Genomic DNA, 126,105 nt, shown 5'->3' on the forward strand with positions numbered 1-126,105 from the left:
TGGGCCTTACCATTACAATGTTAGAGAATCCATATTCCAAATGGAAGAACTACTATAGTCTACCATATGTGTGTTTTTCAGTAAGATGATTCGAGTCTGACGAGTTTCGATCAGATTCGATTTAATTGGATTAATTTTTTATTTTAACTTTAGGTTTAAGTTGGATCGTGTTCGAATTCAAAATGAAAAAACTTCGACTCGATATGATATTACAATTATCGTTCAAACTATACCAGAAAGTTAAGTCTTGTTAAGTATATTCAGTGGAAGAAGAGAGTACAAAAGTGCAACAAAATCATACAACGCAAATTGACTGATCCTTGAAACAAAATTTCACAGCACCAAAGATAAGCCTTTCCATGAACAATTAAGCAGACGATCGATAAATGGCTGAAGAAATAAAGCAAAAACCCAAAGTTTGGAGCAGAATTCACCAGAGATTCAAATTGCGGTTACGTATTCAGTGTGTCGCTTTTATCGCGGTTGCAACTATATTGCAGTGATTGCGGTATCGTGGTCATATAATAACGATCGCGAAGAACACTACTATCGCCGACCACTATTTAAATCCCTGGAATTCACATCACGAATTGGAAGTTCTTTCATGTTATTCAAAGCCATAGTTCATCTGCCACTGGTAAAATTTCCCAAGCAAAAGAAATTGTATTAGAACATGCAAATGATGAACCTATATGCAGTACGCAGGATTTTATGTTAAATGGGGAGAATTTGAACTTATAAAATTTCAGGGGACGAACTTAAATTTATAAAATTCTAGGGGAAAACAAATTTTCAATAGAAAATACATAGATAAAATCTAAAATATATGGCAGCCTCACACCTGCCCCGGTCTAGGTCCATTCCTTCCTATATGCATTGTTCAAGCTATGCTACTTGGATTATTCATTCTAAAAGTATTCGTTTTCGACACATATTCGACTATTCGACGACGGGTACGAGCGTTTACCTTTCGACAACAGAGGAACCACGACGACGTGCATGACGGCATTGTTAGGAGGAAGCTGCAAACGAAGGGGATAAAGATTGCCATTCAAAGGATTCCGAGAACAAAGAGAGAACTCTTCCTTCACAGTCATCTCTTCCTCCAACGCTTTCTTCAATTCCTCGATGGTATTCCCTTTAAAATTGAACCTACGCTCTCCGATTGTTTGATCGACATTTCCGTTACCGTCGACGACCTCGTACGTGATAACCCTTCCCTCGAACGCCTTTATGGGTTCGACCGCCGAATCATCATTGGACTGCATACCACGAAATAAAGTTAATTAACCTTGGGTGAGCAATTGAGTAAATGACGTGAAAACTTTGTACATCAAACCTCAAGTCTAGGTGAAATTTGTGTAGGTGATTCATTAACAAGTACTTGACCGGGAGGAGGCGGAGGAGGACGAGCCGAGATTTCGTCGTCTCGACGAAAACGCAACACATCGACGTGCCAAAATGTCCAATCTTGATGCTTGGTCCTGTAAGGATTATCATGCGTGACCTGGTTCCTCCACGGAGGCAACCCTCCATTTGCCCGTAGATAAAGGCCGTAACGAGTCTTGAGGCGAATCAACGTACCCTCGTGGATCGGTTCCCACTCGACCGACGAATCCAATCGCTTCGGCAACGTCTGCAGCACCTTCTTCCCCATCATACCTAACAGGAAAGGCATGTTGGAAGCCGTCAAGTATTTGCCGAAGCAACTCTTGAGACGAACGTGTGTCGTGTTATAGTCCAATAATTCAACCGTCCATCTTGCGTTCTGCCCCGTTCCGTCTCGCTCTTGGAAGACGGTTTCCTCGTCGTCGTCGGCGAGCAAGTATTTCTGGTGGTGGCTACGTAGTCGAACAACGCTCGCTTCTTCGAAGATTTCCATGGCAGCCCCCTAAAGATAAACTTATATGGCCATCCGGAAACCGCTTGGAAGAAAGGGAAGTTTTCTTTATTTTTTCAATGGATTACAAGTTTTATAAGTTGATTAAAGTACGACATTTAGGGAGCTTTTTGTGATTAATTTTTTTTTATAGATGATGTATTCCGTAAATTTAGTTTTGTATTAAACGTGTCATGTTAATAGTGTTTAAATGTGTGGATTCCTATTTATTATAGGATAAATTACACATTTAGTACGTAAACTTTTAATTTTTTCAAAATCATACTAATATTAAGTTTTTATTTTGTTTTAGTACCTCGCCGTTAAAAACTTAATGGGTAATTTGCATGTGACACCTTTTTATGGATAAATTGCATTATTCATTACTCAATTATCTTATCACTCCTATTTTTATCACTGAAGTTTATTTTTTAAATTTAATCACTTAACTTTCAAATTACTCCTAATTTAATTACTCTAACTTTTATTTTTAATTTTAAATATATAATGATAAAATAATAATAAAAAATGTCATGTCACAAAATTATTAATAAAATAAATTAGAGTGATTAAAATAGGAGCAATTTGAAAGTTGAGTAGTTAAATTGAAATTTTTAAACTTTAGTACCAAAATCAGAGTGAGAAGATAGTTGAATGATAAATGATGTAATTTAACTATAAAAATATAGTGCCGTTAAGTTTTTAATGGTGAGGTACTTAAATGAAAAAAATAAAACGTTGACATGGTTTTTAATTTTTTTTAAAAGTTTAGGTACTAAAACAGATCAAAACTAGTAGTTCAAATACTAAACACATAATTTAGCCTTTATTATATTATACTTACATCTCTATATTTATTAATTTTTTATAATATTATTCATATTTGACGTATTAATCAAATAATTTAAACTAAATTTTACAAGGATGTAATATGAAAATGATTCCCTCAATCTATTTTCTTCTCTCCACATAAATTTATAGTAATTTTTGAGCGAGAACATTTGAATTTGTTAAAAATTATATTGCACAAACACATTAAACCTAAAAAATTCCATTTCCATAAATGAATTTTTTTATCGATATTTAAATTTCTAATTTAATATAAATAAGTTCAAGTTCATCCCTAATATAAAATCGTGTGTTTGTCGCTAACCTATATCCATCATAGCATGAGGTAGCTCCTACCCATTATAATATCACAATTAGTGTAAAAATAACTCGGCCCTTTCAAATGGAAGTTTCTCTACGTTCTATGAAGTGACAATGAATCCATTTAAAGACGAAAACATCTAAACTCTTTATATTTATATCGAGGGTTAACTACGTGATTGATAATTTATGTTTGAGTTTTGTTCACTTTTCTTTATTGATTTCAAAAACCATAATGTATATGGTCGTTTTCGTTTTTATTTAGTTAAGACGTGATCGTTACGGGTTAACCATCGTTAGAGCTGATATAAACGTGAAATGGAAACGTGTCATCAACTATTCGTTTACTTCAAATCCCAACGAGGCAGTTAATCTGCTAGACTTATAAGAGAAACCTCAACAACTCAAAGAACGAAATACAATGAAAAAGCAAGAGCTGCAATGTTAGAGGATTGCTAAGCTTGCTTCGTGACGAAGGAGGATGACCAGTAAAACCAGTACCATTTTCCCTGTAACAAGTGTAGCTACATCGACTCGGTCGAACAACTCTATAAACGCCGTTGCTGCTCAACAAGAAGATGTCTTTCTTATTATCCTGCCCAAAGGAGAATATGAACCCTAATGCTGACTCTGGCTGAGCAGCATTGCAATGGATAGGTGAGTCATTGGCACATTCAACACGAAGCTGAGTTGTTGTGAAGTTTCCGCTACCCTTTGGGTTCTCAAAACCAGCCCAAACTTCATCACCATACATATCTGCATATAAATACCTGCATACATACATACATATACATATGATATGTTGCCAAGAGGATAGGGAAGATTCGAGTTAACTCATCACCTTCCATACAAGCATGGATCGGTCATGGACCTATAGAAATAGCCACCAGTGATTGCTGCAGATCCTTCAGCTCTGTTAACAGAAGAATGGTTATATGCCATAGCTGGGAAGATTGCATTTATGGGGTTTGAAGATTTATTAGCAACAGATGAGTTGTATAAAAATGGTCCCTCGTAAACTGGCCAGCCGTAGTTTCCTCCCTTTGTCACTATATCAACCTCTTCGTATCGATCCTGTATACGATCGAAGATATAAACATATTCGTATCAGATGCATACTCGTATTCTAATAACATAGGTGATTAAGCTCCGGAGGGGAACTAAACCTGACCAACATCTGCACATAGAAAGTAAGAAGGCCTCTCGGAATCAAAACTGCATCGCCAAGGATTTCGAAATCCCATGGCCCAGATTTCTGGCAGCAATTCGTTATTTTCATGAAATGGATTGTCTTTAGGAATTGAATAATTTCCCCATAGATGAAGTTCGCTGATGTCTGTTGCACCTGCATGGTTGAAAAACTTGGACCATCAGATAAAACTTGTCCGAAATTCTGGTCTTGTAAGGGAAATTTGATGGCAAAACTTAACTTGGTATGGTATCAATGTCAAGCCTCATAATCTTTCCAAGCAAAGATCTCTTGTTTTGTGAGAAGTTGTAAGGGTCACCACTACCTCCCCCATCTCCCGTGATAATGTACAAATATCCGTCTTTCGGTCCGAAGAGAATCTGACCGCCGTGGTGGGTGGTGAACGGCAGTCCCATTGTAAGTATTCTTCTGACTTCTACCGGTCTGATTCGAGTAACCTTGAATCGAAACCCAATTGAATGAGAACGAAACTCGACTCGTAATCATAATATTTAACTGTTGTAATTAGGAAATGTTTTCGAGTATTTACCGAGGAAAGATTTGATGGTTGTGAATTCAGCTATAACACTATGATATTGGCATGGTTGAGCCCCATTATCGGAGCTTAATTTTGAAGGATCACATCCTACATCAGTGTTGCATGAACATCTCCCTGCACATTCTGGCCATTGAACCTTGTCGCAGTTAAAGGAAGCAAAGAATCGACCGTTCCGTCGAAAATTGGGATGAAATGCCATCCCCATCAATCCAAGTGCGCCATTAGAATGTACTGCATCAGTTAAATCTAGAAAAGGATTCGACTCATCAATGCCTAATGTTTCTCCCGATCCTTGCTCGGGAACCGTCGCCAACCAAAGTTTCCCGTCTTGGTTAGACAAAACGACATGGTTCGAGCCGTCGGGATGAGCCACCATGTTAAGGTAGGATCCATTCCCTATTTTCTCAACACAAATACCACTAGGAGGACTAAGATCATCAGAACTGTTTAGCAATACCAGACCTCCATTAAAACATGTTGCCCCATCATCAGAAGCACCACCAAATTCATCACAAAAAGCACCCTTAGACCGCCATAGATCGGTTAACATCGAAGTCGAATTAATCAGTGCAAAAGGCGAACTTGTGACGGATACATTGTGGCATTTATCCCAAACTTCCGAACAGTAATCGATCTTGGCATGTTGGGACTGGCTTGATCTTGTCGAAATAGACGAGTTGCAAAGAACAGGAACAGCTCGTGGCGCATATTCAATCCGGTAGAGCTCCGACGAATATTGGTCACATCTCTGCAACACAAGTATAACATTTAGGCCATGTTATCATCTACTACAAAGACTTGAAACGAAGCCTTACCGAGCAGAGTATCGATTTAAGTACTGAAGCACAACCGGAAGCAGATACATTCATCGACTTGAACTGATTCCTGATCTGCAGATCCTCAGTAGAATTACAGCAAACACTTCCATTGTACCGACAAAAGGAAAGAGGCGTCCTAGACGTAAACGGTGCTCCTGTTTCGACAAAAAAAATATTGTCGGAATCCGATTCGATCGTCACAAAAAAAGTATAGTATAACAGCTCTTTCAATGGAGAAAGGGTTGCTATCAGCAATCAAAATGAACAAATTTCAGAAAATGAATCACCATAAAAGATAAGACACGTACTGAAGTTTGTGCACAACGGATGCGAAGAACAACGATCGATACGAAGAAGGAGCAGGCAATGAAAGCTGAAGATTATAGTTAGAACAGCAGCCATGTCTTGGAAACAAACAATGAACCAATTAAGCAAGCAAGAAGGAAATGATATTGAATGCTACTAACAATTTTTTTTCCAGTCATACCAACTAAATGGCGTTTTTCTGTCTTTTGGCACTTGAATTCAACTTTTTTAAGGTAAAGTACACAAATGGTCCCCGACTATAGGATATTACTTTATTAAGTCCATTGACTATTAAAAGTTACAAAATAGTCATTTCACTATTCATTATGTTCCAAACTTTTCTTTTTTCATTAAAAATTTGACTATTGTCTGAGCTGGATGTTAACATGATGACTGAGATATAATAGTCGTTTGAGATTCTGGGATCGAATTTTATCATATCACAGTTAACAATTAGCTCAAAATGTCATAATATTTTTAAACGAAAAATGATGAGTTTGGAATATAGTGAATAGTCAAGTGACATTTTATAACTTTTAATAGTTGAGGGACTCAACAAAGAAATACTCAAGTCGAAGGACTATTTTATAACTTTTAATAGTTGGGGGCTCAATAAAGCATCACCCTATAGTTGGGGACTATTTGTATATATTGTAGAAATTCTGCGTCTAATTTTCTCTCTGCCATTGTTTGACTTCCCTTGTTTGCTTGCATCTTAAATGCTAAAACAGTGGAATGGAAAGTAGGCAATGGGAACACAAAATCAAGCTTAGCTGACCTATTCTAATTTTCTCACTTTTGTTTGACCTATTCTTCATATAGTTACGGTTCTTTGATTTGACCGTAATCGATCCATCATCATCGATAAAATTCAATAAAACAACGTTTTATAGTCGGAAGTATTTGTCTATTTTATCCTATTTAAGGGTAAACTATCTATTTAGTCATTCACATATTAGTTTTTATTTTGGTGCACATATCAAGTAATTTCGGTGGTAAATGAATTGTTATTGTTCCTTAAGGTTCCGGATTCAAGCACTAGAAATGTCAGGGGTGTGAATGCTCAGTGACAAATGATTGAGAGTTTTCTTTGAACAAATACTGTCGTCTTTTACTTATCCAAATTAATCAAAAAAAAGTTTTATTTTGGTAATAACTATTATTGTTTTTCAAAAGGATATTTAACTTTACATTTTGGTCCCCTGCCATTTAAAAAAATAAAGATGGTATTTTTTTCAATGCTAATGTCACATTATCTTAAGATGACATTAACTTAATTTGATTTTGATTTAATTATTATTTAAAAATATATAGAGTGATTTTGTAGGGTGCTTTAATTTACTCATGTAGCATATATAATATATTCTTAGTGTCACATTAATACAAATTTAGTTTATAATTGGAAATGTAATTAATACAAATAGAACTCATTAACTTAAATTATTCGAAATAATTTAACTCGACTAGATCAAATACAAATCGATTAGCAAGTCACTAATATAATTTACGTAGATCTTCATACATAATAAATGATTCACGATGGATTGAAAAAGAGTTAACAAAGCAGAAATCATCGCTTGAACTAAATTCATTTGATAATGAACGATTAAATCACTGCATACGCAGTGGTCGAATTTGAAACCTCAAAAAATAAAAACAAGTCTTTTAATCGCTGAGGTTACTTAATAATAACGGGACCATTTTAAATATATATATTTAATCTCTGATTTCATACACATTGTTACAACATCTAATATTACCTCTATAATAATTAATGACAAAGTACATAAATGGTCTCCGTCTATAGGATAATGTTTTATTAAGTCCCTTAACTTTTAAAAAGTTATAAAATGATCCGTTAACTATAGGGAGTTATTTTTTTAAGTCCCTCGAAAATGACCGCTCGACTATTTATTATGTTCCAAACTCATCATTTTCCGTTAAAAAATTAATGATCACATGAGTTGGACGTTAACATGTTAACTGAGATATAATATTCATTTGAGATTATGAGATCAAATTTTATCATACCCCAGCTAGCAGGTTAACGTACAACTCAGATTGTCGTCAAAATTTTAACGGAAAAAGACGAGTTTAGAACATAATAAATAGTCGGATAATTATTTTATAACTTTTAATAGTCAAGAGACTAACAGAGTAACTTCTTATAGTCGGAGACCATTTTGTAACTTTCAACCACCGAGTTCGCTTAACAATAATAGGACCATTTTAAATATATATATATATATTTAATCTCTGATTTCATACACATTGTTACATCTAATCTTACCTCTATAATAATTAAGAAAAAATACATAAACATTCTCTGTCTACAGGATAATATTTTATTGAGTCCTTGACTCTTAAAAAGTTATAAAATTATCCCTCAACTATATGGAGTTGCTTTGTTGAGTCCTCGACAATTAAAAGTTACAAAATGACCACTCAACTATTCATTATGTTCCAAACTCATCCTTTTACGTTAAAAATTTAACGATAATCTGAGTTGGACGTTAACATGTTGACTAGGATATAATAGTCATTTGGGATTATGAAATCATATTTTCTCATATCTTAGTTAGCATGTTAACTTATAACTCAGATTGCCGTCAAAATTTTAACGGAAAAACACGAGTTTGGAACATGATAAATAGTCGGGTGATCATTTTATAACTTTTAATAGTCGAGGGACTGAACAAAGCAACTTAATATAATCGGGGGACCATTTATAACTTTTAATAGTCAAGTTACTCATGTCTCATTACAATTAATCTTTACGACTTATTAGATTTTTTCTCCTTTGCGGTTAAGAACTTGAAGAGCATTTTGTGCTTGTAAGGCTTCCCTGGTGAAATAATTTGTGAAGGGAAATTCTGGCGATTCACTGCATCAGGGAAGCCTTGAGTCTCAAGGCACAGCCCCGCATGAGTTTTATAAAGAAATCCTCTTTTTCCCTTCTCTTTCTTCAGCTTGTTCCCCGTATAGAATTGCACAGCAGGTTGATTCGTATACAGTTTCATGATCCTCCCGGTTTTCCTATCCTTCACCATTGCCGTTTTCTTCAGCTTCCGGGGATCGTTCGGTCCGTCGATGACGTAGTTTACGTCGTACCCTTTCCGGAGCTCCTCGATCCGGCTTCCGATCGTCTCTGGTCTGAGGAAATCGTACGGAGTTCCTCGTACCGTCGAAATAATGCCCGTCGGGATAAGGTTTTCGTCGACGGGCGTGAAATGGGAGGCGAAAATCTGGACTTGTTCGGACAGGATGTCACCACTGTCATGGTTACCGAGGTTCCAATAGGTATGCTGTGCTAGATTCACAGGGGTGGCCTGTTTTAATGCCCTGGCTTTCATCATCACTCTCAATCGGTTATCCGATCGGAGACGGTACTCGACGGTGACTCTAATTTCACCCGGAAATCCTGCGGAATGAAAATATATCCATAGATTTAAGTTTGAATAACTGTATCTGCAAAGTACGGGTATCTTTCTAACCTCGGGTGTATCTATCCATGGCTCACCCTATGCCCAAAAAAGAGTAAATTACTTATTTAGTCACTCATTTATTATTTATTTTTGTTTTGGTAATCTAACTATTTTTCATTTAAATCATATCTAACGTTATGTTTTAGTCTTATTTTGTCACTCGTCTTTAAAAAATTAACGGTGATATTGACGTCTTATCATATGATAATGTCACATCAGGGTTGAAAAATAATTAAAAAATGTCATGTTAGCATCATTGTTCATTTTTAACGACGGGTGACCAAAACATAACGTTGGTATAATTTTGAAAAAAAATAATAATCAAGTGACCAAAACATAAATTAGATAATATAAAAGTGACCAAATAGGTAGTTTACCCTAAATAAAAATATATGAATTATATTAGATGAAGTTTTTATTATAGTTATATTAGACCGATCCATAAATTTTTTCTAGATCCGTCACCGTTTATAAAAATGATCATATTTGCTAACCATTTTCGCCATCTTTGCTATCATAACCGAAGATAATGAAGGGTTCATCAGAATCATTCTTGATCTTCCTCACTTTCCAGATAACATCAGAGAATCCCTTAGGACCACCTAAAGTTTTCCATCAAAATTGCAACACAAAACACAGATCATCAAGCAAAGAATTTCGGATATGATTTAGGGTAAAGTACACAAATCGTCCTCTGACTATAGGACGTTACTTTGTTGAGTCCTCCAACTATTAAGAGTTATAAAACATCCCCGACCGTAAGACATTTCTTTGTTGAGTCTCATGATTATTATAAGTTACGAAAAGGTTATTTAACTATTCATATGTTCCAAACTTGTCATTTTTCGTTAAAAAAACGATGATAGTTTGAGTTGGATGTTAACGTCCGACTCGATGACCGTCGTTTTTTTAATAAAAACGACGAGTTTGGAACATATAAATACGTGTAACCTTTTGTAACTTCAACAGTTGATAGATTCAACAAAGCAGCATCCAAAATCGAGGAATTATTTTGTAACTTTTTATAATCAATGAGTTCAATAAAATATTTTTCTATAATTAGAGATCATTTGTATACTTTATGTTTTATTAGTTAATATTTAAGAGATTAGGTTTACCATGAAGTGTGCTGTTCCCATCATTTTTGGGCAGTTTATATTGAGCTCCACCCAAAGAAAAACTTGCACCTCCGATCCGATTCGCGACCCGTCCGACTATGGATCCGAAGTATGTCGTAGCGTTCTTGCAATATTTATGTCAAATTTCGAATAAATAGAAGAAGAATTTTTGATCAAATTACTATCAAATGAAGCGTTTGGAAAGATAATTTGTTACAGAAGATGAAAGAACTGCAAATTGTTTCGTTCAGGGATTTAAATAGTAGTTTGATAGCGGTCTAGCAATAGCGATGACATTCGAAATCACTACTGTTAGAAATTGCAGTGTGAAGTGAATTCATAACTGTTGTAGTTGTATTTTCGATCGTGTTGTATTTATTGTGGTTGCAGATATAATAAATGTTATTGTGATTTGGGGTTATTGTACCACATATGATTTTTTTTAAACTCGCATAAATTATAAATAGGGTAAATTACAAAAATGGTCCCTCGATTTTATAATACTATTTTGTTGAGTCTCCGACTATTAAAAGTTACAAAATGGTCGCTTACTATTCATTATGTACCACACTCGTCATTTTTCATTAAAAAAATAATGGTTGTATGAGCTGGACGTTAACGTAACAACTATCATATCTTAGTCAGCATGTTAACGTCTAACTCAGACGACCGTTGATTTTTTAACGAAAGATGACAAGTTTGAAACATATAAATAATAGGATGATCATTTCGTAACTTTTAATAGTTGAAGGATAACTGGAAACCATTTGTAACCTAAAGTCAGGGAAACATCGGTATACTTTTATCCTATAAAATATAATAATTTTAATTACTACAACAAACAATTGAAATTTCTTTTATCTTTCTCGTAATGGAACAATAACAAAAATAACAATATCTTATTTTCGTAATTGATTGTTACTCGTTAAATTACGATCGTGATCCATCGTTATTAATATAAATGCACTTATCGATTCGCTATTAAATACCTATCGTAACCGCAATTTAAATCCAAACATATATGCAAATTATCTCAGTGATTCTTCAAATCTCCATCGACAAAAATCAAAGCAAAGTCATGATGAAAATGAAAACTGCAAATGCAATCACAAAACAAAAGACTCACCTTATAATCCTTGACAGTATCATATCCAAGAACAATATCACCTCGTTTCCCTGGAAAATTTGCAGGAAGAAAGAAAATGAAAGAAAAATCCAACCCAGACAAGAAAACCCAAAACCAAACCAGACGAAAGGAACCGACCATGTCTGTCTGGGACAACAAGTGACATAATGGTGGCACCCCAGTTGGTGAAGTTAACAGACATGTTCCCATTCTTCAGCTCGAAAATTCTGATCTTCTCTTTCGATTTCCCAATGTCGTATTCCAGTTTTTCACCTTTGACGAAATCGAAAGCGACCACAAGCAGCAAAGAGAAGAAGAAACAAAGCTTATGCATTTTCTCGGGAAAAAAAACGATGATTGAGATTCACAAAGGATTTTCTGAGGAGTTTATAGGAATGATTGTTGAAGAGAAAAGAAAAAACAGATGATGATGATGACCGTGAAACCAAACAATAGGAAGCTAAATAAAGGATGGCGTACATTTAGATGTCATGGCCAAATATTCCAGCATCTTTGGATTTCCTAATTTTGAAGATAGTTTTTTGGGTAAAGTACAAAAATAGTCCCCGACTATGGGATACTGTTTTACTAAGTCCCTCAACTATTAAAAGTTATAAATGATCATCTGACTATTCATTATGATTCAAAATCGTCCGATTAACAGGATGGATTCAAATATTGAGATATCGAACACCCTGCAGAATGATGAAACGTACTTCGGGAACGTCGTCCGTCGAGTAGCGAATCGAATCCGAGACGGAAGATTTTCTTTGAACGGGAAGGAATATCAACTGAAGCCTAATGAAAATGGGAAACACTTGCTTCATGGCGGCCCCGGAGCATTGGCCGATGTTATCTGGGAAGTGAAGAAGATTAAGAAAGATGCTGACGTTCCAACCATTTTGTTTACTTATGATAGCCCAGACGGTGAAATTGGTAAGAAAAATGCCCTCAGATTATAACTTTTGTTCTAAATTATTCCCAAAACTTTTAAATATTTCAATTTCATCCCTAATTTACGACTAGCATTCTAAATTAGTCTTCAAACATTTGAACGTTTACTATGACTTTTATTTTAAATTGGTACCCAAACTTTTTAAACATTTCAATTTCATCCCAAACAATACACATATACTAATCATATCCTTTGTTAATGAAATCGTTAGGCCAAATTATGTTAGTATATGTTTGAGAAAAACTAAAATTTAGGTTAAGTTATACTTGAAACTAATTACATATCGGATGACTTTGGGGATGAAATTGAAAGTTCAAAACTATGAGGACCAATTTAGAATGAGGGTCATAGTTTGGAGATGAAATTAAGGTAATTTAGAATGAAAGTCATAATTTGAAGATGGAAATTGGAATATTCAAAAGTTTAAGGACTAATTTAAAATGAAGATCATAAGTTGGAGACATAATGCAATGAACTCCAATAAATTTGATCTCCGGTACATTTTACCGCAGGATTCACAGGCTAGGTTAAAGTCTCCGTCCTGTACATCATCCGTTCGGATCTCTGATTTGGAGTGACAATGAAAGCCAAAGCTATAAAACAACCTACCCCATTGAACTTAGTGCAACCAATCATAGAAGGATAAAAAAGGAGTGAAATATGAATATTTTGATATCAATCTTGCTGCGAAATATGATCGATGACAGGGGATACTTGGCTAACGACAATGACCGAAAAGTTCAGTGCTAAAAAAGAAAAATTATTTAGAAGTTCAAAGACAAATTCGCACGCCTTTAAAGTTCAGTGTCTAAAATGTTGTTTTAAGCTTCAAAATAGTCTCATCAAAACGATGTGATTTTGGTGCGACAAACCATGCTGGTAATAAATTGTCATGTCATTGTTCCATTAATGACATAACTGCATAGTATTATAATTGAATGTAAAACTAAAGTTCAATGTTATAATTGATAAAATTAAAAGCTTAGTGATATAATGAGTCAACGGGCAACATTTAATGATATCTGAAATAGTTTTTCCTAAAATATAACTCAACAATTTGTTAGTACAACATAACAAAACAGTGAAGAACAAAGTAAATAAAATAAAGGCTAGAAAATATAAAGAAATCAGAGTCTACACGTAAGACAGGCACGAAGAACATTATTGAAAATTAAAAAGAAACTCGAGAAAAAAACAACAACAAAGGACATAATATGAATAATAAGATAATTAATAATTAGTGCTACCGCCGACTAAACAAAAATCGGAAAGATATGGCCTTTAAATTGTAAGAAATACATTAATTTATATCATGTATTATTTTTTATTATTTTTGATATGATGTGATATATTTTATTAGTATTTTAGTGTCACATTAGGTTATAATAAAAAATACATTTAAAACCTTAAATTATACCGTTAAAATTAAAATTTAAACCCTAAACCCCAAATTATATATCAAATCATATGACAAACCTAAACTCCAAATTACAACTCCCACTCCAGCCACACCCTCCCACCGATGGACGTTGGCTCATCGATTACCTCACCCTCAAGTCATATAATCCTATGTGGCACTAAAATACTAATAAAATCTGCCATATCATATAAAAATAGGATTAAAAAAAACTCCACTGATTATATGGTGATATTTTATTGAGTCTTCCGGTTATTAAGAGTTACAAAATTGTCCCTTGACTATAAGACATTACTTTGTTGAATCCCCAACTATTTTCTAAACTCGTCTTTTTTTTATTAAAATATTAAAGGTAGTATGAGCTTAACGTTAACTTGTTGGTTCTAATATGATAAAATATGATCCCAAAATCTCAAACGACTATCATATCTTAGTCAACAAATTAACATTCAGCTGAAACTATCATCAAATTTTTAATGAAAAAGGACAAGTTGTGAACATATAATAGTTTTTGTAACTTTTAATAGTTGAGGGACTCGACAAAACAAAACCCTATAATAAGAGGATCATTTCCTAACCTTTAAACTTTAATAATCGCGGACTTAACAGAAAGCAATACCTTATAGTGTGAGAAGATAATTAAAAAGATTTAAACTTTGATTATTTAATTAAGAGTGAGAGTATAATTGAACGATGTAATTTATCATTCAAATATAATGACAGGTCGGTAGCAAAATGCGGGCTTTAAAAACTAAACCTTTCACGAAGTCAAAGCGTAGGATACCACAAATCGATATCTAAAAAACAAGAAAATAATTTAAGTGTTACATCGTAACATCTGTCATGTTCTCTTTAGTTTCCTAATTTTGGTCTCATGCACAACACTTATAAATTCCTCAGCAAATCCTTGTGAATCCCCGTCTTCGTTTATCTCAGAACATGGATAAGCTTTGTTTATTGTTATCTCTGCTTCTCGTGGGAGCTTTTGGTTTCGTCAACGGCGGAAAATCGAAAGAAAAAAAGATTTTCAACGTCGAAGTAATCGAGCTCAAGACCGGGAACATATCTGCTAAGTTCACCAACTATGGTGCAAGCGTGATGTCAGTTATTGTCCCAGACAAAAATGGTTGGTTCCTTTCTTTCTTGTTCGGATTTCGATTTTCTCGTCCGGGTTTTGATTTTCTTTCGTTTTCTCGTTCTCTGCAAATTTTCAGGTAAACCGGGTGATATTGTTCTTGGATATGACTCTCCCGATGCTTATAAGGTTGGTTTTATGAATACATATTGGATGTTGAAATAAAGGATGCCATGGAAACTAATTGATATCGAACACCCTGTAGAACGATGAGACGTACTTCGGAAACGTCGTCGGACGGGTCGCGAATCGGATTCGAGGCGGGAAATTTTCTTTGAATGGGAAGGAGTATCAACTGAATCCTAATGAAAATGGGAATCATTTGCTTCATGGTAAGCTTAATCTCTTGATATTCATTGATAGAACAAATTTCTGAATTTTTTTCATCTTAGGTGGCCATGGAGCATTGGCTGATGTTGTCTGGGAAGTGAAGAAGGTTAAGAAAGATGTTGCTGATCCCGCCGTTCTCTTTTCTTATGATAGTCCAGACGGTGAAAATGGTACTAATATACATAATCATTTTTCTTTTTTCTCGGCAATATGATTTTATTAGAAAGATTTAAATTAAACCTACCGTACATTTTGTTGTAGGATTCCCCGGCGAGGTCAAAGTCACCGTCCGGTACGTCCTCCGTCCAGATAACCGACTGAGAGTGACAATGAAGGCCAAAGCCATAAAACAGCCCACCCCTTTGAACCTAGTGCAGCATACATATTGGAACCTTGGCAACCATGACAGTGGTGACATCCTGTCCGAAGAACTCCAGCTTTTCGCCAACCAGATCACGCCGGTCGACAACCAACAAATCCCTACGGGCAAACTCGAACCGGTGAAGGGAACTCCGTACGATTTCCTCGAATCGAGGGTGATCGGGAGTCGAATCAACCAATTCCCGGGAGGTTACGACATAAACTACGTCATCGAGGGTCCGGACGATCCCATCCGGATGAAGAAAACGGCGATCGTGAAGGATCCGAGGTCGGGGAGGGTCATGAAACTGACCTCGAACCAACCGGGCGTGCAATTCTACACCGGGAACCTGTTGAAAGACGTGAAGGGAAAAGGGGAGTGGTTTATAAGGCTCATGCGGGACTCTGTTTGCTGACACAAGGCTTCCCTGATGCAGTGCATCACCCCAATTTCCCTTCCATAATTGTTTCACCTGGAAAGCCTTACAAGCATAAAATGCAGTTCAAGTTCACGATTGAATCGGACAAAGATAAAAAATCTGATGGCAAGAAATCCAATGCGAAGAAATCTGACAAATCTTGAGTTCGAACAGTTATGTTTACGTAATATATACATAAATATTTTTATTAAAATATACATAAATAATTATATTTATTCAAAATGAAAATAAATAATTGTATTTTTTTTTTATAAATGTGCATAATGGAATAACATTAGTGAGTGGTGCCTTTGAACATTGATTTTGGACCCAAACCCACTAACATTTAAATGTGGGCATTTGGGTAATGAAAAGTGTACAGGCTGTGCCCTTCCCGTTCTCCAATATTTTAGGTCAAATTACTTTCTAAATCCCTTTTATTTGTAGTTTGATATGTTTTAATCTCACATTACATATTGGTTAGAAGATTTATATATGACTAACACTACCAACATCAGTTAACGACAGTTAATAACGTGATGACTAATTTATAACGAAAATACAAATTTAATGTAATTTTATAACTTTTAAAAATTCGTTGACTAAAAAGCTCATTTGAGTATATTTTAGTATCGTTTAGCGATGATCATTTGTGAACTTTATCCTTAATTTTAATATGTAGAAAAAATTAAACATCAACCCGTATATTTTTAGTTTAATTAGTTCTTAAGTCCTTGTTTATTCTAAAATTAGATAAATTGAACTTGAATCTTATTTTTTTTAAATACTGCTTTTTTTGTTGCTAATTTTAAAATTAGACAAATTAAATTCTTATATTTTAATTTTTAAATTTTAAACTAATAATTTTAAAAAAATTGGTAAAACAAAAGAAAAACATCTCTCGATAGAGGTGAGCGAGTGCATAATTTTATGTCAAATGGCACGAATGTTGAGAAAAATATATTAGAAATTTATAGACACAAAATTATAAAACTTCAGGGGTGTGAAATTAGATGTCAGTATAAGTTATTAAAGAAATAACTAAACTATACAAGATTCTAAAATTTTCATGAGTGTAACAAACTCCCGACACTCTCTCGGCCCATCCCTAATCTCGAGCTCTGTCTTTTAATCCTTGAAAACATGCTCTCGAGCTGTCTTTGAATGGCAATGGCTATTTATAGAGAAAACAGGTTTTGTCATATGTTCGGTGAAAGTGCATTGTGTTCTACTTTATGTGGATTGTTGAAGACTCAAATTTAATGAAAAGTTGGTATTGATGTTGCTTGAACTTGCAGATTCATGGGCCTTAAAAAGTTGCAGCAAAAAAACAATGAAGCTCATGCGAGACAACATTATCAGATTTCATGCTTTACCTTTACATCGGGACGGACGTATGATTTTATGTTGAGATTAAATTCTAAAATTTTAAGGAGAAATCGGTTAAAACTGAATTAACTGACCGAACAAAAATTTCGATCATTTAATTTTGAGTTCAACCGGTTAATGGTTTTTGTTTAAATTTCGGTTATTGATTAATTCGGTTCAAACCGAATTAACCAAAATTATTGAATATTTAATATATTATATATAAATTTTGGTTAATTCAGTTAACTAACCAATTAACCGAACTTGGTTATGTTTGGTATTTTTTTTTGAATTTTTTTTTTGTTTCGATTAATGGTTAAAGGAAAAATTAATTAATAAATTTTAGGCAATTCGGTTCGGTTGATTAACCGAATTTGAGTGTACACTCCTCTCCTAATAATAATTTCGTAATCACATTTTAAATATTCAGTTATTTGAGAATAAACGTTCAAATGTCATACAATTGTTGATGCTCTAACTTAGAACCTTTGTGGATAATAACCATCCTTTAACCACTAAGATTGTTTGGTTCATGCACCCGATGATAATTTCTAACCCAAATATAAATTAGTTTTCTTAATCACCGACCAAGAAGCCATCGATTATTCCACATAAAACCCTAGCAATAGCTTATTGACCATAGGGTTGGAGATTAATGGACATCAAATTCCATCATTTAGTCAATAGCATACGCATGTTAATCATGTCATCGTCTCCAACACAAACAACAAACTCCAAAAGAATCCCGACAATCCCTCACCCATGTCGACTGGTTTCTTAAACATGAATTACTATAAATCAATCACCATAAAACAACCGGAAAATCAATACCCAAAGATCAAAGCTCTCCTTGTTCTTCTTCTTCTCCCATGTCTAGCAAAAGATCAAGTGGCAGCAGGAGCAATGGAAATGAAGATTTCAGCCTCAGGCTTAGAGAGCTTTCATCAACTAACAAGAAGAAGAAAAGAAATGCAGCTAAGGTAAGGTTCCATGAACCCCGTATCGACGGAACTGACGGGACGGTCAGTTGAAATTTCAAATTCCTATATAATTTAGGTATCTCCTTGTGTACATCGAAATGCAGGTTCTGGATGAAGCATGCAATCACATTAAGAAGCTGAACGGAGAGGTGGAGGATTTAAGCAATCGGATATCGGAGTTATTGAACTCGTCGGAGGCCGAAAACGGCGTTAATGCAGACATTCTTAGACAACTTTTACAACAATAATCACTGCAATTTTTGTTCTTTTCATTACAGTACTTATATGCGTCAAGTATAGTGATATACATACTTTGCATTTGAGTTGTTCCGGGATATTGTTGGCACCCAAGAGAACAAGCAAAGGGTAGTTTACATGTTTTGCTCTTTGGGATTTTGTTTGTTTGTTTCATAATGCAACAAAATACTCTTAACGTTTGATAATAAATTTTGAGTCAAAACCCCCTCATTAAATGAAAATCATTAATCAATTAACGGTCAACGACTGAACTGACTCAGTAAGAACATGTGGAAGGAGATGTTGATGTGGTGTGTCCAAGTCATAGTAGATGATGTCGTGATAGATTTGCGTGGACTAAATGCTGACGTGGCATGTCCACATGTAATGTCACGTCAGTTAATTATTTTTAAAATATTTTTGTTGGCGTGGCATCACACATGGACATACCACATCAGTATTTAGTTCAAGTGGATCTGCACTGCATCATTTATTATGACCTGGACACGTCATGTCAGTATATCCATTCACATGTTTTTGTTTAGTCAGCTCCAGACGTTGGTCGTTAGATGACTAATGATTTTTATCAACTGAGAGAGTATTTTGACTCAAAATAAAACGTTGAGATAATATGTTCCAAAAAATAGGGATCGAAATTGGCACTATTGTCAGACGTTCGTGACGTTTTGTTGCATTATACATTTTTGTTTTGTTTTTTATATTCCATTCCTGGTTTGATATATGATAAGTTTGATTTTTTTAAATAATATATATATATATATATATTGTAATATTTATGTGAACATCGATAATTTAAAATAATTAATCTTTTGAAATTTGAATGAAAAATTATGGGTAATAATGACATAAGAATTAAACTTATGTTCTGAATGTTGCTTTTCAAAGTTTAAGCAGACACCATTATTATTAGTATCTTATGTTCTCGGTTATATGCTTACTTGGACCAACAATATAATTAAACTTAGGGAATTAAAAAATCTATGATAATTGTTTAAAAATGATTTCATCCTGTTTGCTCTAATCATAAAGTAGATATCATCCCTCAAAATTAACACAATATGTTTAAATTTATACATTTAAATCAGAAAGATAAAACTACTCGATAAATTACTCACGTTAAGAGATTTGACTCAAATTTGAAAATCAATCTACTAATTACTAAAAAATCCGAGTTATTTGAATTATTATTCAAATTATTCGAGTTGTATTTTCAAACTCAATTTGAACTTGAAACTTTTTAAAATCAAATCATTTATAAAATTACAACTCTAAGCCAATTCAAATTGAATCTTTTCAAGTCAAGTTAAAAAAAATTAGTTTTTCGAGCCCGAGTTTTACTCAACCCTCGACCATATCTTAATCTCAAAACAACAAAATTGCTCAATTTAACATCAAACCCAAGACCACAAATACCAAACATCCACTACATTAGAGGTCCTGAAACAGAACACAAACCATGTCTAACAACAAAGGAAATGGTAATTTCTAAAAACAAGGGCATTTTTAAGGGTGTCCTAATGGTGGGGCAGAAGCTCATGGTTTACTCGTCTTCCTCCTCGTCACCGTCTCCACCAGCAGCCTTCTTGGCAGCTGCCCTCTGGTTCTTCCTCTTCACTCTTCCGGGCCGGCCACCTCCAACGGACTTGTCAGAGAGAAGTCAATATGTTTCTGGGAGTCAACCCTCACCATGAAGGATGGGATGTTTACCACCTGCCTCCCAACCCTATTAAGGTAATGGCCAATCAGGATACAAAATTCGGGATATCTTTCGGACAAACCAAAGAATCGGTCGAGCCACATACATATTCAACTAGGCAAAGCATAATAAGATAAATCACACAACTCGGAAAACGGAAGACACATTGGTGTCGTGACCGTCTTTCGGTTGGGTCCCGGAATTGGGCTTCGACGTAAATGAATCGGGTTAGAGTCGCCACCGACCATTTTAAAGCGAATTTAGGTAGGTCGGACACCATCTTACCTGATCTACGTTGTACCAGAAACGTGTCAGGCTCGGGAATCAGTTACGGTCAAGAAAAAATTAACACCCTTAAACCGCTCTTTCGATACTGTTTTAATTTGTCGGTTGTCTTAATTGCGAAAATTAAAATTTCAATTAAAATTTAAAAAATCAATTCGAATCATTACTTTTGATCGATTATAAAGTACCCCTAAAAGATTAAAAAGACGTTAGATTTACAAAAATACTGAATTAATCCAAAATGTTAAATCATTTACTTTAAACAATATATATATATATATTGATATAAACATTCAAGTTAACTCCCAAAAATGCGTAAAAGTATAATGCAACCATTTTTAACAACATTCGGGACATAATATTACTTAATAGATGGATAAAACCTCCATGAACTCACGTCCTCATCTTTTAGCATGTGACAAAACAAATGTTCTCACCAACATCTGAAATTCTGATGGAAACTGAATTCCTTGGTGAGTGAGACACCAAGTTCAGCCATACAAGTTTGAACTAGATCATCGGAGCCGTACAATCCCGGGTACCTTTGAATACACCTGTCTGGCATCTTCGACAAAGCCTCGGCCAATGGGTAGCTAATGGTTGCGGTGTGGTCGCGATTAACTGGAAGTTCTTAACTGATGCAACGGTTACTCGCCCTCGGAAATTCAGGCACAAACACCGTGCCATCTAGGGAGCTTGTTTTTCAGGACCAAGGGTTTTGTATGGAAAAATAGAGAGATTCCGAGCCATGGGTCCTCTTCCGTTTTCGAGAAACCGATACTAATGAAAGCGAGGCGGCGATTTGTTGCAAGGAGAGCAAATGGTGGACGATGGCAAAGGCGTTGTTGCCATGGGAGATGAAATGGCGATTGTTGTCGTCGTTTTTTTCGAATCAAAGAGGGTGATGATTAGCGGGAGGAGCAGAGGGGGGGAAGTTGGTGAATCAGAGGGGAAGAAAGGACCAAATCATTTGACACCACCTGGCCTCATTCATCATGGTTTCTTTGGAGTTTTGTTACTGCTTCCCCCCATGGATCTGAAGACTCACTTTAAAAATTAAAAGCTCAGAGCTTTTTACCATCAAAGAGAGAAGAAGCCCCTCTTCACGTGGCCCCCCATGGCCATTTAAAGGTGTAAATATATAGGAAACATTTGAAATTGGTTAAAGGAACGTGGATAAGTTGGATGAAAATTGGCCTCCACTTACCCCGAGCATTCAGAGACCCATTAACCTGCAACACTTCACCATTCATTGTGGTTCCCTCCTGCGTGGCAAAATTTTGGGACGTGCCCTTGCATGGCGTGAAAGAGGGCAGGAGCATTTGTGGTAGGGTTGATTTCTGTGGTCAAGGAGGCATTGTTGTAGCTGGCTCCTACCACCGAAACGTGGTTCCTTGCATTAAAAGTTCTTGAGTCTAGGTGAGTGATATTCGGCCTTGAGTGTCCCGGATTTGATGGCCCAATCCTGATATGTTTTTTATCATCCACGCACAACTTGGGTTGCCACACATTCAAATATACCGAGGCCTGTAAAATAATTGTAATATATAAATTATTAAAATAAAATAATAATAGAAATAATAATAATAATAATAAATAAATAAATAAAAAGTATTTTCTTAAAAAACTATATAATATAAATTTTTAAAAATGCTTCTTTAAAAACTATATATTATATATAAATTTTCAAAAAAGTTTTTTTTTAAAACTATATAATTTTTAAAAACGTTTTTTAAAAATATATAATTTCCAAAAATGTTTTAAAAATTATATATTATATATAAGTTTTCAAAAATGTTTTTAAAAACTATATATTATATAAATTTTCAAAAAATGTTTTTAAAAACTATATATTATATAAGTTTTCAAAATGATTTTAAAAAGTATGTATTTTCAAAAACCGTTTGCAAACAATATAATATATATATATAATATGAACGAAAATGAGTGTCTACAATTGGCGCATCAACAATTGGCCAAGAAATTTCAATAAAAGTAGATCCCGTAATTTGTCCAAAAGAAAGAATGATCTCTAAGATTAAATAGCGAAGACATGCACCGCTAACCCGAAGTAGCATTTTAGCTGATGAAGCAAATTCATCAGATGTGAATTGCTGAACATACTTTTAAACAGTCATCGAATGTAAACACATGACAAAAGATGCTGCGCATGCAATAAAAAAAGAAGTAAAACTTTACCTGATATGCCTTTGCCTGATCAACACACGAGCATGGTGAATCGACTTGGCCATACCAGACTTGAACACGAGGGTCTGCAGGCGGCGTTCAAGGAAGTTCTCGACAGTCAAAGCCAAGACATAATCGAGCTTGTTCTGGCTCTCATCCAAAAGCCCATACCTGTTCATCCTACGCAGAAGTGCCTCACCTTCGAAGATACGACGAGGGTTCTTCTCATCGAGAGTGAGAAGGTCCCTAGCGGCATTTCTGATACGGCTCAAGGCATACTGAACCCTCCACAACTCCCTCTTACATCGGAGACCATACTCTCCTACAAGCCTCAACTCGGCATCAGACGTTCCTTCTCGACGCCTCGGCTTCTTAAACGTCTTCCCATCTACAAACCGCATCGATTTCACCGATATATAAACAACTTCTAACAAAAAAAAACACAATTTAACCTAACCTCAAATGAAGCTAAAACAATCACACAGCTAATCGGTATTTGATTCTTCTTAGACTAATCAACAGAAGCAGCAAAACCCATTAATCTAAACAAGAAAATTCCTCATTTATGAATCTATAAATTACATTTAATCAAACAATCGAGCTAATGGCTTTGATACATACAAGCTGCAAAATTCCCCATTTAAGTCAATTATATTAATCATGAACACACATTTATGAGAACCCAAAAACAATCAAACTGGAAAATCGATAAGTTTTCATGGTTATGATGCATACTGAAACTAAGCAACGAATTTGTGTTAAAAACAGATGCAAAAGAAAGAGGGAAGAAAATCGAAGAATGGGCTTAGCTTACAGTTGCGGTAGAAACTGACGTGAACCATGGCGGCGGTGGCGCGGCGGCTAGAAAGCTAAAGAGACAAAAACCGGGGGAAATGAAGGAGGCTGAAGGAGTGGTCTTTTTATATATCTACAGAGAAATACTGAACCCTATTGTTTCCCAGGTTTGGATAAATTGCATTTAGTACTTAAACTATCAATTTTAATTTGTTTTAACTTTTAATTTTTTAAAAATTTAACGTTAAATTTTAAATGAGATACTAAAATGAAACAAAAATTAAAAATTTTAACATAAGAGTACTAAAATAAAACAAAATATAAACTTTAGATATGATTTTTAAAAAATTAAAAGTTAGATATTAAAATATTCTAAAATTAATAATTTGAGTACTAAGTACGTGATTTATCCCTTTTTTGTTGGCCTTTATTGGGTCTAAATGAATGGAACTTAAATGAATAAGACAGTGCTTACGTTTTTTTTTTTTTTTAAATATGTTCATATTGGTTCGTATTTTTTTTAGTTTTTAAATCATATTTGAGTTTATTTGTTACTTTTTTTTAAGTATTTATTTTTGGTTTATTTAACGTTACGAATATGTTCATTTCTACGCTCATCATCATGTTTGTTTAGCGTGCAAACATGTTCATTCATATATTCAGTAAGATGTTAAAATTATGTCACTAATCCTTAAGCTTCTTAGATTTCACAACTTGAACTCTAAAATTCACTATATATTCAATTTAGTCTATACATTCACCGACATAAAGTGTAAAAAATGTAGAATCGAATAAACGAGTCAATAAACAAGATTATAAATGAGCCAATAATGTACTTACAAACGAACTTGTTTATGAACATAACGAACTAAACATACTATTCGTGTTTCCTCCTGAAAGGCTTCACTTCTGCCACTGATAATGGACCCTGTAATTGCTCCTCGTTCACGGTTTCATCCGAGTTTCGTTTGATCTCGATGTCAACGAGGAACGCCTCTTGTTTCCGATCTTCAGGGTTGCTTAAAGTAGCTTCACTTTCATTGTAACCATGACGGAGATAACTAAGTAGACTTTCATCTTGATCTGCAGGAAATGACTTGGGAATTTGGCTTTCATTAAGCTTGATTCCCTCTTTCGGAATGTCGCCATTCGAAACATTCCTCGGATTCATGATCTTTTCTAATGCCAAAAGTGCAACGCCACAGAATCTGCAATCTTTGTTCCTGCTTCTTGTTTGCCTGCAAATCCAGTCGAATTTTAGTACCATTCTTTGTTCCTTGAAACACAAGAAAAGATTGTTTAAGGTCATTAGTTAGCATAACCTTTACGGAACAGCTCGAATCCTTTAATCAGATGACGTTGGCTAACTGAAGGTTGGGAAAGTAGAGATGCCAGAAGAGCATGCAATGCTGCAAGCAAGAAATCCGGTCCATCGGATGACGTTACTTCACTCCTTCATCATTTCTCCATTTCCCATCATAAGTGATTTCCGCAACATTCATCAGCAGATCATCGACACTCGGTTGTAAATCCGACCTTAACACGCCACCCTGCAGAGTGATTGGTAATTACACTTTTGCTTGATTCATTCAAAATACCAAAGCTGGACCATTCAAAGAGAAGTGATATACCATAGTGACGAGAGTTTGAAATGCCTTTAATGCAGCAATCTTCAATGATAAAGGAGAGGTTGCGGATTTGTTTTGCAGATTCGAATAGTCCATATCTCGACTCTCCTGCGAGAATTGATTGCAGCGTGCTTCCTTTTCCTGTCAGCAGGCTGCATCGGTGCTTCAACCGTCGCAGATTTTTGCCTATTTAGATACCAAGAGGAATCTAAATCGAATACTGCACTAATGGTGAGTTCTTCTGCAATTTGCAAGGCTGCCCCTGCATAGGATCAAACTTTCATTAATTCGTGCATCGGATCCGTTTTATGATTTCGCAAAGTTCGTTGCATACCGATACCGATAGATATAAGCAAAGTCCTTATGATGAAGTAGAGTTTTGTTCTTAGCATTGTCAATGCACATTGTTTCAAACAATCTTTAAGTAGCCTAATGATATATCCAGCATGGGGCAATAGTTGGCTGCAACATTGTAATACAGAACCGGAACGTTATCGTCAACAACTGGAAGCAAATATTTGTGTCGGGAGATATATCTATACCGACACTCGGACCCAAGTCCGAGTAACATACCTGGATGTTCTTTTGATGATTGCAGATAGGAGATCTAAACCACATGGTTGCAAAGCAGGGAGCTCAATGAAACCATATCCTTCCTGCATGATTTCCATGGACTTCGATGAAGTTCGAGAAAAGAGCCATTCACCATTAGCACTCTCTTTACAAGAGTTAATAATCGATGAACCGGAAGAGTCACCTGTCCGACAACAAATACGATCTTTTACTTCACACGAGATCGAAGTGCGAGAAGATGTTGTCCTTTAAAAGCATTGATCGATTACTGTCGGATTACCTGAACTGAATAAGAATTCGTTAGCATTGTGCTGCAGCAAAGCATCAGTGTGGGGATTATGCATGGCAGCATATGCTTGGACTTTTCTTGCTTCTAGATATGCTGCTCTTTCTGGCGCTAAAAAATGACGAATCGACATGATTTCGTTACGTTTATCGTCTGCAAACACGTCGAACGCTTTCAAAGCAGAAATGATTACCTTGTTCCAGGCATTGAAAGACATCATTGAGGTGAATTTCAACTGAAGTTAGTAAATCTTGCATCATAACAAACCAGCTATCCTTGTCACCTCTCGATTTCGGAAGTGATGCTAAGAAATAAAAGTGTAGCTCTATACATCGGAAATCAAACCAAAAACGAGCTCATATATCGATATGGATTTTGATACGTATGAAATTGGATTTATCGCAGATATCGATATATATAGAAATAACACTTCATTCACCTTCATCATATTGGAACTGCACTGGCCTGAGACGATTTTCGAAACAATGACAGCTTCAGCCTGCAAAGCATGAGATAGCTGAACATGAAGGCTTTCGATTACTTGCATTACAATCAAGCTTAAAAAACAATCTGCGAAAGCGAGGAACCGTAAAACACGAGCTAACCTTTTCGTAATGAGGAAGAAATGATGCAGGTAAGAAGTCAATTACGATACATAGCACTGCAAGTGCTCCTTCCTGCACAACTAGGCAATCGTTGTAGCTTTCGAAATCGATATAGTCAAGACTAATAAAACAGAAAACGACATCAGTTAGAACTTGCCATTACCACCTCTGAGAATTCATTGTCTAACAGATGGTCCAAAACCGGTTGAACGAGCTTCCCGGCGTGCACCGTTACATCCTTCTTGATTTCTGAATATTTACCCAATCTGAAGTAGGAAACAAGAAAACACCGGTTTCAGAGCGATGAAATCTATGTTACATGGACTCGGTTGTGACCTGTGAGTGTCGGATTTTTTGGTGTTTATTCGAAAAATGAAAAGCCGGAGCAACATAAGATGAAATCACCTCTTTAACAGATCCGATCAGGAAGCAAAAGTGGCCACCTTGATAGAAATATAATCTGATGCTGGCTGCAAACATCACCAAGAACGACAAGTCATGCTCGAAAATCAATAACCATATGAAGATACAAGTAAAATATGCTGCCTATAGGAGAGCTCATGCCTGGATATTCTCGACGAGTTTTCCGAACCAGACTGGATATCATGCGAGCAGCCGATCGGAGCTGCATTCTCGACAAGTCACCCCTAGTAAACATATTCCGGTCCAACGATTTCGCGACTGTGACAGAATCGAACAATGATTCCTAAAAGAAACCACGTATGTAGCATATCTGCGACAAACTAGAACCTTAAAAACAACAACACTGACCCTGGGACTAGACTCAAGTGAAAGCACCCGATCGAGCCACGAATCGAAGGCAACAGCCCAATCCTCGGAGATCTTCGATTCAGAAAGCAACCCGAGGGTCCTAATGGCATTGACAACTCGCTGCAAATCACAGTGTTGAGGTGAAGGGTCGGTTTCATCAGGAATTTGGTCGTTCATTAGGTAGTCTAGCATCCTCGGCTTCGATTTAACATCGAAAACATCATGGTACTCAATCGAAAGAGAAGACACAAAACTGAAGTATGAGATGTTTGAGGTGAAAGCGTCTGCTGAATTTTGAAGGTTTAGAAAGTGAGAGTTGTAACTGTTGAGTCATGGTTTGTTGTGTCTCTTTGGCTGGTCATGTAACGCTTGTTTGATTTGGGACAACTGTTCTGGTGAATATCACCTAAAACAAAACAAAACCGGTTAAAAATCTTTATCACTTGAGGTCATGAATTCGAGTAGATGCGTGTATATGGTGTGTGTTAAAAGAAAATTTATGAGTAGATAATGCTTTATAATCACTCAAACTAATAAAAAAATGTAAATTATACTTTTAATACCTAAACTATAATTTTGGTCCGTTTGAGTACTTAAACTTTCAATTTTCTTAAAATCATGTCTAACATTTAGTTTTGTTTCATTTTAATACCTCGCCGTTAAAAACACATTGTATATTTTATGGGTAAATTACATCATTCATCACTCAACTATTTTCTCACTCTATTTTGGTGCTAAAGTTTAAAAAATTCAATTTAACTAGTCGACTTTTAAATTGCTCCTATTTTAATTACTGTGACATAACATAATTAAATATAGGAAAAATTAGGAGTAATTTGAAAGTTAAGAAATTAAATTTAAAAAAAATAAACTTTAGTGACCAAGACAGGAGCGAAAAAATAGTTGAGTGATGAATAATACAATTTACCCATAGAAAAGGTGTCATGTGCAAATCACCCGTTAAGATAATTAATAGTGAGGTACTAAAACGAAATAAAAATTAAACATTAGGTATGGTTTTGAAAAAAGTGAAAGTCTAGGTACTAAAACATTAACAAATTTGATAGTTTAAATACTAAACGTGTAATTTACTCATAAAAAATTAAAGCATCTTTAGAATGTGGAATCAAATAAATTTAGGTAACAACTTATTTTTCGATTGAGCTTAACATGATTGACATAATCGTTAATATGATATGATAAATGATTTTATCTATTTCTATGACATGTATCTTGTTTTTTTTATAACAACTGGTGGTTTCCGATCTATTAATCGACTAATCCGGATCAAGTATTGTAAAGGCGAAGTCGACTCCCAACTCAGTTTGCTTCATTCGTCTATAACACAACTAATGTGTTAATTTACCGTCGTCTTGGTAGACTCTTCTTAATGTTTAGTGATTAAATTGAACACGGTTTAAAAGTTTAGTGATCATTAATGTAGTTTACTACTAGTTTACCCATATGAGTAAAACAAATAAAATGAAAGCTAAATTACGTATTTGGTACCTAAACTATCTGCTTTGATCTATTTTAATACTTAAAAATTCATTTTTTTTCTAAATTATATATAATATTTAGTTTTTATTTAATTTTAGTACACCGTTAAAAACTTAACGAACAGGCTCGCCGTCCCTCACGTCTACAGTCATCAGCCTTCACATCCATCGACCAATGAAGTCCAAACTTTTCAGTTCGTACCTTTCCGACCCATTGAACTTGATTACGGTCTCTATTTCACTGGAAAATATTTAGTCTCCCCAAATCGACAATGACTCTTCAACTTCTTCATCCTTTGATCTCTGTCGTCAACCGTCTGATGGACTTGAAACTAGACTATGTTGGTCGACTCGTCGTTCTCTCGCGATCCACTGTTCATATTAATCATCCGTCCACGGAGCTATGTCATGTTAGCCTGTCCATTAAGTTTTTAATCGCATTGTACTAAAATAAAACAAAAATTAAACGCTAGGCATGATTTTTTTTTTAAAAAAAAGGTACTAAAATAGGTCAAAACTGATACTTTGGGTATTAATATGTATTTTACCCTAAAATGAAAAGAGGGGCAGAAGAGAAAAACACTCGAGGAAACTCAAATAAGCAATTTCAGAGCTATTTTTCTTCCCCATCAATATCTTCCATAAACCTTCAAATTCCCTAAATCAAACCTTTAATTCCATAAAACCCAAAGAAATTCCATATTTCTTTACTCTTATCTCAAAAACCCAGTAATTCAATTCTCCGAACCAGCCCCCCTTCTCCCATGCCTTTAAGCTCGTTTGAATCCGGGTCAATATGAACTCCGATTCAAATTCCGGTCTCAAAGGTTAATCGGGTAGGAATCGAGGTGGGTTTTTGATTTGGAAGCTTGATTTTTTGGTTTTCAACAAAGAAAGTTAGAGAGAGAAAAAAAGGAGAGAAAATGAGTGCTCAGAAGAAAAAAGCGTTTCAAATAGAGGCGTTTAAGCACAGGGTTGTGGTGGATCCGAAATATGCAGAGAAAACGTGGAAGATTCTTGAACATGCGATTCATGAAATTTATAATCATAATGCCAGTGGACTTAGCTTTGAAGAGCTTTACAGGTTAGGAATTTGTTCTTCTTTCCCTTTCTTGTAATATTTTTAATGTAATTTTGTTGAAATCGCGTCCTTTGGTTGTGTAGTGATTGTGATTTGAAGTTTAGCTGGAATTTTAGTTTAATTTTGTTGAATTTGAGTTCAGTAATCTATGTATTAGGCTATTATGAGCAGGGATTCATATTGCGGTGATTGCGGGGACCGTATTCCTACAATAACCGCCACCGCCATATAGCGACGGCTATCGTGGTTGCGAGCCGCCATTTAAATCCCTGATCAGGAGCTTTTAACTGTATATCCGATATGCTTAGTTAGTTTACTTGATCATCATGTACTTGTGACGAATGAGGTTCTGATGATCGAATCTGATGATCAAAGATTCCATGTTCGTTATGCAATGAAATGGTTTAATATTGTTTCGATGTGTTGCCTTGAGCTCTGCCATAGAAATGTGTCTTCAACATTTGCAAAAATTTAAGATTCTGATATCGAAGCGTTGATGTAAAACAGGAATGCGTACAATATGGTACTGCACAAATTCGGGGAGAAGCTGTACTCCGGGCTTGTCACAACTATGACTTCTCATCTAAACGAGACAAGTAGTTCGATCGAGGCTGCTCAGGGAGGATTATTTCTGGAGGAACTTAACAGAAAATGGGCAGAGCATAACAAGGCTATGCAAATGATCCGAGATATATTGATGTACATGGATAGGGTTTCATCCCGAACGCCCACAAAACCCCGGTTCATGAGCTTGGGTTAAATTTATGGACGGACGTTGTCATCCATTCCTATGCAATCCAGTCTAGGCTTCAGGCTATACTTCTTGAAAATGTAAGGAGAGAACGGAGCGGTGAAGTCATAGACAGGGGTCTAATGAGAAGCATCACGAAGATGTTAATGGATCTAGGTCCTTCTGTTTATCAAGATGATTTCGAGAAGCATTTTCTTGAAGTTTCAGCTGATTTTTACCGTCTCAAGTCTCAAGAGTTGATAGAGTGTGTGATTGTGGAGAATATCTAAAGAAAGCCGAGAGACGTCTAAATGAAGAAATAGATAGAGTCTCGCATTACTTGGATGCCAGAAGTGAAGTCAAGATAACAAATGTTGTAGAAAAGGAGATGATTGAAAATCATATGCACAGGCTTGTGCAAATGGAGAACTCAGGCTTGGTTAACATGATAGTCGACGAAAAATATGATGACCTAGGGAGGATGTATTGCTTGTTCCGTCGGGTACCCAATGGGCTTGTTTTAGTCAGAGATGTCATGACTTCGTTCAATCGTGATACTGGTAAGCAGCTAGTTACTGATCCCGAAAGGCTGAAGGATCCTGTGGATTTCGTGCAACATCTGTTGGATTTAAAGGATAAATACGACAAGATCATCACTGCAGCATTTAGCAATGACAAGACTTTTCAAAATGCATTAAATTCCTCATTTGAATATTTCATCAATCTGAATTCCCGGTCTCCGGAATTCATCTCATTGTTTGTAGACGACAAGCTTCGGAAAGGTTTGAGGGGGGTTACCGAAGAGGATGTTGAGGTTGTACTCGACAAGGTGATGATGCTCTTCCGTTACCTTCAAGAGAAAGATGTCTTCGAGAAGTACTACAAGCAACACTTGGCAAAAAGGCTTCTTTCAGGGAAGACCGTCTCTGAAGATGCCGAAAGAAGTTTGATTGTTAAGCTCAAAACAGAGTGTGGGTATCAATTTACATCAAAATTGGAGGGTATGTTCACTGACATGAAGACATCACAGGATACGATGCAAGGTTTCCATGCAAGTCATGGTGCGGATATAGCGGAAGGCCCCACCCTTTCCGTCCACGTTCTCACTACAGGATCTTGGCCGACGCAACCTATTACTACATGCAACCTTCCTGCTGAAATCATGGGCATATGTGAGAAGTTCCGGAATTACTACCTTGGGACCCATACTGGACGAAGACTCTCTTGGCAAACAAACATGGGGACGGCTGATTTGAAGGCAACCTTTGGTAAGGGTCAGAAGCACGAACTGAATGTTTCCACGTACCAGATGTGTGTCCTTATGCTCTTCAATAATGCGGATCGATTAAGCTATAAGGAGATCGAGCAGGCGACCGAGATACCTGCCCCGGATTTGAAAAGGTGTTTGCAGTCTCTTGCCTGTGTCAAGGGAAAAAATGTGCTCCGGAAGGAACCTATGAGCAAGGACATAGCAGACACTGATAACTTCCTTTTCAATGACAAGTTTACAAGCAAATTCTTCAAGGTCAAGATAGGCACCGTGGTTGCGCAAAGGGAGTCCGAACCCGAAAATCAAGAAACAAGGCAGAGAGTGGAGGAAGATCGAAAACCGCAGATAGAGGCTGCAATAGTGAGGATCATGAAAGCAAGACGCGTGCTGGATCATAATAACATTGTTGCTGAGGTCACGAAACAGCTACAGTCCCGGTTTCTGCCCAACCCCGTCATAATTAAAAAACGAATCGAGTCCCTTATCGAGCGGGAGTTTCTGGAGAGAGATAAAAGTGACAGGAAATTGTATCGCTACCTTGCATGAGAGGAAATATCGTCTCCCCTTGCCGGAGCTTTGATGCCTTTTATTGCTTTCGAGTTCCAATATCGGACCTGCTTGCCCAGGTCTGTGTAATATCACTTCCATTTCATGAATTTACAGATTGTTTCATGAATCATAATCAGTTCAGGTGAATTCTTGATGTATGTATCGATTGCATTGTGCTGCTTTAATTCACCATTTGCTTATTTTTGTATTAAACCTTATTTATATGTATAATAATAGATTGGGTAAAGTACACAAAAGGTCTCTCAACTATAGGGTGTTATTTTATTGAATCTTCTGACTATTAAAAGTTAGAAAATAGTCTTCTACTATATGGTGTCTTTGTTAAGTCCTTCGACTATCCAACATCTTCATAGCATTATATATTACAAATGAATTTTCTAGCATTCGACTTCGTACCGTTGGAGAATTTAATCGCACACTTGAAAGATAGCCCAAAAAGTCGAGGGACTGTTGTGCAACAACATTTAGAAGGTGTGTTTATTATTAATGGTTTAAGAAAAATTTTAAACAAATATTGATGTTACTAAATTTGTAGTCAGTAACAAAACAATGATATTGTAATGGACTTGAATTTAACAAAAGTGAAGGGACTAAATTTCTAAAAATTAAAGTATAATGACTAAACTCCAAATGCATAAACAACTCTCTTACTACATATTTTCACAAATATACAACCCTCCTCCAAAAAAACCATGGAAATTGACAAATTGTGATAGTTTAAAGATTCAGCATGCGAATTTTGCACATCTTAATAATCCTAAAATATTATGGTAAACTATAAATTTAATACCTAAACTATTACTTTTGTTCCGTTTTGACACCCAAACTTCATTTTTTTCCAAAATCATACTTAACGTTTAGTTTAGGTTTTATTTTAGTAACCCGTCGTTAAAAATTTAACGGTAATGTTAATGTGTCACCATAAGGTAATGTCACGTCATCATTGAAAATAAAAAATGTCGCATCAGTAATTCTATTAAATATTTAACTTCTTGTATCAAATTGAAACTTAAATTAAACAGTATGGATGGTTTTGAAAAAAAAAAGTTTAAGCACCAAAATGGAACAAAGTAATAATTTTAACTTGGAGACCTGCTCATGAACTTACTTCTTCCAAAATCACTGCAACTTCCATGCTCTCACTGCCCCTTTGAATCTTTAAGATTACCTTATCCCCCACATTGTATTCATCCAATATTTTGCTTAACTCTCCTTTGTTTTTAACCTGAATACGAATGTCGTACTATTACCGGCACAGAATCGTCAAAATTATTCGAATGCATGTAGCCATCGAGAACAATGAAGTTGATATCAATATTGACAAGGAAGAACAGATACTCACCGGTTTGTTGTCAACTGCAAGAATGATATCCCCGAGTATAAGATTACCTGCGAAGCCCCTGTTGGTAGGGAGTAGTCCGGCCTTGGCTGCAAAACTGTTGCCGGGAACCTAAAGACCCGTGTTCCAAATGTAAGAAAGTTCACATCTTTATCAACAGCACGGTTGTACTTTAAAAGTTCGATCTAAATTTGGGGTACCTGGAGGATAAGGGCCCCTTTTCGAACATTAAGTTGATTAGCAATCAGGTCGGGAGCGATTTCGATATTCAAACCTGCTCGAACAGCCTGCAAGTGTATTAACAATGAGATAGGAAGCACTAAAGCTTGTTCACATGCTCAACTCTTGATAATGATACCCATCATCGTTTTAGACCCGAATATTTCAGACGTGCGTTGAGTGATCGTTTAACGCAGAGTAGGTGAAAGTAAACGGTCTTTATCAATGAGACGTGAAATGGGGGAGACCAAGAATTTTACCATTAATGAAACTTACTTTGCCGAATTTGATCAGCTGAGGTACAATCTTGAGCACAGTGGAGGACGGAATGGCAAAACCTACACCTGCCGATGTGCCTGAAATATGAATACCAAAATCGGAATGCGTTATGTTAACTGGACCAGGTGTGAGTTCAGATACAGGTCTGGTATGAGTATGGTGAAATTTTTTAGATATTTTTCACGGCAATCGGAGGGTCATTTTCTCAAACCGATGCCTGGATATGTGTCTGACACCAACATATGCAATAAAGGGCGAAAAACATCGAATGACCTGTCTGTGTGAATATAGCTGTATTAATTCCAATCAAGTTCCCTTTTGAATCCAACAAAGGACCTCCACTGCAACAAAAGAAAGAGAACCAAGTAGCAGCTGCAGTGAAAAACTTGTTTAAAGACTTTACTTTAAAGAGGATTCGACAAATCATTTGGCGAACCTGTTTCCGGGATTGATGGCTGCGTCTGTTTGAATTCCGCCTCCAATTGTTACTCCGGTTTGACTAAAAATGTCTCTATTCAATCCACTGATAACACCAACGGTAAGGGTATGATCGAAACCAAATGGATTTCCAATCGCCAGACATTGCTGCCCTACTCTCAGCGAAGATGATTGCCCGACCTTAATTGGTCTCAACAAATCTTCCGAGGCTTCTACCTAGCAATGTTGAAGAGATCAGCATCAGTTCATTATAATCTTTTCAGCAAACTTGCATATTATAGAGCGAATGTACAATCTACGTTACTCGGATTTCGGGTTTGAGTATCAGACACATGTATGTGTTTGACACAAGTATGTTCAATTCGAGAAAACATACCTTTAAAACAGCAAGGTCTTTGGTGCGATCGGCACCGATCAACTTTCCCTCAAAATTCTTTTGTACCCTTTAAAACAGCACTTAAAACAATAAGAGAAACAGCTGGACCACTCGAAATTTCAATACAAGATAATGAAACTAAGTTTACCAGCAAAGGCTAAGGGCACTGAGATCTCACCCATCAGATGCTAGGATATTAACTCGTGCAACGACTTGCCCTGGACTTGGATTTCTCGAGAGGGAATTACCTATCACTGAACATACAAACAGAACGGTTAACCTGATACAGATTACATCGGAGGATGTTTCCGTTACGCATCAAATAAGATTCTCTGGTTCCTTATATAATCATGTATACTCGTCAAAGCAGATAAATGCTATGGAAAACAGATAAGTCAATTGAACTGTTGTCCTTGATCGATATATGGTTCTCTGAGTTCATCTATCAGCTCTTACTGTTATAATCTAAGGAAATAAATCGAAGGCGAGGGAAAGAATAAACGAGGTAATGAAAGAGAAATCTGATTATTGAATTTAGGAGACCAAAGACGTATCATAAATGACTCGTAAACAAACAAGACTTCTACATGGTTGATTCTAACACGTACCATGATAGTTTGTCACAATATGCCCCTTTTCATCCCAGACGACCCCCGAACCGTTTCCTTCTGGAATCTGCCAGTCAACATAATGGTGTCCTTTGATGAGTTAATTAGCACGACGGCATTTTAACGTTAGTTCCACAAAATACTTAAGCGTATGTGTGCATAAGAGAGCAAGAGTCATAAGCATGGTCCTGTGAATAAGAAATATACCTCAACAGCACCAGTTATATTAAGTTGAGGGCGCAACGTTACATCGAATATGTTGACAACAGAGTAGGTATTGTTTTCAAAGAGTCGGACGATTCGTTCCTGCCAAATCGATACATACAAGTTCAACATGTGGTAAATACCAAGAAAGAAGAATCCGAACTATAAACTAATCACTGAATTCCAAAAGGGGCACAATAATTTTTGTTGAAAATGAACCTCGGAAGGGAAGAGAGCTCCAGAAGGGAACACCGTGGGAGTTACATCTTCAACCGTCACCAATGGATCCCCCAACGCTAGAGCTGCACATCCACAATTCATCCGATCATCAGAAGCAAATTGCTAGAAGTACAGAGATAGTACAAAGGAAGGTATGACATAAAACTCGAAGCGTCCACCAACACCGCATCCTTTGAACAACACGGTTCCCATTTATCACTTTTTTTTTGCACATTCTCAAACTATAAAAGTGGTTTTCGATTTATTACAGCTACGAATTTTACTGACAAGTGCATTCAAATAGATGAAACCAGATTTGAACTCAATGACACGAGTAAACTAGGTAGTCAATGACGATACAATAGACTAAATACAATTATCAATCGAGCAAGGGAGGCTTCAATACTTCATCGACCGACATAACCGATTCATACGAATTAAGTTCTTAAAGTGGCAAAGGGGAAAATCAGAGCTGAAATGTGCAGACCTGATAAATACTTTGAAGGAAGTAAACTCCCATAGGCAATAAGACTCGCCAGCAGTACTCTCCTACTCGCAAAGGGTATGCTTTTTCCTATAATTACTTCACCCAAATTCGCCATTCGTTCACTAACCATCCTAAGAGCATCAATAAACCGACATTAAAAGCTTACACATAAAATTTTGTGTCCGTCCCTATGTATATGAACATATAACATACGTGTTTGTTTGGCATCCGTACTTGCACAAATACGTTAATAACCGCATACAAATATATACTCCTATGCATATGGATGCCGATAATAATAGTGCATCACATTGTAATGATGCTTCTACACAATACATACACAAGTATATACTGATACATGTATAAATCATTTCAGGATGTAGATGAGACGAGACAGATCGCAAACTACTCGAGTTCGACTCGGTCAACATTCTAATTGAATGGATTCAACTCAAGTTCTTAATGGACTGAAATGAACTATTTGATACTCGACTTGAAAAATCCTAAATCTTCAATTTTCAATTAATTATTAATAGTATTAATATTTATATGTTTTTTCCAAATAAATACAATATAAGGTTTTTCATGTACTTAAGGTTCATGATCGAGTTTGAGTTCGAGCTTCAATCGAGGTACAAATTTTTTTCAAGTTCAAGTTTTTTAGAACTCAAGTCGAACTTCATATTTCTATTGAGTTCGAATCGAGCTTGATAATTTTAAATTAATGAGCTTTCAAGGCGATTTGAGTTCAAATTTAAACTTTTTGAAATGAGTTCAGACTGAACTCTAAACGAAAATATTGTGAACCTTAAATGAACAGTTCATAAACATTAAACGAACACAAATACCTTAAAAAATAAGTAAAGTAATACAAACATGATATTAAAAATTTAAACAAATACGAATCGAACCGAATATAAACACCTTCAAAACTAAACAAACGAACACAAATATAACCTAGCTTATTCAAGCTCGGGTACACCCCTAATTTCTCAACATTTAACTAGACTACTTTACAGCCCTCAATCCATTCATGAATATACATGCCTACACATGAAACACAGGCACAATTACTCTTATGAACACTAGAAAACCAAACCAAACCCATCTAAAAAGAGGCAAAGGAAATTAATTTCACCAAGCAAAGAGAGCTTAATGGGTACAAAAGATTAGCAGAATTGAGTGAAGAAAAGTAAAAACTAACCTCAAAATTGAAATGGGTTTATGTGAACCATTGGAACAGAAAGTAGACAAGAGTTCTCGACGACTCATGACTTTGTAGCTATTAAGGTTTAATGAACAAGAATTGTTGCAAACAGAGACTTGCATTTTTCTGGGTTAATTATGAATTTGATGAGTTGCATAAATTAACAAAGAAGAAGAAAATTAAACGATGGAATAAAAATTGCTTCTTCTTTTTTTGCGTTAAAGCTAAGTGGCCGTGGAGGAGCAGAGAAGAAGAGTGGATGATGATAATACACTGATTCGTGTCTGTTTTTTAAATGTTACATTTGGTAATTAATATTTAAACTATTAATTTTGATATATTTTTATTTTATTTTAATATCGTCGTTAAAATTTTAATAAAGTTAATGTGATATATTTCGGTGAACATAATCAATCCAATGTGTGAACTAAAGAAATGACGAGTCACTAATATAATTCAGTTTTAAACCCATCAGACGGTAAACCATGAAGATCGGATGATGAAAAAAATGAAGAGTTCATCATCATTTCATTGATTTTAGAATTAAAGTATTTCTCAGTGAAACGATGGACAAAATCGCTTTCAATAGGTCGAAAAGTGGGACTAAAAGTTTGGACTTCATCGATCGACATATACGATGGTCAGTGATTGTAGAAGGATTGGGTTGGCCGTTGAGATCGTTCGTTAAGTTTTAAACGGCGGGATACTAAAATGAAACAAAAACTAAATGTTATGTTGGTTTTAAAAAAATGAAAGTTTAAGAACTAAAACAAATAAAATTGATAGTTTAAGTATTAAATGTGTAGTCCCCTTTTTATATATCAAATTACCTAATCAACCATTTTTGTTCAAATTACCCAAAAAGTCCTCTACATTACATATTTACTAGAACTTAAAATATCATTTTTGCTTTGTTTTAATATTTATTTTTTTTTAAATTGTCTAACGATTGTATTAGGTTTCAATTTGGCATGCGTTAAAAACTTAGTGGCATCGATGATGTGTAATTATTTTCCTTTTTTGATAGTTGACATGTCTTGTAATATAACTTTCATGTCATCGGTATCGTTAAGTTTTTAACGTATGTATCAAATTGAAACCTAAAATAAATGTAGACATAATTTTTAAAAAAATAAAATTTAAATACTAAAATATATAGTTTAGATACTAAACATATAATTTATTAAACTATTAATTGAATTTTTCAGGCTTAATCTTTAAATTGCCCATAAATTATACTATTTTTTAATCGTGACATTTACTTATTGAAAATTTAATCTTTGTAGTAATTACTTGTCATTAATTTGCTCCTTTTCTTAATCCAATGGAAAAATAATTATTTAATTAATAATTAAATTAAAATAACTTTTTATTTGAAATTATAAAAGATTGACTCATGAACTCATGTCATTTCTTTCGGAACAAAGTTAGAATCAATATTTGAGAATGATGAATTATTGAGTAAAATATACAAATAATCTTTCGATTATAGAAGTTATTTTATTGAGTATCTTGACTGTTAAAAAGTAATAAAATAATCCTCCGACTATAAGACGTTGATTTTTTTCTAGTTTGATGTTGCTTATTTTTCTTTGTATGAGCACAGCTGGCTGTCGGGGGAGAAAGAGTGGTATTTCTACTGTCCGAGGGACCAGAAATATTGAAACAATGCAAGGCCGAACCGAGTCACCGGAGCCGGGCTTCGGAAGGCTACCGGAACAGATAAGCGTATCTACTCATCTGATGGCATCGACTGTATTGGTTTGAAGAAGTCTCTTGTGTTCTATAGAGGCAGAGCTGCTAAAGGGATGTAAACCGATTGGATGATGCATGAATTCTAGCTACCTTCGACATCGGACTCAACACCGACATCGAAGAAACTCGTAGTCGGAACCCTTCCTGAAAATGTAATGACTCCCTTTACTCATGATTTTTGTATGTTGTTTGATTATTAACTGTTTGATTGGTCTTGTTTCCTACAGGATGCATGGGCTATTTGGTAGGATATTTGAAAAGACGAGTCACATGGCACAAAGAGCTATGTCCCACACTTGGACCTCTTGCACTCGGTTCGGATCGGAGAACGTTTCTTGCACAACCGAAATCAGATCAATGGTGCCGTTAGACGACACCTGTGAACTTCAACAAGGCTGCACCGCCGGTTTTTCGGGTCTAGATGTTCCTTCGAATAAATCGTTCCATCAGACAGTCTACAGGCCATCTCCATTTCATGTATCCAATGCAGACCTTCAAAACAACTTGATGTTGATGTCTGGTTCGTCCACCAAGTGCACCCTTGAAGCCTCTTCCATGCTGATGAGTCCTCCGATGATTGCCGACATCACCAAGGCCGATTTTGGAGGGCAACACCAGCAATACAGTAGTTTCAAGGATCAAAATAAAACCAATAACTTCAAAATCGATTCGTAGTCAAGTGAGCGAGCAGCGTACTAATCGGTATGAAACTTCCTAATGGGAAAAATGCTGAAATTCAGTTCCACATTTCATCAATCACCAGTATAGCAAAAACAATTTCTGGAAGGAAAATCTAGCTCTTAGAGGACTGCTTTTCCTTTTCCTTCTGGATTTTCAGAACCTTCTTCACAATCTTTTGCTCTTCGACCAAGAAGGCTCGAATGATCCTTCCGATAACAAAAAAACCAGGAAGAGGAAAATAAGATTCGCATTGATCACTTCGAACAAAGAACACCAATAAAAAAAAAACATTTCACAGTCATTACACAATGCTCATAGTCGTACCTTTCTCTAACGGCGCTGCCTGACAAAACTCCGCCATAGGAACGATTCACAGTCCTTCGGTTACGAGGCAAAAGAGACTGCTTGTGTTCAGCAGGTGAGGAATCTGCATACAAGACATATAAGAAAACCATGATAACAAGCTCAAAGCTCTCCAAATCGAATCAATCAACCACATGTTCAGAAAGAACCGAAAACTAACCACCAGGACAAGTAACATGAAAATGGTATATATTTCTGCACTGGTCAAAAAGCGTAACATTTCTACCGGCTAATGCCGCAAAATAAACCAACACAGTCTGTAAACTGCTTCAAATGAATATGCAACAAAGTTTTCCCCGTAAATGAATCCAAAACGACCGCGGTGATCGACATTTATCACCAGTTGCTAATCTTTTTTACAAACACATCGGTATTTTGGGAATCCAAACCATCAAAACAAACATAATACACTACCAGTAATCAGCACTACCTTGGATCACAAAATCATGAAATAGAACTAATCTTAACAGACTCATCAATCCATATATAATTCAAAACAGAAATTCAATAAGCAAACATGAAAGTGAACATATTTAGTTAACCTAATTAGGGCTGTAAATGAGACGAGTTGAACCCAAGTATTACTGAGCCTGACTAGACTCAAAAAGTTTAAAACTAAGATCGACTAGACTTGAAAGCTCGCTACTTAAAACTATCAAACTCGACTCTAATTCAAAATCAAAATTTGAAAAATCATTCTTGGACTTAGCTCAATGGAAGCTCGAACTCAAACCTAAATGTCATACTGCCTTTTTGAACCCAAAAAAACATATACATGTTAATATTATTAATAATTTAATTTAAAAATTAAAACTTTAATATATTATTTTTTTCAAGTTGGGTATCAATTAAGAACTCGAGTCAGAGTTAAAATACATTCAAAGACCAAACTTTGATCGAATCGAAATCTAATAACTTACCATTACTATCTATATCGCCTCATTTGCATCCCTAAATCTAACAATAAGAATTCAGATTCCTAACTAAAAACTCCAACTTCAAACCAAAAGAAACTAGAAATTATAAAAAAAATAAAGAACTTACACCCTGAATTCGCTTTCCAGTGACAGGACACTTTGGCCCACTTGCTCTCTTCTTAGTAGTCTGATAAACCAATTTCCCACCTTCAAAAAGAAAGATCCATCACCATTTACATACAAAATCGACAGCAGAGTAGAAAAACGGCATCGTTTTCGAAACTTCAAGGCTTACCGGGGGTCTAAACGACACGGTGTTGATTCGATTTGGTAGCATAGCTATGGCGAGTGCGGTAGGTGAGCCTTTGAACCATTTTCGTTTTAGGGTTTTATTTTCTCAGCTTTGTTTCAGAAAGAGGGGGGGGGGGGGGAAGGTCGGAGACAGACGATAAGGCCAAAGCGGCTATAAATTGGAGAAGATGATGCATAAATATGGATTCTTTTGTATGTAAGCCCCGGTTATGATTTGTACGGTTCTTTTGTATAGATCGTACGGTTGTAGTTTGATTCATATTTAAAGTTATAATAAACTACACATTTAGTATCGTGTTAAAAACTTAACATACAGCCTAACGAACATAGTTTTAGTGAACAGACAACCAATTCGAACGATGGATCACGAGAGAATGACCTGTCGACCAACATAGTACAATTTCAAGTTCATCGGACAGTTGACGACATAGATCGAATGATGAAGAAGTTGAATAATCCATCATCGATTTGAGAAAATTGAGGTATTTTCGATGAAATGGAGGTCAAAATCTCGTTCAATGAGTCAAAAAGATACGCACTGTATAGTTTGGGCTTCATCGGTTAACAAATGCAATGGCCAGTGACTATAGACACGACATTCGACAAACTCGTTTTTTAAGTTTTTAACAACGACGTATTAAAATGAAATAAAAACTAAATGTTAGATGTAATTTTGAACAAATTAAAATTTTAGGTACAACAACAAACCAAAATTAATAGTTTAGATATTAAAATCGTAATTTACCCTTTAAGTTACATGAACGAAGGAGTATGCAATTGTCTTCAATTTCAAATCTTGATCCTTAGAATTTTATAATTTTGACATCTAATATAGAATTAAAATGTATCTCCGTTTTTTCTTAATTTGCTATATTAAATTTTGAATTTTTGATCTTATTTAAAAGATATAATACCTCATCCTACTAATTCAACTCATATATGAATATATGATCGTTTATATTCAATTACTGACCAAGGAGTTGTGCAGTTATAGAGAATAATTAGTTCAAGTAATAAGCAGTTTGATATTACTTAAACAAAATTTTAAGTTTAAATTTTTATGTATGCAAAGAATTCCACTGAGAGACTCATCCATCAAAGTCAAATGTATGATACGGGTTGACCCGAATTAATCAGCAAAACCCTAAAATCGAGAGAGAGAATAAGCGGAGGTAGCCAAACAATCAACCACCTCTTGGAATATATAAGTGGTTGATAAGTGTTCAAATTTCTTTATGTGAAAAACCCAAAGTGCAACTTTATCTCCTTCCAATTTATGCCCTAATATACAATGATGTGATTTCCTCATCATCACATAGGCAGGATTGGAGAATTTGATGAAAACAAGAACAATTAATCTCTATGGCCTCCTTAATCCTCTTCTATTATTCACGCTCGGCATCCTATAGTTGGATAAAACTTAGGTGAGATCTATGATCTCCGGTAAAAACTCGGAAATTCTTCTTTTGGTGCATGGCCGGACTCTATAGGCGGGAGACGGTGTTAATAGATCTATTACCTCGACCTCTCGTGCAGCATCGGAGCTAGGGACATGATCTTTCACAACTTCAACTTCAGTGGTTAATGGTTTCTCTCTTGTCCATGGCTGTCGATCTCCATTGCCTGCTACCGTCGCTGATGATTGCTTCTGAACCCGACGTTCCTTCTCAATAGTGCTTGTATCGGTTCCTTCTGCTATCCTTACCGGTGAACAAATGAAATCAAAAGGCTGTGTGGGGTATGCTCCAAAAGTGGAAGAGTTCACTCGTTTTTCATTATCGGTAATCGATAGTTTCTCTTTTAACCATGGTGGTGGATCTTCATCGGCTTCCACAGCATATGTAAACCACATGCCCCTCAAAGATTCCATCCCAGCAGTGCTTGTAGCTGCACATTCAGTGGCCTTACTAGTTGGGGAATCGATTAAAACTAATGACTCAACATTATGTACTCCAAGATTGGATGATTCTCCTAGTTTTCTTGTTCCGTATTCTTCAATGTGTTCGAATTGTTCATTAGAAGTACCACATGTATCACCGAGTTCGTCACATTCGTCCATGTTATCACAATCATCTTCGCATACAGATTCGTCTGGTTCAGTATAGCAGGGGAGCTCATCCATGGAGCAAACTTTAACTTTCATCTGCTCCGGCAAGCTCGGGCAACAAGCAGAATGATTTGTGTATTTCGTCAAGAAGTAGTTTACCGTGACATTCAAGCTGATCAAATAACAGCATTACACATTAGCTAACCAATGATTGACCTAAACGAAATAGTATTAACCTGGGATAAAAGAAAACATATACCTCTGCCAGGCAGGGAGGGTGAGCATCGTATATGCGAGTTTGATCTTGTTGGCGACTCCAGAAAAAGATTTAAAAGTCGCAGCCGATTGTCTCACAGCCACTGATTCTTGAGGGTGCTGCCAGGCCCACTCAAACTGCAGGCATCAACACATCAGAAAACATTGTTATGTTAGGAGCAAACCATAGGCAGAATGGTCTATTGCATAGTATTATGTCTAATAAAATCAGGAAGTTCTGGAATTTTCGAACTCAGTAAGCATTCTTCACCGATTAACAATGTCTCTGAGGGTGTAAATATTCCGCATTTAAAAAAAATCCGTCATTCTATCTCCCTCTCTCTCTGCCTCGAGAATCGACTTAAAAACACATTTATATATAGCACTTAACAAATTTCACAATAAAGAACACTAAAGGTTTCCAGCCATGGCCAAAGTTCATCAAAAGAAACAAGATATTCTGCTGCTGACACCGGACTAGATAATCGAACACGATAAAAATCCAGGTGGAACATAGCTTTCAAACTCAACAAAACCTCTTGTTACAACAAACAAGGTAGGATTCCGAGAGAATGTATACAAAGGAACATCAACAAGAGCTAAACGATGCGACTAGTAAGATCAACCATCAACCATCATAAAAACAACATTTCAAGCATACCCTAACATTTTCCTACTATTCCCCAAAACCACGGATGGTCCGAGAGGGGCTAACAAGGCAGTCTCCCCTCTCAAAATTTCGATTTCTCATATAATTTGGACAATGTTTTGTATTTTCTATATATAAACTGTTTTCAACCCTAAAATTTTGATACTAAAGCATGAAAAATCAAGGTGGAACATAGCTGTTGATCCCAACAAAACCTCTTGTTACAACAAGCAAGGTGGGATTATGCGAGAATGTACACAAAAGAAAATCAACATGGGCTAAACAATGCGACTAGTGAGTAGTGAGATCGACCATCAACAGTCATAAAAACAACATTTCAAGCATACCCTAACATTTTCCTACTAATCCCCAAAACCATGGATGGTCCGAGAGGGGCTAACGAGGCAGTCTCCCCTCTCAAAATTTTGGATTCTCATATAATTTGGATAATGTTTTGAATTTTCTATTGATAAACTGTTTTTGACCCTAAAATTATGATAGTAAAGCATGAAAAATCAAGGCGGAACATAGCTGTTGATCCCAACAAAACCTCTTGTTACAAGAAGCAAGGTAGAATTCTGAGAGAATATACACAAAAGAAAATCAACAAGGGCTAAATGATGCGACTAGTGAGTAGTGAGATCGACCATCAACAGTCATAAAAACGACATTTTCAAGCATACCCTAACATTTTCCTACTAACCCCAAAACCAGGGATGGCCCAAGAGGGGCTAACGAGGCGGTCTCCCCTCTCAAAATTTTGAATTCTCATATAATTTGGATAATGTTTTGAATTTTCTATTGATAAACTGTTTTCAACCCCAAAATTCTGATGATAAAGCATGAAAAATCAAGGTGGAACATAGCAGTTGATCCCAACAAAACCTCTTGTTACAACAAGCAAGGTGGGATTCTTGAATGTACACAAAAGAAAATCAACAAGGGCTAAACGATGCGACCAGTGACTAGTGAAATCGACCATCAACAATCATAAAAAAACATTTCAAGCATACCCTAACATTTTCCTACTAAACCCCGAAACCAGGGATGGTCCGAGAGGGACTAAGGAGGCAGTTTCCCCTCTCAAAATATTGAATTCTCATATAATTTGGATAATGTTTTGTATTTTCTATCGATAAACTGTTTTCGACCCTAAAATTCTGATAATAAAGCATGAAAAATCAAGGTGGAACATAACTGTTGATCCCAACAAAACCTCTTGTTACAACAAGCATGACAAATCAAGGTGGGATTCTGAGAGAATGTACACAAAAGAAAAATCAACAAGGGCTAAACGATGCAACTGGTGAGTAGGGAGATCGACCATCAACAGTCATACCCCAACATTTCAAGCAGTCTCCCCTCTCCAATTTCGATTTCTCATATAATCTAGGTATCTTTTCTGTATTTTATATCGATAATCTGTTTTCGCCTCTAAAATTTTATAAATTCACTAGTTCCTCCGGCATAAAATTCTACCGTCCATACAAGAAAGTGATGCAACAGATTGGAATAGAAACATGTTATAAAAAACAGACTAAACACACACACACACACGTATATATGACCTGAAGAGCAGAAACATTTGTTGGAAAGCCATAAATGCACATAACCATCTCCCATGGGCGTTTTCTCTTTGTCCTCCAAGCACCGCTACCAATTTCCCCATTGTGCTGTCTAATCCGCCGCCGTGGGTTCACTGTAAATCTGCAGTTAGATAAACAGCTCGAGCTGAAAAAAGATGAAATATTTAATGGCGAAATACGAGAAGCATTAGAACCCATTAACTTGGGAAGCAGAAAGAGTAGAATCTGACCCGATATAAGTCTGGCCTTTGTGACGAGGGCTGAGAGAGGTTAACAGATAACAAGCGAAGAACCCTTTTCCGGGCTTGCTTTTGTTTTCACCTCCATATTCTGTGATTTGTTCATCGGAATTCTGGGATTTGATGTTGTTCGTCACCGATTTTGTCTGCTTGAAATACTCATTGATGGATTTCGAGTCTCCTGCTTCCTTGCTCCTCTTTGGAGCAGCTTTCCCCTTTCTCATCGATCTCGAACTTAACCAATTTTGAAATTCTAGTAGAGAAAATGGATTCGATTCAATCTAACCGTTGAAATTTTAGTTTTGGGTAAATTTCATATTTTCATCACTCAATTTTACTCTTGCTACAATTTTGATCACCGAAGTTTAAAATATGGGTAAATTACAAATTTGGTAATTGAACTTTACTCTTCCTCCTATTCCACTTATTATACTTTCACTTTTCAATTTTCTCACTGAACTTAATACATTTGATTTTTTTTGTTACTCATTTGTTTCCTCACTAACGGCGTTATGACGGGGCTTTTTTTAAAAAAAATCCAATGGATAAAGTTCAGTGATTAAAATAAAAAAAAATAAAAGTATAACGAGTGAAATAAGAGATAAAATAAAGTTTAGTGAATAAATTTATAATTTATCGATTAAAAATAGAATAAAAAAGTCACATCTAATGTCGTTAGTGAGAAAACGACCGATTGACCAAAAAACTAAATGTATTAAGTTCAATGAGGAAATTAAAACGATTTAAAGCATAATAAGTGAAACACGAGAGAGATAGTAAAGTTCAGTTACTAAATTTATAATTTACCTTTAAAATATTTGTACCACTTACGATTAGGGTAAAAAATAAATTGAAAATTCAGATCATAAGTTTTAGATCCAAACTCTAAACTCCAAATCGCAAACTTTTCACCTTCCACATCCTCAACCACTCATCGAACCACAGATTTAAATTATAGTTGCAATCGCATTTTTTTCACGGATATAATTGATGTTATTGCGTTCTTTGAGCGTATAATTGTCATGATTTTTCCAAATGAATTGATTTTTTAAAAATAAATAACGAAAAAACAACGGAATAACGTTCCGCGATTGGCGCTATCCATTAAATTATAACCACGATCCACCGTTATTGTTGTGATTCCGATTCATACTACTATTTTCCGCAATAGCAACCTCGGATATCGTCGATATTACGATATAGTAACCGTTATATCTCTATCCGACCGCTATTTGAATTCCTACATCGAAACCCCCTCAATCATCCACCCTTTATTTGGTGATTTTATTTTTTCCAATGATATCCATATCCTGAGATAACCGAAGCTTTGCCTTTAGTTATAAAGGAAAGTGGGAGATGATGAACCAGAGAACAATATTCAAACAAAGTTGAATGTAAGTGTTGTCGTTGTCTTATTAGGTGATTAAATTTATTTAACTGAATTAAAATTAATATTAAATTGATAGAATGTATAATTATTGATGATCAAATGTGTAGTTATATTAAGTTTTCTTAACAACCACGCCGCCACTCTGTTAGATGTAACAACAAGTGACTTGATTTGTAAAATTTCAAAATCAATGACCAAAATGAAAAGAAGTAATAGTTAAGTGGCCAAAAATAGTTTACCCAAAAATGGGATTGGACCCCTCCTTTTGAAATTTTAGTTTTGATAAATTACAAACTACATCACTTAACTTTACTTTCTCTCTAAACTTAGTTATTAAAGTTTAGAATATTTTAATTTAATCATCAATTTTCAAATTACTCATATTTTAATCACTCTAATTTATTTTATTATTTATATTTGACCCTAACGATCCATCCTAACTTCATTCTTAAGTTGATATTACAAAACAATTTGGCTTCCTCGCCCATGTAGGTCGTTGGAAAAAAATTCCCATATAGGGCTCTACCCAAATTATTTCTTGAAATGAGATATTTGCTACAGTGACCTCATTGGTCGCCAAGTAGGGATTCATCATTAAAACGGTGGCCGACCAAATCGAAATATCCTTAACCGAATTAATCGAACTTTTTTTTCTTTAACCGTTAACCGAACCAAACTTTTTTTGAAAGTATTAACCGAACCGAATAAATTTTGGTTAATTCGGTTAATTTTCGAATTAACATAAATTTTTGTAGTATTTTAGAATTTAATATTTTTAATTAAAATAATAATAATTTACAATTAATTTAAATAATATATAATTAATTTGATTCAAACATTTTGCATTTAGTAATGAGATTATTTTAATTAATTAATATTGATTTGAGTTTTAAATGAGTTTTAAATGGATTGGGCTTAATATAATTATATTTAAAGGTTAATTCAGTTAATTAACCGATTTCGAACTGAATTAACCGTTAATCGAATTCTAAAAAAATCCTTAATCGTTCCCCGACCGAACTAATTTGGTGGCCGACCGAATTAATCGATCGGTTAATTCGGTTAAAACCGAATTTTGAACACCCTATCGCCAAGTGTTCCATAGGTCGTCAAGTGCTCCTTGCGACAAAGCCTCTTATGTTGTAGCAAATCTTCTCTTTTCCCTCGCTGTTGCAGCTTTATAGGTCGCCATGTGCTCTTAGAGACCTATGGTGGTCACTGTAGCAATCACCCTACTTAAGCAAATAATTGTTCAACTACACTATGTGAAGAATTTTTTTTTTCCATTGTATTATTCAAACACTTTTGCCAAATATTTGGGTACCAACATAATTAAAAATGGGTTTTTAGTATTAAACAACAACTTAATGGATTTATATACAAATTATTTTACCACCCCAATAATCATATGTAAATTCATATGTAAATCTTAATTGTGTCTTAGTTATGCCCTGACCCTGGACCGGAGAGCTACTCCTGACCTAAATTTTTTCTATAAAAAATACAAATAATTAATAAATAAATATGAAATTTTTAAAAAATAAATTAAACACTTATAGATAATATAGTGATAATATTTTTGTTTTATCAACAAGTTGAAATTGTGTCCCAACAAGCACATGGTTTTATAATTATGAGCCACCCATTAGGTAACACATACCTAATCACATGTGACGTGACTTTCATGTATTTTCATATAAATAAATAATGAAAAAAGAAATTACTATATAAAAAATTAAGATTGAGTAAACTACGTATTTAGTACCTAAACTATTAGTTTTGATTTGTTTTAGTATTTAAACTTTTAAAATGTTCAAAATCATATCTAATGTTTAGTTTTTGTTTCAAAATCATCTTATTTGTTTAATTCTTAATTTTTCGGTAAAATATTACTTTTTTAAAATTATTTTTACTAATTAAAAGTATAAAATATTTATTTGTATAATAAAACGGAAAATTAATTTAAATTTAAATAATTATGTTTATCTAATTTTTAAAAATAAAAATTAAATTGAATCAAATATTTTAACAAAATCTTATATTATGATTGAAATAAAGAGGTGAGATGAAATCTGAATCTTAGATCCAAGATGCAAATCTTTTATTGTATAATTAGATCCAATAATTTTATTTTATTTTTTTAAATATTTATTTTAATATAATGTATATTATTACTTTTGAATAGAATATCGTGCATAAGAATGGACACGAGACCCGAATCTGACGAGTTATGACCCGATCTGATCGAATTTTTTAAAAAATTGGATTAGGGTCGTGTTAGGTTTGGGTTTAGGGTCCCAAAAATAATATAAAAATACCTTATATATTTAAAGATAATTACAATAATATCCATCTTTATATTGTTTTTAAATTAAGTCCCTATGTATTAAATAAAATTAATAATTTTATATTATTTCATGTTTTTAGGTTGGAGTCAGATTTTATCTCAAAAGTCAGGCCGGATTTTGGGTCGAATAGAATTACTCGAAACTCAGGTCGAGTCGAGTTTTAGATAAAGGTCTAAAAATTTCAGGTCATGTCAGGTTGGCTGAAAACCCACTCAACCCGACCTATGCTAATCCCTAATAGTGTGTATTATTTAAGATATAGTTCATGAATTTCTATTTATGGTTTAAATTTACAATTACAGTTTAGAATTTTATATTTTAAGATCTATTAAAACAATAATCCATAAAAGATATATTTTGGGTAAATTATGCATTTAGTATCTAAACTAATAGTTTTGATCTATTTTAATACATAAACTTTCAATTTTTTCAAAACCATACCTAAAGTTTAGTTTTTGTTTCATTTTAGTTCCCCATTCAAAATATAACGTTAAGTTTTGAAAATAAAATTGACCAAAATTAATAGTTTAAGTACTAAATGCTTTAAGTTTTTAACGGTGGGGCACTGAAATAAAACAAAAATTAAATATTAAGTATAGTTTACAAAAATAAAAGTTTATGTACTAAAATGGCTGTCCCTTATTCCCAAATGTAATGGGGTAAGGGGAGGTAAGATAGTAGGCTGCCCCCAACATTAGGTTGAGAGCAGCTTCCGTAGGAGACATCCAAATTATGAAATACCCTACATGAAACTCGATCCCACGACCTCAAGGTTAAGAACCTTGTGCTCTATCAACTAAGTTGGATTGTCATTTAGATACTAAATGTGTAATTACGCTTTATTTTATTCGATATTAGGTATTGATTTTGATAATTTTCACTTTCTTCTTATAAAAAAACAGGGTAAATTATAGTAAATGGTTATTAGACTATACAATTTTTTTACAATAAAAGTTTCATAAGTTACAAAATAGTCATTAAACCTATTGAATTATTACAAAATGATCATTATATTTACCGAACTATTGCAAAATGAATGTTGAAACTTATCAAATTGTTATAAAATAGTTTTTGAATATATCAAAATTTATCATTATCTTATAACATATAATGATCATTTTATAATATTTTGATAAATGTAAATATCAATTTATAATTTTGAAAACTTAAATGGTTAAAAATATAATTTCAACATAGTCTAATGGCTTTGTATGTTTTACAGCGCACGTGGCTCACTTTTGTCAAAGCGGCGCATCTTTGGGTCACGAGCTTTGCCCACTCTCACTGTCTTGGCACATGCAATGGGTTCTCAAAAGTATTTCCTTTTTGGATTTTTCTTAATAATAATGAATTTAACTATGATCCTTTTTTTTAATTTAACTATACTAATAAATAGTGTGATAAAGTATATAAATGTTTTCTCGATTATAGAGTATTATCTTATTAAGTTTATCGACTATTAAAAATTATAAAATAGTCACAGACTATTCATTATGTTTCAAAATCATCACTTTTCGTTAAAAAAATGACGGTTGTCTAACCTAGATGTTAATATGATGAATGAAATATGATTGTCATTTGAGATTTCAATATCATATTTTATTATATCATAGTTAGCATATTAACGTTCAGCCCAGAATACCGTCAATTTTTTTAATAAAAGATATCGAGTTTGGAAATATATCGGTGACAATTTTGTAACTTTTAATAGACAAGTGACTCCATAAAGTAACATTCTATAATCGGAGGATGATTTTATAACTTTTAATAGTCGATGAACTTAAATTGGTCCCCAACCTTCTGAATATTCAAATTTCACCCTCAATTCATCCAATTATGTAATTAATTTAAACCTTAGTTTAACCTAAATTTTGTTTTTTTAATATATAATAATATAAGTTGGCCTAATAATTTTATTAACAAGGAATGTGATTAGCATATACGTATTGTTTGGGATGAAATTGGAATAATTCAAAAGGTTAATGAAAGTTATAGTTTGGATATGAAATTGAAATGTTCAAAAGTTTGAGGACTACTATAAAATGATAGTCATAGTTTAGGGATAAAATTCAAAAAATATTTAAAATTTTACGGACCAATTTAAAATGAGGATCATACTATGTGAACATGAAATGCAATTAATTCTATTTATTTAAACCTTTTTTAACCATCGACAACGCATACATATCCTTCAGACAAAACCGCTAAAACTCATAATTTATAAAGAAAATAACACTCCTCTTAATAATCTAAATCACTTACTTAAATAATAAAAAGTAGTATTAGGAAAATAGTTTAAAATGTTATTTTATTATATTCTATAGCCGCAGTGGGTCCTCATTCAACTACTTAACTAACTCAAGCCTTTGCTCATCAATGCGACTCACTGTCCTTTAAAAAACGATTAAATTATTTTTTTATTAAATATTCAAATTTAATTTATTAATTAATTAATTAAAATAAATATTATAAATATTTGTTATTTGAGTAATTTCTTAATCTATTTTAATTCATTCATAATATCAGATTCCAATCAATTATATGCGCATTATGTTTGTGTTGTCAAGAAAAATTCTAAATAAATATTAGAGTAAAATACACAAACAGTCCCTTGACTATAGGATAATACTTTATTGAGTCTCGTGACTATTAAAAGTTACAAAATGGTCATTCGATAATAGGAAGTTATTCTATTGAGTCATTAGATTATTAAAAGTTACAAAATGATCACCTGACTATAAATTATTTTCCAAACTCATCCTTTTTGGTTGAATTTTTTATGACAATTTGAGTTGTACGTTAACATGTTGATTGTGATATAATAAAATCTTATCTCATTGTCTCAAATGACTATCGTATCTTAGTCAACATGTTAACGTCCAACTAAAAAGGACAAGTTTAGAAAATAACGATTAGTCAAGTGACCATTTTGTAACTTTTAATAGCCGATGGACTTAACAAAATAACTCTCTATAGTCAAGTGATCATTTTATAAATAGTCTAAGGACTAACTAACTAAAGCATTATCCTTGTATCATTTGTGTACTTTACACTAAATATTATCTTGTAATCAATTATACTATTAAAAATATTATAATAATCATGATGCCAATTGAATTAAAGTTAAACTTATTGTAATTATATAATTAATTAATTTTTAAAATATATTATAAGTTAATATAAATATCAATATTAACCCATTTTTACCTAAAGTTTATAAAACTATTTTATAATAACAGGAAATTAATATTTATTAAACCATTCTCTAAAATAATGTTATTTTCTGAAATGTGATTTTCCCGTAAATCATGTCTATTTGACATGCTTGTCAAATAGATCCCATAAATTCCGGCCCGTAATTGCATGAAATTATGTCAATCATATTTTTTTTAACAAATTGGTCCTTTTTTTTCAAAATCACTTTTCCCCTTTGGCGCACAGTTATTTCTAATATATATATATATGGAATTAAACATTAATATTTGATCTATTGACCGATCATTTTATATTGAGTACCGCATAAGCGAGAGCGACTATCCCCAATTTATTTCATTCACAAACGACATGATTTGAATCCCTGACTTTGCTTAAGGAATTTAGTGTCTCATCCTATAAATCAGCTAGTTGTTGATATTCAATTTATATATTTAAAACTGATAATCGAGTTAAATTAACCACTTAAATCAAATAATTGAATTAATTGCATGTGCATATATGTGTGTCTTTATTTAATAATTTGCTTTTATGTACATAGGGATGACATTTGATTCGAACTCGACAGGTTTTGATCTGCTCGATCTTGTAGAGTCAGATTTAAAAAAAAAACTGAATTTGAGTTTAAAGTGAAAAGCACTCGATTCATTCCGAGATTGTTTTATTAGTTCAGATTTTAATAATATTAGAGTAATAATACAATAAAAAAGCAATAAATTCAATTTAACCCTTAGTGAAAAATTGTCATCCAAACTTCAACATGTACGAGTGAATTACATTAAGGAAATTTCCCATCGCTAAATCTTAAATTTTCTCCTATATATACCCCTCACCATTTCAATCTTCTTCATCCAAGCCCCCCTTCCTTTCTTCATTTTCCTCTTCGTATTCCCACTCCAAGAGGGGTTTGGTTTCATATCCCAAAAAAGCTCCATGGCTAAGCTTCTCGTTGCTTTCTTCTTGGCTCTCATTGCCATCTCCATGCTTCAAACAATGGTGGGTACCTTACCTTTTCCCCACATTACATCGAAAAATCGAAAGAAAATTTCTTTTGATTTTAAGTTGCAGACAAAATGAAAACCTGCAGTTTACGCCAGTCTAATCTTTGGGGTTTTGTTTGTTTGTTTTCATTGTAGGTAATGGCATCACATGGAAGAGGAGGTAACCATTATGATCAGGTAAATGCCGAAGCTTTGAAGATTTCATTTTGGTTTCAGTAGTTTTCTTTTTTTGGTCACATTCTGATCTGTTTGTTTACCGGGAAAATCCCCCCCCCATCTGCAGAAACGATATGGCCCTGGAAGTCTCAAGATTAACCGTAAGCAAACCACTTTCAAACTTTCATTGTTATTTTTTTTCTTATCTAGAAGATCAGATCTAAAAACATGGAAAAAAGGGCAAACTATAAATTTAATACATAAATTATCAGTTTTTGTCAATTTTAGTAACAAATTTTTTTATTTTTTATTTCATTTTAGTATCCTTAGTTAAAATTTTAACGCATTTATTACCTGAACTATTAGTCTTAGTCCGTTTTAGTACATAAACTTTCAATTTTTTTTTTAAATTTAACGATAAATTTTGAAATGATACTATAATGAAACAAAAATTAAAATTTTAACGGAGGGTACTGAAATAAAACAAAAATCAAATTTTAGGTATAATTTTGAAAAAAATAAAAGTTTAGATACTAAAACGAATTAAAATTAATATTTTATGTACTAAACGTATATTTTACCCTAAAACAATTAGCTTGAAGAAACATTGTCCTGGTAACATTTTATTCAAAATTCGTTTACACTGCATACAACTTTTAAAGGCAAAATTTTTAGCCCTTCTAATTCGGGGTGATGAAATGACCAGAATGCCCTTCCGAGTGCACAAGGAGGTGTAGCCAGACCCAGTACCACAAGCCATGTATGTTCTTCTGCCAGAAATGCTGCAGGACTTGCCTGTGTGTGCCTCCGGGGTATTATGGGAACAAGCAAGTTTGCCCTTGCTACAACGACTGGAAGACCAAGGAAGGAGGCCCCAAATGCCCTTAAATTTTCATTCACTTGGAGGGAACCCTAGTTTTAAAGTCTATCAATTCATCATTTTAAGCATGGAATTGTGGCACCGTGATGCTAACTTTATTATATTTGATGTTAGTTGTTGCTGGTGTTTTTATGTAATATTTTTAAAAAACATGTACCAATTTGTCACCCCATTAAATGAGAGTGGCTAATCTTTGCTCTATTTATTAATGAAGTTGGTGTTATTTAACTAGAGATTGTCCCATTTTCGAGATTCACAAATCTTATTTTTTTTAGTATAATTGATATATAATTTATTGATGGAAGAATTTAGATTGAACTCTTATATTTATTTTTAAAAAAATAGGGTAAAGTACATAAATCGTCATTGACTATAGGGTACTATTTTATTAAGTCTATCGAATATTAAAAGTTATAAAATTGTCATTTAGACTATAGAATGTTGTTTTGTTAAGTCTCTCTACTATTAAAAGTTATAAAATTATCATATTACTATTCATTATATTACAAATCTTTTTCGTTAAAAATTGACGATTGTTTAAGTTTGACGTTAACATGATTATTTTGATATAATAGTTGTTTAAGATTCTAGAATCATATTTTATCATATAATAATTAACAGGTTAACGTTACTCATTATATCATCCACTTTTTAAGGGAAATGACGAATTTTTAACATAATGAATAGTCAAATGATCATTTTGTAACTTTTAATAGTTGAGAGACTCAATAAATAAATACTCTATAGTCAAAGGAATATTTTATAACATTAAATAATTGAGGGATTTAATAAAATAATATCTTATAGTTAGGGGATCATTTGTGTACTTCACTAAAAAAATATCCCATCTCCACTAGTCATTGATTGCAAATCTTGCATCTTTTATCTTTCTTTTTGAAGTAAATTTGAAATAGGGTTCTAATCAATTTTTAGTGAAAAAATTCAAAATTTATTAACATAAAAGGGGCTCATTGAACCTTCTACACATGGGTTCAAAAATTATAATGTAAGGTCAGGGGTTTAAACTCTATCGTTTGTGAATAGAGCAAATTAAATTAGGAGGGTCGCATTCGCTTCTGCAGTACTCGATTTATATTAGTTAGTCAATAAATAGATTCATTTAGACTATAGAATGTTGTTTTGTTAAGTCTCTCCACTATTAAAAGTTATAAAATTGTCGTCTTACTATTCATTATATTACAAATCTTTTTCGTTAAAAATTGACGATGGTTTAAGTTTGACGTAAACATTATGATTTTGATATGATAGTTGTTTGAGATTCTAGAATCAAATTTTATCATATAATAATTAACAGGTTAACGTTCAACTCAGTATATCATCCACTTTTTAAGGGAAATGACGAATTTTTAACATAATGAATAGCCAAATGATCATTTTGTAACTTTTAATAGTTGAGAGACTCAATAAATAAATACTCTATAGTCGAAGGAATATTTTATAACAATAAATAATTGACTGATTTAGTAAAATAATATTCTATAATTAGGGGACCATTTGTATACTTCACTAAAAAAAAATCCCATCTCCCCTAGTCATTGATTGCAAATCTTGCATCTTTTATCTTTCTTTTTGAAGTAAATTTGAAATAGGGTTCTAATCAATTTTTAGTGAAAAAATTGAAAATTTATTAACATAAAAGGGGCTCATTGAACCTTCTACACATGGGTTCAAAAATTATAATGTAAGGTCAGGGTTTAAACTTTATCGTTTGTGAATAGAGCAAATTAAATTAGGAAGGTCGCCTTCGCTTCTGCAGTACTCGATTTATATTAGTTAGTCAATAAATCAGATATACAATTATGAAGAATTTGTATCGTATTATAATGTTTTGGGTAAACTACAAATTTAGTATATTAACTATCACTTTTACTTTGTTATAGTCATCCAACTATTATTTTTAAAATAACATATAATGTTACATTTTTATTTCATTTTAGTCACATGTCGATAATAATTAACAAAATTATTGATGTGATATTTAAAAAAATAATTTTAATGATGATGTGACATTACTTTATATTGACACGCTAACATCATTATTATTTTTAACTACAAGTGATAAGAATAATACAAAACATAATGTTATGTATGATTTTAAAATAAAAAACCTCGATGACCTAAAACGGAACCAAAATGATAGTTAAGATACCAAATGTATAGTTTGCCCTAAAACTATAATTTCGCTGCGAATTATAGTTTTATTTTTTGACTGATAAAGTGTTATAAAGTAGTATATGTTTTATGTAACCATTTGACAAGAACCGTTTAATCATCCTCATAAGTATAAGAACTCGAACCCGTAATCTCTAATAATAATAATTGTTCTCTTAACCACATATGCGAATTAGATCTTGAAAATGAAAAAATGAAGAAAAAAAAAGAGAATAACATGTAAACACAGGCAAACCGACTCCAATGATGGGTCCAATGGATTGATCATTGATGGGTCAGTTCACAGCTCTGAATTTAAGACCAATTAGAATTTGAAAAAAAAAACACATTTTATTATATAATAAATGATATTTTTACAAATTTTTATTAATTGATTAAGTAATTAAGAACGTTAATGTTATACTATTTTATTGTGTAGATTTAAATATTAATTTTTTATCTAGTAAATGTAATATCTTTTTATTTAATAAAGATGATATTTTGCTCATTCAAATGATTAATTTAAACTGCATATCATTGATGGAGATTTTTTCGTATGGATTTATTTGCAGGGATTACTGTCCAAGTAAAAACGCGCATATGATATTAATGATATTAATGTCTGCATATGAATACTGTTCAACTATATTTAGTATTTTTATACATGCATTGCATTTTATCTATATTTTTAATTTTTCTGACTGCCGGAGGTCTTCCACGGAAGCTACTCTCAACCTGGCGTTGGGGGCAGCCTACTACCCTACCTCCCCTTACCACATTGTATATGAGAATTGGGTTTTGTTGTTGTTGTTGTTGTAAATGATTAATTTAAACTATATATTATAAATATTTGTGATTAATTTTAATTTTTAGTGTTTAAAGAATTATAATTCAAAATAGGTGTTTAATATTTTTTCTGTTATATTTTTAGGTGTTTATTATTACAAAAAATTATTAAGTGATACGTGTCACATTTTATATTTTTTAAATAAATATTATTTTAAAAAATCTGAATGTAACACATGTTACTTAACAAATTTTTTAACAGCAGACACCTAAAAATAACGGAAAAAAATAAAAAATTAAACACCTATTTTTAACAAAAAATTCTTTAAACATAAAAAAATAATTTAAGTATAGTTTAAATACTTATTTTTGTATTAAACCTTAATATATTTATCATACTTAATTCAACGTTTAGATGCTTGATTCTTTTAGAGGTTAGAGTTTAAATTTTAATATCCATATAAATTTTATTCCTATACGGTGATGACACATATTACTATTTTATTGGTTAAATAAAAAGTAATTAAAAAAACTCATAATAATATTAACGTATCTAATTATTACTTTGTTTTATTTTGATTGTCGATTTTTTTAAAAAAAAAATCATACTTAACGTTTATTTTTAAATTTATTTTGGGCACTCGTCTCTCAGTAGTAGGTTAACGTACAACTCAGAATGCCGTCAAAACTTTAATAGAAAATGACGAGTTTAGAACATAATGAATAGTCAAGTGACCATTTTATAACTTTTAATAGTATGAGACTAAAAAAGTAACTATCTATAATTAAGGGATCATGTCAAGAGACTTAATAAACCATTTGTATGCTTTATCGTAAAGGCTTACAGATAAAAAGACTTTGCGATCTAAGTGGGTCAAATGGCGTTAGGCCCATTTATATTCCTTTTTCATTTCAAATTCCCGCCGAAACATCCCTCTTGAAATTTCGCTCAAATACTTTTCAACTCTTTCCTCTTCGTTTTATCAGTTTAGTTTTTTTATCCAGGGTTCACTCAAATCCTCCCTCGTTTTTTCAAACCCATTCAGCTCTAGCGATTTGGCTCAGCAGCCCTTCATCTCACTGTAGGGGATGAAAGCGTCGGATCAGTTCGCGACTCGCGAACCAGAACAGGCCCGAGTGGGATCTCGAGGCCCGAGATTAGTAATCAACGAGATGGTGATGAGGAACTTCAAGTCTTACGCCGGCGAACAGCGCGTTGGTCCTTTTCACAAGGTTAGAGTCTTTAATTTTTTTTATTGTTCACTTTTTAATAGTTTTTGTTTGGTTTCTGGGGAAGTGCCGGTAATGGCGTTAGGGAAATTGAAAATATGCACAATGTTAACTCGAATTGCAGTTTTATTTCTCATTTCTCTTGCGGTTTTAACTCTTTTTCTTTGATTACTGAGAAAGTACTGGGAATCGAGAAGGAAAACAGGAGATTGATGTTAAAAATTTTGAAATTTTTTTAGTCTCTTTTAGTTTTTTCTTCTTCTTGAAATAATACAACGTAGAGCGTGAGCTTTTAATCTTTTTGTTAGTAGTCTAAGTTCTGCTTAATCGCGGAGGAAAAAATGAAATGAGAAATAAAATAAAATTGATATGATAACTGCTCGGACTGAACTATTAGCGTTTCATTCTTCTGGTTCCCGAGAAAGTCGATGGAAAATTGAGTGTAGAGTTGCTAAAGGCTATTATAACTTCAAAAATTTAAGTCAAATTATGTCTTTTTTTTCTTCAAATGATTTGATTTCGCATTTCAAATCTTAGTTCCAGTCAAGTTTCTTCACTGAAACTGTTTAATAAGCCAAAAAAATTGTTGGTTTCGTTTTAGGAAATTAAAAACTCTTTGCTATAAAGTTTTAAATCCTTTTTATGTTTTCCCCAATGAAATTTAGAGTTTTTCTGCTGTGGTTGGGCCAAATGGAAGTGGTAAGAGCAATGTGATAGATGCCATGCTTTTTGTATTTGGGAAGAGAGCAAAGCAGGTAACATTTATGGCTACTGTTCTATAATTTCGGTATTTATCTTGTTTTTTGCTCTTATATGGTTACAATGGCCCTTCTTATAATATATCTAGCAATACCTTTTGATTATTTCCCTTTCTCTAAATTCTTTTGGGTTCAATTTTGCTGATCTAACTGTGCAGATGCGGCTTAATAAAGTTTCAGAACTAATTCACAATTCAACTAATCATCAGAATCTTGACAGTGCTGGTGTTTCTGTTCATTTCCAGGAGATTATTGATTTGGTGAGTCTTTTGCATCTGGTTTTTTTCTGGAGTTTGGGGATAGCTTTTTAACTTAGTGCCTAAATGGGTATAAGCAGAGGTTTTGAGAAGTTAAATGCAGCAAATTATTTTATCTACTCATATATGTCAAAAGACTTGAGTCTTTGCTCATTGAATTCACTGTTTTATGTCCGAATAACATGGAACTTTAAGACTTTTGAGGTGGTGATACTCTGGAACGATTTCTCTATTGACTGCAGGATGATGGGACTTATGAAGCTGTTCCAGGAAGTGAATTTGTTATTACTCGGGTTGCATTTCGGGATAACTCCTCCAAATATTACATCAATAAATGTACTAGTAACTTTACTGAAGTTACAAAGAAATTGAAAGGGAAAGGAGTTGATCTTGACAATAACCGGTTTCTTATTCTTCAGGTACAATATAGTTGAAAGGTTGTGTATTTAGAAATTTCAAGATCTTTTTCTAATTCTCTTCATATTTTACTGGTTATTATCAGGGTGAGGTTGAGCAAATTTCACTCATGAAGCCAAAAGCACAAGGGCCTCATGATGAAGGTTTCCTCGAATATTTGGAGGACATAATAGGAACGAACAAATATGTTGAAAAGATTGAAGAATCATCTAAGGAGTGAGTATTTTTTTCTGAACTCTTAGTTGAGGTTTATATTGTTACTATCTCCTCCACCCTATTCCAGCTTTTGGAACCTGTATGCATACAGAAATCAGTTCACAAAATGTCCTTCCTGTTTCTCACGAGTATTTAAGACTCTAGCCTGTATTTGAACTTTGATCACCTTATTCTTGCTAGCTATCAAGACGGGCCACCATAGTGAATGGATTATTAGCAGTCTACTGCCTTCTAGTCTTGTACATGTCTTACACTATTTCATGTTATTTTCCTTTTTGCTTCTAGGTTAGAACGTCTCAATGAAAACGATCAAGTGTTGTGCAAATGGTTAAATTATCAGAGAAAGAAAGAGATAGCTTGGAGGTTTGTTAATGATGATATTTCCCCCTTTTCTAGATTGATATAGTCTATAAAATGTGCCCTTAAAATGATATATTTTCTTTGCAATAGGATGTTAAGAATGAGGCAGAAGCTTACATGTTGAAAGAGTTTTCTCTCTTGAAATGGCAAGAGAAAGCTGCAAAATTGGCTCATGAAGATACCAAAACAAAAATGAATGAACTACAGGAGAACTTGTCCAACTTAGAAGAAATTTTGAAGAATAAAAGGTTATGTTTAAGATATGCATTCAGTTCTCACGCCTATACTTAAATATGTAATGGGATTTACAGTTGTGATATCCGAATTCAGGGAAGAGATTAAGGGAAACAGTAAGTGGTTGAAGGAGCTTGAGTCTGTGCATAACACTCACCTTGCAAGAAAAGAGGTTTGCATTTGATTGGTGTATGCTCCACAGTGATATGCTTATGGAAATACTTTAACTTGATTATTAGGCAGCTGTCTATGTGATGATTATGTTAGCTTTATCAGTAAGGGTTGGCTTATCAAAATGATTACCGAATGGCTTTTATTGTAAATAATTAGGAACTTGAAAATGATTTGAGAACCTGTAAGGAAGAATTCAAGGAGTTTGAAAGGCAGGATGTCAAATACAGGGAAGATTTGAGGCATATGAAACAGAAGCTGAAGAAGCTAGAGGATAAACTTGAAAAGGTACTTGAAATAACTGACTTGAATTATGTTCTTGGCTTCATGAGTACATCTCACTTTGCCTTGCATTCCAGGATTCATTAAAAATTGAGGATGTGTGACAAAGGACTGCGAAAACTCAAAAAATCTTATCCCAAAACTTGAAGAGAAGATTCCAAAGCTTCAAAAGCTTTTGCTAGATGAGGAGAAAGTCCTTGATGAAATGAAAGAGAACTTTAAAGGTAATATGATCTTCTTGGACTCTTATTTAGAAATTTCATTAGGCTGTGGGAATAAAGTAGACATTCCTTATTAAAAATGGATCAATCTTATTTAGTTAGAAATAATGGTTTAATTCTTTTGAGCTCGTGGTGGTTTGCAATCTAGCTAACAGCTTTTTTTTTATTGCTTGATGAGCAGTTGAAACTGAGAAATATCGTTCCGAGCTTTCGAAGGTTCGTGCTGAACTAGAACCTTGGGAGAAAGAGATGATCGTGCATAAGGGAAAACTTGAAGTTGCTCACACTGAACGCAGCCTTCTAACTCAAAAGGTGTGGCCATAATATTGCTATTCACTTGCTAACTAGATTGATAAATTTATGAGATTTTAGCTTATCTTTCTTCCGTCAATATTTTAGTTATTGCACTTTTCCCTTCTCTTTGTTAGGTTCGAATAGGAGTCAATTGCATTGAACTTTTATATATTGAAACTGTTTTTCCTCCATAAAAATAAGTTTAATAAGCCCGTGTCATTAAGCACAGTTGTTTCTGGAAATTTTCATGAGGAGCCAAACATACATTACATGAAACCCAAAGCAACAAGTTAGGTGGCTTAGTTTTATCGCTTATCCTTTTCCTGTGGGTTATGTAATTGTACTGTATCACTGGTAGAAGTCATATGAATATTTATAAGCTGCTATCATGACATTCTTTTGTTCAAAGTTTCTTTGACTCTACTTGTCTGATCGCATTTATTGCAGAGATACATATTCAGCCAGAAAAGATAGTTTGAGACACCTTGTTTTCTCATGATTGAGCTATCAATGAAATTGCATACTTGCAATTGAACAATTCATAGAAAGTTAATTTTGCATTTGTTTCTGCATTTGTATTCTTAGGGAGTTTATTGTGAGCATCTTTGTTAGAGAAGATACAAAAGATGGCTTAATTTGAAAGTTGACTCTTTCAGCATGAAGCTGCTCATACAGCTTTAAAGGACGCTCGAAAAGAGATGGACAGCATATTGGGGAAAACTGAAACTATGAATGCTGCCATTAAGGCTAAGCAAACTGACCTGGAGAAAAACAAGCTTGAAGCATTGAAAGCCCGCAAATTGGAACAGGTTCATGATTCCATGATAATCTGTTGATACAGGGTTTTCCTTTAGGCTAATTTTCTTTTCCAAGTTCTTTTTTCATCATGGAATATGTTGTGAACAAACAATGTTCTGCAGGAATGCATCAAAGAACAAGATGCGCTGGTTCCTCTTGAACAAGCAGCAAGAGAGAAGTTTGCCGAACTGAAGTCGGTGCTCGATTCTGAGAAGAGCCAGGGATCCTCCATTCTTTCAAACTATCTTCTATTAGCTCTTGCTATGTTTTCTAGCTTCAGGGAGTATTAGCTGGTACTCTGTGGTTTTATTTGTTAAAGTGCCGGGATGTGCTTGTACATGTAGTATTATTCTTTATATTTGAATCCATACAACGATATTTTATTTAGATTTGAATCCATTCATTGTTTTCTTCTTTTTTGCTCCTATTATATTTTATTTTGATTTGAATCCATACAATGATAAAGTATAAACATTTGTTTGTTGCAGACCTTCCTTTTCTAGTCATTTAGTTGCATGGTGTGGTGTTTAATACATTAATTTTATCACTGTTTCATATTTTCCTACGATATTTACATTGAAGTTATTCTGTGGTATTTACTTATTTGTCATCTTGCAGCAAAGTATGATGTTGCCATCTCAACTGCATGTCCCGGACTTGATTATATTGTTGTGGAAACCACCGCTGCAGCACAAGCATGTGTTGAACTACTCCGTAGGGAGCAACTTGGTATTGCGACATTCATGATTCTGGTATGAGTTGTCCTCTGAGAAAAATGTACTTAATATGTTCATACCTAAGTGAATAGACTCTCTGAACTGACCTGGCTGATTGTTGTTACCGATCTTAGAATCTAAATGGTGGCTAAAAAATTGTCATCTTATAGTTTACACTGGCCAGTTGAACATTACTATCAATAATTTAGATTTCTTTGGCATGGAATCTGTGAAAGTATTCTTTTTGGATAAAAATTTATGAACTTTGTGCTGTGAGCCAGTGAAATATTTTAATATTTCATATGTTATGTAGTGGATTATAGGTGTGCAGTTGCCATAATGTGGTCACATGTAACATTTTAACTGGGAATTGTCATGTTTAGGATATTGGCTCTTAATTTAATCATGATTTCCATTTCTTCCTGACTCGTGCAGGAGAAGCAGGTTGAACTTTTAGAGAGGTCCAAGGAGAAAGTAAAACCCCCCGAGGGAGTTCCACGTCTCTATGATTTGATCAAAGTTCAAGATGAAAGAATGAAACTTGCTTTCTATGCATCCCTGGGAAACACAGTTGTTGCAAAAGATCTTGATCAGGTAGATAACCATTTCTCCGTCATTAAGCAGACTGATGAATAATTCATTTCATGTACGACATGGTAATGTTTGAATATCCGCTAAAATTTCAGAACTTAGATGATATTTATAGTGGCATATGAGATTTTAGGTAATGCCAGCAGACATATGAGCTCATAGGAAAGTGCAATCCTTTTGATATGGTTGTTATATTAGGAAGCTTGGCATTATTTCAGATAACAACTAATTCATTCTCTCTTCAACTCAGGCAACACGTATAGCTTATGGTGGAAACAGAGAATTTCAACGTGTTGTAACCCTTGATGGTGCTCTTTTTGAAAGATCCGGTACCATGAGTGGTGGAGGAAGCAAGCCGCGTGGTGGTAAGATGGGGACATCTATTCGAGCCAGCAGTGTGTCTAGGGAAACCGTTATTGCTGCCGAGAAGGAGCTTGCTAATATGGTTGATTCATTAAAAGCCATCAGGCAAAAAATTGCTGATGCAGTAAGCCGCTACCAAGCCTCAGAAAAAGTAGTCGCAGAGTTGGAGATGGAGATAGCTAAAAGCCTAAAAGAGGTAGTTCAACACGGTCAATTTTATATAGCTTATCATTTGTTAATTGGAGTCTAGCAATATTTTCTCATGTTCAAAAACAGGTTGACAGCTTCAATTCAGAATATAAATATCTCGAAAAGCAACTTGATTCCCTGGAAGCTGCATCACGGCCAAAGCAAGATGAAATTGATAGACTGGAGGAGCTTAAGAAGATAATTTCTACTGAAGAAAAAGAAATTGATAGACTCATCCAAGGGTCAAAAAAGTTGAAGGAAAAGGTGGGCGAACGTTTGCTAATTTCTTTGAAGCTAGAAACTTTAGGGTCAATTTGGATGGCAATGTGCAAGCTCACGCATCCTATTTATATTAATTGATGCCACATTATTTACTAACTTTATCCTATACTTTTAGGCTTTGGATCTGCAGAATAAAATAGAACATGCTGGCGGTGAAAGGTTGAAAACGCAGAAGGCTAAGGTTGAAAAGATACAATCTGTAAGTTCTGCAGGACACATAATTTATAACTTCCTTTATGCAATATTCATTATTAACATAATCCATGCTTCTAATTTTGTTAGGATATTGACAAGAATAGCACAGAGATCAACCGTCACAAGGTTCAAATAGAGACGGGTGAGAAAATGGTGAAGAAATTAACAAAGGGGATTGAGGAGTCAAAGAAGGAGAAAGAACGAATCATTGAGGGGAAGGATAAGATGCAGGGCGTGTTTAAAGAAATAGAGCAGAAGGCATTTACTGTTCAAGAGAATTATAAGAAAGTGCAGAAGGTTTTAAACTTTCTTCCTCTACCTTTTCCTATTCCTTATGATAATGAAGAAAACAGTTCCTTGCCTCATACCAATGCATGATTTGTTTCTTCTTTTAATAGGTAATTGATGAACATGGAGAAGTACTGGAGAAGTCAAAATCGGAATACGAAAGAGTGAAAAAAGATGTTGATCAATTGCGTGCATCAGAGGTAATATGCAATTTAAGGCTTCTTTTTTATTGCTTAGGCTTATGCTTAAGGGCGAGCAAATTCGGTTGTTTCTCCTTATGTTTGTTTTAACCATATCAATTTGTAATTCTCAGGTCGATGCTGACTTCAAGTTGCAAGACATGAAAAAGACGCATAAGGAGTTAGAAATGAAGGGGAAGGGCTACAAGAAAAAACTCAATGAGTTGGAAACCAGTCTACAAAAGCATATGGAACAGTATGTGTTTCTATGGTTTAAAATTAATCGCTTTTGTAAATGACATTTTATCTTGTCTGTTGCAGGATACAGAAAGATCTTGTAGAGACTGAAAAGCTTCAAGCAACTTTGGCTGGTGAGACCCTGACCGAGGCCTGTGACCTGAAAAGGGCCCTTGAAACGGTGACTTTACTGGAGACACAACTGAAGGAGATGAATCCCAACCTCGATTCAATCTCAGAGTATGGATTTTTGTTCCGTTAATCTTAATATTTCCAAAGAGTGATCTATTTTCCTCCATGGATGTGCACTAAAGCACTTGATATTACAGATATCGACAAAAGGTATCACTGTATAACGAGCGAGTTGAGGATCTTAACACAGCTACTCAACAGCGTGACGATGTAAAGAAGCAGTATGATGAATGGAGAAAGAAAAGGTACGGACATCCCCTGATGTTATTTTTCCCTCTTGTGAATTTTATGTTTTCAGCTGAAACTTTTATAATTATGATGTCTAGGCTGGACGAGTTCATGGCAGGATTCAATGCAATATCTTTGAAGTTAAAGGAAATGTATCAGGTTTGTCTTCGCACCTACCGAAAACTGAGACCGTTATTAGTACAATTACCCTTATCTGCTTCTAACTAACTGCACTGAACAGATGATCACACTTGGAGGGGATGCAGAGCTTGAACTAGTGGACTCTTTGGATCCATTCTCCGAAGGTGTTGTTTTCAGTGTTAGACCCCCAAAGAAGAGCTGGAAGAACATTGCAAACTTATCCGGCGGTGAAAAGGTTGCATCTCTGTCTTGACTGCCTGTTTATGAATGATCAACATGCATGTCACGACTTATCGGTCTGTATCATAATCGAGAATTATGGTTTACATTCATGATACAGCTTGATGGGCTGGGTCGTGACAATGCATGCCGATGCATTGTTCGACATCCCTTTATTCACATACTAGACACAAGTCTAAGATGACTTTGGTGTCGGATATAAGTATATATATGACGTAAATTGTTTATTCTCGTGACTGATTCCAGACTCTCAGCTCGTTAGCTCTTGTTTTCGCTCTTCACCATTACAAGCCAACCCCACTCTATGTCATGGATGAAATCGATGCAGCACTAGGTACATCTTCGACAGATCATACCATTCTTTTCATTTCTTAGGTTCATTTTACATACACTTTCATTGCATCTCCAGACTTCAAGAATGTTTCCATCGTCGGACATTACGTCAAGGATCGGACAAAGGATGCACAGTTTATAATCATAAGGTAAATTCCATTCCTTCCGGTAAATTTCGAGTTTGAATCTTAATATCTATGACTCATATTCATTTACTCGATTTGTTTTCGTATATTGTGACAAAATGCAGCCTCAGGAATAACATGTTCGAGTTGGCCGATCGACTTGTCGGAATCTACAAAACCGATAATTGCACTAAGAGCATCACCATCGATCCCAACAGTTTTGTGGTGGGCGAGCAAGCTGCATGATTCAATGAGATTGATTCCTTTCCTAATCTGTTTATTCCATAATATTAACCAAACTACATCTATTTATATATATATATCATGTATGAACTATGAACTTGTTGACGTAAGTGTTATTGAATTTTATTTTATATTTGATAGAATATTAATTTAATATACTCTATAAATGATTTTTTAAAGTTCATTTATTAATTATATATAGTAATGATTAATTATAAATAGGTTTATTTATTAATTATAAAATTTATTTTTACATTTTTTGTTAAATATAATTAATTGAAATTTATAAAATTAATAATATAAATTTTTTATTTTGTTAAAGGATAGTAAAGTCACTTTAGACTTATTTCTCCCCCATTCATTAACGCTATTTTACCTAACCAAGCACTGAATTACTCATTTTTAGATTTTATTTTTCTGAATAATTAAGTCTTTTAAGAATGTTTTTGAAAGAATTAATTTATTGAGTTAACCAGTTTATATAAAACGATTTTAAACTCTAATATGCTCATTTCTAATTATTTTATTTTTATAAAAAATGTATTATATATGTTAAAGTCAATCAATTTTATAAATAAATGAATTTCTATCTAAAATAATAATACTTACATTAAAAAATAGATTAATCAAATATCATGCATACCTGAATCTTAGAGTTCTGTTACTTTGCAACCACGGATAATCAAAACTAAAACGTAACGTTAGGTATTATTTTGAAGCAAAAAATAATTAGTCGACTAAAACTAAACAAAATCGGTAATCGGAGTATTGAAGGCGTGTTTTATTTTAAAATATTTAAAATCTATTTTTCTATTCATAAATATTTTAATAAATAAATAATGTCAAAAGAGTTAATTATAACTAAAATTGACACTGGTGATCCTGTCTTCTTCTTCACCCACCTTTGGAATTATGGTGAAAGGTGACCCCATTGCTTTTGTCCTAAAGCATTGATATTTTTTTTCACAGGGAGAACTCTCAACCACCTTTTAAGGTTGGATTAAATGAATTTGTTAGATAAAAATTATTAATTTATTAAATTTACCGATCAAATATTAATTTGATCGATATCATTATTATTATAGTATTTAATAAATTATTAATTTTTTAAATAATTTTATGTGATTATAATATAATCTCAATTATTAACAATTCACACACACGTTCATTTAACACATGTTTGAACCCAATTTTTTTTATAGAGAAAACAACCTTAAATATAAATATAATATTTTAGTTTTTTAAAATTTAAATTAAAAATATTTTTAAAATTTCCACCACCAAACCTTAGAATAAAATTTTAATAAATTGTGTAAATTAAAATTTATTTAATCCTATTTATTTGAATATAAATTTTTAAATTTTTAATACATTGTATAAACTAAAATTTGTAGGACTATATTAAAATTTCATAAATATTTATTCAGTTGAGCCAATTCAACTGAATTATTAAAGTTGTAACTGAAAATTTCATTAACCTTTCATCTGTAATTTCTGTTCCTTAATTCTCAGCAAATTTCAGCCTCGGAAAAATTGGTTTGGGGGGGGGGGAATTAGACAATCATCAATGATTTCCCACTTTTTGGACCCATTTGAAGAACAGATTATTCTCTTCATTTCCGTAGTTTCCCCTCTCATTTTCTTGATGTAAAGGAAGAAAAAAAAAGGGCATACTTGTGTCTAAATACACAACCTTGCTTTGAAGATTCAAGGATTTAGCCTACAAAACCATTGTTGTACCCTTCAAAAGCTTTTAGAACATAGAAAACTATGTTTAAACCAAAGAATTTGTAATGTATCCGAGCATCGGTACGTTTTCTTTCCTAAGTTTTTTCATGTATTTAAAGGGTTTTCGAGAGGTTATACTCAATACCTATGCCTGAGTATGTGTAGGATACAGTTCAAGCTAAATAAAGAATCGAAGCAACATAGATAGTAACCGACATTTACGTATGCCGCTTTCTCGATTTAATACATTCCAACCCAACTAGGCACTTTTAGTGTAATAGAACCGAGAAAGGAAAATATAAGCAATACAACAATAGACATTTATACATGGCTATAGAGTTCGTCCCATAAAGTGGCTAATCAAATATTCCTTTACAAACAAGAGACCTTCTACGACGTCCCTAACTGTCGAACAAGTAAACTTCACAAGACCAACTTGGCAGTGAAATATGACTACGAAGCTAAAAAATGTATGCAAATTTATGGTTTCTATGCCATATCGGTCAAACGAGTCCAGCGTGTCTAAAACTATATGTGCCTTGGCAGTGACAAAATATTATAACATCAAAGATAAGTGACAAAGCTTGAAGAATTAACAAGCAACATATCAAAGAAAGCAATCATCAATGTCGAATAGTTCAACATAACACATTAATTTAATATCGAAAGAGCTTCGAATTTCAACGATCACAAAAGCTTTAAGATGTAAATTATCATAAAGAAAGAGTGATCAAACAAATGAGAGAAAATATTCTTATATTCTCCACTATCGACTGTATGTAATCCTTACAAATTATTACCGTTAGAGCTTATTTAAAGACAACATAGTTTTCGGATAAACTAACCACAGAAAGCGCTCCTCTCCGCATTATGACTACTTTTCTCTATTGCTTTAATTCATCTCTCTATCATATCCCAAGATCCTACTTCTTGTTCTTTCTTTGCTTCTTTGGCCCCGGAACCTCCAATCTGCCGACAGGACATCCGGACCGAGCTTGAAAAACGAGCACCGCTCTCCCGTTAATCGGTGCCATCTTCTTTAACTCGGCTTCCAATTCCCTGTGATGATCCGGCGGCAACTCGAAAAGTCCTCTTTTAGCACCGTCTTTAACCAAAGTGTTGGAGTTCTTAATACACTCCTCCGTTTCTAATTGGATGTCGAATTCGGCCCGCCTTCCTAAGACCTTTACAATAAGGGTTCCTGCATTTCCTAGTTGTACACAGAAGCAAAATACAAGTAGCTATGCAGCACAACAAAAGCCTAATCCTATGGATGCATATATCAATGGAGTTCTCATGATTTCCTCTTTAAACATATAAAAGACGGGTTCGATGAATTCGATCATTTTCAAAGATACACACCTTAAAGTTGGGAACAACAAGAATCCACAAGCAGCAATCACAGCAATTAAGATGAACACATCAATGGCGGCAGATCTTGATCCTTCACAAAACAGAATTTCTAAACAACTTGATGAATTGGATGCCTTTTGTTTCTTGGGAAAACTGTTCCTCGATGATGATGATTTGGGGTTCATTGGAAAATCATCTGGATCAAAAGAATTCGCCATGATTGTAGCTGAGGAAGCCTGGTCAACGGAGTTGCAGACTGAGATTGAGATATGGAAATTGACCATTTCAAATCAAACCCAGAATTTTAAATCCAAAAAATCGAAAAGAACAAAAGAAACCCAACGAATGAAAATGAATATCTGTCAATTTTCCTTCAATCCAAACTGTAAATCCAGATCAAACCCACCTCATAAAACCTCAAAAGGCAACAAATTTTCCTCAAGATCAAGTGTTTCTTAGTATCCAAATGAGTAAATTCCTTCAGAAAACGCCCGAGGAATCGAAATTTTCAATCCCAAATTGTGTTTGAGATTGAATGAGGAAGCAGAAGAAGCTTTGCGATTGCAATAATTTATATCAGGAGAGAGAGAGAGAGAGAGAGAGACAGAGAGGAATAGTCTTTTTTAACCTTATACATTGTTAATTCTTGGATAAACTATGTATTTAGTACCCAGACTATCACTTTTGATACATTTTAGTATCTAAACTTTCAATTTTTTTAAAATCACACATAAAGTTTTGTTTTTTGTTTCATTTTAGTACCCACCATTAAAAACTTTAGATTTTATTTCATTTTAGTACCGTTCAAAATTTAATGTTAAGTTTTGAAAAAAATTAAAAGTTTAGGTATTAAAACGAACTAAAACTGATAGTATATGTACTAAATACGTTAAGTTTTTAATGGTGAAGTACTAAAATGAAAAAACTAAACGTTAGGTATGATTTTAAAAAAATTACAAGTTTATGCACTAAAACAGTTAATAGTTTAGGTATTAAATGCATAGTGTACCCCTACTTCTTTAGTGACGAAAATTTCACTACTAATTTTTTTGAGTAAAAACAAATGATTCATCGACTATATTATATTGCTTTGTTAATTCTTTCAACTGTTAAAAGTTATAAAATAATCCCTTAACTATAAGACATTACTTTGTTGAATCTCCCGTTTATTAGAAGTTATAAAATGATCACTCAACTATTCATATATTTCAAGCTCGTCATTTTACGTTAAAAAATTAGCAGCGATCTAAATTGGATATTAATTTGATGATTAGGATACGATAAAATCTAATCCTAGAATCATTTGAATTGTATTTTATAGATTAACTCTTCGTTTATATTATTCCATCAAGCTAATACTTGAAACATTATATCGTCAAGTTAGTGTTTGAAAGTAACAAATGTATCAATAAACATCATGAAAATATGATTTTATCTTATCCCAGTTAGTATATTAACGTCCAGCTCAGATGATCATCAAATTTTTATCGGAAAATGACGGGTTTGGAACATATGAATTATCGGGTGACTGTTTTGTAACTTTTAATAATATGAGACTTCAACAAAATAACATTCTATAATTAAATGACTATTTTATAATTTTTAATAGTCGAGATGCTCGACAAAGTAACACCCTATTATCGGAGATCATTTGTGTAATTTTCCATTTTTTACGATAACCGTATCTTTTTAGATTTCATTTCTTTCCTTCTCTGGTTAAAATTTGCCTATACAAGTTTTAAACAGTCCGACTTTTTTAAAAAAAGTAAATTTGATTTTATTTATTTATTTATAATTAAGTACTGGAATTGTGAATTTATTATAGTAGGATTAATATTTTTTTTTTTTTCATAAATATGTTTTTTTAATTCAGAGACATATTAAAAATTTCTTCATTTATTTTTAAATAAATACATATTTTTAATATTAATTGATACTTAAAAAATTGACGGGGCCAAAGCTCCCTTGAACCCATGATGTTCCGCCACTATTAGGTGTACACTACATCCTGAACTTTCGGAGTATTTATCTTAAGTATTAAACTTTTAAAATTTGTAGAACACTTTATAATAGACCGTTTTGACACAATCACTAAACTTTTAATTCACATTTATTATGATCATCAACTCCGAAAATGAAGGCACTATCTAAATGTTACAATAGTTTTATATTATTAATATAATCAAATAAATGAAAATAACACTATCGCCATTTTTATACATATTTGACATTTTCTGATAATATCATTGTTGCATGAGATAATTCTTACAAACGTTTCTTCGGGTAAATTACACATTTAGTTTCTAAATTATTAGTTTTGGTCTATTTTAGTACCTAAACTTTCAATTTTTTTTAAAACCATACCTAAAGTTTAGTTTTCGTTTCATTTTAGTATCATGTTCAGAATTTGATGTTAAGTTTTGAAAAAAAATTAAGAGTTTAGGTACTAAAATGGATCAAAATTGATAGTTTAGGTACTAAAAGCTTAACGGTGGGGGCACTAAAATGAAGCAAAAACTAAATATTAGGTATAATTTGAAAAAAATTGAAAGTTTAGGTACTAAAACGGATCAAAACTAATAGTTTAAGTACTAAATGAATAATTTACCCCTATTTTCACAAAAGAAACAAGAAACATAAAAGTTCAAATTTTGACCAAAACATCATTGAGATCTTTTTTTTTTGTCAAAATCATTTCATTAAGATGCATTTAACGAATACTTCCATAGGTAGGATGGGTCGAATTGTAACCAAATATTTTTATTTTCCTTACTCAAACTTGGCCTAATTACTAATGCAACTCAAAAACACTCCTTTTAAATTGGCCCTAACCTTTTAAATATTTCAATTTCATCCTTAAACTATAACTATCATTCTAAATTAGTCCTCAAACTTTTGAACATTTCATTTTCATCCACAACCATGATCTTCATTCTAAATTGGTCACCAAATTTTTGAATATTTTAATTTTATCCTAAATTATATGTTTGTGTTAATCGTATCTCTTGTTAAAAAAATCACCAGGCCAAGTTATATTATTGTATGGTTTAAAAAATAAAATTTAGGTTAAACTAAGGTTGAAATGGATTACATATTTGGATGAAGATGAAATTGGAAGATCTAAAAGTTTAGGGACTAATCTAGAATGAGATTCATAGTTTGGGGATGAAATTAAAATATTCAAAAGTTTAAGTACTAATTTAGAATTAGAGTCATAGTTTGAGGCTGAAATTGGAATGTTTAAAGTTTAAGGACTAATTTAGAATGAGGGTCATAATTTGGGGACATATGATGCAATTAAAAATGGCTTATATAACAAATATGTACCTAGAGTATATCATCATTTTCATTTAAGTACTTGAAGTTTTTTTGGTCAAAATAAGTACCTAAAGTTATATTTTTAGTTGAAATAGGTGCCTAAAGTTTTTTTTTGTCAAAATAGATACCTAAAGTATTCAATTTTTTCCATCAAGTACCTAAAATATTCCTTAATTAACATCACATGTCAACTTTTTTAGAATTTAGATGAAAAGCTTGAATAGTCTAGGTACCTATTTTGACATAAAATACTTTAGGTACATGTTTTGATTATAAATATAACTTTATATATTTATTTTGACCGAAAATACTTTAGGTACTTAAATGTAAAAGAAAGTATATTTTAAGTACTTATTTATGATATAAACCAAAAAAATCTTTAAAAAAAAAAAACACGAGCATATGAAAAAATTCCACCATAGAATCAATAATAAATTACAAGAGTATATCCTTATATTTCTCTTGGTTTATTTTTCACCAAGTAAATTATATGTGAAAATTTTAAATCGAATCAAACAAAATTCGAATCATAAACTTTAAAGCCTAAATTTTAAAAATTATCATTGTGGGTTATTTTCAGGGATGAATCGAGGGGGTGGGTGATAGCATTCGACCCCTAAAAATTTAAAATTATATTATATTTAATAATTTTTTCTATGTATTTTCTATTGAAAATCAGTTTTCACCTCCTGAAATTTTATAAGTCTAAGTTGTCCCTCTAAAATTATAAAAATTCAAGTTCACCCCGTAATATAAATTCTGCGTCCATCCTCATTATTTTCATGATTGCATAGTGATATGGCAACACGTTTTTTCCCTTTTCAAATCAATCCTTGAAAGACATTTTAGACACAATTAAAAGTATTTTTAAAAACCCTAATATACGTGTCAATATTACTAGTCAACCAAAACATGTGGAAATAATTGTAATTCCTTAATTATCAACATGATAGAAGTAGACTTGGCAAATTACCCGAATTAAGTCTAAACCGAAATGACTTGAATCGAAATGATCCTATTGAACTCGATCCGAATGATCCGTTTGCCACCTCTAGATAAAAGATAGAAGGAAATAAGCAAATCAAATTTGCATAGTTTATGTACATTTTATAATTATCATTCCAAAATTAATAATCTTAAAAGAATAATATAAGAATAAGTTTTCATCCTTAGCCTTTTTCTTTTTTGTGGTTTAGAATTTGGGTAAACTAAATTTAGTACAAACTACATCAGTTTGGTTCGTTTTAGTATCTCGCCATTAAAAACTTAACGGATGATTTCACGTGGCACATTTTTGGGTATAACTATCTTTTTACTCTTATTTTGTTCACTAGAGTTTAATTTTTTTAATTTCATTACTTAACTTTCAAATACTCCTAATCTATTCACTCTAACTTTCAAATTTCATTTTCTTTATTTTTAATTATATATTAATAAAATAATAATAAAAATGACATGTAACAAAAGTTATTAATAAAATAAATTAAGTGATTAAAATAGGAGCAATATGAAAGTTGAGTACTTAAAGTGAAAATGTTTAAACTTTAGTATCAAAATAGGTGAGAAGATAGTTGAGTGATAAATGATGTAATTTACCCATATAAAATGCAGTGTCATTAAACTTTTAACGGCGAGATATTAAAATGAAACAAAACTAAACGTTAGTATGATTTTGAAAAAAATAAAAGTTTAGATACTAAAATACCAAAATTAATAGTTTAGATACTAAACAACGTAATTTACCCTTATGTGATATCAATTTAGAACTAAATTCTCTAGGGCCGGACTTGGACAAAAATTACCGGTCCGATAATTTAAATATATAGTTATAATTTAATTATAAAGATACATTAGTATAGGAAAAAAAAACTCAGAGATCCCTGTACGCCCTCATATTATTTCTCTCTCAATGTGGCCATTTGACCAATGTTTTTCGTCATTTGCCGTTGCGGTGTTGACTTGACAGTTCACGGTGTTGACATAACAATCTATCTGCTGTTTGAGCTATCAATTTAGCCTATATGTCATGTTTTCTGCCACGTCATTAACCATTATAGACTACCACGTCAACACCATAATGGTCAACAATGAAAAACGGTTAAAGGACACATTGAACTTATTTTCTGAGTTGGAGGGTCACATTAAAGGAAAAAATAATATGAATACCACATTGATTTTTTTCTTAAAAGTACATGAACCTCTAATGCCTTTTTACCTATTTTTTATAATATTGTTTATTAATGTAAAGGTCAAGAATCAAGCCCCCAAATAAACGGTCCATAGTCAAGCCATGCTCGGGCAATGGACATTTAATTTACATTTATAATTTCATAAAAGCATAATTAGTCTTTTTTTCCACTTAAACATATGCTACTTTAATTTCGTAAAAAAATCCGTTATTTTATGTAATTGTATAACTTACTGTCCAGTATTATAATCCTATATTCATGTTAAATAAATCAAATCAAATAACACAAATTTTCGAATTATACTTAGATAAAACTAAGGATAACGAGTAGGATGGTCGAGAGATATCGCATATCCTATAAATTTTAAATTATCATATATTTTAAATATTTATATTAATATTTTTGTACTTAAAATTTTAGAATTCGCTCGGAAAAAATATATAAAAAAAAAATAAAATTACTCATATTAGAGATTTTGACTCAATTTATTTTATTCAACACGAGAATGAATGAATTGTGTGCATTTACCAACCATTGAAAGAGCAATTGACCAAGAAATTCACCAATTTCCCTTCCTCTTTACGTCCAAATCAATCAAACGTAAGCACGTACAATGTGTTCAATCACTCGGTTCGATTAATTGTCGATCTAAATTTTAAAATTTTATTAATCAAATTTTTCCTCTTAATTGATCGAATTAATTTTTTGAATTAATTTTGGTTAATTGATCGATTAACTGAATGAACTAAAATATAAATAATATATTATATATAAAATATTTTATATTTTTGTTAATCCGGTTAAAATCAAAGTTTAAACGATCTAATAATAAATAATATATATATATATATATAATTTTTAATAATTTTAGTTAATTTGGTTAGTCGACCGATTTTAACCAAACTAACTAATAATCGAAGTTTAAAAATCATTAATTGTTAACCGAATCTAAAATAATCTGCCAAAAAACCTAAAAAACTTCGGTTTAATCGATTAAATCGTTTTAACCGAACTTTGAACACCCCTAAGCACATAGGGCTTTGTTCGGTAAATAATTCAGGTGGAAAAATTAAAGAAATAAATGTTTAAAAAAAATTTGAATTTAGGTCATTTGTTACATTGTTTTTGAAATTTATCATGTGGACCCGATGAGTTTCATATATTTTTGACCAATCCACATGTTCAATTTTTTAAAATTAAACTATGACTATCCTTCTAATTTTGTCCTTAAACTTTTGGACATTTCAATTCCATACCCAAACTATGATTTTCATTCTAATTGATCCCTAAACTTTTTGAATATTCCAATTTTCATCCCAAACTATATTTATATACTAATCACATCTCTTGTTAATAAAATTGGTAGGTCAATTTATATTATATATTTATAAAGAGGTCTCCTTTTGGCTGCATGCTGTACCCAACAGTGCAGCTGGACTATGAAAGCATGTTGCATCTTCGTGAATTGGTTGCCCTGACCTAGTCCATCCTTCTTTAAACTCATTATGAGTATCTGAAAAGCTGTGGAGAGCAGGGGTCTAGGATGCCTTGGGATAGGATTGTTTGACACTCAAGGTATGTCTCTAGGAACTCTATGGTTACATGGATGGCCATTCTTGATAGGTTGAACTGGGCACAGGAGTTGGGCTGGGCGTGTAACACCTTGAAGGGTCGTTCTGCTTCAGCTTTGATTTTGAAATTTGCTTGGAATGCTTTTACATGCTTTGGAAGGAAATGAATAGGAGGTCGTTCAGCCAGATTGAGTCCACTGTAGAGATGGTCTTCGAACAGGTTCAGGAAGTTGTTAAACTAAAGCTCAGAGATAGAATTAAGCAAAGACGGTTGCTCAAGCATAGTAATATTTGTGAGAATTGGGATTTACTTGTAGAGGGGTCTTGTGACTAGCTCTCTTCTGTATAAGTTTGTTATTTTGTTGTTGGAGTATATAGATGCAAATCCATCTAAAAAAATAAAATAGTTTAAGGATGAAATTAAAATGTTCAAAAGTTTAAGGACTATTTTAAAATGAGACTTATAGGATGAAAATATAAATATTCAAAAATTTAAGAATAAATTTAAAATTACAGTTATAATTTGGAGATATATATACTCATATATTTTTTGAAATTTATTACATGGAGGCACAAATTTTACGTGTGTACCGTAGAAAAATAGCCGCCGTTTAAAGTATTCGAGCAGCTAGAAAAGTGAACTTGGTCCAACTTGGCCTGCCGTTTTGACTAGTCCTTCGTAGATTCAAGTTTCTCGGAAATAAATAATGTTTAGAGGCGGCTGCTATTCAAATTTAATAATGTATTTTAATGATTTTGAAGAGTCAATTTCTGGAGGACTGTGTATGTAGTTTTCTGATTGGGAGTTGATCAAACACTAAAGTCCACATTGGTACCATGTTTTAAATTTCCACAATCTTTTCGGGGTCTGAAAATACTGAAACGAATATTAAATTGAATTGTATTAACTAGGAGTAGGCACTTAACTCGAATTCTACTCATTTTAATCTGACTTGATTTTATAAGGTTAATTTTTTTTATGTGAAAAATCAATTCCTAGTAGGACCAAATTAGATCCTTTTGAAATGATAAGGTCAGGTCAGGTTATGTAGATTTTAAAGGATAATAAGTCGAATCTTGTTTAAATTTAAAATGATTTGACTAGAGAATAATAATATAATTGACCTTTTATATATCGCGATAGTTTCCATGATATCCTTTTTGGAATTTTTCCAATTAATAGTCTATCTTACCTAATAAAAAAATAACATTTTACATACATTTAAGTCGGATTGAATTAAGTCAGGTATATGTTTTCACTTCAATATCAAGTTGGTTTCAGATTTAGTGGAATTTCCCTAAACCCAAATCGAGTCGAATCGGGTGAAAGAATGTTATACTCTGTTGTGTTTAGATGGATCAGAAACTCGATCTAGTCCAACCCTGATTACCCTTAATATTAACTATAATTATGTGGAATGAAACATTATTTTTTTTAAAATTTAAATTTAAAATTTGATATTGTAAAATTATGTGGAATGAAAAACAACTATAACTTGATTGACCTGATATAAAATGATTTAATTAAAAAAATAAAAGGAAGGGTATTATAGTAATTATATATAATTTATTTGAAAAAATTATACTATTATCTCATGTCAGTTCACCCTTCACCCAAACTAAACTTGACCCGACCTCACTCGTTATAAAATTCGACATGATCTTAACCTGATTTAAAAAAATAGGCTGTTAATCGGGCGATTTTCCCAAAAAATACCGATTATCGGTATATTTACCGATCTAACACCGGATTATATTTCCCAATCTAACACCCGTAGTAGTAAAGCGCGCCTCCTGAACCGCTATATGCTGATTGCGCCGTGTATAGCGCGCCCCGTCCGCGCTATACGACCACGTGGGGTATACCCCTGCTCCGCGATACGCCAGTAGGGGTATAGCGGATCAGGGGCGCTATATGCCGTACCAAAATTATTTAACGCGGTCCCTGATCTGTGCTATGTAATAATTACATATAACGCGGTGCCGATACCACGCCTATATGTTTATAAATACCGCATCTCTCTCACATCTCCTGCTCTCTCTTATAAATTAATACAACAATTCTGTCACGAGTAATAATTCTGACAATCTTCTCATATTTGATTTAGAAGTTCGTGCGATTTTCGTTATAAGGTAATTTTGTTATAATTTTTTAATTATACTTATTGTTTATTATCATTATTTGAAAAAATATTATACTAATTATTTTCAATTAATTTTATGTTTGTAAAATAAAAGCGGGAGCATACGTCGAAATAGTTTTGCGGTGCCAGGTTAATATAAATTATTAATTAAATTATTTACGTGATGTTTAAAAAAAAATTGTTATATTTTCGTTTATATATATTTAATCAAGTTTGTTTAAGTTTTTTTTTTACATATATAATATCGCACTTTAAACTCAAAGAATGACGCGACTTTCAACTATTGTTTATTTGATGGTGAAATTCGAGATGAAACTGGCGTTGTTTTCGTATCAAATGAGCGTGTTAAAATATCATTCAAGAGAAACTCTTGAGGACTGATAACGAAGATTTAGAGGAAGATTCATGTTGGAAGTAATAGAAGAATGTCGTTGTTGCAGTACAGATTTCCAATCATTGTTGCCATTAACTTATACAGCGTTCGAACTTTCGAACAATGATGATGTTCAAATGATGGTTTGAAGCTTAAAGTAATTATTCAGACGCCGCTATTGCGATGTATGCACATTTTGTTCAAGAGCGTGTTGTTCGGTCGTTGTTGCAGTACAGATTTCCAACATCATTGTTGCCATTAACTTATACAGCGTTCGAACTTTCGAACAATGATGATGTTCAAATGATGGTTGAAGCTTAAAGTAATTATTCAGACGCCGCTATTGAGATGTATGCACATTTTGTTCAAGAGCGTGTTGTTCGGGGTCAATCTTTAAGCTCACACTATGGGTTGGCTGAACAAGTTGACAGCCCGACTACAGTAATGTGTAATGATTTTAATGCCATAATGGGGAGACATTCATCCGTAACTCCTTACGATATGTACCGAGGTGGGTCCACAAACAATGTATGGCAACACAGCATCCAGTTCAAGGGGAAGGCATTCATCTGCAAATTTCTTTGACCATATGAAGATGTCATCGACAACCATCTGTGCAGTTTCCATTTGACACGATGGCTTCAAGCTCTAGGGGGAGGCATTCGACTGCGAGCTTTTTCGATCTCAATGATATGCTTCCAGTTCAAGGGAAGGCGTGCAAGTAGTAGGTTCTTCGACCTAAATGTTGAGAGCATGGAGGAACCATCATCTCCACCAGAAGAACCGCTTCGTGAGACTGGTGCGGATGGTGCTGAGACTGGACTATTCATTCACCTAGAATCACCGTAATTCAACTCGATGATGATGAAGTTCCAGAAATGTGCACAAACTGACCCTCATGCACACATATATGAAACTGATTATGGTGCAATGTACGGGCCAGAATTTGGATATGCCTCATCTCGGTGACTATGGATTTACTCATCAATAAATAATGGTGAGTTATCTTTAGGCATGGAGTTTTCAAGCAAAGAAGAAGCGATGATGGCTATAAAAAATTACAATATCCGTAATTTTGTTCATCCAGAGTCAACCGATCGACGACCGAAAAATATGTATACTACTGTGCCCGAGCGAAAACGGATGCAATTGGATGGTTCGCGTATCGAAATGAAGAGGAAAAACAACATATGAGAACTAGCAGTATACAACGGTCCTCACAAATGTTGTGCTGAGGGGTCAACCAAGATCATCCCAACTTGGACTGAAGTGATATGCCAAGCCATCATGCCCATGGTAAAAGTAAGCTCTCATATAGCTGTTGCAGTGTTGATTTCAGCTATACAATCGTAGTATGGGTACACCGTCTCCTATAAAAAAGCTTGGTTGGCAAAACAAAATGCCATTGTCAAACTCCATGGCGAATGAGATGCATCTTACAAACGAACTTCCAGGTTGGTTTAGGCTGGTGCGGACGTTGAATCCTGGACAATTGTGGACTTCGAAACCTCCTATGCATACCATAATGACGAGTTCTTCGCGATCGATGCCAATTCTAGGGTTTTTTGGAGTTACCCACAGTGCGTTAATGCTGCCAAATACTGCAAGCCTATGGTCCAGATCGACGAGACTTTATTGTATGGAAAATACAAGCAAGTTTTAGTATTGGCAGTTGTCCAAGATGGCAATCGCAACATTCTTCCAGTTGCTTTTGCTCTTGTCGAAGGAGAAGATACAGATTCTTGGGCTTTTTTCCTCCGAAATTTATGTGCACATGTTATCACGAGGGAAAAAATTTGTGTCATTTCAGATCGCAGAGCTAGGATCAAAGCAGCAATGGAGTCTTTGGGTCCAATGTGGCAACCACCCTTTGTCCAACATAGGTATTGTCTCCGACACATTGCTGCGAACTATCATGGAAGGTACAAGAAGAATGATGAGCGTCAATTAATTGTGCACATAGGTAAGTGAAAGCAAGTTAGTAAGTTATACATTTTTTGATCATTTTAATTTTGCAAAGAAAGCAAGTTAGTAAGTTATACATTTTTTGATCAGGTTACGAACTACTTCCTCGAACATTTGAATCAATGCTTCAAGATTTGCGGGCGAAGAAGATAAAGAAATGTGGACGAACGCATATGATGGTGGATATCGATATGGACACATGACGACCAACTTGGATGAGGTAATCAATTCAACCTTAAAGGGTGCACGTCACTTACCTGTAGCGGCTTTGGTAAAAACTATATATTTTCGTTTGGGAGCGCTTTTTGCGAAGCTCGGGGGACAAGCTCAAACCTGGATGCAAGGCGGCCATGTCTATCACCCTAGATTAGTTGCAGATCTACAGAAAAAAATTGATGCATCAAATGGAATGTCTGTAACAAGCTTCTCTAGAAGGCATGAAATGTTTCGTGTCACAGAGTTACCGCGACCTCTTCAAGGGATTGAGGCTGTGTCGTTAAGAGTAAATCTAAGGGACAGAACGTGCGACTGCGGGTTTTTTCAAGCTCTGAAGTATCCATGCTCTCATGTGATAGCAGCTTGCTCGCATACACGTTAAGACTATAACATTTTTGGATCTCGTATGCCTACTATCTGAAGTTTTTAAGGTATACGAATTTGAGTTTCCCCCATAGTAATGACAAAGACCCTGATGAGGTTCAAGATTGGCTTCCGATTGTACCAAATCCGAGTTTATTGAGGAGCGTGGTCGTCCAAAATTCAATCGAATTGCGATATGGATATTCGAGAATAATCTAGACAAACAGAAGATGTGGCAATTGCAAAAACCCAGGACACACAAGAAAAACATGTCCACTTTGTTGTCATCAAGTAACAATTGATGAGGAAATGATGTATTTGTTTATCAAATAATAATTCTTGTATTTAATTTGCATTTACTTCAAGTTAATGTCATTCGATTCGTTGATGAAGATTAAAAACGAACACAATCATTAAATTTTATCAAACTAATAACAATTTGGTATTTAAATACAAACTTACAATAAGAATTAATGATAAATGATAACCAAATTACAATAACTGATATTAAATGATAATAAAAAAATTAACAGAAATATATTAAAAAATCTAACAAATTTAACAAAATAAAGTAAGTATTAAATTAGAAATAATAAAAAATTACAATTAAACAAAATAAAGTAAATAAAAATATAATAAACAAACTATCGATGTCGCGTCGCGAATGTTTCTGCAGGGCGGTGACTGTCGGTCTCGAGGAGGATTTCTTCGTATCACTGGTTCTGACTCGCTGTCATCATCGTAGTCGTTGTCGTCGTCGTCACCATTGTCATCGACGTCATCGTCGTCGTCGTGTCCTGAGCAGGTACATTAGGTTGATGAGGAGCTGATGACGATGAAGCACCTCCATAGAATAAGGACCCTGGAGGTGTATGACTGACTATCCCACCGGCCTACGAAAACTGGAAAACCCAGACATCGCTGAGTGTGAAAACTGTATAGGAGGTGTCTATGCTGCGGCCATGGGTGATGAGGCTGAACCCACCAAATATCCAGCATATGAACCCCAAGTCGGATCTGCAAACATAGACCTATAATAGACTCCAGGAAGGGTCATCTGTGACGGTGACGGGGTCATAAAACAGGTGAAGCGGCGGCATCTGGTAATGGAAAGGCGATGGCGGCATATATGGCTACAGTGACTGCTGGGAAGGTCCTGCTGGTGCAGCTGAGGAGGATAACCAGAAGCACTGCTCTCCCATCCACGAGTCGGGGGACGATGGTGCTGTGTCGTGAACGTCTTTGTCGACGTCGTGGAAAGGTCTGCCCTCGTGCATCTCGGGAAGTAGAAACGGTGTCCCGTTACTGTTGAACCACTCATATAATCCTCATAACATCAAGAGGTCATCAAAAATGGATTCTCTACGGGGAAGGCGCCGATGTCGATTTCCCACAACACGACCCACCCATGATGCCCACCAGCCAATCTGTATCTGTCTTGCCGCGTCTATCTAAGCTATGCAACACGTCCTATTGCGAGGTTCTTCCGGAATTGGTTGAAAACAACCAAACTGCCGGAGCGCGATCAATGGAGTGCCACTCGACAGTCGCATAACAGATCAGAGGGACCATCGCCATCCAAACATCTGATAGACCTCTCAACTCATGTGGGATCACCGCCCTCACATCATCAGTAGAATATGGCACCCATTTAAACTAAAACAATAATATATAATTTTTATCAAAATAATAATCTAATTATATACTATAATCTAAAATCGATTTTTGAACATTAAAATTCATACTGTGTGTCAGCCTTCTGGTCGATTAGCACCCTAATTTTTTCTAAATCATCAGGTAGCTCCTGATGATTTTTCCTATCAGTAGACCACCTATTCAATGAAAAATTTTGTTATACGCTGCATAAAATTATTAATATACAAAATCAGTTTTATTTACCCCAACTGAATGATCCGGAGAGACGAAAGTCACTAAGATCAACCACATGCAGTGAACTAGGTTGCGTGATTGTACGGCATTCAACCCTCCTATCAGCTACATATGCATTCATGCATACATCTTAACCTTCTCAGAGGCGTCGCTCACTCCCAAAATTGACATCTAACCAATTTAACGGTATCCTACCTCGATAAAATTTTCCGGGACACGTCCTAGACTATCCCGACACAAAGTAGTCCAAGAACCGGAAGCTATCCCCGATATCACATCTCCATCCACGGAGCCCCAGGTGCATAGAAACATCCTCAAGTGTGATCGTGCCTCTCCGCACGGAAGATGAATGTGTGGGTCTCCGGCCTCCACCGCTTTACTAAGGCAAAATCAGGTCTGGCTCTATCTTACAGTGACCCTGATATCTATGTAACCGAATCCAGCCTCTACTAAATACGACAAGACGGCTGGGTATCACTACTTAAGATTCCTAATAAAATGATCTAATACACGGTCATTCTCCTAAAAATAAATAATTACAAAAAATTATCTTAATCTAATATAAGCATTAAATAAATCAACTAATTACTAAATAATTTAAATTAAATAAAATGTTAAAATGTCATAAAAATAAATAATTACAAAAATTAATTCTTAATCTATAATAATGCATTAAATAAATCAACTAATTATTACTAATAATTTAAATTAATTAAAATGTTAAAATGTCACTGTATCAGCAAAGTGTCGAGATATTTAATTCTTAATCTAATAATCATGCATTAAATAAATCAACTAATTATTACTAATAATTTAAATTAAATTAAAACGTTAAAATGTTACCGTATCAGCAAAATGTCGAGATATTTAATTCTTAATATTTTAAATTAAATTAAAACGTTAAATGTTACCGTATCAGCAAAGTGTAGAGATATATGATTTTCATCCGAGCGAAGTAGACTGTCTTCCATTATATATCTGCAAAAGAATTATATTAGTAAAAATATTAAATAAAGTAAATACATAATAGTAAAAATATTATAAAATATACCTTAAAAAGAGAGAGAATTTGAGAGAATTTGATGTGATAAAAGTGATTGAGGATGAGGTATTTATAGGGAGGATTGGGATGTGAGGGGCCGGGCATTTAGGGGTATAGCGCGCCCCCTTCACTGCGCTATACCCCACGTGTCAGATACGCAGGTATAGCGCGGATCAGGGGGCGCGCTATACCCACGTGGCGCCAAATCAGCGTATAGCACGATTTAGGAGGCGCGCTTTACTGCTACGGATGTTAAATCAAAAAATATAATATGACCAGTGTTAAATCAACAAATATACCGATCACCGGTGATTTATTGAAAAAATTACCGTTAAATCTAGCCGTGTCAAAATTCGAGTCAAGATCCCTAAGTTTTGGATTAAATTGTCATCCCATACGGTTTAGTCAACTTTGGAAATTTCCCCGGAAAGGCCCATACTTTTCTTATTATCTTTCATGCTCCATTTCTTTATTATATTCTTCTCCGCAGCATACAGGCAGCTTCCTCGTTAACTCATTAAATACCCTCTCAAACTCCACAGCTTTTCATCAACCCATTCAGATTCTTCTTCCATTTCTCCAGATTCAACCACTTTCTCTCAAAGCTGGCCAACCATTTCCTTCAATGGAATCACCATTCCCACAAACTCCAAACCCAAACCACTTCCCATTCCTCGATCTAACTCTCCTGTTCCACGCTTTCGCCTGTTTCACCACTTTTCTCTCAAGATATCGCAGCCCAAAGTCATCGGATCGAGGGAAAAATCTGGGTTTCGACCGTCCGATCGAGGAGGAAGAAGATGAATTGAGGGTTCATAGAAAAGACGTGGAGAGATTGATGGGAAATCTGGGGATTTTCTGCAGCAAAGAAGGCGAGGAACTGAGTGAATCGTTTGGGTTCGATGAAATTTCGAGGGTTTTTGAAGACGAGGAGCCGAGTTTGGGCGAATTGAAGGATGCTTTCGATGTTTTTGATGTGAACAAAGATGGGTTCATCGACGCCGATGAATTGCAGAGAGTTATGTGTGTTTTGGGATTGAGAGAAGGTTCAGGGATTGGGAATTGCAAGAACATGATCGAGAGATTTGATGAAGACGACGATGGTAGAATAGGGTTTAAGGAGTTTGTAAAGTTCATGGAGACCAGTTTTTGCTGAATCAATCGATTCAGTTTCTTTCTTTTTTTTAATGGAAACTTTTAGATTATTTTCATATCAATTTCTCAAGTGGGTTTATTTTTTACTTTTAGGTAAATTATGTATTTAATACATAAATTATTAATTTTAGTTTATTTTAGTACATAATCTGTTCAAAAATTAATGTTAAGTTTTGAAAAAAATCAATAGTATCTACCAAACGTTTTTAAAGGGGAGTATTAAACTAAAATGAAAATTAAAAGTTAAATATGATTTTAAAAAAATGAAAGTTTAGATATTAAAATAAATCAAAACTGATAGTTTAGGTACCAAATACTTAGTTTATCCATTGTTTTTTTTGTTACTGAAATTGGCATGGTTTCATGTTTGGGAACTAAGAAAATAATAGTCTAACACGTTTGGTTTCAGGTCAAGGATGGTGAAGACTGTAGATTTTAATAAGATCTAATAGTTAAATTGATATTTTAATTAAAATTTAATAAAAAAAATTAATATTTTATTTAAAGTTTAAAAATTAAATTAAAGTAGATGAACTACACACGATCACTTAACCATGAACGAATTCTAAATATTTTATCAATTTGATCTTAATTTTAATTTAATTCAAATAAAATTAATCGTTTAATCATATGATGATATGTGTTATTCTAACCACTAAACCAAATGTCATGTTTAGTTAAATGAGGACTCAAAATTGAGTCATTTAAGAATATAAGAACACTTGTATCATTAAATAAACTTGATGAAATAATAATATCTGCTAAATTTTCTAACTATGCTAAAATTTAGGTTATTTGTGAAGCTAATTGTGAACGTGTGTAGTTGAAATTAGGATGGTAACGGGTCGGGTTTTTTTATCAACTCGATCCGGTCTGAAAATTTTATATCTTACATTCGATTCGACCCAACCTAAAAAATATATATCTCCCACCTGATTTTGACCCCGACCCGATTTTTAGAGTATAAAACCGACCCGACCTGGTACAAATTAAAGATTTAATTAAAATAATAATAAAATTTTTAAAAAAATTATATTATTATCCTCGGGTCGGGTCGGAGTTTTTTCACACCCACCTGAACCCAATCCAACTTCACCTTTTAAAAATTTTGACCCGATCCGACCCAACTTTAACTCAATTTCTTTTAAGAAAAAATCTAACTTGATTGAGTCAGAATCTATGCGATGCCATTCCTAGTTCAAATTTGTAATTCATCATATTGTGATTTTTGTAAAATTATGAAAAATCAATATAATTAAAAATAATAATCAAACAGGTAAATTACGCATTTAATACTTAAACTATAAGTTTGATATGTTTTAGTATCTAAACTTTATTTTTAAATCATACATAGAGTTTAGTTTTGTACATTTTAGTACCACTGTTCAAAATTTAACGTTAAGTTTTGAAAAAAATAAAAGTTTAGGTGCTAAGGACTTATAGTTTAAATACTAAATACGTTAATTTTTTAATAGTGAGGTACTAAAATGAAACAAAAACTAAATACTAAATATGATTTGAAAATTTAATACTTAAAATAAATTAAAACTGATAATTTAAATATAAATACTTTTTACCTTAAAAAATAATAATTAAAATCGAATAGAGTTTAAAAAACTAACCTACATGAATGGATGTCATTCTAAGAAAGTAGCCATTATGCGTTCACGTGGGCGTCAAAGGTGTTCCCATAATCCTACCTTTATGTATTGAAGAAAATAAAAATGGTAAACTACATCAATTATAGTCAAACTTAGATATTGTTATTTATATCAATAAAATTTAAATTTTATCAATTATAGCACTAAACTTTAATTTAGTTTCAATTATATCAATAAACTGTTAAATGGTTAATGACACATTTATGTGATTGACGACTACCAATGTAAACGCCTCACCAAAACGATGTCGTTTTGATCTGGTTGTTAACGATTTAACAGTCCAGTAGTATAATTGAAACTAAACTCAAAATTCAATGCTATAATGATAAAATTAAAGATTTAATGATATAAACGATACAACGTTTAAAGTTCAACTATATGTGATATAGTTTACCCAAAACAAAATCTGCCGACAATTTTCACTACTCTCTCTCTCTCTAATAGTGACATTGGCATGAGAAAAAAAAATATTAGAACTAAAATTCCATTCATACTTTGGTCTAGCAGTTAACTAGCAGGCTTCAATTCAAAGCCAATTGAACTGCAAAATATTCTGTTACGTGTGAATGTTATTAAATCCTGTCTTCAAACCGAAATTGAAGGCCGGAGTAGGTCTGACCGAAGGACCAACCCGGAGGAGCGACGTTGTACGAGAGAACGCTATGGCCGTCGCTCGTTGTGACAAGGAATGAGAGGGTTTGGCCATTAAGGTAGGCATTGCTTTGCCAGTTTTGGCCCCAATTTCTTGAAATTGGTTGCCATCTAGTCCTCGAACCTTTGATGGCGACGGAATGAACATACCCGGCGCCACCAACATTGATTACGAGCACTAGATTGAAGTAAGAATGTCCATTGATGGTGAACCTTATTCCCCCTCTTCTCCTACTTCTCACCCTACAAAAAAATAAATGAATAACACTTCGTATGAATCGATAAATTTAAAAAGACCGACTGATAAGGGTGTTACAAAAGCGTTTGTTGAACTCTTGGTGTTCGAACTCTTGGTGTTCGAACCCGGGACTTCAAGGAATAACAATAATTCTTTTACAATCGATGTCGCTTGGTTCGTGCTACTTCATTAGGTTAAATAAACAAGTATGGGTAAAATTTTATGTTCATATAATAAACGAACAAAAATTAATATATGTGTGTTCAGTTCTATTATATTAACGAATAAGCTCGTTTGAAAGCTCGTTTATAAGTTTGTATATGTTACAAAAATAGCCTATGACAATACCCCTCCTACATATATAACTGCTTAAACCCGAGTTCTTTAGGAAGAATAATATTCATTTTATCATTGAGGTCACTCGATGTGTTTTATTTTTTATTTTATATTTTAAATATAAGTGAAGATAGAGACTAAATTGAACACATGATAAACTTTGGAGTAAAAACAATTAAACCTAAGGAACATAAGGAATAATGATGTAAGTTCACCATTTTCTTTTTGTATATTAACCAACACGTTCATGAACCCTAAAAGAACCAAATACGGATACCTTAAAAAATAAACAAACACAAACACAAACACAAACACAATCTTATTCGTTTAAATTTAACTCATACTGACCGGTTGAACCATGAACCGTTTCAACCGGGTCAATACATTTAAATTAGGCGAGTATGGTTACCTTCTATAAATGACCGGGACAATTCCAGATTTGTACTGAGCAATGTGTTGGGAGATAGGCTGAGAGAGATCAAAGTGGTGGTTAGAAGGGTCGCACCACCCTCTCGGCGGGCAGAAGTTAGTGGTGGTGACCAGAATTGAGTAGGGCAGGCACCATTTAGGGTCATCACACACCTTAGCTCATAATATGCGCCACAACTCATCCCATTGTAGTACTAAGCAATACTCAATGCCGTCGTATTAACACCATATCCTTGGCTATACAGGTTCCCATACCCACATGCTACACTTACACCAAAACCACATTCCCGATCTATTAATCGATTAATCTAGATAGAATACTACAGAGATTCAATATAAGGAAGATTCTCTTAATTCAATTTACTCTATTCACAAACGTAAACTTGAACCTCGACTTGCTTAAAAGAATGAGTTACCATAGCATTTTCTCAAAGTAGAATCTCATCTTAAGTTGGTCCATAAACTTTTAAATATTCTAATTTCGTCTCTAAACTATGACTATTATTCTAAATTAATCCTCTAACTTTCGAAAATTTTAATTTCACTCCAAACTATGACCTTCCTTCTAAATGGTTCTCAAACTTTTTGAACATTCAATGTCATCTCAAACTATAAATATACACTAATCACATCATTGTTAATGAAATCGTTAAGCCGTTATGTTATTATATGTTTTGAAAAAAAAAAACAAAATTTAGATTAAATTATGGCTGAAATTAATTACATATTTGGATGATTTAGAAAGAGAATTATAGTTTAGGGATGAAATTAGAATGTTCAAAAGTTTAAAAACTAATTTTGAAAGAGAGACATAATTTGGAGATAAATTAAGATATTAAATGTTTAAGGACTCGTCCTGCTATACCAACACATAAGAATGTAAGATTGTGGGATGAAAATTGAAATGCATGTACCCATTGTGCCGGAAGCATCGCCGCCGCCACGGAAGGTGGCGTGAGCGTTGATCCACGGTCCAAGATAGTCGCCACGACGGGGATGAATGACATGGTGGGGATGGTTCCATGGAAAACCATGGACGGAGTTGAGACTTGAAAAAGAAGAAGAGACCCCAAAAGCACCGTTTCCCTGCAAATGAAACGCAAGCATGTCAAGCACTGCAGTTGTGGAAACCCCATTTTGGGGTTTCAAAGTAAAGAGGAAATGTGAAAGGAGGAAAAAAAATTAGATGACCCTTTATTCCCAATGTAATGGTGGGGGAGGGTAAGTAGTATGCCCCCAATGTCAGGTTGAAAACAGCTTCCGTGGGAGACCTCCGAATTGTGAATTGCCCTCCGTGGAACTCGATCTCACGACCACAATGTTAAAATTGTTGTTTGGAAATGAAGGGTGATTAAAGTGGACTTAAATAGAGGCAGCCAAAATCAAACTGCTCGAAACTCGACCCGATCTAAAATATATATTATCAGCATAAAGTTGACTCAACCCAAATTTAGAGATGATTTCACGGATTCGACTTTTTATATAAAACTGAACTTATATATATATACATATTATTTTTATTTAATAAAAATAGGAATCTAATTGGAAAAAAAATAACATATAGAGAGTTATTATTACAATTAGCCTTAAATAAATAAACTAAATTAAATAATATTAACGTGTCATGAGATAATGTTATGTTATCATTGAAATAAATACAAATAATATTATGCTAGCAATTATGTTATTTTAATGGTGAAATACCCAATTAAAAAACTGAATTAAACGTTATATATGTTTTGAAAAAAAAATAGATACTAAATAAAATAAAAGAAAAAAACACATCTACCGATGCACATATGTTGTATGTATACGTATCCACGTACACATATTTATGATTAATTTGATTCAGCATTGAAATTCCCCCTGCACCAAGTTGAAGTATAGAATAAAACATTTAAAAGTGAAAACCCTATTATCATTTGGATCACCTAATTTACACATATTTATTGATTAATTTGATTCAGCAATTGAAATCCCCCCTGCACCAAGTTGAAGTATAGATAAAACATTTAAAGTTGAAAAATTTCCCTATTATCATTTGGAACCTCATCGTGTTTCGAACCTTTTAATTTTTTGAAAAATTCCCATATTTAATCTTCTTGACATTAGTTTATCCAACCTAATTGTTTATTTTTTATCACATTTTTTATTCCGTCTATTCTCTGTTATTTTTTAATCTTAATTAGACCGCAACTATTATACTTTTCCATGTATAAGTCTCCATTATAGTTACATCATCGTCGGTTATCGTTTGTGATATAATGGATATTATAATGTCTACTTTCTTTGAGTGAGAGTGGCTGCAACATTTGTGCATGATAGAGACATGGATGGCAGTGCATGATACCCATAGATGCATGATGGAGAAATGGATGGATGGATGGTACCCATAGATGCATGTGCTCTCATTAATTTCTGTCTTGGAATGCATGTGCACCAAATGACTTCATAACAAACAACGTCCCAACCTAACAATTAATGTGTGTAAAACCGACTATTTAGGATGAATATGTTACGCTGGACAAGCATCGTTAACACCACTAACAATGAATATTGCTGAACACCATTAATTTAATTTATAAAATTTAAAATTCTAAAAGATTCAACGTGTAATTATAAATTAATTAAATTGAAAGGTAAATTATTTAAAATAAAATGAAGGTTATAGTTTGGGGACATATGATGCAATTAACTCATTATTTAATAAAAAATTATATTTGAACACTTTTTAATAGCTTATACTCAATTAATATATGGTATGAGATTGAAATATTTAAAAGTTTAAAGACTAATTTAAAAATCTCTTCTTTTTTGGTAAATAAACATAGTTGTGTAAGCATGGACGAAGTTATGAATATGTGGGGTGCTGCTAATGACATTTTAGGTGTAATTAATTTTTAGGTTTTTTTTAAAAAAAATTGAATTTTACTCTTAATTTTGGATTTTAATTGTTTTTTAGGTCCTCTTAGTATTGAAACTAGGAGAAATAAATCACAGCCTCCATTTTTCGATACAATTGTTTTTTTAGCTAATTGCATCAATTCCTTAAAGTATGATCCTCATTTCATATTGGTCCTAAACTTTTAAATACTCTAATTTCATCCCTAAACCATGACTATCATTCTAAACTAATCCCCAAACTTTTAAACATTTCAATTTCATCCCCAAACTATGACATTCATTCTATATTGGTCCCCAAACTTTTGAACATTCCAATTCCATCTCAAACTATATGTATATACTAATTACATCCCTTGTTAATAAAATTGTTAGGCCACATTATATTATTATATTTGAGAAAAACAAAATTCAGTTAAACTATGATTGAAACTAATTATATATTTGGTGAAATTCAGGATGAAATGAGAATATTCAAACTTTAGAAACCAATTTAAAAGTGTCATAGTTTAGGGATGAAATTAGAATGTCCAAAATTTTAAAAACTAATTTAGAATGAAAGTCATAATTTAGGAATGAAATTAGAATATTCAAAAAATTAAGGACCAATTTAAAATAGAGTTATAATTTAAAAACATATGATGCAACTAACTCTTGTTTTTTTTAGGTATCTTAGTTTCAAAACTAGACAAATTTAACCTTAGCATAAGCTTAAGCTAACAAGCTTTAGACTTTAGTTAATTTGAGGGCAGACCAAATGGTACATCATGCCATTTATGTCTTACTATTCATTGAGATATTACTTTATAATGAAGAGATCCCCTCATCCTATTTATACTTACTTCTTCAAATTATAAAAAAAATCTCAGAATAGATATGTATGACATGATGGTTCAATTTCAATGTCTATGTAGAACATGAATGGCCTACCAATATGAACCGTGGGACCTCTTCATTATAAAGTAATCTCAATGAATTAAGACATAAATGGCATGATGTACCATCAACTATTAAAGTTATACAATCATCCGACTATTCATATATTACAACTTATCATTTTTTTTATAAAAAATTGATAACATCTAAGCTAGATATCAACATACTAATTGAAATTTGATAGTCATTTGAGATTTTGAGATTTTTTTGACATATCTCATATAGTAGGTTAACGTCCAACTCAAACTATTATCAATTTTTAACGAAAAAAAAAATTTAGAACATATGAATAATCAGGTAACCATTTTGTAACTTTAATAGTCGAGGGATATATATTAATAGTAATAAAAAAGTATAATGATTAAGTTGTTAGAGTTTAATTTGCTTAATTGAAATCGAAAGGGATCCAAGGATATTAAACGAAACAAGTGACAAATTGCTTAGTTTGCCTAATATCAGGGACCTAAGTAGTATTTAAACTGAAAAAATAGGGATCGGAACTTATTTTGATTAATTTCAAACTAATAGGGACCTATGTAATTGACCTAAAACTTTTGGTGAGGGGGCACGACTTAATACCACTCACACACACACATATATATATATATATATATATATCCATTAGAGATTTGTTCAGATACAAAACTCCTCTTTAATCGGTATCTATAAGCATAATCAGATGATCATGGGTGATGGAGGGCCATCATCGTTTCAAAGCCAAACGATTTACGGATAGGTCCGAAGGCAAAATGGTTGCAGGAGAATCTAAATGCACGGAAAACATGGCTTTCACTTTGATTTACCAATGGAAAGGTTTCAGAATTATATAAAAGAAGGTACAAAAATAAAAGCCAACGAAAATTTTAACTTAAAGGGTCAGAGATTGCATACCAGAGATCCAATTTCAAATCATTTAACTCGGGAGACGTAAGACAATGATCATTGACCATAATAAGGAGGCTGACCTGGAGATGGTGCACCACCGGGCCTAACATTTGCCCCTGGTGGCACCATTCCCATGGATGCCACGCCAGGTTGGGAAAGGGTGATGAACCAGCAGGTGGTGCGGCGTTCATATGCACAGACTGCAGACGGTTGATATGCTTGACCAGGAACGGATCCATATGGTGGCCTAGCCTGTAAACTTGGATCCCAAGCTGGGATTTGTCCCGCAAAGGGTTGAGCTTGAATTGCAGCTGAAGCTGCATAGTTAGTCCCAGGGTACAGTGGAGCACTCTGAGGATTCTGCCAAGCATTTGAACCAGCAGGCATACCGGGAACTTGTGTCGCAAGCAAACTTAGGTCCGGATGGTGTAATCTCTACTTTTATCACTGTAAGCCTGTGCGGCAAAAGTGAAACTAATCAAGAATCACATGTAGCGAATGTGTATCGAGCCATATAATAGAACTAAATTAGCAGGTAAGGATTGTAAATAAGTGTCGAGAAGCATACATTTAGGGGTTCATATCCTCTCTTTTTTGGAAAAATGGATCGCCTTTATTTCTAAAGAGGTCGTTAATTTATTTTCTTCTTTCCATTTTCTTATGAACACTAACTCAAAACCACATATTTATACCTTTACATTGAGATCAGTATGACGAGAGTATGATAGATGAAGCTTACAATAGCCACCATCATATATGCAATGTCCCTCTAAGGATTCTTTGGCGACAGCAGCGGTCATGACATCTGAATGTAACAAATTCTATGTTAGTAAAGCCAACCAAAATATCTAACAAAATAAAACATACATACATACATCATCATAATAATAATAATGATAATAATTTCAGGTTGTAAGATGTCCGAGTCCCCAAGGGACAGACTCAAAGATTTGACAGTTGAGAAGGAAAAAAGGAAAAAAAATGTCCATCACATAGAAATGCAACGAGATTTCAAAACAAAGCAATGTAAAGGGAAATATGCTATAATTATAGATAATAAAATAGACACATGGGCATTTATAAAGAAGAAAATGGAACAAAATATCTGGATCTCATCTTTCAAAAGAGAGAGTCAAGGTGCCCTTAGCGTACAGTAAACAGAGACCCCTCACATAGAGGTAGGGAGGCACTTGTAACAATAGGTTATGAATGGATAAGGTAAGGATTACAGAAAATGAATGTTGTCTAAGCCATAAGACACACCCTGAAAAAGGCCTTAGCACATATGCAAGTATATACAGAATAAGATTAATATATATACTCGAAGGAGTGGTCCATTTCAATCCTACAAAAGATGCAGAATTTCTCTCCCTTTTTTTGGCCAATATTCACAACTTGTCCATGACCATAAGTTTAAATTAGAATACTCGAACAATGTTGCATGGACTAAAGTTCAGGTATCAATATGAGTTTTAAGGGTTATAGTATCGTTTTCTCAAATTTTTGAGCATGCAGAGACATCTAAGAAGCGTCTGAAAATGGGAATGGAAATTTCACAAAGTATATGCACCAAAACTGTCTTCCTTTCATAAAGTAGTCCGATAGAAAATTTCTATTAGTTACTTTTGTTCCTAGGCTACAATACCACAAAAGCTAAGAAACATAGCTCGCATCAATGGTGATGCACAACATCAATGATATTATCTTCTATCCTAAGATTTGGTTTTTAAATAACTTTTGCACAAAAGGTGATTGTGCAAAGCAGGGACTAGGGGGTCAATGTTATACCCATTTATTTTACAATTAACTGTACAATTAATGTGAAAAACACAAATAAATAAAGTCAATACTCAAGAACATAGTCAGGCAAGTTTTCTTGGATCCTGTCGCCTTATGTAAAAATTAGACTAGGTGCACCATGCATGTGCCAAATCAAATGCATTGTGCCGGACAAGGCCTAAGGCACCTTTGTCGTCTAGCACCAAGCCTTAGCACCGAAGTACACACCTTGACAATGCTGCCAAAACATAACTAGAACAATTAAAAATCATATGATAAAAGAATACCAGGATATTGAATTAGTGCCTGTGTTCCACCATTCTTCTCAAATATAGCAATCTTTTGGACCGCACCAAATGCAGAAAATACCTACAAAAAGCAACCAATAGAATAATATGAGAAACTTTTGAAACAATGAACCAGCATTTCCATGTCAATTAAGAAGCAGGATGCCTTACAGTGAAGAACATCTACTGTCACAGCATACTGCATATTTTCAATTGAAGCAAGCAACACATTACTCTGAGGTTCTTGCTTTTTTCCATCCGGACCAACTACAGGCTGGAGATTACAAATATAGTGACAGTCACTACTAAGAATAGATCAAATGTTTGTAAATGAAAGCACTACCTGCATAAGCCCCTCCATTGCAGTTGGATTAACAGGAAGATATGGATCGGTATAGTCCCTACAAATGCGCAAATAAAATCAGGAACTTTAATATAATCATTACAAATAAAGTACAAATGCATAGCCCAATTTCAAATAGATATTGCAATTTGGCCAAGATAGAAAGCATATGAGGGTAACAAAGTGATGCTATTGCAAATGAATATGAGAAAAAAATTGTGGGCTCAAATGCAGGAGCATCCTGATTAACAGAAATAACAGATCAAGCAATATGAGTTTCCAGTTGATTTGAATTATATAACAAAGAGAAACAAAAGCTTTCAAACTTTATCGATTAAGAATATTATAATACAGCCAACTCTCTAGATGTTACCGTTCATTTTGACCAACGGAAAGTGATGAACAATGTATCAGATGCCACAATAAAAGTTTAGCAGTCACATTACTTGAAATTTCAGGAATAAACATGACCAAAACAGTGAATTTCAAAGAGAAACAACTTGGTTTTCATGGATCCACTTGTACCTGCTCCGATGAGACTGAAACTTGATATTCAGATCAGTGTGTGCAGAATATGAGATTCGCAGGTGACAAGTAACATGATCTGGAAGCAAGTACCTAAACAACATCATGAAAGAACATTAACATGCAACCATTTTTTTTTTCAATTCTCAAACCATACATTTATAATCGATATGAAGAGAATTAGATGACGCTAGAAAAATGAGAAAATGAATGTGCTGGTGTGGAAGGAGGAAGAAGATGCAAGGAAGAAGTGCATGCCTGGGAATACTTCTACCATCCAAGGCATTCCTTGCTGAAGAAGCAGTTTCAGCATCAGTGAATTGGATTAATGCCTGCCAACAATTGTAATAAATATGAACATCATATTGAAAAACATGAATCACCACAGATCCAAAATCTAAATGCGCTTTTGCCATCTCACCTGGAATCCCGCAGCCTTTTCAAATGTAGCAATTTTGTGAACAAAACCAAATGCAGAAAATACCTGGAACAAAATTAAATCAGAAACAGGTACATATCACAAATACAAATAAGAAAAGAACATTAGAAACCGTCACAAGATGGGTATAATGTAAAAGTTTTGTTAACAAATCCAAATGGACAAGAAATAAGTGCAGAATGACACCTGTGCATACATGGCTCAAGATAGACCTTAGAAAAGAGTATGACGTACATGATAATATTTCCAAACTGTCTCCAACAAAGTAATATAAATAAGGGGCATAACCATCTGTGATTCAACTGATTTCGATAAAAAACTGCCATCTCCAACAAAGGTAACAGTTTAACTCATTTCAAATATATAAGAAACAGTCTTGTGCTCTCCTATTAAAAAGCATATTCCTTATACGGGATTTAAGAAAATCAAGCATCTCTCATCAGTCGTAGAAGAAATAACACACGAAAATAGAAGTGGTACAGGTACATCATACATGGCAGTTCACAAGATTTTGACGAACTAAATTAGGCCACTTCTAGAGTCTAGACATAGAAATTCAAGATGTCTCCATTTAGTCATAAAATATGCTCCTTAATCTAGGGCACCTGAATCAAAAAGAGGCTTTAAAATTCTAGAGAGCCAATTCTTATAGCAGAATAGAATAGAGAATCTGTAACAATTGAAGGCATTTAGTTGAGAAATGCATGCCAGTAACAAGCACTTACCAAGTGAATCGTCTCAATGGTCACATCATTAGTTTCCACACCTTCAATGGTAACTAGCAAAACATTTCCTGGGGTATCTCCGGGACTCTGTTGTTGACAATTTCATGTCTGTTTGAATATTGAATATATACATTTTTTCCACGAACCTGTGCTGGCTCTGATGATGAAGCATAATATGAAACCATCGAAATAGCCTGATTTAAGTCTACCTGAAAATAAAAGTAACATAATTAACATAAAAACTAACTGATCAACCTGCAAAAACTCTCTAAATTTCACTGCATGAATTAACCCATCAATATTCAACCTAAAAGAAGAAGAATGAATAGAACCCAAATGATAAGTTAACCCCAGACAAATCAAAATAAACCATCATCCAAGAAAATTCAAAATCCAACCCGATTGGCGGTGAAGTAACAAATCAATGTTTACACATTCTTTTCTTGAAGATTCTAATATGATTACAAGGCTGTATATGTGTCTGATTTCAAATATGAATAAACTCTCACACAACTGCTGACAAAACTGCTCTAACTCGGGTCACATAATAACATTTCTTTTACACTTTCAAATGTGAACAAAAGCATCAGTTCCCCATCCCAATTCACCACCAAATTAAAATGTAATAATAACACTTTGCAATTCTGCAATTAACCCATCAAATTTACACATCAAAACATTAAAAAATCAGCTAAAAAATCACGTATGCAAAGAAAACAAATCTCACAAAAAGAACTCATACTTCGAAAATTGAAGGAACACACTGAAATTTACACTAGAAAATCAAATTCCCAAAAGAGTAGACATCAACAATTGATTGCCCTTACCTAACACAAATTGAACATTATTTTTCGCTGACACAAAGCAATCCATAAACTATAAACAAAGAACTTTAAAAAAAATGGAAGGATTTAGAAGCTTACAAATTCAACAAAAGCTTGGTTACGATTGGCGCCGACATTGCACTTAGTGTTAACGATCTTCCCAAAGGGTTTACAGAGCTCGACGAGTTCCTCTTCCGAACACTCCCATGGGAGATTACGGAGATGCAGGACCTTCGACGGCGTCTGGGTATAACGGAATTGAGGTTGGCTTGACGTTGACATCTAGGGTTTCTGAAAGGAGGAGTAAGGGTGTTTGATTTGACAGAAAATACGGGAATTTTCTCGATAAACTTTTAGTATTCTTGAGCGACGAGGAAATCTGGATTTATCAGTTCTGGGAGTTTTGTTTAATTGATGATGATATTTTCTCGAGAAAAATATATGGTCAAAACTGAGAATTTGTGGTCCAAATTTACTAAAGGGTAAATTACAAAAATGATCATTTCATTATAGTATATTATTTTATTAAGTTTCTCAACTATTAAAAATTATAAATGATTCTTTGACTATAGAGTGTTATTTTGTTGAGTCCATCAACTATTAAAAGTACTATTTATTATATTTCAAATTCATCATTTTTGGTTAAAATTTTGATGATCTTCTAAGCTGATCGTTAACTCGTTGATTATGATAAGATAAATTTGATCTCATAATCTCAAAAGACTATCATATCTCAACCATCATGTTAACCTCCAGCTTAGACAACCGCCAAATTTTTAATGAAAAATGACGAGTTTGGAACCTAATAAATAGTCAGATGACCATTTTGTAATTTTTAATAGTCAATGGACTCAACAAAGCAACATTATATAGTTAAATGATTATTTTATAACTTTTAATAGTTAACGAATTTAATAAGATAATATCCTATAATCGGAGATCATTTGTGTACTATACCCTTTACTAAGTTGCGTGTAACATATTTTTTATATATTCTGTATTTAGTCATCCACTTATTTTTATACATTTGTTTTGGTCCTTTAATTGTTTTTTTTTAAATATCTCTAATTTTATATTTTGGTCACGTGATGTTGACATGTCATTATAAGATAATACACATCATTAAGTGAAATTTTTTAAAACTATACCATGCTAGCATTTCTATTTATTTTTTTAACAACTGATGACCAAAACGTAATGATAAATATGATATTGAAAAAATAATTAAATGACCAAAATTGAATCACGAGAATAGACGAGTGACTAACTATATATTTTATCCTTTTTTCACCTACTATATGTCTGAATTATGATTTGATAATTGAAAAATGAAAAAGAATAAGATAGTAATACATTTGAGTAATTTCACCTAAACTTGACGAACCTTCCTTGAAGAAAAAGAATAAAAAGATTTAAGATACTCGTTTTTATCCATTTGTTTTTATTTGTTTTTATTTTATTTTTATTATTAATCTATTATATTATTTATTATTATTATTATTATTATTAATAAAAAATATTATTACATTTCAGGCCATTTACAACCTATTGGCCCAACTGGAGCCCAATAACCAGGCTCGTTTTATATAACCCGAATTGACCCAGGTCCAGAAGCCCAAAGAAAACCCTAAACTAGATTAGAGTTTATACCTCATCTCAGCCAGTTGCCAATGATCCCAGCCGTTGGATCTGGCAAGATCCAACGGCCCACACGCATCCAGAACAAACCCTAGGGTGATGATACCCTAGAGACCACGCGGCGTTGCCTCTGCCTCCAGCCGCCCCACGTCGACGTTCCAGCTGCTGTCGCCCTCACCAGAAGCCTCCAGAAGACTTTAACGACCATCCACGTCGCAGCTATGAGGTGAGTCACCACATAGTTCGGTGACTCACCGAGAAATCCCTTTGGGACCGGTCCGACGAGAGCCTCATCGAAGCTATAAAGCCTTGGCTCACCTGCAAACAATAGAAGGGACAGAGAGCAACAGAGGAGACGGAGAGAACAACCAACGCAACAACAAAGAGGAGGACAGCAACCCAGCAAGCATACAACAATCAACAGACAGAAAGCAAGCAAAAACCCGAGAACAAATACAAACTGAGAGAAAAGAAAAAAACGAGAGACTTACCACTGAGAAGAACTCTATACGTCGTCGGAAAATCAAAAAAACCGAAGGTAGTTTTTTAAGATCTACGTAAATCCGGGACTATTTAAAGGAAACGGAGGTCTGAATCGGTTTTAGGTAGTACCGATCTATCTTTTGATGGGTTTTTTCTTTTCCGGCCACAAGAGGCTGTGGCCGACGGTGGTAGTCGGCACCGGAGCACGGTTGCCGGCTGGAACTCTAATCCTTCTGATGAGGGATTTAAAGAGATAGGCGATAGAGAATGTTAAATTCTCTCAGTTAGAGAGAGAGATGAAAGGAAAATGAGAAGCAATGGCCATTTTGGCCGATTAAAAGGGTTTATATACCCTCTCCCAAACGACGCCATTTTGGGAGAGGGGTATATGTGTAATTTTAGAAAGGGTAAACCCTTTCCGCAACCCTTATAGTTATGTAATTCTTCAATTTAGTCACTAAAAGCAATTCCTGGTTATTTCAATTCGGCCTTATAATTTTAGTTAAATTATGATTTCGTCATCTCTAGTATAATTATATATTTAGGTTAAATGCCTTATTTAGTCCTTTATAATTTTTATAATTTATATTTTAACCCGAATTAATTAAATAATGTTGAATTACATTAGTAGTACTTAGATTTATTTATTTATTCAAGTTAGAGCCTTTAACTTTGATAATTTTTATTTTAATCACCGATTAATAATTAGGGTTAATTACACCATTAGAAATTATATTTTTTAATATTAAATAAGGGCTATAAATTTTGATATTTTATATTTTAATCCTATTATTTTAATTTTATATGTTTTAGTCACTATTTAATTGCAATTTAATTTGTATTATTATCATTTCAATTCCAATATGTTTAAATAATTATTTTATTATTATATTAGTCATATATATATATATATATATATTTGTTTAATTAATAATATTTATTTATTTTTCAAATATCGAAGAAAATGACAGTTTTAAAGCAACTAGATGTCTTATTCTGGTATTTTAAAAATAAATAAATATATTACTTATAAAAACCAGAAAATACATATTGTTTAAATTATTTTCTATGAAAATAATTATATTTTAAATATATATTTTCAATATTAAGAAGGACAGTCTTAAAGCAACTGGATGTCCATTTTTTTTGATAATTTTAAATAAATATTTTACTCTTATAAATTATAATTTTAATAAATGTTTTATTAATATTTATATTAAGAAAAGAGATGTCTTAAAGCACCTAGAAACACTTTTTTTGATATTTCTAAATATTTTATTTATATATATATAAATTAGTAAATTTTCTTAAAGTTATATCAATAAATTTGAAATAACAACAACAACAACAACAAAACCCAATTCCCATATGCAATGGGGTAAGGGGGAGGTAGGGTAGTAGGCTGCCCCCAACGCCAGGTTGAGAGTAGCTTCCGTGGAAGACCTCCGGCAGTTAGAAAATTAAAAATATAGATAAAATGCAAAGCATGTATAAATAAATACATAAATACATAGTTGAACAATATTCATATGCAGTCATAAATATCATTAATATTATATGGTTTGAAATGGGAAGTAATCCCTGCAAATAAATCCCTGCGAAAAAATCTCTGCATATAGACAGAAACGTAAGACCCGACTAAATTTAAAAGTGAAGAGAATATTACACAGAAGTCCACGATAGCAAGCCCATTTCTAAGCCTTCATAAATACCAATAACAGAAACGTATAAAAGTAAAATTCATGGAAATTACTACAAAGGCATTAAAAGAAGACAGAGATGATACACCCTAGAGATATGACCCACACTACTCGACTACCCTAGTCTTTAGTCTCCATACTTTCCTATCAGAGGTCATGTCCTCGGTAAGGGCTAAATCCATCAAATCAGATCTCAAGCAGTCTTCCCACTTCCGCCTTAGTCGTTATAGAGACAATTTATAATTAATAAAATATTAATTTTGGTCGTTATAGGGGTGCTAATCCTTCCTTAAACGTAATCGACCACGAATCCTATTTTACTAAAATTTTTGGTTATACGCAGATCAATTTTATCTTTTAAATTATGTTTTATTCAAAACTATTTTAAAAGATTGTTTTTTTAGGTATTTGACCTACCTAACCCCAAAAGGTCAATAACGACTCCCAAAACATATATTTTAAATCAAAATCATTTTTATCCACATTATTTTCCCCGCCAAGTAAAATTTCGTGCCCGGGCGAAAACCGGTTACGACAACTTGGCGACTCAACTGGGGACTTTGTCAAGCTTTGAAATTAATTATAAATTGTCTCTATTAATTAGAAATTAAAAATTCATATATTCTTTCTCTTCAAAATATTTATATACTTATTATAATATATATATATATATATATATATATATTTTGTATTAATGTTTTTATTTCATTTTCAAGTATTAAATTTCATTATTTATTTGTTTGTCAAAGGTTTGAATATTTCTCCTCACACATCACTTGCATTTGCATAACATAAGCTTTATAATTAAGCTTGTCCCTTTTAATTGGGAGTGAAAGCGACGTCTTCGTGAGAATTTATTCTCCGTGTCAGACCTAGCAAGTAGCTTTCGGGGTTTATATGCTCTATATCTTCGTGAGAATTTATTCTTCGTGTCAGGCATAGAGAAATGTGTCCCCTCGAATTGAACTCGATCCGTTTAAGTCTGTAATGGACTAGGATTGAGGGTTTGGCAGCCTAAGGGGGCACCAACAAGGACAGTTCGAGTACCTTTACTCCTAGAACTGAAACCTACATATAATAAACCCTAAAAATTCTCCTGATCTAAGACTGTACTGAACCTATGTCCGTAGGTGTACACAAATGAGAAATAAGCTCTAGCTTTTAATTTATTTTATTTTTTTCTTGAATAAATGCATGTGAACTAGAAATCATGCGGTTAGGTTAATTTTTCCAAACAAAGCATGGAACTAGAAAGCATGAGGTTAGGATTTATACCTTGATAGATAAAATTTTTCTTTCCATTAGTTGGTACTAACTATTCTAATTTTTTTCTTATTTTTCCATGCATGTTATATTGCTCTAATTTGTTTATATTGATTTCTTTTGTTTGCATTTGCATGATCATGGCCTAACCAAAAGGTGTTGACTTGAAAGACTATTCATCAAATTGGAAAGACTTCATAAATGAACAAAAAGTTTTATGATCAAACAAAATATGACGCAACCATGGAATGGCATCCTGAGGAAACTCTGAATATAGAGGGGAGTTATGCACCCAAATATCGTATGCCCATTGAAAAGCAAAAAGAGATACGAGAAATAAGAGAGCATATATCCAAGATGATGGGTAGAATATCTGTTTTGGCCAAAGGAAAAGAGACCCCTGCACAAAAAGAGAGAGTTCAATGAATATAATTCTATAATCTCAGACATCCAAGAGACTTCTAATCCTAACCAATTTGAGAAATTACAGACAATCATCATTCGTATTCACAAACTGTCTGAAGATATCCAAGAAATGGTGACAACTGTAAAAGTTCCCAAAGATGAGAAGAAATCATGTAATATGAAATCGTCGAAGTTTAGCCTGATCCCGACGTCTAAAACTCAGGTTCAATCCAAGACAAAAGGCGGTTCTCGTTTTGATGATATCCCTATATCATATAAAGAGTTATATGATAATCTACTTGAAGCACGATAAGTGGCCCCATACTACATAAAACCGTTCCAACCTCCGTATCCAAGTGGTATAACATCCACGTTTATTGTGAATATCATGTCGGAGCTCAAGGATATACCATAGAGAATTGTCTTGCCTTTAAACATCGAGCCCAAAGTCTTTTGGATCATGGAACCTTACAATTTATGATAAATGATAGACCTAGTTTAGTAACTGAAGGTCCTGCCAGATTAATACCAAAAGTCTTCAAAGGTAAGAGTATCAGTAAGGGCGCCCAGAAAGAAGAAGATTTGCTGAGGTTCGAGGTTCAAATACGTCATTTAAAGACCGAAAACAACAAATTGAGCACCAAAATGGAAACCATGCAGGAAGATTTCCAGAAGACCAGTCAAGCCTTTCAAATGTTGGCATAAGAAATAACCCATAAGAGTGGATAACAGGGGTCACCAAACTAAAAAAGAATTGCAACATACATTAAGGACGAGCCAAGAAGATTTCTCATGATTTACGAGTTGCAGAAGAAAGACGCAATACACCTGTCAGTGAATTGAAAAGATTTCAAGTCTAAAATCAAATGCTGAGCAGTACTATGACCAATATGGAAGCATCATATCAGATCCATTAGCATAAGATTGATACTGAATTAAAAGCCACTATCGACAAGAACAAAACATTGAAGAAATGTTTAAATGATTATGGATATTGTATGAGAACTTATTGAGCACAAAGATTCTCTCACAAGAAAAATGAACAGTATTGTTCGCAATTCTGGGAAACGACACAGAAGATGAAAGAAAAGACAATATCATGAAGGAAGCTGCTGCTCAAGCAAACAATGTGGCTCATAAGCTGGTGGACTTAGCTGGCTTCACGAGAGACTTAAAGCAAGTTGATAACTCCATACCTGAGCATGAGTGGAAGTTAATTTGGCTTTTAAAGGAAATAGAGAAATTAGGAGTGAAAGTAATCCCTACATATAAAAGTTTTGTTTAATGTACAGAAACTTTTGTGTTCAATGAAATCTGTTCTAAGATGATCACTCTTGAGTAACACCTTTTCATACATGCATTTGCATATTACATCTTTGCATTTTCGTTTTGTATTCATACTTTTATGTTTACATTTTCATTGCACAGTTTGCATTCTTATTTTTGCATATATGCATTTTCACATTTACGTTACATTTGTTATTTTAAATATTGTTATATACATTAATTATAAAAACATGTAAATAATTCATGAAAGGTTTTGTAACAGTAAAACCAAGATCATTCATTCATTTTACTGTACCATCATCATGAAAACAATGGAGCATCTTATGAGGAACTACAAGCTCAGTGGCCAAAACAATTGACAGGGTTACCTAAGGATGCAAGGAAAGAAGCATCAGATTCAGTACCAGATTGATCAAATCAAATTATTCAGTGGATGGTATCTGATAAAGAAGAGATAACCGATAAAGAGCAACCATACTGTTAGATTGAAAAGTCAAGAATGATAATATACCTTGGGGCATCCCAATCAAACCCAAAAAATAGCCTCATTAATTATTCACAATATGAGGAAAGATGTAAGAGGATGGATGAAGCAATCAGAAATATGAAAGATGTTAATGTCTCCCACAAAGAATTAGAAGCACGAGAGCTCAGCTTGGTTCCGGATTTGGTTATTCCCCATGAGTTCAAAATGCCTGATTTTGAGAAATATGATGGCACCAGTTGTCCTCTAATCCACCTAAAAATGTTTTGCCGAAAAATGGAAGGATATTTAAGTTCTAATGATCTATTAATTCACTACTTCCATGATAGCCTCATTGGCCCAACAGTAGTCTGGTACAATCAGTTGACCCAATAACAGATCAAGAGATGGGTTGATTTAGTTGATGCATTTTTGGGACAATATCGGTATGTTAAAGGCTTAGCTCCAACACGCATGGATCTTCGAAGAGTAAAGAATAAAGCCATTGAAAGGTTTCAAGAATATGCCTTAAGATGGAGAGGAGTAGCAGCACAAGTTCAACCTCCCATGTTAGAAGAAGAGATATCACATATGCTTCGGGATTCAATTCCCGCTCCTTTCTTCGAGATAATGCAAGCAAATTCGACGAAGGAATTTGAGAATCTTGTGACAAGTGGAGAATTAATTGAAAATGTAATCAGCAAAGAAAACTCAAAAGTCACATCCAAGAGCTCGAAGGATCAGAAAGTGAAAGTTGATGATGTGAATGAGTGTCGCATCCAGAGTCCCCGTAATTACAAAAGAAAAAGAGCAAGTAACTGTTCATATCGACCAAAGAAAGTCATGCGATCAAGAAAAACTTTAGAAGTGTTTCAAACTTCCATTTCAGACTTGTACCCTCATTTGGTTAAAGGCCAATACATTACACCAAGATCCGTGAAGGTGCCACCAAACCCTTCTGCTCATTGCTATGATCAAAATAACTTCTACAACTTTCACTTGGGGGTGACGGGACATGCAACAGAGAGTTGTTGGCCACTGTTAAAAGAAATTAAGATGCTTGTTGACAAAGGGGTTTTGACACAAGAAATGATCAAGAAATAGGGGGAAATGAAGACAAGAACCCTGGTCCGATTACACACCCAACATTAAAGGAGTAAATAAATAAACAAGTGGAAGTTGTTATCTACCACTGTAGTACCTTTCCTTTTCAACATCTTGTTTGAACTTGTTTTTTGTTCCTTTTTTTGTGTGCAATAAATAAATGTGTGTTGCTTTTATGATTATGAGCAAGGAATTAAGTTTTAATCTTGAAATTCTTGAGTATCAAGTAGATTAAATATTCTTTTAATTTTTCAAGAGTTATAGATCTTTGGCAAGTGGTAAAATTATATCTTCCATATCCCATCCAACGCTAATTACTTGATCCTTACAAAACCAAATCCTGACACTACGATTATCTGAGACTCTAAAGAAATATCTATACCTGTTTTTGAGAGACCAAATCCAGATGTTTACTGGTTTATGATACTACCTTCCACTACATAAACGACTTCTAAAGTCGCACTTTTGTCCTTCCAAATACAAAACTATCATAAACCAAATGACCTCAAAAGAACCAAACTTTCAATTATTCGTGAATCTTCCTGCAAGAAGAGACGAGATGAGGCATTATAGACAACTTATCAAAGATAATTTCGAGTGATTGGAGCATACTCAAAGAAGAAAAAATTATTGATTTAAGTAAATATCATGCATTAATTACATTGTTTTCATGTAAATAAAAGTTAATCTTGAATATTCATCCCCTTGGAGATACATCTTTTCACAAAGACTTCTATGTATGAGACGACTGAACTTTGTGCACAGTTTAAGCATGCAAACTCATTGACATATCGCCCAAAGATGAATGAGGCAGTTGAAGGAGCAAATAAGAACATTAAGATGATCATTACAAAGATCACTGAAACTTACAAAGATTGGCACGAGAAGCTACCTTTTGCCTTATATACATATCGAAATATTGTTCGAACATCACTGGGGCAACACCTTATTGTTCAGTCTTACCAATTTGAGATACCATCACTTTGTATCTTAAAAGAGCTAAAATTAGAGGAGGCTGAAGGGATCCAAGCTCGGCAGATGCATCAAAAACGGATGATGAAAGATCACATCCGAGAGAGTTCCAATAGGGTAATCTAGTGTTTAAAAATATCTTGCCTATACATAAAGATTTCCGTGAGAAATGGATGTTTAATTGGGAAGGGTCAAATATTGTAAAAAATGAGCCTTTTTCGGAGGAGCATTGATTTTGGTAGAAATGAATGGGAAAGTTCTGAGAAACCAAATAAACACATATTCTATCAAGAAATATTATACTTTAAAAAAAAGGAAAAAAAAAAAGAAAAAAGGAAAAAATTGAACCAAGATGAGTGACTCATGGAGCCTGAAGTTACAAGATTGATCAAGTACAATTAGTTCAAATATTCATATTCAACAAGAAGCAAGAAATACTGGAGATGAATAAATCATGGAAAAATCCCCAGCAAAGAAGATCCAAGTCAAGCAAAGAAAGATTGAAGGCATCTAATTAGAAGAGAATATCTTCAGAATTCATTTCGCCTCTCAATATTGATTTTTATTTGCAAAAATTGGTTTTTCAAAATCTTTAATGCATGATATGAAAAATAATAAAGGGGGGTTCAAGATGTAAATTTTGAATAACATCTTGAAACCAAAGGAGAATTCGAGTTGAAAACCTGAAAAGGCGGCTCGAATATTAAATGGTGCAACAACGACATAAGAGACAATCTTAAGCTCTTGATGAAGCACCACACATCCCAAAGATGTTCCTGAGAGTCTGGAAACAAGAAGTATCTCTACGAGATGAGCATAACAACGAGAAGTATCTCTACAAGATGAGCATAAAGATTATTTCTTCAAGTTAATGGAAACCCAAAGAGACATATATGATGGACTAACCTGAGAGACCTTACTTTACCAGAATTAACCTATACCTTAAATCAATCAATAATTTTGACACTTGCCATAGGACTATGATTTTTGAATGATTTAAAAGAGTAGTTGATTTATTTGATATTCATTAATTTCATGTCTTATGATTGGATTCTATTGTGAACCTGAAATAGACAATACTTTACAAAAATTCTTTCATTATTTGATAAAGAAATGAGAAAAAAAAATATTTTCAAACAGGACAGTCTCAAATGATGAAGGTCCTTGAAGCAAATTGATGCCTATTCTACCTCTGTTGAAGAAAAAGAATGAGCCAGGTCAGAATGATGAAGCATTCTTGAAAGCAAGCGGTTCAAGAAGCCAAAAAGTCTAGAGAATTGAACTTGTAAAAATCTCCTATGACATTATCAGCAACTCATTAAGAATGATTACCTGTTCTAAAGGGACACGTTGAAAGCCCATATCAACTAAACCTTTCCATGGTTCGAGAAGAGTGGGATATGTAGGTGTCTATCTTGAAGCAATAGAAAAGTCAGTTATTGTAGCAGTCATTGCAAGAAAATGCACCAACAAAAATCTTCTAGTTTATCATGATGATGTTTATTTCTTCCGGTAAGGTTGTTACACGGAATGCCATCGACAACAAGGTCAAATTCGACAAATCTACTCATCAATTGCTCCAATTGATCACCATTCAGTTCTTGTACATTTGCTTTCAAATGTATGTTGAGCCGGTAAAAGACAACCTTTGCATCACTGATCCCAGAAAAAAGAGACAAGACATTGATATCACCGGAGAATATGTCTTTAACAGATCCTCCTCCTCGTGTATGGAAACATAGAAGCATTTACACCTCATCAGGTTAAAGTGGAACAACTTTATTCCTTCCAACTCATACCAGATTCCATTTTCGGCACTCATCAAGAACATACTTCTGGACACTCGAAGGAAGGCCAACATTTCTTGATCAATAGAAAATCATCATGTATGGTGCGTGGAGGAAGCAAAATAAGAGGAAATCTGTTCTCAATTAGCAGATTATGAATATAGCCATTTTTCGTGCAGCTCCACAAAAATACTTCGGATATATAAATTCTGGCTCTACATCGTATAAGTACCGTGATATTTTGGTCCAAACACCAAATGGATCAAGTTCCACGTTCTCATAATAGAAATAAGGAGGCCCAATAACATCTTCTGGAAGTGTTCTTTGAGTTATCTGATCGATTCGGTAGGAACCCCAAAACCAATCATTGGATTTGGAAGATGAAATGCATGATCATCTTCATTAAGAAGCTTCTTTTCAAACTTCCTCTGCTTCTTCCTTTTCACCCGAGTTTTGTCTTTTCTTGTAATTGGGGTCATTGCATTATGGCTTCCTATCTTCTACCCGAAGAAGTACTTCAAAAGCCTTAGCCATTTGAGTAACACATATAAAATTTGTCAACTCTGCAATTGATGAATCCGGACCACATCTCTCCATGGCTATTAAAGCCTCAGCCTCTAAGTACCCCATTTTCGTCAGGTATAATAGTTTATTCTCCTCATCAGAATCAGAATTCAGGATTTCCTCGGTATCAGAAGAACTATCAATATCTGTGAAATCATCCTAAAAGATCGCTTCATAATCATATGAGTAGTTATCAGAATCAACATGTTGCATGTGTGCAAACTTTTCAAGAGCCATCACTGAAAACAAGGTTCAGTGTGTCAGCCTGAAATGAATTACCAAGCGATTTATACCATTCTGTCTGATTAGATCCCTCCAGATCCAAAGAATGGTCACCTCATTCAGAAGAGGCACATATCTCACACATTTCTGTCAGAATGATGGAGTATTCTTAAGTTTGTGACAACATGAAAGAATTCCTCAAGTTACTTGACAACTTCTATTTAGTGATATCAGAATGAGAGTATTCAAGATAAACCGATTTGGGACACGAATAAAGCCATAAGTACCCATAACAGTGCATTATCAAAATTGGACCTCTTGGGGATCATGATATTCAAGTCAAACAGAAATTGAAAGTAAGCCTTACAGTTTATAAGGTTTGAGGCATTTTGAAGGCCCAATTCAGACAGATCCATGCGGGACATCTTGAAAGCTCATTTTAACCAGAAATAGAATGGTGGGGCATTTTGAAGGCTCATAGTAATATGAATATTTGGGCATTCTTGGAAGATCATCTCAACAAGAAGTAATGTTGAGCACACTTTTAACATCTGTATCAGCAAATGTTGGAGCATTTTAAAAGATTACTTCAGACAGACCTATGTGGAGCATTTTGAAGGATCAGATTAACAAGAAGCAAAAGATGGGCATGTTGAAAGCCCATTTCAATTAGAAGTTGGAATATTAATGCATTTCGAACATTTGTATCAGCAAATTTTGGGGCATGCTGAAAGCCCATTTCAATCAGAATCAAAATGTTGGCGCATTTTTAACGTATGTATTAGAAAATACTGGGGCATACTGAAACCCCATATCATCTTACAGAAAGATCATTGATTTGAGCAAATATTTCCAATAAGACAGAAAGGAATGAAGAATGAAAATAGTGAAACAGTGGCAGTCGAGCTGACTATACATAATTGCTTCGTTCATCAGGCAGTTGCATTAGGGTCCTGTTGTTGAACAAATATCTACTTAGCAAGTATGGCTTCAAATACCCAATCTTCTCAACCATGTGTCACATGACAGCGTGTTCTTTGTTAAACTACATCACATTTGTATGGATAAAGATGGTCCCCAGGCAGACTACTCGATCCCGGGAACAATTCCTCAAGATGTCGGCTTTGAACTTGGTCTTTTGTGTGTCAGTGATGATTAGAAATATTTCTTTGAGATTCCTGGTAATTAATTTCAACCATATTGTTGAGCGGCAAGAATTCTATGGATATCGTTCTGTACATGGCTCCTATAGCTGATGTGTTTCTACTTCCTACAATGCTCACTATGAAAGAAAACGTGATTGATATCACCTATGCATTTGCCAGAAATGATATCAAAATCAGTTGCTTTGAACACTATGCAAAGAGCTTCAATGATAAAATCTGGGCAGAAGCCACAGAAAAGGACGAATGTGTTGTCAAATGTTTACGAACATCTAAGCAAAAGCCATAGTTAGATGAATGTGTTGTCAAGCATTTTATGAACCAGTTATTCCGATGTTAAACCAATGTTGTGATCATATGGTTTCCATTTATTGATGCAAGATAAAGTCTGTCTTCTTCAACCCCCAAGGTTAGAAGTGAGACATAATGAAGATTTATTTTCACAAAGGGGAGCAGGAATTTTAACAACAAGAAACTAGTGGAGCCAACTAAGGTTGAATGACAGGTTGTTGGTAAGCATCTCAACGTGTTATGGTCCAAGTTGCCTTGTTCGAGATCTGATTAGATGTGAAGACATGAAAGGAATTAGGATAAATCCTCCTTGTGATGTGTTTCAAGAGTCAAATCAGAACATACGCTGATCTCCTAATTAATATTCGCTGAGTCAGACATATCTACATCTACAAAGATGATAGATTCACTCTCCAAAGATGATAGATTCTCTTTTCAAAGATAAACGCTTTATTGGATTTTTACACAAGTCCAAGCAGAGAAAGCTGATGTTATCAAAGACAAAAATGGGGCAACAAGATCATAGTTCTGATTACTGCAAGAGTTCCATAAATGAAACATTTCTTCTGAAATTTTCATGAAACAAAGAAGACACAAAGATATAAGTTGATCAAATGGTTCTTCAGCTTTATGGCATAAGTTGCAACACTGATATCCAAAGGTAACCCTGGAAATAAATGATTAAGTGAATTAATACCAAGTTCACCACTTTGAAGTCAAATGAAGATTGCATCAACATTCATGCATTCATAAGAACATCATTTGCATAACAGATCATGCATTGCATTGATACATCTGAGTGCATTCAAACATGAAGTTTTACAGATCTTTGTATGAACAAGAAGATTCATGATGAAAAATACATTACAAGAGAAGGTAGATTTCAAAACCTCGAATACAGGAATCACGCAAACATATGAGAATAGATGTTCACAATCCAGAAAAGAAGCATTATTTTAAATAGGGCATGTTACCCAATCAACAAGTTATTTCAAAGAGAAAACGATTTTCAAAATTTCTCATTTAATCTTTTCTAAAAATGAAATTGAAATTGTTGCATAGTAAGAAAACTATTTCCATAGTTTCTTACTTAGTAAACTATTTCCCACATCTGTAAGACCTACAGTGCATGATGTTTTTTTTAAAACCTCCGGGTCATCCGTAAGACCTACAGTGCAGGATGTGTTCACAAAGCCTTCGGGAGCTTTTTGATATTTAAAACCTCAGGGCCATTCATAAGACCTCTGGACAGAATGTTTTCAACATTTTCAGATAAAGTTCATAATGAGAATAACTCATCTGAAGAAGGAGAAGAAGTTCATAATGAGAAGAACTTGTTTAACTTTTTGCTCGAATTCATCACTCAATGGATCGACATTTTCAGAGAAAGTTCATAATAAGAAGAACTTATCTGAAGAGGAAGAAAAAGTTCATAATGAGAAGAGCTTGTTCAACCTTTTGCATGACTCTATCGCAGAAGGAGATAAATCATCACCAACATTTCCAGAGAAAGTTCATAATGAGAAGAACTTATCTGAAGAATGAGAAGAAGTTCATAATGAGAAGAGCTTGTTCAACCTTTTGCATGACTCTATCACAGAAGGAGATAGATCAACATCAACCTTTCCAGAGAAAGTTCATAATGAGAAGAACTCATCTGAAGAAGGAAGAAGAAGTTCATAATGAGAAGAGCTTGTTCAACCTTTTGCATGACTCTATCACAGAAGGAGGTAGATCAACATCAATTTTTCCAGAGAAAGTTCATAATGAGAAGAACTCATCTGAAGAAGAAAGAAGAAGTTCATAATGAGAAGAATTTGTTTAACATTTTTTTCATTACTCAATGGATCAACTTTTTCAGAGAAAGTTCGTAATAAGAAGAACTTATCTGAAGAGGATGAATTTGTTCAACTTTTTGCTAGATTACATCACAAAAGGAGATAAATTGTCATCCCCAGTGGAAAAGTTCATAATGAGAAGAACTAATCCCAAAGAAGAAACTTGTTCAACATCTTCATCCTAATCAAGTGAAGTCAAATGGATAAAAAAAACTTATTATCTTTTCATCTTTGCCATATTCTTGTTAAATACAAGAATGAGCAAAGAGGGGCAGCTGAAGATACTCATTTTTTATCCATTTGTTTTTATTTTTATTTTTATTATTAATCTATTATATTATTATTATATTTATTATAATATTTATTATTATTATTTATTATTATTATTATTAATAAAAAATATTATTACATTTCAGGCCATTTACAACCTAGTGGCCCAACTGGAGCCCAATAACCAGGCCCGTTTTACACAACCAGAACCGACCCAGATCCAGAATCCCAAAAGAAACCCTAAACTAGATTAGAGTTTATACCTCATCTCAGTCAGTCGCCAACAGATCCAACGGCCCACACGCATCCAGAATAAACCCTAGGGTGATGATACCCTAGAGACCACGCGGCATCGCCTCTGCCTCCAGCCGCCTCACGTCGACGTTCCAGCTGCTGTCGCCCTCACCAGAAGCCTCCAAAAGACTTTAACAACCATCCATGTCGCAGCTATGGGGTGAGTCACCACATAGTTCGGTGACTCACCGAGAAATCCCTTTGGGACCGGTCCGACGAGAGCCTCATCGAAACTATAAAGGCTTGGCTCACCAGCAAACAAGAGAAGGGACAGAGAGCAACAGAAGAGATGGAGAGAACAACCAACGCAGCAACAAAGAGGATGACAGCAACCCAGCAAGCATACAACAATCAACAGACATAAAGCAAGCAAAAACCCGAGAGCAAATACAAACGAGAGAAAAGAAAAAAACCGAGTGACTTACCACCGAGCGGAACTCTAAACGTCGTCAGAAAATCAAAAAAACCGAAGGTAGTTTTTTAAGATTTACGTAAATCCGGGACTATTTAAAGGAAACAGAGGTCTGAATCGGTTTTAGGTAGTACCGATCTATCTTTTGATGGGTTTTTTCTTTTCCATCCACCGGAGGCGGTGGCCGGCGGTGGTGGTCGACACCGGAGCATGGTTACCGGCTGGAACTCTAATCCCTCTGATGAGGGTTTTGAAGAGAGAGGTGGGAGAGAATGTTAAATTCTCTCAGTTAGAGAGAGAGAGAGGAAAGGAAAAATGAGAAGCAATGGCAATTTGGCCGATTAAAAGGGTTTATATACCCTCTCCCAAATGACGCCGTTTTGGGAGAGGGGTATATGTGTAATTTTAGAAAGGGTAAACCCTTTCCGCAACCCTTATAGTTATGTAATTATTCAATTTAGTCACTAAAAGCAATTCTTGGTTATTTCAATTCGGCCTTATAATTTTAGTTAAATTATGATTTCGTCATCTCCAGTATAATTATATATTTAGGTTAAATGCCTTATTTAATCCTTTATAATTTTTATAATTTATATTTTAACCCGAATTAATTAAATAATGTTGTATTACATTAGTAGTACTTAGATTTATTTATTTATTCAAGTTAGAGCCTTTAACTTTGATAATTTTTATTTCAATCACCGATTAATAATTAGGGTTAATTACACCATTAGTAATTATATTTTTAATATTAAATAAGGGCTATAAATTTTGATATTTTATATTTTAATCCTATTATTTTAATTTTATATGTTTTAGTCACTATTTAATTGCAATTTAATTTGTATTATTATCATTTCAATTCCAATATGTTTAAATAATTATTTTAATTATTATTTTATTATTATATTAGTCATATATATATATATATTTGTTTAATTAATAATATTTATTTATTTTTCAAATATCGAAGAAAAGGACAGTTTTAAAGCAACTAGATGTCCTATTATGATATTTTAAAAATAAGTAAATATCTTACTTATAAAAACCAGAAAATACATATTGTTTAAACTATTTTCTATGAAAAATAATTATATTTTAAATATATATTTTTCAATATTAAGAAATGACAGTCTTAAAGCAACTGGATGTCCATTTTTTGATATTTTTAAATAAATATTTTACTCTTATAAATTATAATTTTAATAAATGTTTTATTAATATTTATATTAAGAAAAGAGATGTCTTAAAGCACCTAGAAGCGCCCTTTTCTGATATTTCTAAATATTTTATTTATATATATATATAAATTAGTAGATTTTCTTAAAGTTATATCAAATAAATTTGAAATAACAATATTATAAATTAAATATATCTTTGAATTTTAAAATTTCTGATAATAGAGATAATTTATAATTAATAAAGTACCAATTTTGGGCGTTATAGGGGTGATAATCCTTCCCTAAACGTAATCGACCACGAATCCTATTTTATTAAAATTTTTAGTTATACGCAGATCAATTTTATCTTTTAAATTATGTTTTATTCAAAACTATTTTAAAAGATTTTTTTAGGTATTTTATCTACCTAACCCCAAAAGGTCAATGGCAACTCCCAAAACATGTATTTTAAATCAAAATCATTTTTATACACATTATTTTCCCTACCAAATAAAATTTCGTGCCCAGGGGAAAACCGGTTACGACAAAGATAGTTACGTCGTAACTTTTTTATAATATTAATAGTAAAGTGACAAAAACCAATGTATAAAATTAAGTGATTAAATTGAAATGTTTTAAAGTAGAAGAAATAAATATAAGTGATAAAAACTAGTTGTTAAATTTATAATTTACCTATATATATAATAAGGTAAACTATGAGTTTAGTACTTAAACTATAATTTTACTCTGTTTTAATATCTAAACTTTTATTTTTTTCAAAATTGTATTTAGTATTTAGTTTTTATTTCATTTTAGTACCCACCGTTAAAAACTTAATGCGTGTAGTACCTAGACTATCAATTTTGGTCAGTTTTAGTACCTAAACTTTCATTTTTTTTTCAAAACTTAAAATTAAATTTTTAACAAGTACTAAAATGAAATAAATATTAAACATTAGGTATGATTTTAAAAATATTAAAAGTTTATATACTAAAATAATTTAAAACTAATAGTTTAAATACTAAATATATAGTTATCCTAATAATAATAATAAAACCAGAACGGTCAAGCAAAACCCTAGGAAAAAAATCAAGAACAGTTCACACACGAAAGCAATACATCTTTCGCCCTCAAATTCCTTTTTGTTTTCTTTCATTTGTTTGAAATCTCAATTCTCAGGTAAAACCCCAATATCTTTTGGCCAATTACTTCCCCTTTGATTGCTCTTCTTTGATTTCCTTGTTCGTTTTTACTTTAGACTCTCTTTTGATCAGATCTACGTTTATAGATGTTGTTTATTATCGTTTTCAATTCATTCTTAGCTGAAAGTACAGGTATTTCCCCCTTTGGCTTCAGCTTTATTGTGTTTGATGTGACGCATTGTAGTTTATTTTTCTTGTCTTTCATTTGTTTACATGTATGCTGTGTGAATCTGTGGGTTTCATTTAATTTTTATATTATTTCACGTTATTGAGTCTTTCTAATACTGGGTTTCTCTTTATTATCTGTTTATATTAGTTTCGGATGGGTGATTTGCAGTGGGATTTTGATTTCTTGTAGCTAAGGCCGTAAATGAGACAGATATCATGAGCTACTTAAGATTGACTTGATAAATAAATGAGACAGGTACCAGAGTTAGATTTATACTCGACTCGAGTAATGAACTCGAGCTCAAGCTTGAATGGAATTCTTAACAACCTAAAATAATTATTTGATACTCGATTCGAAAATACAATATATTAATATTTTATTTTTAAAAAAAATTAAAATATTAATAATACTAACATTTATGTGTTAATTCTTTAAAAAAATTACATTATGAAGTTTTCATGTATTAAAGGTTCTGGTTCGTGTTTAAGTTTAAGTTTCAATTGAATTAAGTTTAAGAATTTTTTTTTTCATTTCGAGCTTTTACGAGCTTAAATTCATGATTTCAAGTGCGAGTTGAGCTTGAAAATTTTAGACTTGCTATGTTTCGAGCTGAGTCGAGCTCAACAATACCCGAGCATGACTCGGCACGGCTCTTTTACAGTCCTACTTGTAGCAGATGAACTTGTAGGTCAAAGTTCACATGAGTTGGTTATTTAGCTTTGAATTTGCCTATTTGAAAAGCTGAGCTATGGGGTGCTAAGGATTTATGCAACTGTTTTGTTTTCAATATTGTTATTGATACTTTTGCCATTTGCTTTTCTCTTTAAAGGAACAAATGCTTGAAACCTAGTATTTATTCAAAGTTGAAACATTATTTTCATGTGTGAGTAATTTTGAACATATTTCTGTTCATTAAGGTGAATATTTTTATCTTTTCAAAAATATGTATACGTTTCTCTATCTAGACATTTTTTGTTCTTTTTGTTTGTACGAGCAAGAAGCTGTAAAACCAACAATCAAGTGAAAATCTTTTGTCGTCTGAATTATGATTTGATGATTGAAAAATGAAAATATGCCACTGTACTACCTGTTGATTGGGCCTGTTGATTAGGTTTTGTGCTGGTGCTTTACATTTTGGGTGGTTTGATCCTCAAGATTGGTTCAGTTAGTAAGTATTTGAAATGTTTTACAATTGTCTTGGAGCCAGATCTTTATTAAGCTGATAATAATGGCGGGTCAGAGGAATAGCTATGGGAAGCGGGCTCTTTCTCAATCTGATAATTCTGAGAATGGACCATATAAGAGAGAAATGCAGGTGATGACAGGGAACAATTTGTTATTGGCTCAGATGATACTGTATATCGGTATTTGTGCCCTGGGAGAAAGATAGGAAGCGTTATTGGAAGGGGAGGGGAGATTGTTAGGCAATTAAGGGGAGACACCAAATCGAAGATTAGAATTGGTGAGTCAATTCCTGGTTCCGAGGAGCGTGTGGTAACTATCTACGGCTCTAGAGATGAGACAAATGCCCTTGAAGATGGGAACACTTTTGTTTCTCCTGCACAAGATGCTTTATTCCGGGTGCATGACAAAGTTGTCGCTGAAGATTTGCACAGTGATGAAGATTCTGAAGGCCGCCAAATTACTGCTCGGCTTCTAGTATCTTCTGATCAGATTGGATGTATCATAGGAAAGGGTGGACAGATCATTCAGAACATACGTAGTGAAACTGGTGCCCAGATTCGCATTCTTAAGGATGATTTACCTTCTTGTGCCTTGGCTTCAGATGAACTTGTACAGGTAATTTGACTATTCAATTGTTGTGGTAGTGTTTTTAGATTTTGCTGATTTATTTCACTATCTCCTCTCATTTAGAATATATTTCACACCATACATTGATACAAGAAAAAGTTCTTTGGAGAAGAGTCTTAGCTTATTAAAAGTATTAGCAAGATGTTTTACTTGTGGTTAGGGTCAATGTTTTGGATGGAAACTTAGTTGTCTTTACTCTTTAATTGCTGAAGTCAACAAATTCAGCATTTAACTTTTCAGTCTTGAGTTCTTCTATTTTTGAATTTTACTCCTAGTCTTTTGCGCTTCAATTTTTGGCATGCATCAGGTATGTTATATTTTTAACTCCCTCCTGATAATTTTACTCTTGTTTGTTACCTGTAACATTGATAGTTTTTCTTCTTCATCTTATTATTATGTTCTCAGATGGTTGGTTTGTTACGCTTTTAATTTACTTTTGGCTTTAGATATCTGGGGAAGCTGCTGTTGTGAAAAGGGCTCTGCATCAAATTGCATCTCGCCTTCATGAGAATCCTTCACGAACTCAGCACTTGCTTACTTCTGCTGTGTCCAATGCATATCCTGCTGGTGGTGCAATGCTTGGTCCATCTTCTGGTGCCCAGATTGTAGGGTTAACTTCATTGGTTGGTCCATATGGACGATACAAAGGTGACACTGGAGAATGGCCACGCTCCATGTACTCAGCTCCAAGGGATGATATGTCATCAAAAGAATTTTCTCTTCGTTTGGTTTGTCCAACTGCTAATATTGGAGGTGTGATTGGCAAAGGTGGTGCCATAATCAACCAGATCAGGCAGGAATCAGGTGCTGCTGTCAAAGTAGATAGCACAAGTACAGATGGAGATGATTGCATAATAACTATATCAGCTAAAGAGGTCAGCTTTTAACCTTTTCTATGTTTATGTCTTGTGGAAGTATCTGTGCTTGTGCCTTGTGCTAGATTTGATGATTTTCCTAATCTTGTGCTGTATTAGTTCTTTGAGGATACATTTTCACCTGCTATTGAAGCAGCTGCACGGTTGCAACCTAGATGCAGTGAGAAGATTGAAAGAGACTCTGGAATTATATCATTCACAACCCGTTTACTTGTGCCAACTTCTCGTATTGGCTGCCTTATTGGTAAAGGTGGAGCTATTGTAACTGAGATGAGAAGGATTACAAAAGCTAACATCCGTATATTGTCAAAGGAAAACCTTCCAAAAATAGCTTCTGAAGATGATGAGATGGTTCAGGTGTAGTACCATTGGTGTTTTTATAGGATTTTCTTAATCGTTTCTCTGTATTTCTCTGTTTTTTAATTAACAGGAATGGAGAGTAAACATTGCTGGTTTATATGTATTATCAGATTTCTGGAGACCTTGATGTTGCTAAGGATGCCCTGGTACAAGTAACAACGCGGTTAAGAGCCAATCTTTTTGATAGGGAAGGTGCTGTTTCTGCGTTTGTGCCAGTTTTGCCATATCTTCACATGCCAACTGAAGGAGCAGACAGCTTGAGTTATGAAAGTAGAGAGGGCAAGAGACATGGGCGTCTGCATACTTATTCTGGTGGTTATGGGTCCAGTGATTTAGCTCATAGTGACAGCTATGGAAGTTATGGTGGTCTCCAGGTATTTCTTTGCTTTTCCTGTTTTATAGTATCTTAGGCAGGTGATGTATAAAATATAATTTGTTTGTTATCCCAGTTATCGAGTGAATATTTGTAGTGCTTTAGCTTGTTCGGTTGTTCCCTTCCATGTTTGTTTCTTATATAGTTTCTTTTAGTATTTTAGCTTGGATTGTTGCATCTCTTTCTCTCCCACCGTGCTGATAATGAGTAATTATGATTGTTAATATTCTTTGTAGATTGGTGGTAGTTCCAGTGCTTATGGAGCTTATGGAGGTTATTCTTCAGGGCGTGGTGGTCCTGGGTGAGATGATTTCTTTCCTTATAAGAACATTTTTGTTGTTCATTTTATTGACATGGATGCCATTTAATGTAGGAAAAATGCTTGGGTCTGAGAAAGTGATTGCTCTTTTACAAGCATTACATTTAAATATTTGAACTACATGGCTTAAAGTTTTCTTCAAGGGCACAATGCCAGTCTAAAATTTGTTATTTTCCAAGCATGTCTTTAGGCCCTTTAGTTTTGATTATGTTGGTACATGCTCACTCTATTAGGATTTTTCAATATTCATCATTAACTTCTCTTACCAGGTTATCAAGCCATAACCCTGTTTCTCGGCGCTAAAACCACGGTTACTAAAATTCTGTGAATTTGTACATGCAGGTAGATTATAGTTTTCTCAGTATCTGTATGTCTATTTCTATAACTGGCAATTCTCTGATTTGGACCAATACATACTAGTGTATAGCCTATCCAATCTCCCTAATTACAGATCTGATGCTCTTTTTTCCCTTTGTTGCCATTCCAATCCCATTAAAACAGCTGATTTATGAAGCCTGAAGCCAGCCTACTGCCTACTTTGCTGAAGCCTGCCTAAACCTGAAGACCAGATGAACCATGGTTTGACATACTCATGGCCCACCCTGATGCAACTACCTAGAAGGACCAAATATATGTGAAGATCTTAGTATTCTCTTTGAAATTTGCCATGTCCATGACACCAAAAAACACCAAGCTCTGTTATATATGCGCCCCAAGAACCTAGCTAGCCTGCATGCTTGTTGCAGACTTTTATTTCCTTATTTTGTTGTTTCTGCTTTTTAGTTTGCATTTGTTTAGGGGTTCTAAACCTTGTACCTTCTTCCATTCGCTGGCAGTTGTACTGAGAGTGCTGAGTTTATTATCTGACATTTGTCTTCTACATTTCCTTAATTTTGCTGGCTGTCTTAATTTATGATTGAATCTTATGCCCAGCTTACCCAGTTTACCTCAATATGTAGCGGTGAAGACATAAACTGGAATACAGGCATTTTCATTCAATTTTCTTAGCATCTAAATCAGCTAAGTAGTCCTTGTATCTTCATATTTACCCTTAATCAAGAAATCCATTGGTGTCAACTTAACGCTATTGAGGGATAGATTCTTGAAAACATGATTACTCAAAAACTTGAAGAGTAATACTGATTATTTTCCACTTTCACCCAGCTTAAACCATTTCCTTTGAGCATGTAATATAAAAAACTGAGTTATACTGTAGATTTTGACAGTGGTCATAATATCTTACTATGTTTGGTAGGATGGGGAAAGGAAAGAAATGGGTAAAAATAACATCGTTTTCTGATGCATCCCTTTGTTTTGTAAGATTAAAATGGGTGTATTTGCCGCTTGGAAAAGAAAACCTTTCTATTTAAGTTGACCATTACGCTTCTTTGTTTTCCATCCTTTATGCCAAACACGAGAAAGGAAAAATAACTTCTTTCTTCCCCCTTTTTACCTTACCATTTTTCCGTCTATATTTTCCAGCCATGCTAAACATGGTGTTTATGGATCTAATATGGCATCAAGTCATCAATGTTTACGGTCCACTCGTCAATAAATGATATATGCATGGCATGGTTTAGTGGAAAAACATGCTAGTTTATGCTACCAATGGATTCTTAAGGACATTATGTGCATGGGAAAGGACTATGTATTGTTGTCTTCTACATTGTGTAGGCTTTTGTATTATTACATCCAGCAGAAAGACCTCAAATGAAAGGTAAGAGTTTATTCTTTTTTTTAACGGTTGCTTGTAACATTAGATAATGAAGGAGCTCATTGAGATCTTTGCAACACACCAATAACCGAGTTGCTTAATCTCCCTTTAGTGTTGTCTATATACCTTTATCAATATTGTTGGACTGCTTGGCTATGGTACTTGGACATATTTGCGGATACTGGTATGTGTCTGATATGTTTGGTTTGATTTTTCAAGTTAAGGGTCATAAGTCATAACCCCCTTTCCTTGTGGAAATGTGTTAGATATGGGTATTTCAAGAAAAATGAAGAACCAGAGTGACATAGCTACTTATAATGTTATATGAGAAACTGATTTGGTGGGAGGTTCCGAGTATCATTGATGTAAAAGTTGTAGTTTTCTTTTGTTTTAGACTTGTGGGATTAAGTGCTATGTTGGAGAGTTGAATAATTTGAGTATGTTATATCTGAAACCATTTTATTTTTATTCTAAGTTTTGGGGAAGAGGGATTCGAACCGGCTGAGTCAGAGAATGCATACACTAGAACTAAATGATGAGGTGCATAATATCCTTTTTTGGCTGCATAAGTTTGCTTTGTATTTTAATCTGCTTTGTGTATAACAATTTAAGTCGTTTAATCTACTTTCTTGCTGCTGCAATTACCATATTTATTCGATCTATTGCTATTCTGGTCTTGATTGTTTACCATGTCTTTGCTCGAGTAATATCAATTTGATCCGATAGCGGAAGTTGTTGGAAATATTTCAGAGGATAAGGAAAATAATTGAACTAATATATTTGCAGGCACTTCTATAGTTGGATTCAATGCTTTGTTTTTAAGCAACACATACTGTTTTTACTGTTGATTTATTGATGTTTTTCTTCTATAATGGCGGAGATGAGAGAATTGACTGCAGGTGTCGGGATTTGCATTCAGAGCTGCCGACACTTCTATAGTTCGATTCAAAGCTTTTTTTTTCCTTG

At 33.8% G+C, this 126,105-nt stretch overlaps 11 protein-coding genes, 1 long non-coding RNA gene and 7 pseudogenes across 13 annotated transcripts; 7 read left to right on the top strand and 12 right to left on the bottom strand.

Moving 5' to 3' along the window:
* Window positions 1–375: 375 nt before the first annotated feature.
* Window positions 376–1,268, bottom strand: LOC120212977. The gene is made up of 2 exons (XM_039211139.1): window positions 968–1,268; window positions 376–634 (listed from the first exon to the last, which is right to left on the bottom strand). Exons 1-2 carry the CDS (start codon window positions 1,266–1,268, stop codon window positions 612–614), a joined length of 324 nt encoding a protein of 107 aa, XP_039067070.1. The 3' UTR covers window positions 376–611.
* Window positions 1,269–1,333: 65 nt separating this feature from the next.
* On the bottom strand, window positions 1,334–1,931 carry LOC120212978. Its single transcript, XM_039211140.1, has one exon. It carries the CDS (start codon window positions 1,880–1,882, stop codon window positions 1,334–1,336), a length of 549 nt encoding a protein of 182 aa, XP_039067071.1. The 5' UTR covers window positions 1,883–1,931.
* Window positions 1,932–3,410: 1,479 nt separating this feature from the next.
* Window positions 3,411–6,030, bottom strand: LOC120212796 (annotated as a pseudogene).
* Window positions 6,031–8,674: 2,644 nt separating this feature from the next.
* LOC120212979 (galactose mutarotase-like) lies at window positions 8,675–11,839 on the bottom strand. The gene is made up of 4 exons (XM_039211141.1): window positions 11,630–11,839; window positions 10,504–10,627; window positions 9,880–9,987; window positions 8,675–9,321 (listed from the first exon to the last, which is right to left on the bottom strand). Exons 1-4 carry the CDS (start codon window positions 11,837–11,839, stop codon window positions 8,675–8,677), a joined length of 1,089 nt encoding a protein of 362 aa, XP_039067072.1.
* Window positions 11,840–14,931: 3,092 nt separating this feature from the next.
* Window positions 14,932–16,411, top strand: LOC120212912 (annotated as a pseudogene).
* A 2,049-nt stretch (window positions 16,412–18,460) lies between these two features.
* On the top strand, window positions 18,461–18,841 carry LOC120212914 (transcription factor PRE6-like). Its single transcript, XM_039211100.1, has 2 exons — window positions 18,461–18,593; window positions 18,698–18,841. Exons 1-2 carry the CDS (start codon window positions 18,483–18,485, stop codon window positions 18,839–18,841), a joined length of 255 nt encoding a protein of 84 aa, XP_039067031.1. The 5' UTR covers window positions 18,461–18,482.
* A 1,530-nt stretch (window positions 18,842–20,371) lies between these two features.
* On the bottom strand, window positions 20,372–23,876 carry LOC120212913 (40S ribosomal protein S9-2-like). Its single transcript, XM_039211099.1, has 3 exons — window positions 23,834–23,876; window positions 23,032–23,407; window positions 20,372–20,574 (listed from the first exon to the last, which is right to left on the bottom strand). The coding sequence occupies exons 1-3, from the start codon at window positions 23,859–23,861 to the stop codon at window positions 20,463–20,465; spliced, it is 516 nt and encodes a 171-aa protein (XP_039067030.1). The 5' UTR covers window positions 23,862–23,876; the 3' UTR covers window positions 20,372–20,462.
* An 815-nt stretch (window positions 23,877–24,691) lies between these two features.
* On the bottom strand, window positions 24,692–27,869 carry LOC120212980. Its single transcript, XM_039211143.1, has 11 exons — window positions 27,678–27,869; window positions 27,437–27,612; window positions 27,064–27,172; window positions 26,907–26,978; window positions 26,741–26,800; window positions 26,296–26,536; window positions 26,016–26,199; window positions 25,777–25,904; window positions 25,547–25,704; window positions 25,261–25,364; window positions 24,692–25,052 (listed from the first exon to the last, which is right to left on the bottom strand). The coding sequence occupies exons 1-11, from the start codon at window positions 27,867–27,869 to the stop codon at window positions 24,692–24,694; spliced, it is 1,785 nt and encodes a 594-aa protein (XP_039067074.1).
* A 1,933-nt stretch (window positions 27,870–29,802) lies between these two features.
* On the top strand, window positions 29,803–33,006 carry LOC120212916 (annotated as a pseudogene).
* An 852-nt stretch (window positions 33,007–33,858) lies between these two features.
* LOC120212917 (protease Do-like 8, chloroplastic) lies at window positions 33,859–38,430 on the bottom strand. Of its 2 annotated transcripts, none has more exons than XM_039211102.1 (13): window positions 38,201–38,430; window positions 36,997–37,118; window positions 36,510–36,592; window positions 36,294–36,392; window positions 36,087–36,153; window positions 35,657–35,732; window positions 35,479–35,545; window positions 35,101–35,318; window positions 34,938–35,005; window positions 34,662–34,741; window positions 34,367–34,453; window positions 34,170–34,277; window positions 33,859–34,052 (listed from the first exon to the last, which is right to left on the bottom strand). In XM_039211102.1, the coding sequence occupies exons 1-13, from the start codon at window positions 38,323–38,325 to the stop codon at window positions 33,924–33,926; spliced, it is 1,329 nt and encodes a 442-aa protein (XP_039067033.1). In that variant the 5' UTR covers window positions 38,326–38,430; the 3' UTR covers window positions 33,859–33,923. The 2 variants fall into 2 exon arrangements, with proteins under 2 accessions (XP_039067033.1, XP_039067032.1); XM_039211101.1 differs by having other exon boundaries at window positions 33,860–34,052; window positions 36,997–37,127.
* Window positions 38,431–39,750: 1,320 nt separating this feature from the next.
* On the bottom strand, window positions 39,751–42,366 carry LOC120212922. Its single transcript, XR_005524749.1, has 4 exons — window positions 42,215–42,366; window positions 42,047–42,126; window positions 40,964–41,066; window positions 39,751–40,845 (listed from the first exon to the last, which is right to left on the bottom strand). It is a non-coding gene; the product is annotated as an uncharacterized LOC120212922 (long non-coding RNA).
* Window positions 42,367–43,482: 1,116 nt separating this feature from the next.
* LOC120212918 lies at window positions 43,483–47,234 on the bottom strand. Its single transcript, XM_039211104.1, has 4 exons — window positions 46,999–47,234; window positions 46,751–46,889; window positions 44,538–44,671; window positions 43,483–44,450 (listed from the first exon to the last, which is right to left on the bottom strand). Exons 1-4 carry the CDS (start codon window positions 47,229–47,231, stop codon window positions 43,652–43,654), a joined length of 1,305 nt encoding a protein of 434 aa, XP_039067035.1. The 5' UTR covers window positions 47,232–47,234; the 3' UTR covers window positions 43,483–43,651.
* A 7,586-nt stretch (window positions 47,235–54,820) lies between these two features.
* On the top strand, window positions 54,821–56,008 carry LOC120212920 (gibberellin-regulated protein 4-like). Its single transcript, XM_039211105.1, has 4 exons — window positions 54,821–54,954; window positions 55,095–55,136; window positions 55,243–55,276; window positions 55,822–56,008. Exons 1-4 carry the CDS (start codon window positions 54,892–54,894, stop codon window positions 56,001–56,003), a joined length of 321 nt encoding a protein of 106 aa, XP_039067036.1. The 5' UTR covers window positions 54,821–54,891; the 3' UTR covers window positions 56,004–56,008.
* Window positions 56,009–59,977: 3,969 nt separating this feature from the next.
* Window positions 59,978–68,831, top strand: LOC120212921 (structural maintenance of chromosomes protein 4-like). The gene is given in 30 exon segments (XM_039211106.1): window positions 59,978–60,186; window positions 60,849–60,938; window positions 61,100–61,201; window positions 61,441–61,617; window positions 61,701–61,831; window positions 62,117–62,130; window positions 62,133–62,194; window positions 62,282–62,439; window positions 62,522–62,597; window positions 62,756–62,884; window positions 62,956–62,976; window positions 62,979–63,102; window positions 63,281–63,411; window positions 64,050–64,202; window positions 64,314–64,491; window positions 64,810–64,943; window positions 65,343–65,501; window positions 65,749–66,057; window positions 66,138–66,314; window positions 66,448–66,531; window positions 66,615–66,824; window positions 66,926–67,015; window positions 67,129–67,250; window positions 67,316–67,471; window positions 67,561–67,668; window positions 67,750–67,810; window positions 67,893–68,027; window positions 68,279–68,366; window positions 68,442–68,514; window positions 68,616–68,831. Coding segments are annotated over 30 exon segments (3,717 nt in total). The 5' UTR covers window positions 59,978–60,042; the 3' UTR covers window positions 68,737–68,831.
* Window positions 68,832–71,193: 2,362 nt separating this feature from the next.
* Window positions 71,194–72,210, bottom strand: LOC120212919 (annotated as a pseudogene).
* A 12,705-nt stretch (window positions 72,211–84,915) lies between these two features.
* LOC120212981 (probable calcium-binding protein CML46) lies at window positions 84,916–88,096 on the top strand. Its single transcript, XM_039211144.1, has 3 exons — window positions 84,916–84,919; window positions 85,039–85,214; window positions 87,376–88,096. Exons 1-3 carry the CDS (start codon window positions 84,916–84,918, stop codon window positions 88,039–88,041), a joined length of 846 nt encoding a protein of 281 aa, XP_039067075.1. The 3' UTR covers window positions 88,042–88,096.
* Window positions 88,097–90,176: 2,080 nt separating this feature from the next.
* Window positions 90,177–92,462, bottom strand: LOC120212982 (annotated as a pseudogene).
* A 3,528-nt stretch (window positions 92,463–95,990) lies between these two features.
* LOC120212923 lies at window positions 95,991–101,403 on the bottom strand (annotated as a pseudogene).
* A 17,996-nt stretch (window positions 101,404–119,399) lies between these two features.
* On the top strand, window positions 119,400–124,500 carry LOC120212924 (annotated as a pseudogene).
* The last annotated feature ends 1,605 nt before the right edge of the window (window positions 124,501–126,105 follow it).

This window comes from Hibiscus syriacus, unplaced genomic scaffold (genome assembly GCF_006381635.1).
Source record: "Hibiscus syriacus cultivar Baekdansim isolate YM2019G1 unplaced genomic scaffold, ASM638163v2 tig00110017_pilon, whole genome shotgun sequence".
Classification (NCBI taxonomy): domain Eukaryota; kingdom Viridiplantae; phylum Streptophyta; class Magnoliopsida; order Malvales; family Malvaceae; genus Hibiscus; species Hibiscus syriacus.

Coding starts and splice junctions, on each gene's coding strand:
- LOC120212977 (XM_039211139.1), bottom strand. CDS start 1,268: ATGCAGTCCAATGATGATTCGGCGGTCGAACCCATAAAGGCGTTCGAG. Junction 635..967: donor GGTTCCTCTGTTGTCGAAAG/GTAAACGCTCGT, acceptor AAATTTTACCAG/TGGCAGATGAACTATGGCTT.
- LOC120212978 (XM_039211140.1), bottom strand. CDS start 1,882: ATGGAAATCTTCGAAGAAGCGAGCGTTGTTCGACTACGTAGCCACCAC.
- LOC120212979 (XM_039211141.1), bottom strand. CDS start 11,839: ATGGGAACATGTCTGTTAACTTCACCAACTGGGGTGCCACCATTATGT. Junction 10,628..11,629: donor ATACTGTCAAGGATTATAAG/GTGAGTCTTTTG, acceptor AAATATTGCAAG/AACGCTACGACATACTTCGG. Junction 9,322..9,879: donor TAGCAAAGATGGCGAAAATG/GTTAGCAAATAT, acceptor TTCATTCCGCAG/GATTTCCGGGTGAAATTAGA.
- LOC120212914 (XM_039211100.1), top strand. CDS start 18,483: ATGTCTAGCAAAAGATCAAGTGGCAGCAGGAGCAATGGAAATGAAGAT. Junction 18,594..18,697: donor AGAAAAGAAATGCAGCTAAG/GTAAGGTTCCAT, acceptor ATCGAAATGCAG/GTTCTGGATGAAGCATGCAA.
- LOC120212913 (XM_039211099.1), bottom strand. CDS start 23,861: ATGGTTCACGTCAGTTTCTACCGCAACT. Junction 23,408..23,833: donor CGTCAGTTTCTACCGCAACT/GTAAGCTAAGCC, acceptor TGCGGTTTGTAG/ATGGGAAGACGTTTAAGAAG. Junction 20,575..23,031: donor ATCAGGCAAAGGCATATCAG/GTAAAGTTTTAC, acceptor TTACCTTAATAG/GGTTGGGAGGCAGGTGGTAA.
- LOC120212980 (XM_039211143.1), bottom strand. CDS start 27,869: ATGCTAGACTACCTAATGAACGACCAAATTCCTGATGAAACCGACCCT. Junction 27,173..27,436: donor ATAGGCAGCATATTTTACTT/GTATCTTCATAT, acceptor TTCCTACTTCAG/ATTGGGTAAATATTCAGAAA. Junction 25,905..26,015: donor ATCATCAAAAGAACATCCAG/GTATGTTACTCG, acceptor ACAATGTTGCAG/CCAACTATTGCCCCATGCTG.
- LOC120212917 (XM_039211101.1), bottom strand. CDS start 38,325: ATGCAAGTCTCTGTTTGCAACAATTCTTGTTCATTAAACCTTAATAGC. Junction 35,546..35,656: donor AATATCCTAGCATCTGATGG/GTGAGATCTCAG, acceptor GCTGTTTTAAAG/GGTACAAAAGAATTTTGAGG. Junction 34,053..34,169: donor TTGCAGTTGACAACAAACCG/GTGAGTATCTGT, acceptor ATTCGTATTCAG/GTTAAAAACAAAGGAGAGTT.
- LOC120212918 (XM_039211104.1), bottom strand. CDS start 47,231: ATGAGAAAGGGGAAAGCTGCTCCAAAGAGGAGCAAGGAAGCAGGAGAC. Junction 46,890..46,998: donor AAAGGCCAGACTTATATCGG/GTCAGATTCTAC, acceptor ATCTAACTGCAG/ATTTACAGTGAACCCACGGC. Junction 44,451..44,537: donor ACCCTCCCTGCCTGGCAGAG/GTATATGTTTTC, acceptor TTATTTGATCAG/CTTGAATGTCACGGTAAACT.
- LOC120212920 (XM_039211105.1), top strand. CDS start 54,892: ATGGCTAAGCTTCTCGTTGCTTTCTTCTTGGCTCTCATTGCCATCTCC. Junction 54,955..55,094: donor TCTCCATGCTTCAAACAATG/GTGGGTACCTTA, acceptor TTTTCATTGTAG/GTAATGGCATCACATGGAAG. Junction 55,137..55,242: donor GAGGTAACCATTATGATCAG/GTAAATGCCGAA, acceptor CCCCATCTGCAG/AAACGATATGGCCCTGGAAG.
- LOC120212981 (XM_039211144.1), top strand. Junction 85,215..87,375: donor TTTGTCGACGTCGTGGAAAG/GTCTGCCCTCGT, acceptor TCTTCTCCGCAG/CATACAGGCAGCTTCCTCGT.